Raw genomic sequence first — 130,000 nt, forward strand, 5'->3', positions numbered from 1 at the left:
CCCTGACCACTGGATAGGGTTCATTTATTGGTTTATTTTGTTTCACAGGGCTTTAGTGTTTCGAGCCACAATCACATAATAAGATAAGTGTATAAGTGTTCATCAAAAAGAGCCATAAAAAGCATTATCTCCATCTACGCTCCCTTCCTCCCTACGTTTCTCCGCTGTTATTGACACAGGTAATGGATTCCCTAAACCAATCAGGGGACAGATACCCTGATCGGTCTGACGGAGCCAGGAATGGTCTGAAATCTGAATTGGCTCATACAGAGGCAGGACAGTCAACTGGAAAGAGATAGAGCTGACAGATCAATTACAAATGACACTCAGGCCTGGATAGTGTATTACTAACTATTTAATATAATTGTAATTTACTTCAGTGTTTTTCTCGTCGTTAACATAGTGTATAATATGTGGTTGTGATTGGTTGGAATGTGTGTAGGATTGATGATTCTCGGATTGGGCACGTTACACATTCTAATGCAATTCAAACAATAATACTTTTGGCCGATTGTTTATGGAGAATTGTTCAGATTTTCTGAAGTATGTATGACCTTTTTCACCTAATCTTTTTATCATTCATCCTGTGTGTTGTTTTTAAAGAAAAAGGCTCGCATTGAAGGGGCGAAGGTCATTGCTTTGACATCCGTTGTGTCAGCGAAAGAGATGGAATCTCAAGTCATTACGCTCCACAAAGAGATGGAAAGTAAGTCTTCTTTGCAGTTTCCCTCTCCTTTACTCCCCTATTTCATACATTATTCACATTATTCACAGTCATGGAGCTGAATTATTCAAATAATATATAAACGTAGGGGAAGAATTAAAAAAATGGAAGCTAATATCACATTGCTTGCCTGAGCGATTATTTGTAATCCCGGCATCAATTGTTTTGCTGGCTTTTCGCCCTGTGTGCATTAAACGCAGCAATAAGTCACTCAAAAAATAGATCTTCTTTCAATGCAGTCAGATTTGAATGGTCCTGAATAGTTTAAGTCCAAAGTTTTCTTTTGGCCTGTCTATGAGTTCTAGAGTTTAGAAAAGTAATTTACCAAGAAGTCAAAAAGGTTTTCTTGGGAGATATTTCACAAATCCCTCATAAATATCTCAAAGAATATCCACTGACCTATCATTGAACGGCACACACTCTCAGACAGTAATAATCTCTGCTGTCAGCAACATACCAAGCATTCCAACAATGGACTCTTATCACCCAGGTAGCGTGGTAGGACTCACACAGGTGTCGCTCATAACACCAATTATGGCTCTTCTCCTTTGATGTACCAGGGCAGAGCTAGTGGACTAAACCAGTGAAGATAGCATACATTGACCATCTACCATGTGCCTCTGGTACATAAAAGCATCACACCCATAGTAACTGTTATGTGTTTTGTTTGGTTATTCCCATGATGGCACCTCTGTGAAAAGGGTCTGCGCACACTCTTCAAAATACACTTTCACAAATTAGAATTGAAATCAAATTCAACAGATATTAGAAAAGAATACAGGGCTGGAGCTAGGACCCCGCCGCCCTCCCCTGTAACCTAGAGGTTCATTTGATCCACGTGACCCATTAGCCATGGAGAGGGACTGGCCCCGCCTGCAGGCCCAGACGCGACTGGCCGTGAAGAAGGAGAGGCCACTGGAGGAGAAGGTTCTGGCGGACGTCAGGAAGAAGGTGAAGCAGGTGGAGAAGATGCTCAACCCGGCGTTGGGAAACACGCGTCTCTCCAACGCCACCGCCCATGAGGCCCTGGAGACGGCCACGGCCGCCGCAAACGTACGTCTCAGGGTCAGAGGTCAACGTGGGCTCTGGGAATGTTGCCCCTTAAAGATAGGATCATTGTTTTAAATGTACACATAATTTAGATTCAAATAGGATTTTTGAATATCTCACTGCATAATTTGCCAAACGGACATAATGTCCCTAAAACATATTACATGGGGGCAAAACACGTTTTTCTAAACACGTATTACATGGGCGCTTGTTAAAAAGTATATTTGCTATCGTGCTACGTATGCTCCAAGTGAGGATGTGTGTTTGTATCTCTGTGCTAAACTTATTTTTTCATTGGAGCCATCGCTTTTGTTTAAATGTATTATTAGGCATGGGTCCAAAACTATATAAGACCAATAGCCATCCAACCACAACTCAATCAAGATAATGATTATTCCTTCTTTCGCTCTCTGAATCAATTTGGTCCTGTGAAGGGAAATAAAGACTTGAGAAAATCTAATTTTGAAACATAAGTGAATGCATCAGTAAAAAGTTATCCATTCCCCAGGTTCATGTAATTTTTAACTAGAAAGTTTCTCAAGAATAAAACTCGCCCATCCACAAGTCAATCCATTCAATTAAGTTTTCTATGTGACCAGACACACACACACACACACACACACACACACACACACACACACACACACACACACACACACACACATACACACACACACACACACACACACACACACACATACACACACACACACACACACACACACACACACACACACACACACACACACACACACACACACACACAAGCACACGCACACGCACATCCACACACTCTGGGAGGAAAGACTTTCAGACTTAATTTACTGATGTCTCAACATGATATAGCTAAATGTAGCTACGACTCAAGCCACTAGAGGTTATATAGGTATAACTGTCGCAACGACTCAAGAGGTTATATAGCTATAACTGTAGCTACGACTTACAGTAAGCCACTACAGGTTATATAGGTATAACTATAGCTACGACTTAAGCCACTAGAGGTTATATAGGTATAACTGTAAATACGACTTCAGCCACTAGAGGCTGCTAATGGGAAAATGTACATAGTGCAGCTTTCTGGTTTGAAATATCTTTCCCCTCATTTTCACTCGGAGCAGGAGGCCAAAGACAACGTGGTCCAGGCCAAGCAGACCCGGAGTGCCTCCAGGCACCTTGGGACCCAGGTAGAGGCCACCATTCAGCAGCTGGCCCAGCTGGAGAACAGCTCAGCCATCGCCAGCACCCAGCTCACCTCAGAGGTACCAGGATGGGGGGATTGGTTGGTGGGTCGATGGACAGATGATTGATGGATGATGGCAAGGTGGATCAGGATCATGATGTGTGAATGGACAAAGGGGTTTTTAAGTCACCCTTTCAGGGAAATCGAGGCCTAAAAGCAGCACACTTCAGTTCATAAAAAATATGACTATATTCAAGTAAATGTTGAAAAGAATATTTGCAAATTATAGTAAAAAAAGGAACTCACAGTAGGTAAGGTTAAAAACATTTAAAAAAATAAAAAATAAAGATGTATAAATAAGCACGTGTGACAAAGCAGTAAATATCCATGTAAACCGTATCATAATCTTATTTATTATTGTTTGGAAGACATTTAGTTGGGCCCTGTGTAAGGGAGGGAGACAAGATGGCCTGACTCTCCCTAGCCAATCAGTTTGCAACAACACCTGCTCACTCACCTGTCTTCTAATCAAGGGTCCCACGAGCCACACCCCCACACCATGTTAATAAGGGCTTCAGGATGATGGCAAGAGGATTATAATATAGTGATTGTTCCTCTATTTCTGATTTAGCCTATGAACCTGAGGGTGGTGAAGGAGGACATGGAAGCAGCCAAGCTCCAGCTGGAGCTCTACGCCTCCACCCTGACGGAGCTCGTCAGTAAGATCGGTACGTCTCACCTCATCTTTAATCTGTCCAATCAATCATCTTGTTAACGTGCATGTGTAATTGTTATTTGATATCGCTCCATAACAATTAACAGACAGATCAGAGAAATTGGTTGACGGTTTTGATATTGTATTTTAATGCTATTTTTTTTTTTATCATAGAGCAGGAAATTACAAGTTAGTGAGCCAAATAATAAGATGGATGGTGAGATGACGTGCAGCATCCTTCCGACCTCCCATCCATCCAGTGTATTTCTTCTGTGAATTTTTCTGTCTGCATGCCTGGATTGTGCTCACCTCAGCATAGCAATCACATCAAAATAGTGATCACGTGGGAGATTTAATGAACTGTTTCCATGAACAAAGTAGATCCGCACTTTCTCTGTCAGTTTCTCGCAGTACGATGCAGATCTATTGCGACAGGGCACTCTATCTCTGTTTGTTAGACGCACACTGTTCTGCTACGATTCACCTCTCTGCTGATTAGAGTCCCAATGCACGCACATCCACACACAGACACACACACACACACACACACACACATACAAACACAATCTGCACTCCAAAACTATATTCACGATAATCTTAAAGGCCATCTAAATGTTGCCTTTTATATACAAATATATATCAATTCCCTGGTGTTCTGTAACAACTTGGCTAGAATTTATCTGTTCTTCAAATATGATGAGGGAGACTCCCATAAGTGGATAGATTTTTGATTGCCTCTGATCAGCCTTACAAGTAGTTTGTCATGATAATGTTCCCCTTTCAAGCAAACCCAAAGCACCATGTTACCCTGTTTATGGGGTCACTATGGATCCCTCCATGCCTTCTATGGGGTCACCATGGTAACCCTTCATGCTGTCTGCGGGGTCAACACGGTAACCCTGCGTGCTGTCTACGGGTAACCCTGCGTGCTGTCTACGGGTAATCCTGCGTGGTGTCTACGGGATCACCACGGTAACCCTGCGTGGTGTCTACGGTGTCACCCCGGTAACCCTGCGTGGTGTCTGCGGGGTCACCACGGTAACCCTGCGTGGTGTCTGCGGGGTCACCCTGGTAACTCTGCTTTCTCTCCGCTGTCCGGACCGGTTCCAGACGGCCAGGTGAAGCTGGAGCGCTTCGACCGGATCCTGAACGAGACGGCCCTGCGGCTGCGCATGCTGAGGGGCAGCGTGGAGAGCCCCGCGCTGGGCGGGAAGATCCAGAGGCTGCGCTCGGCCGCCCAGGAGCAGCAGGGCCGCCTGGCCTCCATCGAGGCCGACCTCCAGGAGATCAGCCAGGAGAGGGACAGCCTCAAGGACATTACCCTCAACCTGCCCAAGTCCTGCCCCCAGCCCACGGGGGCCGGCTAGGGGGATGTAGAGGAGGGTGGGTGGCAGGGGATGGGGGTTGGTCATGGGTGTGGTGGTGATGGTGGGGGTCTTGGGTGGGTGGAGCATGAGGGGGGTGGTGGTAGATTGGTGGTGGTTGGTGCGACATGGATGGGGATGGTGGTGGTGGTTGTTGGGAAATGGGTGGTGGTGGTGGTGGTTGCCATGGTGCTGGTGGTGTTGGTTGGGACTTGGGCTCCAAACCCCGACCATCAGCACCCATGTCCCAACCTCCAAATGTATTTTGAATGTTGGGTAGGGTTGCTGGACTGCTGCCCAAAATGATAATTGTGTTCCTTCCCGTTCAGTTTTGTTTGTGGGTGGTCTTTGTTGTGTTGACCTCGCATGTCTTTTTTCCCACATACTCCTTACATTCGCACATTTTCAATCAAGAGACACACAAATACAAAAACACACACAAAAGCCTTACTCACAAACCACCCCCTCCCCCCCCCCCACACACACACACACACCATCCTTTTTCACAAACACACACACACACACACACACACACACACACACACACACACACACACACACACACACACACACACACACACACACACAGGCTATTCTTTCCCAAACACACACACAGTTTTCTATCTCTCTTACACACAATCGCACAGACACACACTCAGAAACAATGGCAGACAGTCAACTCTACCTCTTCGTTCCACATTAGTTCCCAATTTTATTCAAATTGAACAACATAATGACTTTAATTAAACCTTCTGTAATTACAGGCCAACTTGAGAGGCCTCTTTCATCTGTGGGGAGCTTACAGGTGTGTTGGAGTGCCTCTCTGCACTGACACGTTCAATTACACTGCAGCTCCTTTCTCTATCGCCCTGCTTTCATTAGTGCATTCCTCCCATGGCCCCCTGCTGGTCGTCCAGGTCAGCACACAACTTCTTTAGCATTCCTCTCTCTCCCTCTCTCGCTCTCTCGCTCTCTCTCTCTCTCTCGCTCTCTCTCTCTCTCTCTCTCTCTCTCTCTCTCTCTCTCTCTCTCTCTCTCTCTCTCTCTCTCTCTCTCTCTCTCGCTCTCTCTCTCTCTCTCGCTCTCTCTCTCTCGCTCTCTTTCTCTCTGTGGGATGATGAACTGCTCTGACAGAGCATCATTCAGATACACAATACATAGAATTAGCTTCTGTAGGATTGATACATTCAGCCATTTAATCTGCACTATTACTAAAGCAACTTACAAGTTACAAGTACACAATCAAAGTGAGAGTAACTAAGGTAAAAGTAAGTGTGCAGAGTAGAGTTGGAATCAGAGAGATGATTCAATGAATGAATTGCATTTTTATTTTTATATGAATGCCATACTAGAGCTACATCTCAGCGATACAGCTATCTCAACAAAATTTGTTTTTTTAACTTCAACACCGTCTATTAGCATATCCATAGTCCATAATATCCCAGAAAATAGTATGCAATAGACAGTATGTTGTTATATTGGTGTTGTATGAGCTCCATCTGATCTGCATTGGAGAGGGGTGAGGGCAGAAGGGAGAGGAGAAGAGAAATTTACATTTTTTTTATTTTTTTTGTATTTTGTCTTTTTTTCATGCTGTCAAATAGAATAATAAAACAAATATTTAAAAGCTTTATGGTGCAATCCCATTTTCAAGCCATCCATTGATTGATCTGCATGTCTGTCTCAATAAAAGACTGACGCAATACGTTTATGAGAATTGTCATCATTGCCATCTCCACAGAATTTTTAAAAAAAGTATCATTCTTTGTAATTTTAGGATTATTAATCTTAGATATATTATTAATTGTTAACGTAAAAAATCCAGATATCCTGCTCTTGAAGTTTAGGTTAATTAGGCTATATTTAGTCATTGTACTTAAAATAGTGATTGTGAAAATATTGTGGACATCACAGTGGAATAATATAAAAAATAACTATCAAACAGCAATCAAGCACGGGTCAACAATGGTTTGAACACCTTTAATGTACAATATTATTTTATGGAACCCTCTGACCATTGCTATAATTTCAAAATAACTCAAAAATATAGGAAGGCTATAAAGACGGACTTGGCTTGGTTTGAATTGATTTAATAAACTTGTGTCTGGTGCGTGCAGTGAGCAGCAGAGTGTCTGGAGATGCAGCTCACCTACTCATCCCATTTGTATAAAGATGTATGTGCCTTCTATAAAAGGCCAATTATTTTGCCTCTGGAGCAACTTTGGCACTGTGAGGCTAAGATGTAAGACGATTAATCACTTTTGACGATGATTTGTTTTAATTATGCGGACTAGTATTTTTACAACCTTTTCAATTGAACAAAATCAAGATATTAGCTTGGTGTCTTTGCATAGTTTTTATTGGGCAGTTACAATAATTTGTGAGTCAGTTTTAATGGTTTTTTTATAACGTTAACAAGGGATCTCAAGTGATGAGGGCTTATTTAACGGCACATTTGACTTTGATGTAACCAAAGGCCTAATTAACAGGAGAAATAGTGGATATAAATCAATGGAAGTGGGTGCTATGTTATTGCGTGCCCACAAGGTGGCGAAAAGACAACGTCGTCTCTGTTAATATTTGTTGTAAATTCCTTAATTAAAATATATTTAAAAGAAAACATTTACATTTAGAAGCCTTGGATATGTTCTCAGATTAAAATAATTTCAAATACATAATGGATAAGTAAGCTATGCATATAAATAACCCCACCTTCAGCAATTAAATCCATGAAAACTAAAAGACCGTATTGAAGATCTAAATTATGCTACGACAATTACATATGCATATACTGTCTGATGAATTTTAAATAAAAACTTGTTAAAATATGTACCTTGGTATTGTCACTTTGATTGTTAAACATAGCATGTTCAAGCATGTTGCCCAGCATCCAGTAATCATTATGAATGGAAAATACATTTCTGGATATTACTGGACACTGATCCACAAGCCATGAGCAATGATTACAAATATTTTAGTCAGTGTATTGTATTGATGATTTATTTAGGTTTTGGTATTATGCCATCACAGTATAACCCCACATGGGGGAGCTATTTGTCCTGTTAAAATCATTGTGAGCGTGTCCTATTCCTATTTTAACTTTACTTTTACAATAATTAGATGTGCCATAATTATAACGTTCTGAATCTTAAGGGGTCGATCGAGTGTCTTTTTATGATCCATATTGTTACAACTGTTTGATTTTAGTGTTTAGACACCTCACTATTTAATACGTGTAGGATACTGTGTAGAATAGTTGTTCTGCATGATTTTTTTTTTTTTCAATTTCTTACGTATAATATATGCTTTTGAATAGTGTATATATATATATACATAATATGTGCTATTCAAAATGTAAATCTAAGTAGACTATAGGATTTAAATTGCATCTTCCCTTTCTTACTTGTCTCATGCATTTTTACAAATGTATTTCTGTAGAAAAACATTTTAAATAATTTAACCGGATGGAGATTAGATTGTTACTATTTTTCAGAAAAAACGTATCCTGCAAGCCAAATTGGACACTTCATGCAAAACGTAAATATAAAACGTTTTTACATATTTTTTTACTTTGATATATTTTCAATAGGGGAAAATCGATCTTCTATGTTACTTATACACATATCAAAAAAAAAATTAAAACCCTCTGTGCGCACTTGCATGAACCCACCACTAGATGACGGGCGAGAGCCAGAAGCATTCCACGGTAGAACAAGAAGCACATCATCACTCAGCAGGCTGGGCTGCGTGAGTAGAAGAGAGACCAGACCAGTGGCTGCTGTACTCGACCGGCCCTCTCTCTCTGCACACAGCGCTTCCGCCGTCTAGAGGAGACCGACACCCCGCCTCCACGGAACTCTCTGTTCATCCCTGGATATCAATCAACGCAAGAACCGATTCCGCGATGCCTTCTAACATGGGCGCTCAAGGTAAGACCCGTTATAACGGTTAATGCGTCAGTTTGTTGTCGTCGTCGGTTCGACCAGAACCCAGGCTCTCATGCTGCTGGGACTCCGGCTAGCTGGAGTCGGTACTGCTCTCCTGCACTTGACAATAGAGCATCCATAGGCCACGTTGAGATTCCGATCACACACATACGCACGCACACGCACACTATACACGCACACAAACACACATACACACACGCACACACACACACACACACACACACACACACACACACACACACACACACACACACATTGTGCTGTTAAAATAAATGTAGTTAATTGTTTGCAGGTGGAAAGGCCTTCGGGGCACTAAAGGCACAGCAAAGGGAAAAACTGGACGAGATTAACAAGGTGAGGATTTGTGAATGGATGCGTGCGGTTTATAGCGGGATCCAGGGATCGTACACACAGCTCAGGGTCGGTTGCCTTGGCGATGGACGTGAGACGGTCATGGTCAGAGGACACTGGTTTTATCTTCATAGCTGTCTTCCTTCTAAGTCTGCGTTTATATTAATGTTATAATTATAAGTTAAATGCATCACGTATGTGTGTTAATCTTACAGCCCCACACAACTCTGTGTCCACTAGAAGGGATAAGCACACATCTTGCCTGACGACAAGACTTATTACTTTACTTGTTCCCGCTCTCACTACTGGCCAAGTGAAGCCATCAGACCCTCATCGCCTCGTCCCTGATTACCCAGTCGGTTATCCACTTGTGTTTAGAGGGGGAAACAGGTGTCTTTGGGGCGGTCTGACAAACCTCTTTGTCTCAACACTGCAATACAGCCCCCCTAAACGTGCAGTAGTTCAATAAAGAAACTAATTCTGCTCGGATCCCCATTACTAGTACTGGCCGTCACCAGACACTGAGGTTAAATGGGTAATATGGGGTCGTGACCAGCGCTGTGCCCTTACTGGAGCGGAAACCAGTCCCCTATTAATTTGTATTGATTGCATTGTGAGTGTTGTCGGCATTCCTTCACAGGCACTGACAGAACAAAGGAAGGGGAAGTTTGCCCCCGCTGGATGGTGTAACCTATGATCAGGTTCAGCGGCAGCCCATCTGTCAAGCTCTCTTACCGCTAGAAGCGCTTGAGATTCTGGAGACCAGTGTGGTCTGGACAGTTCATGGGAATGTCCAATCTCGTCCCTTCTCCAGCTCTCTGTTTCTCCCCCCCCCTTGCCTTACCCCTGGGGCTTAAAGCTATGAGATTCCCGCTTGACAGATTGCTCCATTATAATTTCATTAGACGACCATTCCACCACAGGCTTTTTTTTTTTCTGCTGGGCCGCCCCACTTTGTGAAAAACAAGCACTAATTCGTTATATATGCCAGATTCATAACTAGAGCACAGGGAACAGAAACAGGTTTAAACCAAAAAAACTTTGCACAAGGGAATTATTATTTTATTCTAATCCTGTAGGATTTTGCCATAAAAATAGTTTTAAGTGAGTCATCTCACACTGCTGAAGACATTTCATATTGATCAGAAAGTCAACGGTTTGCAGAGGACAGTTTGTGTTTAACATTCTTCAAATTTTTTCACAATCTCGTATTTCCTGTCTAGGAATATATGGAAGACCAGAAATACCGGGACGAAGAGGACCTCCCTGAGAAACTGGAGGGCTTTAAAAGTAAGGAACTTAGTCACCTTACAATGTGTATCGAATATGGTGTAGAATGATGTGTGTTCCCATATCGATAATAATAGCATTATTAAAAAAATCAATCGGCAAGTATTAACCAAAAAGTCCAAGTAACCTATTATTCATTATGCATTTCTTTATGCGACAATACATTGTTATTATTTCAACATGACAAACGATATAAGACCAGTTCTCTTGACTAAACTGTATTGCCAGTCAAATCAAATGCCTCCCACCTCTGACAGGTTTGAGGCTTTGTTTTGCTGTTTTGAATATATCACAAGCATGAGTCCCACATACAATCTTCATCTGCACAATGACTATAGAACCCATTGTTTTACGGGTGACCTCACTAAAGTGCTGAGCTGCTCTCCTCCTCCTCTCCTCCTCGTGGGAGAGGCGAGCGGCGCTCTCTGAGATGTATGTGGGTTGCGGGGCCAAGTGCTGGCTGGTCTCAGAGGAATGTGCACATTGGCACTGTCGCTCTCCGCCTGTTATGAATATTCCCTGCTGTAGCCCAAACTGCGCTGTCCGTTCATATATATGTGTATATATATGACTATGGGTGTCCCTTTGTAGCATGCTGGACTTGTCTTCTCGCTGTTAATATTGCATTTGTTTCTGGTCGCAGTTCTTCAAATAATATATTGTCCAGAGTCCGAGAGAGCGAGAGCAGCACAGGGCTGTTTATTTTAATAAGAGTCATAAGTCATGAGATTGTAAACAGTCCTGCTAATGCCTACATTCCGGTGCTGGAATGGATCGTATGGACGGTTTAGTTCTATGGAGGAAGTGTATCAGTTAGCATATCAACAGAATAGACTCACTGTTGTATTGTGTGTGTGTGTGTGTGTGTGTGTGTGTGTGTGTGTGTGTGTGTGTGTGTGTGTGTGTGTGTGTGTGTGTGTGTGTGTGTGTGTGTGTGTGTGTGTGTGTGTGTGTGTGTGTGTGTGAGGCCATTCTTAAAGAAAAAAGTTTCACTTTGTCACATTAAGAGCTTATCTTTCAAAATGCACTATCTCTGTTGCTGCTGCCTAGATATCACAAAAAAAAACGATATGCCCCCAAACATGCCTTAAGAAAATAATGAGTTGGAAGCATCAGATAGTCCAACCATATGCAGCCTGATTATTACCTCAGGGCCTCTTGTGTGGCTGCACTGTTGGCATCATTTGGTGGACATCAGAGGCAGAGGAAGAACGCAGGTCATAGACACGTAGTGAAAGAATCCAGGCTAAGAATCACAGCTTGTTGATGGCCAACGGCCTGCTCAAAGAGACCTGGGGGAGGCCCACTCTCCATTTCATTAACAGGGTTAGCATTGTCCCCCTTCTAGCGCTATGGCCTCACACAACTCTCTGTCTCTCTCTCTGCTTCTCTGTCTCTCTGGATCTCTTACTCTCTGTCTCTCTCTCTGCACCTGTCTCTCTCTCTCCCTGTCTCTCGGTCTCTCTCTGCTTCTCTTTTTTGCTCTCTTTACGTCTCTCTCTGTCGCACACGTACACACGACACACACAAACTCATTGTGGAAGAGAAATAGCGTGTGTATTTCGACCGAGTAAAGTTATCTCACAGGGCAAAAAAAGGATGTATGTTACAAGTTCCTCATTCAGTGACAAGTCCCTAAAACCCCCTTTATTGAAACGATGATTTGACGAACATCCTGAATGGTTGGCCAACAGTGCTGCCTAATTCTGGAGCTCTACTGACGTTTTACACACTCATCATCGTAGGATTATTATCTTACGATGTTTCTGCCCAGGCCTTAAATTGTGTTACGTACCATACTTTAACTAGGGCTGGGTGATATCAAAACATTTATGATCACAAACATTTTCGGGATAATTATACTGTTCAGGTAAATGATCTTTAAATATCAAAATGGTTGTGAATACCTTTCTAAACAATTAAACTGAGGGTCATTACAGTGAAGTAAATTAAAACTAGAATTCCTTTCTCACTGACGTTTTTGAACCTAACCTAACCCTTCTTTTAGACTGTAGAACTTGGTATGATGATGAGTATACATCCTCACTTATACATTTCCATTCAAAGATGATAAACGACAACATTGAATTAAATGTGCATATAATGTAAACGGGCAGTTTGAAATGATGATGAAACCCAATGGGGTAAAGTTTGACCAAGAGGAAAGAAGTCCTCCATCATTATTACAGACTCTGACATCAGACACACGCATGCGCTCATCAGCTGTTTGAGGGTTTGGGTGTGTTTTTTCGCGTGCAGGAAAGCTCACCGTGTGTGTGTGTGTGTGTTTGTGTGTGTGTGTGTGTGTGTGCGCGTGCGTTAAAAGAACACAGGAAAACACACGCCAAAGAAAGTAATTTGCAAAAATGAAACACACCCAGCAGGCTGTCTCCTAAGTTCCCCCCCCAGCTCCTAACAGCCCCATATCACTGTGTCTTCCACAGATAAATACGCAGAGTTCGACCTCAACGACCAGGGAGACATCGGTGAGTACCGGCCGTCGCGCGGCCGCCAGCTGGCCGGCTGCACAGCCAGTCACAACAACTGTCGCTGAGCCGCACCACACAGCAGTAATTAACAGTGTTTGGGGTGTGCCGGTGTCTGTATGGATCAGGCCCGGCGCCAGGCCCGGCTCGTGTGTCACTCTGGTGTTGAGTGAGACCGAGGTGGTCGCCCCTGATCTTTAAACTGATCTGTGACACCGGGCGGTGAGCTGTGGTGGTGTTAGCGTGGCGGCAGAGGAGTCCGTCCAAAGCTCATGGAGGAATGAGTTCATGTTCTTGTTGCGGATCGGTGAATGCTCCCGGTAATACGGAGTCTTGAAGACTTGAAAACGCCTTGGGATTCATTTTACCATGAATATTTTATATTCAGAAGGTGCCGTGCACCATATAATGTTACTTTTTGTTGTGCAATGTGTTATTTAGCTTTTGTACACATACATCAAGGGATCCTTGAAAACGTACATGACATGCATAAGAAAAAACCTGTGTATGAATGAATGAAGATGAGTGCATAATTTGCCGAACTTCTAACGGCAACGGCATGACGGTTAGGATGTGTGGATATTGATAACAGCGTTAGAGTGTTATCAGTATTTTCCTCAGAGAGCTTGGTAAACCCCCCTGGCAGTGAGATTCTTGAGGGGCTTGTGCAATAGGCTCTCTGTGTCCATGTTTGGACTGGGAAAGGTTTTGTAATGGTCGATAGCAGTCGATCCATCTATTGATTATTAAATACAAATAAACATAAATAATGGCAAATTCCCATTAGATGGTCATTTTACCTAGAAATTGCCACAATAATTAATTGATCAACTATAGTAGTGGGTCGGTCAATGCTCCATTAACAACCACTCGGATCCATTGAAATCCGTAGAAACGTTCCCTTGAAACGTTCCCTCGCTCCGTCTCACCGCTCCTTGTGTCCTCAGACATCATGGGTCTGAAGCAGATGATGGAGAAGCTGGGCGTTCCCAAGACGCACCTGGACGTGAAGAAGATGATCGTGGAGGTGACGGGGGGCAGCAGCAACACCATCAACTACCGCGACTTCGTCCGGATGATGCTGGGGAAGCGCTCGGCCGTCCTCAAACTGTGAGTGGTCCCTGGTGGTTCTCTGTACAGGAGGACATGTGCTTTTAGAGCCGCTGAGCCACTGCATCACTGGGAAGAGAGAGAGCAGCGTTTGAATGACACAAAAGGGGGTCACACCCTGGACAGGCTGTTCATCGACGCACAACGTTGCATAATATCCAAACCATTATTTTCAGTGAGAGCCCTCACACTGGTGCTGTGTCACTCTCAATTCCCTGATCCAAACCTCCCATTGTATTATAAAACAGATGAGACCAGGACAACTTCCTCTACCATGAGATGCTGCCCGACACGGCTTGTGATTAGGAATAAATGTTTCTAATAAGATCTAGATTTATAAACGCAATATATGAGTAGAATGCAAACGCAGAATGTTAACATGATCGAGTGTTCAGGTCAACATACATCACAACAAAAAAAAAACACTGTCTTTTCAAGTCCGTAAATAATATAATAGAGGCTCCAACAAATTTGAAACAGCCAAGTATCAAGAGGGGAGATTGTTAGGAAAAACTTGTTGCCGCCGCTATTATATTATTTACGGTAGCCGGTAATCGACTTGTGAGGACTTCCTGGAAACATGGACCTACCGGTAAACAATCCTTTTCATAAACTCCCGGTACGCTAAGTAAATTGTTGATGCTTTGTTTTCTGTGTATGGACCTTATTCATGCTACTGCCGAGGTTTGGTGCTTTTTTGAGCAATATTATTGGTTAAAAAAATGCCGATTTTGGAGCGTTCGCTGTGCCCCTTGCCATAACATGGAAGCAATTTGGGCTGTTGGCGTTGTTCCGGGCAGCTCTATTCTCATTGATCAACAAAAAAATAGTGTATGGAGGGCTTATTTTATGTGTTTTCATGCCGAAAAAGAGCCTGGGTTAAATTTTCGCCGGAATTACACTTTAAAGTATAGTGAGGTACTTTTTCCAGGTGTTTTTCGGGTGCAGACCTCACTGCTGGTGTGTTGTGTTTGTGTGAATCGTGGTGTTGGTTTGAATCGTGCTACTTCTGTGTATGTGTGACTTCCTTGTGTTTGTAAGGTGTTTGTGTGTCCGACATTTGTGAGTCCCTGTGTGTTTGTGCGATGATGACGGGGCTTTGTGCAAGTCCGCCCCAGTGAGTCCTAATGAGAGTTTTATCTGCTGCTGCGTAGGCCAGGACATTTATCCATGAGCAGGGCTGATGATGATGATGATGATGGTGATGCTGACAACCCACACACCACATTAGCCTTGAGTCACCATGGCAACACGACTCCTTTACATAGCCATCCACCTGAGTCATAGCCAGCTGGCTTTAGGATCAGGTACTTCATATACTTGGTGCGCGGGGAACGAAGAGACGAGAGTCATCGAAGGTCTGCCGTTTGATGAGTCATTTCAAAATCCATCCCTCACAGTGTCTGAGTACACAACCAGCCGGAAGGACTGCATTAATATCATCTACATTTAGGGGATTTTGCTGACGCTTTAATCCAAAGAGACTTGCAACCATTCATTCACACACCGACAGTGGACCCAACCAGGCAGGGCAACAGCCAGCTCGTCTGGAGCAGTTAGGGTGTGGCGTGTTGCTCAGGGACACCTCGACACTCGAACCAGCAACCTTCCGGTTACCAGCCAAACTTTTGCTGTTCCAAAATAAACCCCCTGTTTTTAGCTTATCAATGTAAAACAATCTGGGGCCCTTTTCTAAAAGAAGTTGGAGATATATCAATGCCAAAATACTATAATATTATATATACTGTATTTCAGCCATGAAAGATGTTTTGATATGCTTATTGCTTTGATGTGTTGGTGGAGCCTGGGAAGGCCTTTAGAGCAGCCCAGGGCAGTACAACGCTCAGGGCTTGGGGAGGCACAAACCATGGCTCGTTACTGGAAGGTTTGAGAAGGTTTTTGCCGTAGCGTGGCTGCCTGGCTGGACTATGCTGACTGTACCTTATGAGACAAATCTCCTCAGAATCACTCGTATCCTCATGGGTTGAACCAAGCCTAACGGGCCGACCCTGTTCTATCTCTGGAATAAGAAAAGGGCTGCTTATCACCGGAGGTGTCTGTGGCCACAAAGTACAACTTTAGAAGGTCTGTGAGAACTTGACCGTTCCCCAATACAGAATGAGCAGACAATCAAATTTTTGATCGAATTTTACGTATGGATGTTGACGTGTGTCAGTGGATAAGGCTGAGAAGAGCTATAGACAACACCTTGGGTGTTTGGATGTTTAAAAATAGGTATTGGATCACTCTCGTTCCAAACCATTTGAAGTGACGAGTGTATGGAGACTGACTCCCACCACCAAGAAAACATTGACTCCAAAGTGACGGTGCTTCAGTGAGCGGTTGCATGGCAACAGGGTGGGTCATTCACCCTCCGACCCGGGTCTCTGGAGGGGGGGGGGGGGAGTACGGAAGTGCACGCCAGCAGTGCAGGCAGGAAGGAACTCTCTCTGGCGTGGTTGCCATGGAGACGTGCGCCTGCGTCCGAGCGGCCCGGGCGGGGGGGGGTGTCAGCCCGCGGGATCAGGGCTTCCCTTATAGGCTTAAGGGAGCTTTGCAGAGGTTTTCCAAAAAAGGAAATGTAAGACGGACGTGGGCTCTGAATAGCCCCGAGGCCAGGTGCCTCGCACGGCCGTTCAGCGTACACCACCGCTCTCCTTTGTTTTCTCCGCTCCATTATTCCCCCTCTCGCCGCAGCTCCGGGAACACATGTTAATGACTGCACTGACCTGCAGTCAGGCTGCATGTGTCACCTCCATAGGCAGAACACACGGGCTAAAGGTTTTTTGTTTGTCAAGAGATCCTTCACAAACCGCAAACCTTTCCGGGGTTTGAAAGTCAGCGTTGATAGCATATTTCAGGAATGGAAACAGCGGCTGTTGTTTTGTTTTCTTCCCGCCGCGCTTCCCCTCCTCTTTCACACGCCGGCCTCGAGTGTGGAGTCCTGCCGCCTGACGGTCAACAAACACCCTCCCCCGTCCCACACCCTCTGTTCATTTAATCTGATTTATTTCTAGTTATTAGCCCCCCCCCAAAATCCTTTATCCTCCTCTGAGTCAGATTCCAACGGTATCGACTAAGTCCCCATATGCTGTTTTTTGTATGTAAATATTTTTATTTGGATCATAATCTCTTATCACTTGTGAGACGATAAGTGAAGACATCCACGTCATCTGCCACACTGTGAAACTAAACTAGGACTATCCAAGTTACCCCTATCTGTTGCCCTCTTTGTATCAAACATCTAAAGAAGTTTCCAGACACAGTCTGTCAGGAGGCTGCGTGTACCATCGCTACAACCTTTTGCACTCCATTGTTCAACTGTGTGTTGACCCTCATAATGTTCCCATTTCAAAGGAGGTATCACCTTTTAGTAACATTGTCGCTCTCTCGCTCTCTCTCTCTCTCTCTCTCTCTCTCGCTCTCTCTCTCTCGTGCTCTCTCTCTCTCTCTAGGGTGTTGGTCTTTGAGGACAAGGCAAACGGTGCCGGCAGTAAACCAAACGGTGGTGGTGGTGGTGGTGGTGGTGGACCCCCCCCTAAAAGGGACATATCCAGCCTGCCATGAGCCCAGAGGGGGTACGCATACCCTTCCCCCCCCCCCCCCCCTTCAGTTGCCCCCGTGTACATAGCTTTCCCCCGAAACCGGGACGTCAAGGCACCGGAAAAGATAACAATCGTTGTGTGTGACGTCAGCCCCTCTCTGTGGCGGGGGGAACAGAGAGAACAAAACCAGAAGCGAGCCCTCCTTTAACTCTGTATATTTGCTGTGAAAAAAAAAAACACGACCAGAAAAACAAAATCACATGAGCTTTTTTTTTAACAACAAGCGCATACATGTATATATTTATATTGACTATAATAAGAAGCTGCATATTTTTAAACTAGTGTTGACACTCCTCGTGATGTTTGTGATAACGTGTGTCGAGCCCCCCTGTGGTGTGAGCCGTGTGCACTGAGGTCGTCGTGGTGATCCCTGGGACAGCGGGGTCATGTGATTGGTTGACCACGCTGACGACACAAAGAGTGACGTTTGACTGTGAATGATGTGATGATCCCGTGTGTGTGTTCCTTTTTATATCCAGTATAACTGAGATGTAGCATCGGTAGGTACATGTTATCTGGTTCATGGTTTATTTCTATTGTGCACTGTTATTGGTTTAAGGGAAGAAGAAGAAAATTAAAAACGTTTTACTGTTTTGACGCATTACAGCGTTGGTTAGTTTTACGATTGTTCCGTTGACCGTTTACTCTCTCTTCCGGATTATTTTGGGAAGTATTTGATGTTTATTAATCTGAAGTATTGAACCACAAGGTGCACCAGATAAAAGTTCCTGAACAACACGAGCTCCATGAACCACGGTTTCCGATTTTTGTAATGTTACGATATTTGGTTCCCACAAATTAAAGGCTAAATAGACACAAATAAGATCTTGATGGTCAGACCTAAAATGCTAATATTTTGCATGATGAGTCTATAAAGTGAAACATGAAAACCATGAAGGCGGGAACCGAAAAAATAATAAAAGACAGAATAACCTAAGAGGAATTATATAAATCGTCAAATGGAATAGTTTTTGCAAAGTGCCTGAATATACAGTGAGTGTAGAAGTAAAAAGAGAGAACATGGACTTTGTAAATGCATCAAGGTGCTTCTGTGTTCAGCATTACTTAGTGTAGTTTGGTTTTGTTGCTTTGTCTTAATGGCGTTTGTAGAATCAAATTGTAATTGCTTAGACTTTTCCTAAAACTTTTTCCCAGAGTTAACCACTTTTAGCTGTTTTAAGTTTTATTTTATTTTTTCACAAATAGACCACATGTTTAGCTTTTTTGTATTCTATTTCAATTGTCCAGTGTCTCTTTAACCGCCGACTTAGTTAGTTTCAAAGAATAATTTTTGATATCTTTATTTTGTTTTTTATTATTGTGTTCTGACGTTCCTACGTTGTCCTCCGACCAGCTTATCTTCGTGGTAGGGTTAATTGTCCTGTGAATTATTTGTGCCTCGGAGGTAATCTTCCTTCTGGTATGTCGCCAAGCGGAATCGAACACGCCTCTCCGCCACGCACTGCGTACGTCGGTGAAATGGGGATCTTCGGCGTCCTGGTGTTCTTCAACCGTCATCATCAAATTGAACATTGTTTTGAAAACACCAAAGGAATTAAAAGAAATTCTGTTAAGCACACCTCTTTGAGTCTGATGTTTGATGTTTAACTCTTTATTCAGTAGTACAGTAAAGTATTTGCCTATTGGTTGTGCACACTTTGCATTTCCTATTTTTTAATTGTAGATTTATTTCTTAGAGATTGTTGAATTCATGACAATGTCCCAGGTAATATGAACTTAACCAACACTGCGGTGAAGCGAGGGACCCTTGGAAAGCGGGGTTGTATTGCAAGGTGCAGTGCTGTAGCAAGAAGCATAAAATGCAGTATTGTGGGATTGTAACAGGTACCCTGATCATTAAAACCACCCTCACTGTTCCATGAAACCAAGTCCCAGAGGCATCGGCCGTCCCTGAGGAACAAATAATGGGTTTCTTAGAAACAGCTGAGGAGAATAAATATTATAAATGAAATCAATTATCCTCAGTTATGATGAGTCATGTATGTTGTTTTTCACATCTAAGATTCATCCAGATCATTCTAGATCACGCATCATTTTCTGCAACAGATTTTTACACATTTCTTGACTGCAGAGTGCAGAACACAGTATTGTTTGTCCATGCATGGGCGCAATAGAGGACGATATTGTGCAGTTCACTGCCGCTAGTAGTCTAGGTGAGGTAAACAGACCTAGCTTGAGGCTCCACCTGCTGGAACATAGATCTGCTCTGGATTGGACACTGATAGGAGGGATGGGGTCATGAAGGAGGAACTCAACCTTGAGGTTATGTTAGTATTTACTAATGTTATTTAACTTACATTTGTCATGACAATTTCTTATGAGATATTCCGTCTAGGATAGATGAGACTTCTAAATGCATACACTAATCTCTAGCAGAGTGAGCCCCGAAAACAGTTTCACCCAGCCTTTCGACAGTTTCACCCCTCCCTGCACTGCATTTGCCCATACATCGACGAGGGAAATGTTGACATGCAGGGTTTTTTTCCGATATAGATCAGGGGGTCGTTTTGACCGAATTCCATAAATTCAGACTTGCTCTGAATTGAAACACATTTTATTAAAGAGCATATGTATATTAGCTTAGACCCATTTCATTAAAGAGCAGGTAGTTTAGACACATTGCAATAAAGAGCAGATATACACATTGCTCAAGAATGCCAACAGTTAGCCTTTGGATATCGGGGATTAACCCCATAACATTTGGACTGCATGGGAGAACCCCCCAAGACCCTAAACTACCCTGCCCCCCACACCAGACCATGCCACAACACCACAGAGTTCTGCACATGGAACCCGACTGAAACCCATCCTCCTGTTTGGGTTTCCAGGGTTTCTCCTCAGTTCCTTCGGGGGGGTAAGGGGGGGGATCTTTCTTTCAACTAAGGGGGCTAAGGAATGCTGTCCTGTAAATGCGGGCTTTTCTTCTGCCTCATTCCCTATTCCAGTCACAGGTAGCATTTCTTTCAACACATACAGTGTTGAAAGAAATGCTACTATGTTAGCACTTTTTTAGCATTGCCATTGCCAACACATTGCCATCACTATTCTTTCCAGAAGATGTATTACAATTATTTCAAGGTGACGAGGTGGATTCTTTAGTGAATTTTTTGTATTAAGACCTGATAATAATTAATAACCTGATAATAATTATTATAAAAAATAAATATGGTGTCACTGTCCTCATCAGCCAACCTTTTGTGGTATCAAGATATCCTCTTCTCCCTGGCATTCCATTGTGTGACGAGACATTTGTAGCCGTGGTGGGGATCCCAGGAAATGATTGACAATAGTGACACCAAGTGGTGACATTTAACATAGACTAAATTATGGCTTGGGGTTGAATGGACATCTAGGGCCCTATCTTGCATCCGGCGCAAGTGACTCACTGGCGCATGTGTCGTTGCTAGTTTACTGGCGCAGAGCGTTCTTTTCCCACCACCGCCACTCGCCGGTAAATTAGGGATTGATCATGCGCCCCAAGGGGCGGTTCGGCGGAAGGAGGAGGCGTGTTCTGGCGCAAACGGTATTTTGCCGTTTCTGAATACCATTGCGCTACTGACCAGGAAATACCTGGTTTAAAGTCAGTGGCGCGTTGTTCAGATGCTATTTTAAGGGCGCATGCATACATGCGCATGCGATGCATACGGATTGCTTGTGCACCTCGCGCATACACTTTGCTTCTCCCATCTACCTAGCCGCACATTCTTGGTAAATTATTTGGGAAAGAACAGCTGATGCAGCGGTAATAATTGTAGGCCTACTTTTAAATCAATGCATCTGCAAACACCGTACAGCAAACACATATTTTCTTGACAGAGACATCGTGTAGGCCTACATTCCCATAACTTTTAGGATTGATGAGTATTTGATCGTGAAAAACATTGTTTTACCGCGAGTGAGTGTTAAAAAGAATGAATGAATGCGGGCGCGCGTGTGTGTGTGCTCTGTTTAAACACACGCAAACTACACACGTAACGCATAATACAATCAATGGCAATGTCTATTACCGTGGGGACACATGCATATTAGGATAGCATACAATACTGATAAGAAACAATGTTTATAATGTATTGCGTATATCATTAAATAAACCACAGTTACCGCATATCATATGTTATATCATATACATTTTCTTTGCCGAAATGTATTTGAGGACTCAGTATTTCTGAAGTTGTGGAAGAAAACCCCTTATTCCATGTGTGTGAATTAGGCCATATTATTTGGCAATAAACTGAGCCATTTGCAGTTTGAAATTAATGTACATCTGTCTCATCTGAGACTGCAGACGCTGTCAAAATATCAACTCGTCCGAATCAAATGCGCTCATGGCTCTTAAAGGGGATGGGAGCTGGCACTCTCATTGGTTTGTCGGACGTTACGCCCAAACCACACCTACGGGTAACTAGGCTGCTTCAGACCAACCCTTTTGACACTTGCGCCGCGACGCAAGTGTCATTTATCCGCCTGTAAAATAGCGATAGCGCCGTAGAACCGCCCACAAAGCTACTTGCGCTTTGCGCTTCCCACTTGCGTTTCAGACCGTTAAAAGGGCCCCTAGTCTCCCTTCGGGATTTTGTCCAATCCATTAAGAATTATAATATTGATTACTGACTAAAACGCTCGTTTGATTGATTGAACGTTGTCTAACTTGTGAGGATGGGTTTAGCCTCTCAGTTGGTAACCTGACGTTTTAATAATATAATGAGAGGCTTTTACTTAAAAATAAATAAAAAGAATGACATTGAATACAAAATTTGACCACCGACTATTTCTATAGAAGTAAGACCACAGTTTGACATCATTGGCCAAAGAATAAAGAAGAAATCAATCCTGGTATACTTTTTTCTATACGTGAATGCATCGCGGACGTCAGGTCAGCCATTCCTTACTTCCAGTCACCCCCAGGAGAGGTCATCTGTCAGGGAAGAGGAAGAAATGACCCCCCATCGCAACTCGATAAGCAGCTAGGCCTCAAACCCACATCTCTATTCAACCCAGGACACATAAGAACTATCGTAATACCGCCCGGCTGTCCGCCGGCTATGATTGTCAACGGGAACTCATTTGGATCAATTTTTTTTTTTTTCATAAACAGCTCATATGAAACTTGTGTTTTTCCAATCTTGTTTCATTAAGGGTTTTCTTCATTAATAAATGTCCTCATTTATTTGTCACATGCAAAGTTCTTCATGAACAAGTAGCAGTGGAACTTACTTTGCGTTCTCATATTACATTATATTAATATTAATCACATAATATGGCTTTATAAAGAGGAAGACCAGAGACAACAACAACCTGATTTGACTAACTTTCTTTACCTGAACTCTCTCTGTTATGGAGTAGGCCTACATAGAGTGTGATACCTTTCTTTAACTGAACTCTGTTGTTGAGTAGGCCTACATAGAGCGGGACAACTTTAACTGAACTTTATCTGTTATTGAGTAGGCCTACATAGAGTGGGACAACTTTAACTGAACTTTATCTGTTATTGTGTAGGCCTACTTAGAGCGGAGACACCTTCACCTGGACGCTGTTGTTGAGTAGGCCTACATAGAGCAGGGACACCTCTCTTTACCTGAACTCTATTTTTTTTCTTCTCCTGAACGTTAGCATCCATTAATGCTGAGGAACATGTTTTAACACTAGCTGAAAAACTTGAAATCACTGCAGACATTAAGAGAGTCCCAGTGACTTTTCACCTTTTAAGGGGCTTTTCATGGGAGCGCCATTATAAGCCCTGGTAACTAATCCAAGTAAATGACCTATATTGAGTCTTTGATTGTTGTTTGGATGTTCCTCAAATCTACTGCTCAAACAAGGCAGATATCTGTTTGATATAAACCTGTGTTGTGTGGTTGATGTGATTAAAGGGTGAGACTGGAGACTGAAGAAACGGACCAAACACAGGAGATGAAAAGTAAACACATTTATATATACAAAATACTATAATTAACTTAATAATGATATTATTAAAATTGTATTAATACTTGAGGGTGTGGCCCCTAGAGGGGGCTATAGAGGGGGGGCCGCAGGGCCCAAGAGGGGGCTGAAGGGCCCATATGCCGCGTTTCCACTGCAGGGTGCGGAACGGATCGGATCGCAAAGGTGCGGTAGGGAGGGGGCGGTATAGCCCAGCTCAGTTCCGAGGTCGCGCTTCCACTGCCGACAGTACCCTTGGTGGTAGGCCGGATGTCGATCGCCGCGGCAGCTACGTAAACATCGTAAACAACGTTTTCCTCCCCAAGAATGCAGACGAACGTCTCCACCTCCTTGTTCGCCCAAGCAAGCTTTTTACGCGACATGTTAATTGTAAAGAATAATACCTCGAGGCTACTGTTTGTTTGTTTTTATCCCCGCGTCACCCGGAAGTGACGATTCTGTTGACCAATCAACGGAGGGGGGATGTAGCCAGAATTTCACGGGACCCTTTCAGGCGTCTGGTCTTGTTTTGGGTGCCGCAACGGAGGAGTCCCGAGAATGGGGCCGGAACGGGTACGGCAAAGTCCGGGTCACGCCCACTTTTGGCGGTGGAAACACGACCCGACCCGCACCTTTGCGATCCGATCCGTTCCGCACCCTGCAGTGGAAACGCGCCAATAGAGAGGGCTGTAGAGGGGGGCTGAGGACGTGGCCCCTAGAGGGGGCTGTAGAGGGGGATTGAGGGCGTTGCCCCTAGAGGGGGCTGTAGAGGGGGGGCTGCAGGGCCCCAGAGGGGGCTGTAGAGGGGGCTGAAGGGCCCATAGAGAGGGCTGTAGAGGGGAGCTGAGGGCGTGGCCCCTAGAGGGGGCTGTAGAGGGGGCTGAAGGGCCCATGGAGGGGGCTGTAGAGGGGGGGCCGCAAGGCCCTAGAGGGGGCTGTAGAGTGGGGCTGTAGAGAGGGGCTGAAGAGTGGGGCTGTAGAGGGGGCTGAGGGCGTGGCCCCTAGAGGGGGCAGTAGAGGGGGGCCGCAGAGGGGGGCTGAGGGCGTTGCCCCCAGAGGGGGCTTTAGAGGGGGGCCGCAGGGCCCCAGAGGGGGCTGAAGGGCCCATAGAGAGGGCTGTAGAGGGGAGCTGAGGGCGTGGCCCCTAGAGGGGGCTGTAGAGGGGGCTGCAGGGCCCCTAGACGGGGTTGTAGAGGGGGGCTGAGGGCCCCTAGAGGGGGCTCAAGGCGTGGCCCCTAGAGGGGGGCCGCAGGGCCCCTAGAGGGGCCTTATGGCCGGTTCAGACTACAAGATTCTCAGACATTCCTCCACGATTTAACATGTCACACTATACGATCACAGAGCCAGGAAATCGGGCCTTGTCTCGTCGTAAGACTGGCCACACTACAAGATTCGAGGGTGCGATGCTCTCTACTTTGTATCATTCACTTTTGCAAGATATTTTGATGTTTTTTACATTTTTGTCATAAAGGTTCTAGTCGTTTTTATATCTGCTCAATGCAGCAATTCCTCACAGTAGTTGCGTTGCGCGTGACATGAACTATACAAAGTACCCGCAGCAACAACGTAGCCTAGCAACAAAGCGTCAACAATGGATCCCGAGTACCTAGCACTAGGCATTATGCTGGTGGTCCTTTGCACAGAGACGGTTCATGATAGGTTATGATAGCTATTAGCACGTCAACAGCTGATTGCTTCCACCAAAGTTGTCTCCATTATATTGCTCCATTTTCTATCGTTTTCTTTATTAACATTCTTCTTGTTATTGATCGCATCCATTTTTGCAGTAGTTACTCAAACTCAGCGTAGTGCAGTGAAGTCAGTTGGTAAACACAGCGCGTAAGCTCCAGCTGTTCGCGGGCTTCCCTCACGCAACTGGGGGCGTGGTTCCCTCATGTCCACAATGTATACGTCATACGATTCCCCAAAAAATTCTGACATGCCAAACCTTCGTCTTGGGGTTTTTGAACGGAAACATCGCAGATCGCAAGCATGTCACATTACAAGACCTCTTCTCGTCGCCGACCTGTCAAAATCGTGTGCGATTCGCAAATTTGTCTGCGACGAAAGAATCGGGGCAAAATCGGGCGGAAATCGTGTAGTCTGAACCAGCCATTAGAGGGGGGCTGAGGGCCCCTATAGAGAGCTGTAGAGGGGGCCCTAGAGGTCTCAAGGCCCCTAGAAGGGTCTTCTGAGGGGGCTGAGGGCGTGGCCCCTAGAGGGGGTTGAAGGCGTGGCCCCAAGAAGGGGGCTGTAGAGGGGGCTGAGGGCAGGGCCTCTAGAGGGGGCTGAGGGCGTGGCCTCTAGAGGGGGCTGAGGGCGTGGCCTCTACAGGGGGCTGTTTGTAGAGGGGGGCTGTAGAGGGGGCTGAGGGCGTGGCCTCTAGAGGGGGCTGTTTGTAGAGGGGGGCTGTAGAGGGGGCTGAGGGCGTGGCCTCTAGAGGGGGCTGTTTGTAGAGGGGAGCTGTAGAGGGGGCTGAGGGCGTGGCCTCTAGAGGGGGCTGAGGGCGTGGCCTCTAGAGGGGGCTGTTTGTAGAGGGGGGCTGTAGAGGGGGCTGAGGGCGCGGCCTCTAGAGGGGGCTGAGGGCGTGGCCTCTAGAGGGGGCTGTTTGTAGAGGGGGGCTGAGGACGTGGCTTCTAGAGGGGGCTGAGGGCGTGGCCTCTAGAGGGGGCTGTTTGTAGAGGGGGGCTGTAGAGGGGGTTGAGGGCGCAGCATAAATGTGACGTTCGGGCACTCTGGCCCACAGGGTTTTCTGTACAAGTTCATCCAAGGGACCCTAGAGGGGGCTGTAGAAGGGGGCTGAGGGCTCCTAGAGAGGGCTGAGGGCCCCTAGAGGGGGCTGTAGAAGGGTGCTGAGGGTCCCTAGAGGGGGCTGTAGAAGGGGGCTGAGGGCTCCTAGAGGGGGCTGAGGGCCCCTAGAGGGGGCTGAGGGCTCCTAGAGAGGGCTGTAGAGGGGGGCTGAGGGCTCCTAGAGGGGGCTGAGGGCTCCTAGAGAGGGCTGAGGGCCCCTAGAGGGGGCTGTAGTGGGGGGCTGAGGGCTCCTAGAGGGGGGCTGTAGAGTTGAGCCCCAGGGCCCCTAAAGGGGGCTGTAGGGAGGGGGGCTGAGGGCCCATAGAGGGGGCTGTAGGGAGGGGGGATGAGGGCCCCTAGAGGGGGCTGTAGGGAGGGGGGCTGAGGTCCCATAGAGGGGGCTGTAGAGGGGGGCTCAAGGCGTGGCCCCTAGAGGGGGCAGTAGAGTGGGGCCGCAGGGCCCATAGAGGGGGCTGTAGCCCTTATAGACAGCTGTAGAGGGGGCTGAGGGCATGGTCCCTAGACGGGCTGGGGGCCCCTAGAGGGGGCTGGAGAGGGGAATGAGGGCGTGGCAAAAGGTGGACGTCCGTCCAGTGGATGCCACTCGGGCTCCCCGGGGTTCTCTCTACAAGTTCATCCAAGGGATGGCCCTAGGGGCCCTGGGTCTATCCGTCTCGACATTCATCCAGGGGACGTCCTCGGGCCCCTTGGTCTCCGTCTCCACGTTCATCCAGGGAATGTTCTCGGGCCCCTGGGTCTCTCTCTTTAGAGGGGGCTGAGGGTGTGCCCCCTAGAGGGGGGCTGTAGAGGGGTCTGAGGGCGTGACACCTAGAGGGGGCTGAGGGCGTGATCCTTAGAGGGAGGCTGTAGAGGGGGCTGTAGAGGGGAATGAGGGCGTGGCAATAGGTGGACGTTCATCAAGTGGATGCCACTCGGGCTCCCCGGGGTTCCCTGTACAAGTTCGTCCAAGGGTCTCCCCGTTCATCCAGGGGACGTCCTCGGGCCCCTGGGTCTCTCCGTCTCCACATTCATCCAGGGGATGTTCCATGTGCCCCTGGGTCTTCCCTTCTCCCCGTTCATCCAGGGGACATCCTCGGGCCCCTGGGTCTCCCTCTATACGTTAATCTAGGTGACGTCCTCAAGCCCCTGGGTCTCTCTCTATACGTTCATCCAGGGAACGTCCTCGGGCCCCTTTGTCTCTGTCTATATTTTCATCCAGGGACCGTCCTCTGGCCCCTGGGACTCTCTCTATGCGTTCATCTAGGGGACGTCCTCGGGCCCCTGGGTAACTCTGTCTCCAAGGTCATCCAGGGGACGTCCTCGGGCCCCTGGGTCTCTCCGTCTCCATGGTCATCCAGGGGACGTCCTCGAGCCCCTGGGTCTCTCTCTATACGTTCATCCAGGGGACGTCCTCGGGCCCCTGGGTCTCTCTCTATACGTTCATCCAGGGGACGTCCTCGAGCCCCTGGGTCTCTCTCTATACGTTCATCCAGGGGACGTCCTCGGGCCCCTGGGTCTCTCTCTATACATTCATCCAGGGGACGTCCTCGAGCCCCTGGGTCTCTCTCTATACGTTCATCCAGGGGACGTCCTCGGGCCCCTGGGTCTCTCTCTATACATTCATCCAGGGGACGTCCTCGAGCCCCTGGGTCTCTCTCTATACGTTCATCCAGGGGACGTCCTCGGGCCCCTGGGTCTCTCTCTATACATTCATCCAGGGGACGTCCTCGAGCCCCTGGGTCTCTCTCTATACGTTCATCCAGGGGACGTCCTCGGGCCCCTGGGTCTCTCCGTCTCCATGGTCATCCAGGGGACGGTCCTCGGGCCCCTGGGTCTCTCTCTACACGTTTAGTGGGATATGGTCTCTCTCGCCTGCTCCACTGTTGGAGTAAGACAATCAATAAGAGTGGAATAAGAGTCAGTAATTCAGTTAGTTCAGTGAGTAAAACAAACCTTGAGTTTAAAAGATTGTAGTTGCTGTCGTAGGCAAGGCAACTTTATTTATGTAGCACTTTTCATCCACGAGGCAAACTCAAAGTGCTTCACATATAAACATTGTCATTCAATAAAATAAAATAATAGATAAGTAAAATAAAACATAGGCAAGGTAAAAAATGATAAAATAGATAGAAAATAAAGCATGCAATGTATTTAAGATCTGGGCCCCGTTTCCCGATAACGATGGATCTTCGCTCGTACGATCATTCTCCCGATGGATCTTGCGATCCATCGATAATTTCTTTGTCGCGTTTCCCGAAACTCCTCTTAACGTGAACGCGCATTCGCTGCACTCACGACGTCGTAGGATTGTAACTGTCTACTGACACGGTGCTGAAATGGGCTCCGTAGGAGGGGGAGACACAGGAATGTCGCAGGAAAAAAGGGTTAAAAAGGGTTAAAATATATCCCCATCAAGGACAACAGCAGAGTAGCCTACGAAAAAAATAGACTGCAATTATATGCATGCTTAAGACATTAAAACACATTTGATTAGGCTTAAACCGACATATATCAGTCCTAATCCTGAATGCACTGTGCGTTTCACGGCATTTTCCCCCCTGAAATAATTCCATATGACAAAAAATTGAAAATAGCGTGGCCCCTCTAGAGGCCACGCCCTCAGCTCGTGTGACAACTACATTTATCTTAATGGGCTGATTTCTGAAACATGCTTTGCGCAGCAAAGAGACCCGATTTAATCTGATTCCGCATAAGGGTTTCCTTGATTGATAATTTGATGAAAAGCCCCTCCGGAAATAGGGTAAGGTATGTATTGATGAGGAATACAACGAAGCCCACCGTCTGGCCCGGTGCATCGTTGAGCGCACGATCAGGAGGTGGAAGTTGCGCTTTAGATGCCTTCACAAGTCAGGCGGAGGGCTCCAGTTTTCGCCGGCCAAATCATGCGCCGTGATATGTGTGACGGCTATGTTGCACAACATTGCAGCTAAGGCTGGGGTGGCATTGCTTGAACCGGAGGACGCTGAGGACGATGACGACGAGGAAGATCGGTGTGAGGACGGCCTCCCTCATAACTACGCGGCTGGTTTTCATGCGCGTCTAAGAGTGATTGAGACCTTTTTTGAACCCCCTCCACCCTCCCACATGTCACTAAACATTCCCGTCAACGTGACCAATCCCCACCATATCCCAGCCTTTTGCCTGCTCCTTTGCTTGTTTTTTATAATTTATTTTATTTCTTTATTTTTTATTTATTTATTTTTTTTTTATTTAATTTAATTTTTTACATTATTTTATGCTACGTTTTATGAGTAGCCTATGTCAGTCTGCACAAATCCCCCCACTTTCTCTCACACATTTTGAGTGCCCTGCCTGCGCAAACATTTTCTGGACTGTCCCGTTTTATTTTGGCCATTTTAACATCTTTATTAATAAATTAATTAATAATCTTTATTAATTACCAAACTAAGAACATAAAGGCGCAATGCGTTTTAATAAAACGCATCCAATACACGGAATGTCCGATGGTGACGCCACTGAGGCTATAGCTGACGATGCTCTTAGCGTCCTACGAGTACCTACGAGCACCCCTGGAGTACTCGTTAGCTACGAGCGTTTTCAAGACGTTCGTTCCCAACGATGCTTTCGGGAAACGCGGTGAAAACTCTATGATGCCCTTTCGACGCACTTCACGATCCACTTAAGGTGCGGCCACACCAGACGCGTATCTCGCGTACCTCGCGTATAAAATCGCCATTTTTTCCATAGGGAACCATTGGTTTACGCGCGTATGAGACGCGTACACGCGTTACATGCGTATAAGCAACATTTTACTCGCGTTAGGGGCGTATGAGGCGCGTATATATACGCGCGTACGCGAGGAGTTCAAAAAATTGAACTTTTTACGCTCATACGCGTGATACTTAGCCGCAATAGCCAATCAGCGTGGAGCTTGTCCCGACGTCACTGGCAGAGAGTAGTGTCGCTTGCACAGAAGCATACGGCCGACATTTTTCTTTATTCTGGGTGGAAATAGTAACATAGTTACGCCATTAAATGCGTTTATGGAAACATTTCTAGCGAGAAATGTGCATTTTACTTTCATAATGTTCGCTCTGTGAATGTGAAGGATGTTTGGTTTGATAGTTATGACGAAGAGTGAACGCTCCGTTCACTTGCATGGACAGAGTCTCTGATTGCTAAGCAACCTCAACGTCTTGGCGGACTATTTCTCTGCTGATCAACACTACGAATGCTGGAAACACACCAGACACACCATGTGAAGTTATTTAACCCGATTATTGTTATTTATATCCGAGATTATTTAATCGAACCCGATCCAAGCTCTATCATCCACCCAAACACGGCGGCGTTTGGGTTTCCTTCCTCGGACTCCTAAATCCACAGCCACAGGCAGCCACACGCAGCCACAGGCTGGGGGGGGGAGTTTTGGGCGGTCTCATCTACGCGCGTATGTGTACGCGCGTATCTGACCATTTTTGACACAAAATGGTCAAGCAACATTTTAGCTGCGTTACGCGCGTACATGGTACGCGAGGTACGCGCTTGGTGTGTTCGCACCTTTAGGCTAACGACGCTTTCGGGAAACGGGGGCCCAGATGTATTGGATTGGATTTGATTCACTTTATTGTCATTGTACAACGTACAACGAAATAATAATAATAATAATAATAATACATTTAATTTAGAGGCGCCTTTCAAGACACCCAAGGTCACCTTACAGAGCATATAGTCATCATAAATAAAAGACATTGTGGAAAAAATAAATAAATAAATAAATAAACATAAAAAATAAAAAATAAATCAAACAAAAACAAGACAAAACAAAACAAACAAACAATCAGAACAGTGATCAGTTAGACGTTGTGTGCGAGTTTGAACAGGTGAGTTTTGAGTTGTGACTTGAAGGTTGTAATGGTGTCTGACTGTTTTATGTGAAATGAGGTTTTGTGACCAACCAGAAGTGCAAAAGAGCAGTAAAGTGCAGTTTGTACATGAATTATAAAGTATCAGAACAGCATAGAGGTACAATAAGTGCAGTATATATAAATATAATATAATAAAATAAAATAAATATGTACTATGGGTGTTGATACAGGGGCGTTGTACAGTCAAGTAGAGGGATAATTGTTCAGTCAACTAGTATGGATTAGTGCAATGGATGGCCACAGGGGGGGGGCAGACACTGAGGGGCGGGCGGTTACTCTCTGCTGTATGAATGCTTCACATTCATACAGCAGAGAGTAACGTTGTAGAGAGTAACGTTTAATGTATCACCTGAGGACGTAGACAAAATGTAGGCGGGCTCCTCTCTGGTCCTCAGGACCGGCGTCTTCGCAGGCGTCACACGGCGGTGAGGGTAAACCATTCGGCGCCGTCCCACCCAGCCGAATGGGAAATTGAAGGGAAATTCAAATTGTGCGGAAGTACTTAGGCGGGCGGAGCCAGGCTATGTGTCAGGTACAGATGTACATTTTTTACTATGAAAGCTTCAGTTACCAGTGTCGATGCTCTCCCCGAGGTGAGAGACCTTCCCTTACAGACGGAGGGGGCTCTGCTTGCTGTGATCCTCCCCCTCTGCCCCCTCTCACCACATGCACTTCCTGGAGTTCTCTGTCCCTGTCTCCTGCACTGTCAAGATGTTCCACTGCAGCGGAGAAACATACCATCAATCCTGTTTTGAACACAACTGACAAACCCAAGGAGTTGGGCATGAGATCTAATTCCATCACTCTTTTCTTTCCCATTGTTGCATTTGGTTTTGCTTGAGATGCGATGTCCCACTCCTCATAACTTGCTCTACAACACATTCCAGTCATCATGAGGAACATAAATGAAACACTAAAACGGTTGTCTGAGGTCCTCTATAAGAGGCATGGTATGGCCGGTTTAACATGAATCTAGATTCATCTGACTCTTTTTCCATGATGCCCACCACTCCCAACCCTTCTAGTCTGTTTATATTGAAGCCCAACGCGCTACCAACCCTCCCAGACTGTTTCCTTATCTCTTACCTCAGTGTGTCCAATCCCAGCTGCAGCACCCTGCTTTCCAACGAGGGAGGCCAGAGACAGCCATGGAGGAACGCTGGCAGCATCGGTCACCTTCCTCAACCATGCCCCGTCATGGTGGAAGCGCTTCATGTGAAGCACTCTGTGGACACAAACGCTTCATCGTCAGATTGCTGCATGCTCAAACGCGCCCGCACACATGAAAAGGCTGTTTCAAGGCAATATTGGAGACAACAGACTCAAGTTCATGGCTCACCTGGGCAGAGTGAGGAAATGCTGAATCTCTGATGCCTGGCATTCAGCACTGCTGGCAGGTGCACTCCAAATCTGAAGGCTGAAGGAAAGCCCTACGTGAGTATCAGTGGACCAGTGTAAATGTGACGTACCAATACAACAGTGGACTGACTTTGAAGTAGAGTTGGAGGCCGGCTATCAACGACGGGTGGAGGTCAAAGGAAAGTGGTTCTGCTCCCCGTCCAGGAAGCCCTTGTCACCACAGCTTTTAAGACGGGCAGAGATCCGGACATCTTTAACCATTAGAACACAGCAGACCAGATCATGAAGCCAAAAGTGTTAGCGTAGCAGTGATTGACTATGATATCCATTATTTAATGAAGGAGCTACTACAGTGGTACTATTTACAACAATAATACATTCAATGAAGTCAAGCGTTACCTTGAGCAGGTGCAGACACACTGCAGTCTGAACTCAAAGTTCTGGACGGGGCAGATGTAGCTGGGTGACGTGGAGGTCTCCTGTAGTGCCTCACCTTCCATCTTCATCTTCATGAGGACGAGGAGCAGGAACTCATGAGCATCCTGTCAGAAACCAGCAGCCCAGTTGAGATGTGTTTACTTCTCAACCACAGCATTACCCAAGAGATAAGGAGTCATCAGCTGTACCTGCTCAGAGCAATGCTCTTACTGCTCGTTGAACTCTGCCAGACAGCTCTTAATAGACCACGGGAGTCGGTGCTTGCCTTTGTAGGAGCCCTCACCCTGCCATGATTTATAGAGCTCCCCCAAGCACCTGGGGAACAGCATACCAAGACCAAGGGCATTCAGTAAACTTAATATTTTACATTGGAGCATTTCATTTGTCAGTAAATCATCCAAGCTGTACTGTATTGTTTAAGGGCTAAGGGTCAGGTTTGCCTCTAGTGTGAGGGCTAAGGGTCTGGTTCTCTAGTGTGAGGGCTAAGGGTCTGGTTCACTTCTAGTGTGAGGGCTAAGCGTCTGGTTCTCTAGTGTGAGGGCTAAGCGTCTGGTTCTCTAGTGTGAGGGCTAAGGGTCTGGTTCTCTGACTAGTGTGAGGGCTAAGGGTCTGGTTCTCCTCTAGTGTGAGGGCTAAGGGTCTGGTTTTCCTCTAGCGTGAGGGCTAAGGGTCTGGTTCTCTGACTAGTGTGAGGGCTAAGGGTCTGGTTCTCCTCTAGTGTGAGGGCTTAAGGGTCTGGTTCTCTTCTAGTGTGAGGGCTAAGGGTCTGGTTCTCTACTGGACCTCAGCAGCTTCAGCAGGGTTCTTCTCCTGGAGCTCCAGAGGTCCTCCTGCCCCGTGATGTCCCTGTTGGGCAACCTGGAGAAAACACATCCCATAGTCAACGTTCCAGCCTGTAGTTTATAGTAGGGAACATGTGGTTTTAAAGAAGATACAACCAATGTGCTAGAAAGTGTAAATCTCTAAACTATGGACTATAAGGGGGTGAAGGTATCAGTGGCCCCGAACAGAGGCTGCTTGTATTCATGTTTATTCTCTCAAGAAGCAGCTTCAGAGATGTTCTTCTTGTATATTACCCGAGGGCCTCCTTGCATTGCTGGTTCTTGCTTCTACCAGAGGAAGCCTGCAGCCGGCTACTCTCGGCCCTCTGGGGCTGACTGCACCCCACAGGGACGAGAGGAACAGAGAAACAAAGCCATGAGTAACGTCACATAATAGCAAAATTAAGTAATTCATTCATCGATATCTATCTGATGTCCAAGCCTGTGCTGATGGATCTCCTTGATGCGATCAACAAAGGTTGGCTCCTGCCGACGTACTGCTGCATAGATGAGAATCGACAAGGCCGGGACACCTCTAAAGACAGACCACCACAACATTAATGGAGGTGTTATTCAAAGTACCAGTTATCTGGGCAGGAGGCCCACTGGGTCAGGTCACAAGTGAGGATGGGAAGTGATGTTTTAAAGGACAAATAAAAAGGCAGGAATACAAATTGCAAAGTTACAAACATGGATTAGTCATTTTTGGCATCATTGCACCGGCGTTGAACTTAATGCTACTTGTTACCTACATTTTATTCCCCAATACATCCTCATCAGGCAGTGGGGTGTCCTCTGAGTTCCCTGATCTGCTTTGCTCACTGACATCCGATGACCATCCTGGTGGGGAGGAGACATCACTGCTGCTGGGGGTAATGACATCTGGAAGACCAAGGATTCCTGTTGGGGGGAGAGAGTGGGGGGGGGGGAGGGACAAGGAAACACAGGGGTCAGAAGAATAGGAACAGGGAATAGAAAAGGGAAGGATGTGGCACTGGAAACAGGGGAAGATGGGGACGAGAAGAGAGGCGGGGAGATCAGAAAAAGGGGGGGATTTAGTGGGGGAGACACGAGTAGAGGGGAGAGATGTAATGGGGGAAACAGGAGAAGAGGGCAGGGATGTAGTGGGGGAGACAGGAGAAGAGGGGAGAGATGCAGTGGGGGAGACACGAGAAGGGGGGGATGTAGTGGGGAAGACACAAGATGAGGGGAGACATGTAGTGGGGGAGACAAAATAAGAAGGAAGATATGTAGTGGGGGAGACATGAGAAAAGGGGAGGGATGTATTGGGGGAGACAGGAGTAGAGGGGAGGGATGTAGTGTGGGTGAAATAAGAAGGGGGGAGGGATGTAGTGGGGGAGACAGGAGAAGAGGGGAGAGATGTAGTGGGGGAGACAGGAGAAGAAGGGAGCGATGTATTGGGGGAGCCACCAGATGAGGGGAGACATGTAGTGGGGGAGACAAAATAAGAGGGAAGATATGTAGTGGGGGAGACACGAGAAGAAGGGAGAGATTTAGTGGGGGAGACTCAAGAAGAGGGGAGGGATGTATTGGGGGAGACAGGAGAAGAGGGGAGGGATGTAGTGTGGGTGAAATAAGAAGGGGGAGGGATGTATTGGGGGAGACACGAGAAGAGGAGAGAGATGTAGTGGGGGAGACAGGAGAAGAAGGGAGAGATGTAGTGGGGGAGACAGGAGAAGAGGGGAGGGATGTAGTGTGGGTGAAATAAGAAGGGGGAGGGATGTATTGGGGGAGCCACAAGATGAGGGGAGACATGTAGTGGGGGAGACAAAATAAGAGGGAAGATATGTAGTGGGGGAGACACGAGAAGAAGGGAGAGAATCAGTGGGGAAGACTCAAGAAGAGGGGAGGGATGTATTGGGGGAGACAGGAGAAGAGGGGAGGGATATAGTTGGGGTGAAATAAGAAGGGGGGAGGGATGTAGTGGGGGAGAGACGAGAAGAGGGGAGAGATGTAGTGGGGGAGACAGGAGAAGAAGGGAGAGATGTAGTGGGGGAGACAGGAGAAGAGGGGAGGGATGTAGTGGGGGAGACGGGAGAAGAAGGGAGAGATGTAGTGGGGGAGACAGGAGAAGAAGGGAGGGATGTAGTGGGGGAGACAGGAGAAGAAGAGAGGGATGTAGTGGGGGTGTAATAAGAAGAGGGGAGGGATGTAGTGGGGGAAAATCGAGAAGAGGGGACGGATGTCTTGGGGGAGACATGAGAAGAGGGGAGGGATGTCGTGGGGGAGACATGAGAAGAAGAGAGAGATGGGAAAGTGTGGAAGAAAGAGGGTTCCTTCTGTGGCAGCGATACAACCACAGGAGGTGCCGGGCGCTGGTCAGGGGCTCCTCCATCTTCCTCCATGGCACGCTGTTTGTAGAAAGGTGAGAATAATTTGTAATATTACAATATTTTAATGATGATGGGTAAAATAATTATGATTCATGATTAATTAAAATAATAATAAATAAGAAAACACAAGCAGTTGCTATGCATATATGTTCAAACGTTTGAACGGTGTATACACCTTTATATATATATTATATATATATATTTATACCATGGTCATGGGGAATACTCGATTCTGGTTTGCTGCAGGATGTGCATTAACCCCTGACTTACGGACACCTGATATTTCAATTCAAAATGTCTGCAGCCTTCAAACGGAGAGCTGGTGAATTGTGAAAAATGTATTAAACTGTAATCAGAAAACGCGGTTATGTGCTATACACCTGTGTAACTGTGTAACTGTGGTATAAAGGCTGGGACGATTTTCAAATTATAAATATGTACAATTTATGTTGAAAGTATAGACCGTCGCGATACCCATTGAAACGAATGGCGCGGTGATGTCTTCAAAGCGAGCTGGTAAATTGTGAAAAATGAATGAAACTGTAATCAGACAATGCAGTTATAAGCTATAGACCCTAGAGTATCTGTGTTATAAAGGCTGGGAATTTCAAATTATAAATATGTATAATGCATAACGTTAGATCTCTGGCTCATAGCTGAGCGGACTAGAATACCTCCCGTCGCCAAGTCGTAAGGTCCGTCCTATTTACTGGAGGAGTGAACAACGTTTCGTTGCATAAGAACCTTACGTGAGGGTAATGATTGTTCCAGGTATTAGTCAAACCCTCAGGCGTTACCAGAGAAACAAAGGCATGGCTTGTGAAAAACTTTAGATTTGGATTGTAAAACGCATGAATATGAAAACGTAAAAAAAACAATACTACGGCTACTTGCCAAGTATTGGTGATCAGCAGAGAGATAGTTTGCCAAAGACGTTGACGTCGCTTAGCAACCGAATACGCTGGGTAACCGGACTACTTGCGGACTGGTACGAAAGTCGGAATCAGAGGCAAAAAGTCCACTTTCCTTGACAGCGGTCATATGCTTAGCAAGGGTAAATTATCAAAAATGTATTTAACCGCCGGAAGTCTGGAAGGCCACACACACTACCGTTCAAAAGTTTGGAGACACTTAGAAAGGGTCAATGCAGCCTGCGGCCTTCAGAACGTCCAGGTCGCTTCATGTTCAAAGCCCATGGTTCAAAGAACAACAAATAAGAAGTTGGCAGCAAAATGTGTTTTAAGAAAATAATTTATTGAAACAAGGCTTCCGTGTTGGCCGTAAATATCGGGTTACTAATCGGGACCATTACATAAATGCCGATATTTATATTGTTTACGTTTCATAATTTGATTAAAGGTTTCCATCGCAACCTGAAGGAGAGATAGCAAGGTGTAACATTCAAGAGTTATGATTAAGATTCTATTTTACCTGTCTGGAGCAACAGCCACCCATGTTTTCTTTCCTCTCGAACAAGTAGAGTGAAGTACAAATACTTATAAACTTAAGGAATAATGAACAACAATTAGCAAAGACCACTTCGTGAAGCGTGCGTCCGCGTAGCGTCTCGGTTGAATGAGGCATTGATGCGGTCGTCAAGGTGACCAGGGACCTCAGAACCTCTTAAAACAAGCCTTATATGGTAATGTGATGGATGTCGACATCACAAGCCGCGTTTACATGGACACATCTATAATAATAATAATACATTTAATTTAGAGGCGCCTTTCAAGACACCCAAGGTCACCTTACAGAGCATATAGTCATCATACATTTTTTAAAAAAACAAGACATTGTGTAAAAATAAATAAACATAAGCAATAAGAAATAAATAAAACAAAAACAAGACAAAACAAAACCAAAAAAAAAACAATCAAAACAGTGATCAGTTAGACGTTGTGTGCGAGTTTGAACAGGTGAGTTTTGAGTTGTGACTTGAAGGTTGTAATGGTGTCTGATTGTTTTATGTGTGGGGGGAGGGAGTTCCAGAGCCTGGGTGCTGAACAGCTGAATGACCGGGCACCCATTGTAGTGAGTCGTGATGTGGGGATACATAGTAGTCCAGCAGAGGTTGAGCGGAGGGAGCGGGAGGGAGTGTATTCTTGGAGGAGGTCGCAGAGATAACTGGGGGCTAGGTTGTGGAGAGCTTTGTAGGTGAGGAGTAGGGTTTTGTATTGGATACGGTAGTGTACTGGGAGCCAGTGAAGTTGAATGAGGACAGGGGTGATGTGGTCAGATGATTTGGTGCGGGTGATGATCCGGGCGGCGTTCTATAGCCGCGTTTACATGGACACATCTGTTCCGCATACACTTATTCCGAATAGATTGGGGTTTAACTTAGAGCAGTCGCAGTAGTTCGCCATTGGTCCACTGAGCTCCGTCGGTACTTTTAAGCACACCGAACTTCACCGCTGTCAAGGAAAGTGGATTTATTGCCTGATTCACGTCTTTGTTATCACTCCGTAAAAGTAGTCCGGTAAGTGTGTCCGGTTGCTAAGCGACGGGACATGGGTGTTTATTAATGACGTGTTTGCGTATCGTAGTGTCCGCGTGCGTCCGAGATAACTGTAAATGAGTAGGGCTACTACTTGTACTTTTGCAGGCTGAACGTTAAAATACCTAAAATACTTCTTAATTTAGAGAGATGGCAGCTGCAGTAGGACCTTCGAGGATTCCTGGTCACTAAATTCCCGTAAGACCACTCTCTCCCACCAGTCTTGGCTGCGGACTCGCATCCAAATTCCTCTTGTTTGCGGCGGAGCTTAGGGTAAATACAAAGATCTGACGAGAAATTGACGTTGCTGCGCTGTCGTCCTCCTTCTTAATTGAAGGAGCAGGCAGAGAAAAGCTCCTGCTGTGCTTTCATTAAAATCAAATTTAAAATCCCCGATAGTGATAAGACATCCATTATGTCGCCGCCGGTCCAGAGATGTGTCAGGTGTGCGCGAGAGACATAACGGACACTTTTGTTACTGCCATTGTTAAGATATGTCCTCAGTTGTATGTGATGTGGTTTTACATTGATATGTACTGATGTACTGTGTATATGCTTGTGCCACGGGGAGGCGCTATGGAGCAGCATCTGCCTCATTAGTTTATTGTTCCGGCTGAGATGTCGTAGAAGAGCGCGGGAAAATAGCAGTGTGACCGTGAGAATGATGTGTCCGCTGCAGTCACTAAATAAATATGCCGAAGGCTAAAGAAGACTCAACATATTTTCTTCCGAATGCAACGTTAGCTGCAACAGTACAGTAACACAAACTCAACAGCCATGTATATAGTACATTCGGAACACATTTTAGGAACAGATCTATGCCGCATAGAAATCTATGCGGATCAGATGTGCCATGTAAACGCGGCTACAGTCTCATCATAGATCATTTTTTCAGTATATCAATCTATGACCGTTTCAGACCGTCACATTTAGCATTCAAAATCAATCGAAATCGATCGGATGCAAGCTTTTCGTTATTAGTATGCTTCATATTGTATGATAATCGCTGTACATCAACCATGATTGGCAACATGCTATGTCACAGTCTGTCCAAATAATGATAACAAATTGAAAAGGGGCCCCCTTGCCCCCGCAAGGGGGCCCGGTCCAACTCATCGGCTCAACTACTAGAATAAGACCCCTGCTTGCTAGGATTCTTTAGTTGACCAACAGGGGGCGCTATTGCCATTAAATAATATACCTGCCAGTTGGGATAGTAGTCCCACATGATTGAACATTTGCAAACATAATCGAGCTTAATAAGCGCCGCTTATTACATTGTATGTGCAAACAAATGTGGAATATCGCTCAATACGCACTTGACCGTATGCTACTTTTCATCTAGAAACTTACTTTTAGATGCTTTGAATACATAAGCTATACATTGATATTTATTATATCCATGAATACATTATACATTGAGTATATATCTATATCAAAGAGCCACTGATGGTTACAGTAGTCCTCCACGAATACATTAGATATACATTGAGTATATATAAGGGCCACTGATGGTTACAGTAGTGCACCATAAATACATTAAATATACATTGAGTATATATAAAGAGCCACTGATGCTTATAGTCCTCCATGAATATATTAGATATACATTGAGTATATATCTATATTAAAGCGTCACTTTCCACTATGAATATATTGGCTATACTTTGAGTAATATATCTGGTCGGCTCTGATTGGTCCACAGCACAGCAGTGGCTCCCTGGTTGGCTCTGATTGGTCCACAGTGCCGCAAGTGCTCACTGCAGTGACATTCAGATCAACCAATTATCAAAGGGGTTTGTAATACTATGCCGCCCATTTAGCCGAGGTAAAATGACAGATGTGATTTTTAATAAATGAGCATGGTTTTTGTGTATTTACTAAAACATATTTCAACCTCACTTTGCACTACAGCACTCACCGCATTTTCTTCAGGAAAGGCAATTTGTAGTTATCTTTTGTCTTTGAGGATAGTTGGACTAGCCACAATTGAATTGTGCAAACATCCAACCGTTGTACCAGTAGATCTATGTATTTCCTCACTTCCTCTGCATTGCTTGGCAGACTGAAGATGTGAAATAGGTCTACCCATGCAGGGCCCACCCAGGACCTAACCAAGGCCTAACCAGGGCCTACCTAGGGCCCACCCAGGGCCTAGCCAGGGCCCACCCAGGGCCTACTCGGCCTTACTTGTCACGAGGACAAGGCTCCGAATTTTGGGCGATCGCGCCTTCTGCTCACCTGCACCAAGTCTGTGGAATGCTCTCCCTGACCATCTAAGGGCCCCACAGACAGTGGATTATTTTAAAGAAGGCCAAAAACCCATCTTTTTAGAAAAGCCTTTGGCTAAACTGCTATTTTAAATGATTTTTTTTTTTCTCTATTATTTTTCTTTTTATTCTAATTTAATTAGTCTTTTATGTTGTATTTCTTTTAATGTGCATTGTAGCACTTTGAGGTCATTAAGTTGATGTAAAGTGCGTTATAAATAAAATGTATTATTATTAGATTATTACTCAGGGCCTACCCAGGGCCCACTCAGAGCCCAGCCAGGGCCAACCCAGGGCCCATTCAGGTCCTATTCAGGCCGTACATAACAAACTTTTATTCCCGGAATCAAAGATTCTCGTCCTTAACTAACTGATGCATTAGAAAAGTAAGGTTAATAATAAGTCAACTCAAATTCATAGGAAGTTCATTCACTGATGTCCTCATCACCCCAAGCCCTCGTAGGGTACCTGTCCATCAGCCGCTGCACACCTCCGAATAATCCACTATTCATATCCCAGCTGGGGGTGCAATGGGTGTCGGGTGGGCAGATATCATAGCAAATAAAAAATTCATTAACCGTGTGCTATTAATATGACCAGCCTTTTTGAAAGCGAACCCATTGTCAACTCACCAACTAAAAGTTGGTGAATAGTAGGCTATTTATTTAGTATAGCTTATTGGAAATATAGACTACGTCTTAATGCCTGTCTACATTTTTCCCCACAAAGTGGAATACATGAATGGGTAACACTTTACAATAAGTAACATTAACTAACATTAGTTAATGCAGTGATAAACAATAATATAGCATTACCACAGGGGTTGTGGCGGGTTAGGTTCAAGGTTCGGGGGGGATAACCCTATCAATCTGTATTTACTGGTGTGTGTTTAAAATGTCATGGCACTTGCATTGACCGTGTGTGTGTGTGAGTGTGAGTGTGTGTGTGTGTGTGTGTGTGTGTGTGTGTGTGTGTGTGTGTGTGTGTGTGTGTGTGCAGAGGCGCTGCATCCCATTAGGCATACCAGGCAATTGCCTGGGGCCCCGCAATTGCTTGGGGCCCCGGGCCACTACTAGGGGGCCCCCTAGAGCCAAAAAATAATAATAATAATAAAAAATCGCCCCCCCCCCCCCCCTCAACAATCGCTCCATAACCCCCCCCCCCCCCTCCCCTGTCAACAATCCTCTGCCTAGGGCCCCCACACTCCCTAGAATCGCCCCTGTGTGTGTGTGTGTGTGTGTGTGTGTGTGTGTGTGTGTGTGTGTGTGTGTGTGTGTGTGTGTGTGTGTGTGCGTGTGTGTGTGTGTGTGTGCGTGCGTGTGTGCGTGCGTGTGTGTGTGTGTGTGTGCGTGTGTGTGTGTGTGTGTGTGTGTGCGTGTGTGTGTGCGTTCGCGTTTGCGTGTGTGAGTGTGTGTGTGTGTGTGTGTCCTTGCTGCTACCGACAACAGTCCTCAAGTCCAAAGGGAAGAGGAAACGTCAGATTTGCACAACGTTGGCCAATCATTAGCAGACCTGACAAACGTGTCCCGCCCATTCGTTGCGAAGCAGAGCAGTAGTAGTGAACCTCCTCCCGGGCGGTCACGTCCAAACCAAACCCCGGGACGGGAGGCTCACTATGTGCGAATCTAGCGAGAGAGGGCGGGATCTACAGTTACATGGGTTTAGTGGCAAGAGGTAGAGAAGGCGGGACTTTTGAAAAAGTGGTATATCCGTTTCTGTTACATGTGTCTGATGTTGCCTTGTCAAATGTTTATTAAAAAAACCTGTTTTTGGATTATTCTTCTTGTTGTTATTATTGTCGTGTTGTTATTATTCTAGTTTAAGCGACTGCTGACGGGCTTACATTGCACATCGGAAGTGTTTAACCGGAAGTTGCATTGAGGCTGACCGGGAAAACGCTACTATTCCCCATCCGCCACTACTTAACCCTCTCTCACCCTGAATCATGTGTAGACATGACCAGTGTGTCCCGCCCACACGGCTATCAGAGCAGTGGGAGCCGCCGTTGGAGAGAGACGAGCCAGCCAGTAGCATCTCTGCCCGCAGCTAGCTAGCTACTAGCTCCACAGAGCTAGCTACTAGCTCCACAGCAAGGCCACTGCGGGAACATGGCCACGACGGACAAAACCAAACATGAAGGAAGAGTTAAAATCGGTCATTATATCCTCGGAGACACCCTCGGAGTGGGCACATTCGGGAAGGTTAAAGGCAAGTGTCTGAGTATTCTGCGTTGTCCACCTTTTTTAATGCGAACTCAACATATGTCAAGAAGACAGCATCAGAGCTGTTAGCTGCGCTGCTAGCATGCTAGAGCTAACGTTAGCTTCAACTTGGCACACTCTAGTCTTGGTTGTAACGAGACCCTCTGAATGGAGTGACGTCTGACAACTTTCGGGGTGAAGTTGCGGTCCAGGACCACAGGTGCTTGAGGGCGTGTTGTCTTCGGCCCTCTGTACTGGGGATCATTAAAGAGGGGCTTTACACTGACGCTACCTTCAGTCTATGAGCCCATCAGACGTTATCAGCAAGCCAAGCAGTCCAGATAAGTTAGACTACTAGACACTCCTCGACTGCTTCACCACTGTCATCATAATCCTGTTCATCGGTGGTGTTTCGATCTGGTATGTGTGTGTGTGTGTGTGTGTGTGTGTGTGTGTGTGTGTGTGTGTGTGTGTGTGTGTGTTCGAATGAAAGGGGGAAACACACACCTTTACTGGTTAGGTTTTGTTCCTTGATCAGTATCGAATAGGGTTGGCTGGACAGTTCCACAACGCGCGTGTGTGTGTGGTGTGTGTGTGTGTGTGTGTGTGTGTGTGTGTGTGTGTGTGTGTGTGTGTGTGTGTGTGTGTGTGTGTGTGTGTGTGTGTGTGTGTGTGTGTGTGTGGGGCGGCGGGGGGGTGTAGTTTGGCCAATCAGCAGCTCGCACCTTGTCATTACACGCTGTCAGGGAAGTATCAAGCCAGCCTTGTTTAGGAGCTGCTATGATGTAACACATTGCATTAAGATTCGCATGGTCACTTAAGTCTATTCTCACAACGAACCATACATTGTAATGTTTTGTCAAGTGTGAATGGACTAGTGTGGAATTTATTTTGGGACCTAGCCAGTTTGGAACCAAACAGGGCCACACAGGATTTAACTTTTGTAAACCTGGGGGGTCGTCCCATAGTAGTCACTGCTTAATATAAAAGTAGAGGATGACCACAGCCCATTAAGGCTTAAGTTCTCAATAACTCATGGCCTTGGCCATGCCGGATTGGACCAAGGCTTCATCCAAACATAAATCAACAGAAGCTTTTCATTCATGTACACAAGGGTAGACTTTTTTACTTAACATTAAAAGAGAAAAATGACCGAAATAACTCTAGTTGCTCCTGTTGTTTACTTTGCATTTCTGGGACCGTAATTTGCATTCCCTTTTCACCGCTTCTCTTCCTTGCTTCCTAATGAGCCTCTGATTCTCAATCTTATCTTGTCTTCCTTTTCTTGGCCTCACAGTTGGCCAGCATGAGCTGACGAAGCATCAAGTTGCCGTGAAGATCTTGAACAGACAGAAGATCCGGAGTCTGGACGTTGTGGGCAAGATCCGCCGGGAGATCCAGAACCTCAAGCTCTTCAGGCACCCTCACATAATCAAACTGTAAGTCCTCCATTACTTCCCCCTGCACTAACCAATCTTTGTGCCCCCCAACTGCTGCCAGACCGAGTGCCACCCACGGTGCTATTTTATGGCTTTAATGATATGGTCTGGAAACGCATCCCTCTGGAACAGGCTTTGTTTCACCCGGAATCATCTCTTTGTTTATTTATCTTTTGTTCGGTCTATCTTTATCCATCTGAGTCACATGTGGAGATTTTCAGCTTGTTGTGTGGATTGTGTCGTGGTGAGCTTTGTTCAGGAATGAAACAGACGTTTTTCACACTGGTTGGTTGGTTCCTTGGTATGCAGCCCAGTTTTGGGGCAGTTAGGTTCATAGTTATACATTACAAGAGTCTTCCGGTGGTCTTGTTTACCGCTTCGGTTCGAGGCTGCTGCAGGTCAGTTTGGAGAGTCGAGTAATAGTTTTAACAGAGGGGTAGCAAAGAAAATTGCTTTTTGTGGTATAGTGAAAAAAACTGCATCCATGCTTTCTGCCAAGGTAAATAAAGAAATCAGGCAGGTGTTGCTATTATGTAAAATTTGATATACCCTATCATCTGGAGAACAGCGAACATAATGCTGTTTTCACATTTGAGCTTGTAGTTGAATGCACACATGGGATTATCTCTACATTATAATTGTAATTTTAAATGTTAGAGACATAAGCTCCCCCTTCCAGCAGTTGTCTGCATGCGTAGATTTAGGGCTTTAACAATTTCAAACACACATATTGATATGTGTCTAAGTCCTCGGTCCACCTGACACAAATTGTGAAGAAAAAGCCCCACTAAAGGAGGGTTGTGAGATAGTTAATGGGTCGCCCTGGGCGATTAAACTATGTCTATTTGAGGTAACTCATCTTTTTCGCTGTATAATGGGGTGACTGACCTCTCCTTTTTCTGGGGACAGTCTCAGGTTCTGATGGCCTGCCCCCATTAAGAGAAACAGGATTTCTAAAGTACATTTTGAAATGGCAAAGGTTGTGGCTTACTGATTAATATACATTGTGAGACTCTTTGTAATCAGTGTTTTGTCTATAGGATAGGCTGTGACGTGACCTCACTGTGCAGCGGTCTATCTATGGACTTTATACCATCATCAGGCATGACCTATCAGAAACCGTAGGCTGTCAATATGATATAACGATTCTATATTTGAGGAGCCTACTTTGGGTTGTTTTTGGCTGGTTGACCAAAGCTTAAAACAGATCAATGAAACCGTTTGGCATGTTCTGCCCCAGCTAGTTACCTTTTATAAGAATAGACTTCATGTAAATGTGTCCCCATTTTCATTCTAGAAATAACAACATATATTTTTGTTGTTTATATGCACCGCTAAACTGCAAATGTCCCCGTTATTCATTTTAGAAATCTGGTCCCCATACTATATATATATTCTCCCTGGCCGTACCATTGCTGTCCAGGGGGAGTCACTACGGCTGTGTTTGGATGATTTTGATGAATCAGTGTTTAACTATAAGACACCAGGATCCACTTTTGAACAACACACCCATTGACTCATTCTCTCTTCTTTAGTTCCCCATAGCGAATAGACATGAATACCATGACTAAACCATCCATTTTTTACAAACTACTGCAGCTGACTAGGAGACCTGGCAGTTCGTGGTCAGCACATATAGGGCTTTTATCCGGCCAAGCAAAACATTTGCATTCAGCCAACATCCAAAGCAAACTTAGATGTCAGGCTGATATTTCATAACACGTCAATGTAAACTATCGTAAAAACGAAGTGCTGCACGTGACGTTTCTAGTTGGACAAAGTGTAGAGTAGCTGGAAATCAGAAACAAAGGGTTTTGACTCGTTTCATTCTACCTATCAAACACACATTTCTCCCATGACCTGGACATACAAAAGCTGGTGTATGAATCATGCGTCCCCTGATTTGATTGCTTAACCTGCTGTGCAATAATCAAGTAATCCCAAAACCTCCTTTATTTTATTTTTTTTGAAGGTATCAAGTTATCAGCACACCTACAGACATCTTCATGGTGATGGAGTATGTATCAGGAGGGGAGCTATTTGACTACATCTGCAAGAATGGAAAGGTAAATGCATGCAAAGTTTAGGGTGGTTGGAGTGGGGCTTGACGTTCTGGCTGTTTTTTGAATGTCAGTGTATTTGTTCAGTAATTTAGCTAGTGGCTCGAGTTGTAGCTACAGTTATAGCTATATCCTTTGTAGATAAAAGTGGACAAGAATTAATGATTTATAGAAAAGCATTGCCTGGATGGATTGACTTTTTGGGATTGAATGGCTGCAGTAGAAATAATACATTGTACATACATTGATTAAAGCGTTGTTAAATTCTCACCCATAATAATTTCCTTTTTGTTCGACTTAACTTTATTAATAAAATATTTTTTGTTGCACTTAACTGTATTTGCATTTTTTGGGGAATTTTGGATAGAATTGCATTTGATTTATTTAGTCATTTATAATTATACCCCATATTTTTTTGTTCAAAGTGTTCTATGTCTATTCAACGGTATTGTTTTCTAGCAGAATGCCTCTTCCCAGTCTGACCCCTTGGTTCTGTGCCTCTGACAGCACAAGCCCTGAACTCTAACGTACTGTCGTGCTTCTGCGCTGACAGCTGGAGGAGAAGGAGAGCCGGCGGTTGTTTCAGCAGATCATCTCGGCGGTGGACTACTGCCACAGACACATGGTGGTGCACAGAGACCTCAAGCCGGAGAACGTCCTCCTGGACGCCCAGATGAACGCCAAGATCGCAGACTTCGGTACACATCCCTATCGCTAACTAGGTTTCCTGCCACTACGTAAACACTGATAACGCGGAGGGGCGTGATCGCAACCGCGCCGCTTCAAACGGCTCGTTAATACAGTAGATTTTTATCTGCATCCCCGTCGCTGCAGGACAATACTTTTGTGTGTTGCGTTTTTCACTATACTTACAGCCCTCGCAGCAATTATGTCCAAGAATAAAACCTTTGTTAGTTTTGCATAAACATTGTGTTGCATAACATGGCTTCTGCTGTGTAAAGCTATTTAGTAAGAGGAAACCATTACTAAACCGATAATGGTTGATGTGGAAATATCAATCGTAACTATAATATACAATTATATACAAATTATATGAACCTAGTTTATATAATTAATAGGCAATTTAAACTGATATGCCGACGTTCTCCCTGTACCTAGAGATGCCTCACTTCCTCTCTCTTACTGAGAGACGTTAAGATAGTTTGCATTTGCATTGCCACTGTAGCCACGAAGTCTGATACTAAGGCCATGCCAATCGACTGACTTCTGAGTTGTGTAGATTCCTTTAACTGTCTTGCAAACATATACACTTCCCACATATTGTATTGCAGTTTAATTTGGCCTATCCTGCGCCATGGCTGACTTCAACCATGACCAATCCTAAACTCTCCACGATGGTCACTCACATACACCTTTGTTACCTTTTGTATTCACTACCTTCAATGCAAACGTTTCCCTATAAGAATCTTGTTCACCCATTGTCTCACTGAATATAGCCTTGGTAACTTTGCTGCCTGTTCTTTCCCATGATCATGCCCTATAATATTTTGCTGGCCGACGTGTCCTAAAATTAGTTTTTCCTTCATCAACGGGTCTCTAACTCAAACTCGTACTGGTTTAATTGTTTGACAGGCTTTTTGACAATTTTTTTAACGTATAACTGCATAGCTTGGTTGGTACAGGCACAAACCGTTTCCATTAGCACATTTGTTTGTGTAGGGTTGCCGTTCTAATGGATTGTTGTGGTCTGCATGTGCAGGTTTGTCAAACATGATGTCAGACGGCGAGTTCCTGAGAACCAGCTGTGGTTCTCCAAACTATGCGGCCCCAGAGGTCATCTCCGGGAGGTGAGGTCGACCACCCACTCTGAATCATTCTTTGGCGCTGACAGTGTGGCAGCAATAGTCCTTTTTTCATGGAGTCGTCATCGCAAGACAACGACAGGTGTCGTCATGACACTTTTATGATTAGCCATATGTCCATAGACGCCGCATTGCCTGCCTTGACACATTGCTGCCATACCTCAACGCCACCGGCGTATTGGAGAGGCCAAGTCTGGCCTGTTAACAAGCTTGAGTAACTGGTGAGCTGTGGTCTTTCCGGATATAAAGCCTTATCACGATTACATCTCATCGGATTAGTCATTTTTATATTCTAATTAAATCAGATCTGAGCTTATCTTCACTAGTTCAAGTGACGCTCCGCACCCTGTACACAAAAGGAGCAAACCTGTGTTGTGTTACCCAGCTGTGTTTGTCCTAGGATGACACTATTAGCTGCTTGTCAATGAATCTATCTGAACGAAATGAACACGCACGCGCACCTGACAATCATGTTCGACCTTTCAACACCACCCTTCTCGTCCCTTCTCCAACAGCCTGGCTTCAGCTTATACCTCAGAGCATTAATATTCAATTTTGCAGACATCTGGTGTTTCTCTGTGTGTTCTGACCCTCTGCCCCCCCCCCCCCCCAGGCTGTACGCGGGCCCCGAAGTGGACATCTGGAGCAGCGGGGTGATCTTGTACGCCCTGCTGTGCGGGACGCTGCCCTTCGACGACGACCACGTGCCAACGCTCTTCAAGAAGATCTGCGACGGGGTCTTCTTCACGCCCCAGTACCTGAACCCCGCGGTCATCAGCCTCCTCAAACACATGCTGCAGGTGGACCCCATGAAGAGAGCCACCATCAAGGAGATCCGGTGAGCCTCCGGTTCCGGTGTCATCGGCCCCAGGTCCTAAAAGGCTAAAAGGGCACGGTCTGGGTCAAACCTTTACAGCCTGAGCTGGTTCTAACCACTCCTAAAAATAAGATGTAGTTTAGTTATCCTAGACAGGGAGCTTGAGTGTTTCAGCGCAAGGACAGGCCATCAGTGACAATTATAAAGGATAAAAATAACACAAAAGTTAAAAGAGAGATCTACTTTTATCCAAAATTAGGACACAATTCTTATGTTGGCTTCATTGCAGGCAAAGAATAGCAGTGTTAAGCAGCGTTGACTATCAAATAGATGGGGATAAATATAGAAGCGTTAATCTTTTAGGTGAGTTTAAGGACATGGATTTATGTTTTGTCTTGTTAGAGGCTCAGAACTACAGTCACCGGCAACTACCTATTGAGGGCATAATGTGCAAAATGGATCAAATATTCTAAATATCTAAAAATCGTTAGTCTGTCAAAATAAATAACAGACCGCTGACTTCCTTAATCGACCAATCAGAATCACGTATGTACCAAAGATAAGTGTAGCAGAAGCCTGACGGGCGTGGCCTCTCTCGTGTCCTCAGGGAGGATGAGTGGTTCAAGGAGGAGCTGCCCAAGTACCTGTTCCCCGAGGACCCGTCCTACAGCAACAACATGATCGACGACGACGCGCTGAAAGAGGTGTGTGAGAAGCTCAAGTGCACCGAGGAGGAGGTGCTGACCTGTCTGTACAGCCGCGACCACCAGGACCCCCTGGCCGTGGCCTACCACCTCATCATCGACAACCGCCGCATCATGAGCGAGGCCAAGGACTTCTACCTGGCCTCCAGCCCCCCGGACTCCTTCCTGGACGACCAGCACCTGACGTCCTCCGGGGCCCTGGCCTCCTCTTCCTACTACTCCTCCTCCTCCTCCTCCGCGGCCGCCGCCTCCCCCGGCGCCCCCATCCTCAAGCCCCACCCCGAACGCGTGCCATTCCTGCTGGCGGAGACGCCGCCGCGGCCCCGCCACACCCTGGACGAGCTGAACCCCCAGAAGTCCAAGCACCAGGGCGTGCGGCGGGCCAAGTGGCACCTGGGCATCCGTAGCCAGAGCCGGCCCAACGACATCATGTCGGAGGTCTGCCGCGCCATGAAGCAACTGGACTACGAGTGGAAGGTAAGGAGCACTGTAGCCGACGCGGTGCTCGTGAAGGAGGCCTGGGCTGACCACGCCCAGGCGTGGCGTCGTTAGTCGCCCCTCTGCTGGCATGATGCTGCGGTGGGCGACGCCCAGTTATGGGCTGTGCGACACACAATGCATCACCTGAATCGTGCACAAGGGCTGTATATGACGTTTGTTTTGCCGGCATGTGCTTTTCACGCACAGCGACTACAAATTAGGCTTGAGGCCAGAGAGTATATGTTCAAGTGTAAATGACTTTGTTGGTACTCATCCAGCTTGTTCATGGTTTTGGAAGTAAGAGGACTTGTCTCATCATCAGAATGATTGTCTAAAAGGTTGAGGGAATGTGAAGATATCTTCAATGTAATGGCCAGCATCATTGTAGTTGTAGCGCACTGATTACAACGGTACCCGATGACCCTCACTGTTTATGTGATTGTGGAAAAAAATAATTATGCATTGTTTTGACTTCTCGTTGTTGTTTTCTTCGCATCAAAGATCCCGAAAGGCTTAACATATAGACACGTTGAGTGTGTCCTTATCCTCCATCCCCATCCATGTGGCCTCTTCACAGGTGGTGAACCCCTACTACCTGAGAGTGAAGCGGAAGAACCCTGTCACGTCCATGCAAACCAAGATGAGCCTTCAGCTCTACCAGGTGGACAGTAGAACCTACCTCCTCGACTTCCGTAGCATAGACGGTAGGCTCCATACCTGCATATTACAGTTGTTATACGTACACATGACCTATTTCATATCTATGACATCAAATGTGGATCTGACTTATCCAATATAGTATTTGATTTATTTGATGTTTACTGATCTGTAAACAAGAAATTTATAAAGACCTAGCAAAATCTAATATATTTGAATGCCTGTTATGCTCTATCTGTCAGTTTGAGTATCCTCTTAACGTAATGCCTCTCTAAGTAGTGCCAGGTATATCCAACATCAATATGTATTCTGAAATGATCTTGTGGTAAGATTACTAACCATAATCAATGTCGATATTTTAGCAAGTCCATTCAATTCGAAAAGAGCAAGAGTAACCTCTTGCCCTGTTTGATGTTCCTAGACGACATGCTGGAGACTAAATCCGGGACCACCACGCCCCACCGCTCAGGCTCCGTGGGAAACTGCCGCGTCGCCCTGAAGAGCGAGGGCGACGGGGCCGACGGGAAGGGGGAAGCCCCTCCCACCACCCCGGTCACCACCACCACCACCACCACCACCTCCTCCACCGCCAGGCCCCCTGGGGACGGGTCGCTTGCGGCCTCATCGCTGACCTCGTCGGTTGACTCCGTGGGGGGCGGTGATGCCACGACGTATCCGCGGCCCGGAAGCCACACCATAGAGTTCTTTGAGATGTGCGCCAACCTTATCAAACTGCTTGCGCGATAGCCACGCTAACTGTCGCTAGCCTTTTTTATTTTTTCTTGCTCTTTCGTCTGTTTCTTCTTTTTCTTTCCCTTGTTCTTTCTTTCTCCGATCTTTCTAGTTGTCTCTCGTTTCTCTCTCTTCCTCTCTCTTCCCCCCTCCCCCTCCTCTGAGTGTCTTTAAAGCAATAAGCATGCAACTGAGCCATGGCTGGGTCCGTCCCCCCTGCTCTGGATTAACTAGTTGTACCATGGCACTGATGCTGGTTCCCCGACACCCTGAACCCATGGAATGTTTATCAAGCTGGGGTAGTAGGGGAAGGGTTGGGTGAGGAAGGGGGCACGCAGGAAGAAGAAGTGACATGCGACTCAATAGTCACGGCCTAGTCAACGTTTTAAGAGATGTTTTTTTTTTTACATATTCATGATCAATTTTATTGGCACACGACCTCTTGTCTGTTGAGCGCATCGCCCCAGACCCTCCTGCGTCTATAGGAAACTCCTGAATGATTACACTGAATCTTTCCGTACTGCAGCCAAGGAGACTTTGGTTTCAGTGCGGAGAACAAAAGCAAGGTTTACCCTGCAGAGGTAGGGCGGTGGGGGGAGGGAGAGTACACATTGAGGTGAGGGTAGTAGCCATGGGAAAGGAAGCAGGAAGCACTTTTGCACAGTTCTGTCCCTCTTGCTGCTCCACTGCTTGCTCTCTTTTTATACATGGAGACCAGAGATGCGGGTTGCAGAAGTTTCAGGGGCGCTGCTCATCCTAGCACTAAATTTGTCATGCCAACCGGCTCATTGGACTACAGATGTGAAATGACCCCCCTTGGGGACCTCTCGTGGAAGAGGGGCTGGAGGAGCAGAGGAGCGCGTCATCATGTTGGCTTGATTTTGTTTTTACTTTTTCTTCAGTTTTTTTTGTTTGTTTCCAAAACTATATTTCCATGGTTTTGTCCTTGTAAAGATACCTGTATGAATATGTATGTCCCTTGCATTTTTTTATATATAAAGAATTGAATATATTTATCAGTGCTTTAATTGGAGGCGTGGAGGATATATATATATGTATATATATATATATATGTATATATATATATATATGTATATATATATATATATATATATATATATATATATATATATATATATATATATATAAAAAAAAAAAAAAACATTTATTAACAGAATTTCTTCTTGCATTAAGGACTGTTGCTGGATGGTTTTTATTGGTTGGTTTTTTTTGGTTTTCAGAAACAATATTAATGTCTGGTTTATTGTCAATCACCATAGATTTGAGACCCATGGTGGTCGTTCCATATAAATGTCCATATATTGTTTTGTTGCTACACGAGTAAGTACTCCTTGCAATGACCAATTCTAGAAAATCCTATTTAATTGACCAAAAAAATATTATCCAATTTTTTTGTTATCGATTTAAGGTGAGAGCAGAATTACCGAATGACTTGCCTTTTGCCTACATTCAGTTTTACCGTGTTCTGCACAGGCTGACCCTGTGCACTTTGTATATTCTGACAATCTCTTCAACAACGCTATTGGGCTCAGGGCTCAATTTGAAAACCTGAATTGTAGCAGTTACATGCAGTGCATGACCAACGTTTGATGGCAGGTGAACACGTACAATGTCGACGTATATCGTGTATGCTTCGTAGACTTGCATCTCGCAGCCCATTATGTTCCCAGAGTGGTGACTGTTGTTTTGAGTTTTCCTTTTCATTTTGAAACCTTTAAAAATCTCTGTAGAAAGGTTTGGCTTTGTGTGATCCACCCACCTGATTTTACTAGACTTTGGTCTAGCAAAGACCTACGCCTTTTTGTTTTTTTGTTTTTGGCTGCCTTATGTTTATCATTACTGTTAAATTTCATCAGTATAAAAGAGACCATTGGCATTAGAAATATTGGCATCCCATGAAATGATCACGAATCGATTACTCTTATTAGTACTCAACATTACATAGCAGCAATTTTAAACAGAAAATCTCTATGCAATCATCATTCTAAAAAAGTGCTGCAAGTGCAAAGTATTCTCCACCTTGGGAATGTGATATAATCGTGCTAGGAATAGGAATCCAAATGATCTAATAACCAATAGCTTCTCAACTACAGCCTTCGGTGATTTAAGGTCTGGATAAAGCTGAATGATGTTCGATGGCTTGGAATTTAGCCGGTGTGTGTGAACAGTTGACTTGAAAAACAAAGAAATATTTAATATGGTTGGTTTCTAGCATATCAAAAAAAGTTAATTCAAAGGCTTTGATAAATTGACAAAATCACATTTTAATCAAAGTAGCCTTTTTTTACAAATGGGCTGATATCCAAATGTTTTGGGGGGGGACTTGACTGAATGTAAAGGTGACTGCAGAAAGTGAATAGTGAACCCATGATGATTCTAACACTATTGAACTTATCCAGTGTCAATCCCTAAGCTGTATTTTGTACTTTCACATCGGACCTAACTGCACTCGATCACTTAACCAGTGAAACGGTCCTCAACTATAAACTATACCACAGCCAATGAATGTTTCCACAGCATGGAAGGTAGAAAGACGAATGACAACGTTGCACACAGGTGGAGCTGTGTAGTCGGTTGAAGCTCCCTCAGTATAAAGTGATCATTTTGGTTTACATAAATACGGATTGTTACATGCCAAGCCAAATTATTAGGATGTAACTAATGAAAAAGTAAGACAGGGGTGCCAATTATTCTCAATGTGTCTGTTTCCGTCTTAGTACAGGTTTGGATGGAAATCTGAACAGTTGACGAGAGTAAATTGGTCACTGTCTAAACATTATTCAAACTGTAATTATTACACCAAATGGTCTTCAGAATACTTGTGTTACTCACCCATGTTTAGTTTTGAGAGGCAGTTGCAAGAAAATATTTGATTTTGTGCCTAAAGTTTAATCATAGTTTGATGAGCAAACATGACAGTGTGTAACTAAGTTTGTTGGATGGATCATGTAAAGAGTGGTTAGTCCCTATACTGGACTTTATTCAGGAGATTCCATTTGTCTGAACTTCTTTAATCAAATCTTGTTCATTGTTTTGTTATTTGTTTGGCTGCGTATAGGGACCCTGCCAGAATGACCAATGTAAATCTCAATGGACGGTGTTGAAATCATTTGCATACACAACTGCCTAATAAACAGCTAAATTGCACACATTTCCATTCAGCTCATTTGTTTTTCTTGTTTATCCTCGGTTATCTTCTGCATCAGTCAGGGAGAGGACATGGGAGGGGAAAGCACTCTATTATTCAGAATCACAGGACGCAGAGGATGTTCTCTACGTCCTCTATGGAAAAACTAACCAAAAAATGTGTACCATAGTTCGGAATAATTATTTATTTTCATGAATTATAGTTCGTTATTAATATATTTTGTACTATAAGCTAATACATTCAAACTACATTTGTATACTAGCAGTAGTTGTCTATTAAAGGAGGTCCATGAGGAAAGGAAAGTGTCGATGAGTAACATATGGCATTATTTTATTTAGTGAACTACATGAGTAATAACATTAGTGTTATTACATTAGTGGTATGATTTATTTTGTTATTTAGTTGAACATCCCATATCACGTTTTATTTGGGTTAATAATTGCATTTGGGGTTACAACTAGAATAGGGTTACATGCCTGTATGTTAGAAATACCCCTTATTATTCCCCCCCCCCCCCCCCCCCCCTTCTGCACTTCAGCACCGCCATGCATAGTTTGAGCGCAAACAAGCTGTTTCACGCATTTTGAGGGGCGTTCTTGAACGGCGCGAACTCGCCCTGGCTCAGACTTAGATTGTTCCAGCTTAGCAGACGTAAAACATGTATAAATACGGCATACAACTGTCTAAAGCAAAGTGAAAAGTCGAACAAACATATCACCCCTTGGATGTGTATTTAATGAAGTGGTTCCTAAAATACGTACTATCTCTTTAACTGTCCAGGACAACACGGTTCTACTTCCGGGGCAGAATTTGAAGGCTCAAAACATGGCTGTAGTATCTGAAGTATAACTAAAGCTTCAGATTTTGGTGTAGCTGTAGATGTATGTTAATAATTCAATACTTTCTGAATCATCCGAACACCCCTTCTGCCTTTAGTGTCGGACATGGATGCTTTCCATTAAGCTGTAGCGCTATGCCCAGGACTGCAGAAGACTAGCATAAAGGTTACCGAGACACACAGCCACAACCGTATGGTTTATAAAGTTGTAATAACCATGAGGGCTGCAGTGAACTAAAGGTAGAACTAAACGTGAGTTTATCAAGTTGCCCCCACTGTCAACAGCTACTTAATCCTTTAGTCTCTCAAAATGGCTTCATTTGGCTGGAAGAGGAAGGTTGGGGAGAGGGTGTCCAAGTCCACGTTACAGCAGTTTGAGTCCGAGGCAGAGAAGGCAGGGGACCGACCCCGTAAAGAGGACGGCGTGGACTGGATGCACGCCATCAAGAGACGCCGGGAGGTTTTGCTGGAGGACTGCGAGACCAAGAGCGAGAGGCTGAAGGGTGAAGGTGCTTTGCTGGCCGAGGAAGGCAGGTAAGATCAAAATGAGGCTGATATCATCCCCTGTGTGTGTGAGACTCAGAGGACACTCAGAGGAGGGGGAGGGGGTAAGAGAGAGAAACGAGAGACAAATAGAAAGAAAGAACGAGAAAAATAAAAAAAAGAATGGGCACCCATGAATCAAATTAAATTAATTATAGGTTACTAAACTAATGCAGAAAGGGTTTCCTTTTGTACTTTAAGTTTTACTTATGGAACTTTCCTATGCAGCATCATAGCGTTACAGAGGGGGTACTATTATTGCAACGGTGAGTCCTCATGTAGTTAACTAATGTTAGTCCTCATGCAGTTCACTAATGTTAGTCCTCATGTAGTTCACTAATAGTCCTCATGTAGTTCACCAATGTTAGTCATCATGTAGTTCACTAATGTTATTCCTCATGTAGTTCAGTAATGTGAGTCCTCATGTAGTTCACTAATGTTAGCCCTTTTTTAGTTCACTAATGTTAGTCCTCATGTAGTTCACCAACGTTAGTCCTCACGTAGTTCACTAATGTTAGTCCTCATTTTGTTCACTAATGTGACTTCTCAAGTAGTTCACCAATGTGAGTCCAAGTAGTTCACTAATGTTAGTCCACTAATGTTAGTCCTCATGTAGTCCACTATTATTAGTATGAGATCTGAAAATTACGTTAAAGTTAATCTTCTTTTAGTTTGTGGTTATGGTTTGCGGTTTTACTCAGATGTTGTTGTACTGTTCTGCTACTTATGGCGTGTAAGAAATCTAGAAGTTAAGTTAACCATTCAAGTTAATCAATAGGTTTATTTATTATGTCCTTTGCACAGATGGATGCAAAGGACATAATAAATAATTTACGCACAGAGATTTACCTGTGATTTATACGGAAGAAACATCCACTGTTTATGTTTCAGCTTTATTAGTCACACGTAGGTTAACAAAGGGTCAATGGTAAAATGAAAAGCGCTGAGCCATGAATTGTGCTCAACTATCCAGCAGTTAAAGCACTAGTTGCAATAATAGCACTAGTCGTTTAAAGATACAAACTTTGTAAGTATATTAAAAGGAGAATTGGGTGTATAAGTGTATTCAGAAGTATTGCACCTTATGTGTGTAGCGGTCCTGAATCGATGTTACCTGAAAGCCGTTTAGGAACAACCATGGGCCGTACCCCGTTTCTCGTCATAGTTTCTAGTACCTCCTCGTGATGAAGAGCGACGCATCCAAGGCTCGCATTTCTGTTTGCCGTGAACACAAAAGGTTTCAGGGGGCTGAAATGGTTGACATCAACCACGCTTTGACATTTGATATTTCCTCCAGTGTAAGAGACCTTTTCAGATGTATTTTAGGTCCACTCTTCATGAAAGTCATCGCCCAGTGGACGTAATGTCGTTGCCCCCATTAAGCGGCCCCTAATTGGGTTTTGTGTGATCTAAGTGGATTCCGATGTGGAAATGATGTTTCTCTGGTCCTGATGCTTAGACCTGGATAATGTGCTTGGATCAGGATAATGTCCTGCACCCTCCTCAGCCACCAACGTATCGGCTGTGTAGATGCATGAATGTAATCAACCGTAACTGGTTGAATTAAACAGGTGATTTTAATAGTGGGGACTGCTGCTGAAAAACCTGACACTATTTCAAAGGTCAATTGGTTTTGCATTTGGATGGTCCCTCGTCCTCTGAGGAAGAGGTGTAAGAGATGGTCTCTTTCTTACCGTAGATGGGACATGATTGGGACATGAAAGGAAAACAGATTATTGCCCACAATATGTGGATGGAGTCGATGTGAAAGATTAGTTATTGTGTAAAGTAGGCCCCCTAGTGCGTTGAATACATAACAACATGCATAAATCATTTTTGTTTTGATATAAATGGAGCGTAAAGGACTGTCTTTTAGTTTTTATGAAATCCAATTGTTTTATAAATAGTAATACATTAAGTGATACAAACATGTTTTTTTACATTACCGAACTCTGTAGCTGCAGCCGTTGCTTTAAAAAAAGAAAAAGAAAATTCTCTTTATCAGGATGTGGATTTCTGAGAACCCCAACCGCCATTTACGTCAGGTTAACTTTCGCTTAACTTAACAACGCTTTCCGGCAGACCTGGATGCCTGGTCTGTTGGCAATAAAGAGTAACCCTCATGAACCCCATATTTTCTCGGTCAGCATGTGTTTCTACAATATTTGATTAGCTAAGGCTGCATGCAAACGCAGCACTAATTGTCAAGCACCTGTATGAGCAGGTAATCAATCTAGCAGGGTTATCTCATGTTGTTCTTCTGTCAATATTGACCTGAGGAGCGCTGTGCAGAGGAGCATGTCACTCTTGGATGTCCCCACCTAGGAGAGAAAACTCAACACGTCTGCTGAGTGGACCGACCCATCGCATGCTGACAAGTTATTCTGATGAAAACATTTACGTCAATGCATTTTTACCAATTATAATGTTGGTAACTGTTAGGGTTCAAAGGCCAAACGATTACTTGCTTAGGCAGAGCTGAAACAGCTTATAGCTTCTTTCTCAGTATATATTAAAATTTTGTAGATCAGAACTGTGCAAGGCAGTTTAGGAGTTGATAGAGCCACAGTTTACATGCAAAAAGTTGGCATCAGTTGGACTTTATTGCACACTCACGCGCGCACACACACACACACCCCTTTGTGTTGCATGAAATAGCTAGGCCGACATGAAGGTGTGTCTCTATTTAAAGGCATCTAGCCGGTCTTTCTCACAAACTACGCTCAAATGGTTTTTATTCATGTGAGGAGAAAGACCTGGATCTGGTGTCAAACGTCAACGGCCGAGCTGTGACATGTCGCTTTTATGTCAGGGAAATGTGTTATGTTAAGTCTTGTTATGTACCAACTGATTAGTCTGGTGAGCTTTAACGGTACAAAAGATACAGCATAAAGGTCACTGATTTACGAGACATCTCTAACAACGCAGGGTTTTCCCCTGCTTTGACAATTAGAACTTCATTCGGGTGTCTGTTACATAAATGATTTTGTTAACAATATGCATTAAGGTTAAATATTTTTAACCAAAAATGAATGATTACTAACGGTTCACTAACAGTTACCTAATGTGTTAGTAATCATTTAATAATGGTTGTTCATATTACTGAGGTATTAATTTCTACATTATTGAAAAGACTTCCACTAAACCTAACCCCATCCCTTAAGCCAATACTATGTAACGATACTTTTGAGTCAATTAAATAATGTTAATTAGGTGGTGTGTGTGTGTGTGTGCGTGTGCGCGTGCGTGCGTTCTCTCTCTCTCTCTCTCTCTCTCTCTCTCTCTCTCTCTCTCTCTCTCTCTCTCTCTCTCTCTCTCTCTCTCTCTCTCTCTCTCTCTCTCTCTCTCTCTCTCTCTCTCTCTCTCTCTTTCCCCCCCCCCCCCACAGGCATTGGGAAGCCATTAAGAAATGGGACGAGGCCATTCAGCTCACACCAGAAAACCATCTGCTGTATGAAATGAAATCTCAGGTACAACCGTCAACCCATGATGGGCCTGGTCGTTTTAACCCTGAGCCTCTCATTGAAGGTACCTGGCCCTTACCGCGGGAGGCGTGGTGTGTTGGTGTCCTGAGAGGTCTTCTCTCCATACACTGTGTTTGTGTGTAACTTTCCCTCACTTTCCCTGAACCCCGTGGAGCCTAGTGGATGTGTCACATTTGGCAACATGCAGGATTTTCACAGGCCGCCCCTTAAACATATTCAGTGGGAAGAAAGGATGCATCGAAGGTGTGTGTGTGTGCATGTCTGTCTGTGTGTGTGTATGTGCACATCCAGCCTTGCGTTTATACGGGATCATATATTCCTGTGAGTGTGATGGTGAAACGGCCACCCTAGTCACTTAAAGGGGAGATATTATGCAAACAACACTTTTCCTGGGATTTGTGGTGATGTTTTGGGTCTCAGGTGAACCCACACACATACATACTTTGAAAAAATTCCGTACATGATTTTTTTAGTGAGATGTGCATTTCTGAGAGTACCCTTCCTATGTTACCAAACGAGCGAGTCAGTTTTCGGCGCCCCCTCCTACGTAGGAAGGGGGCACATTTGATTATTACCTCCCACTTCCCCAACCCCTCTAATCAGAGCACAGTTAAGATTTTGTGGACCAGCGGACAATCAGCTCGGGCGGGGGGATCTCGGCAGCTCAGCTCCGGGAGCACATTCCCTTTCTCCGCCAGAGCTGCCGGACTGCCGCCGAGCTCCCCCCACCGGAGCTGCCGGACTGCCGCAGACGCTTTGACGGTAGTCCAGAGGAGGAGACATGGAGGAGAAAGGGATTGTACTCCGGGAGCTGAGCTGCCGGCTGCCGCCGAGCTCCCCCCGCCGGACTGCTGCCAAAGCTTCGGCGACAGTCCGGCAGCTCCGGCGGGTGTACTCCGGGAGCTGAACTGTCGCCGGCGGCAGTCCTGAGCTGCCGGACTGCCTCCGAGCTCCCCCCACCGGACTGCCGCAGAAGCTTCGGCGGCAGCTCCGGCGGGGAGCTCGGCGGCAGTCCCGCAGCTCCGGCAGGAGGAGCTCGGCGGCAGTCCGGCAGCTCTGCTCCCGGAGTTCAATCCCTTTCTCCTCCATGTCGCGGTTCATGAACTTCAGAGAGTCAAGGCCAAAGTTCCTTTCCCCCAATTCTTCTCGACCATGGCCGAGATAACCCCCACTACGAGTCTTTAATGTTGTGGAAGTGCCAGAGACGTCAGACGTTAGACATAATATTACATAAATACCTATATATTATTATTATATTATATGGATATAGAGCTCCAGGAGTCCGCACATGGCAACAATCACTTCTCCTCCATGCTGTGGTTCACTCTGACAGCTCATTGGTCAATGGGCAGCAGCTCATTTGCATTAAAGCTACAGACACCAGAAATAATGCATTATGAAGGGACTGAAACAGGGGAATAGCGGTGGGCAAGATTATTTTTCCTAAGAGCTATTTCCAGACAACAGCTTAAAAAACATATTTTCTGGAACTCATATACTTTGTTTACATGTTGGGAAAACACCATAATATTTCTCCTTTAAAGTTGCCGCTTTGGTATGCGTTCAGGCCACTTGGTCTCCATGGTGATGACCAACGACCCCCTTGGAATTGTCACCTCTTTCGACCTTCCCTTACTTCTTCTTTTGGTCGTTCTGCCGTCTCTGCTGCTCTAACTTCCTGTTTGTGTTTGGTCCAATTCTCCATTATCATACTATTCTATTTTTATTTCTCTCTCCAATCCCCTCTTTTCGGGAGTCATTTGTGTTAATGCTGCGACCACGGGAACGTGCACTTCACGTTGAGGTCCCCTGTCCAGCAGTCGCTCCGGCGTAATCCAATCCCCCTCTCCCACATCCCCCGTCTCCTCACATGCTCCTAATGCACCGCGTATCTGCCCATTATCCGACATTTGAGAAGGAAATCGCCTTCCGGAAACCAGGCCCACCGATTATTTTATTGTCTGTTCCTAATGTCCAGTGTCACAGTTTAACGAGAAGACTTGACAACTGTGAGCACTATATTTAATGTTTTTTAATGTCGGCCCTGTGTCTGACACGTCGACGTCAATTGCTGTGAATGTATGTAGCTCGAGTTCATTAGATCATCATGGGAAATACTGGTGCGAGCTGATATCCTGCTGACACCAGATCGTGCGTTGATTTTATGTTTGAGTTCCTCTTCACAAATTTGATCCCTTATCTCTTACCACTCAACGACCAACGTAATTCTCCTTTTTAACAATTTGCTTATCGTCATTTTATAATTAATGAAATGCACAGTCACACAACAGTTTGGGGATAGAAATACCTACATTACATGGACACACACTCCTACATGCAAGCACACCGTGCACAGATATTGAATAGAATACAAATAAAACTAAATCTTTCCCTTTTTTTAACTTTACTTTTAATGTTGTATAATTCATGTCAATCAGTCATTTGTTTACTGCCAAACGCTCCATCTTCAATATCTTCCAAATGAAGAAACTCAAGTTATTTAATTGTGTGCCTCAAAGCTCTATATATATATATATATATATATATATATATATATATATATGATCCATAAACATCAGCCCAACCTTGCTGTTCTACAGTTATGCAAATGATAAGAGAAACACCAACAGTAATCCCCATGCAGCCCCGCTGCCAGCACTGGTTAGGGGATTAGTTTGAATCCAGTCTTAATATTGGCTTTCTTGTACTGCATTTCAACTCGATCTTGGATTGGTGGTTGCAGGTGAATCCTGGGTGTTGTGTTCGCTAGGAGTGGGTCTCAACTTGTGTAGATAAATTAATCGGGTAGCTTTTATATTTTATGTGTTATAAAACATTGGTGGAAACGGATCAGAAGGAGATCATCTTGTGATAACAAACAAACTCAGAGAACCATACCTGGTCCATTAGGTCAGGCGTTTAAGCTGCTGTCATCAGGCGGCCCTTTGGCCTGTGAGAGTTCACAACAACATCCGAAAGGGCTCTGCCGTTCAGGCTTTGGACCTTGAGCGGAAGGACGTGCGGGATGGAAATGGTTTTCCTTTGGCTGATTCTTGTGTGTTATTGTTAATGACATAGCTTTTCTCACTGGTTTTACTCATCCTCTCTGGTTTTTAATTCATTTGATTTCTTCTCTGAGGCAGAAAACCAGATTACACTTTCCGGACAATAGAGACAGTTTAACATAACATAATTTACTGCCAGAAGCATCAGATAGCCCATGTGTCAACTCTTTATTGTTTGTAATTCTTCAATATCATGGGTCACTGAATCAGCAATAATTATGAGGATTTGAAACTGTGTGCTTCTTCAACGTCTACACAGAAACCTTTCGTCAGCTTCATGTACCACACAGACACCATTGTGTAGTCCTGTGTGCAACTGTGTATATATTGATATTGTAGTTAGTTATTGTGCACTAAGCCCCAGACTGAGGGTCATATTAAGCTAATCCTGAAACCGAGCCCTGTACACTACTGTAGGCGGTTGGGTTAGTGGTTGAAGCTACTTTCTGGCTAAGGCTGGCCTGATTCAGTTTTGTTTGTCATCAACAATGGAACGATCAAACGAAGAATAGCATAATTTGTCTTGTGATCATCCTATGCAGGCAAATGGAGGTGTGCAGCATCTCAAGATCAGGATTAAAGTTTTCTTATAATGTTAAGGAAAAGCAAGTGCACAAACGTTGGTTTTTTTTAATATCCTTTGACCTGTGTCATAATCCTAATTCTGATGACCAGGCAGCTGCCACGAACAGGCTGGACAACAACGGAAATATGGGAAACATTTTGACCTGAGAGAACATTGCTTGTTGAGATTCTCTCTGTCTATCAAAAACACAGATGAATGGTGAAATAATCACTTGACCCTTTGTATTTTAAATACACATATCATTTCTAATCCAATTGACATTTTCGGACTGCAAAATAATCTATGTTCTTTTTTTTTTTGTTGGTATTTTCCCTTACCCTAAATTTAAAGTATCCTTAATATAAACCCCTTAAATCACTGTCAAGTAGCCTCAATATGAACCCCCTTAAAGCAGTGGTTTTCAACTGATCAAGCCTCAGGACCCCCATGTTTCATTAGTCATCAAGTCACCCAAAAATAAGACGATGCTTTCATGTACTGTTAAAACACACTTAAACCTCATTCATTATCACCGGCGTGAGTGGAATACGTGAACCGGCACAAACCAAATAGGACAGCCCTGGAGCTGCACACTTCATTGGGCGAGCTATTGTAACTGGACTGTATTCATACAGCGCTTTTCTAACTGTTTGCCACTCCAAGTGCCTCACAGCATTCACCGATTCATGCACACATTCACACACAGACGGCGGTGTCAACCATTCAAGGTGCCAGCCAGCTCGTCAGGAGCAGTCAGGGTGAGGTGTCTTGCTCAGGGACACCTCGACACTCGGCTAGGAGGAGCCGGTGATTGAACTGGCAACCTTCCGGTTCCCAGCCAACCTGCTCTACCTCCTTAGCCACGTGCTGCCCATATCGCAGAACTGAACGTTTGTTGTGAGGCTGCACATCCACACCAATGTTATGGTGAAACAGCCACTACAAACGTCATTGCCGTTGGGCATGTACAACCTGACATGAACCCCTGTTACCTTAATTTGAAGCCTTTGAACCTCTGTCCCGTGACCTGATGTGCCCTGTGGAAGGTGCGTGGATGTGAATGCCTTGTGTTGTGTCATGGCCGTGCAGGTGCTGTCCATCCTGCAGGAGCTGTTCCCGGCGGTGAAGGCGGCGGAGATGGCGGTGAAGCTGAGGCCCATGTGGTGGGAGGGCTGGCAGACCCTGGGCCGGGCCCAGCTCAGCCTGGGCGAGGTGGACCTGGTACGTACGCCTACCCACCGCTACCACTTAGCCTTCCATACCATCTGCCCCTCTAGTCCAACCCCAGCCCAACCAGTAGTGGTTCCTGCCCTCCTCGGAGCATGTCCCCTTAGAAAGAGAGTAATTAGAGTCAGTTGTGGAATCTTCAACCGCAGAGTTTGCAAGGACATGTCGTGTGTGTGTGTGTGTGTGTGTGTGTGTGTGTGTGTGTGTGTGTGTGTGTGTGTGTGTGTGTGTGTGTGTGTGTGTGTGTGTGTGTGTGTGTGTGTGTGTGTGTGTGTGTGTGTGTGTGTGTGTGTGTTGTTATCGGGGCTTATTACTTCATATGAAAGCCTCAAGACGAACAAGCCGCTGTGGAAGCGCTACCGAGGGGCCCACGGCATTGGAACACGGAGTAGAGGAGCTCAGTAACAGGCCAGGACCTGAGAAAACAACAAAACCTGCCCGCTACCCCACCGCCCTGCATCCCAGGCAGGCCGGGGTGAAGCCAGCCAGCGGGCCGGGACTCGCATAGCATATAGCTGAGGATGTATGCAGAACCCGAGGGGCGGAGCGGTCAGAGTGCCCTACATCAACAATAGGACGTGTTGAAAGTCACTAAGCCCTAAGCCAGATGTAGCCACACCCCCCAATATAAAGGAGCTACGGGAAGAAGAGGTCGAACCAGAAGAGGAAAACCGAGTCTATTTTTAGCAGGGCATGTCAAGACACACCTTGGGACGTCCGTGCACAGACATGTTGTCGAGTAACCCAATAGGCTGAGAAAAGAGGTGCAGGCCGGGCCTTTGTGACCCGTTACCGTGCAAGTTATCGCCAGGCAGGGAACGCTTGGTAAACAAGGACTCTCAGACACCCTCGCACCCCGTTGAGCGATGGTGCTTGTTTAGGGCATTCTTTGTGAAACAAGTCAAGGGTATTTCTTCAACTGACATCCGTCGGTGGATAATGTCAATCGGGACAATGTTTGTTTTTTTATTCAGCTGCCGAGTGTGAAACTAGTTCTGTGGTGCTGCTGACTGCAGTGGGCCTGGTGCTGTTGTTCTGGTTTGGCCAGTTGTACACCGTTGGAGGAAAAGGAAATAAACTTGTAAAGAGAACGGGGGGGGGGGGGGGCAAGGTGATCTGATATGTTTTAATGGAGCAAGAATTAGCAGGCTTTGTTTTTAGCAGGTGTGTTAAATGCTCTCATGACACATCCTGGCTACAGGCTGATCAGAGGAGAACTGCCAAGGGCACCGCTCGACTTCTGGTTCAGCATAGAAGCCATGTCTCCCTGTCTAGACTACTTGGTTCTAAGCGGTTTTATTCTGTGTTTCTAATAGAACATTATTGGATGCTTCATTACATCAGGTTGATACAGAGAATTGATGGCCGTTTATAACAATATGTCCCCATAACAGTAAATATAATACGCAGCTAGCTGCGTCACTGGCATTGGCATCAGAAGAACCACTTTGATTTGAACATATCATGGTAGAGGAGGTGGTCTATACACTCATCGCCCTTTTAATTATTCAACCCCGATTTGTAATTTGCACCCGACTACGGTATCGCTTTCTGTTGCTTTTGTCATTCGACTTGTCTTTGTCCGTTCAATCCCCTATTCATCCTTTGTCATGTCGATACTGCTCTGTGGGAGGATTGATTTCATGCTGTCGCTTGCAAGAAATTATTGGAACCAAGGCCTGATATATGATCCTATTACTGTTTGGAAGTAATTTGTGCGCTGAATATTGCAAGTGGCGCTGAAGCGCCAGGCGGACTGAGTGATAATGGCGGATTCAATCTGATTCATGGCATTGTTTGTGCCCTGTATGGTTAGTCCCTGGTCTATACCATTCCTCCCTAAATAGAATCTTGTTATACCGTGATGATCGCATTTGTTGGACACACACTAACTCGTATTTACCCCAAGTTATTAATCTCAGTGAAATGGAGAGAGAGGATCTTGTGAGAAAGCCTACAGCGATGAATGTCCACCATCATTTACCAGCAGGAGGAAACGCCCCTCAGAAAAAGACACTACATTAGTTACAGCCGAAAGCAGAGTTCTGGGAAAGGCCATCCCGAATCTCAAAGTCTGATCTTAATTCAACAGCAACGCCTCGTGAACATGTAGCGGTCATCACCCGGTGATAAACAGCTCCATAAAAAGAAGGTTTTATTCAGTGCTAAAACGTATCTCTGACCACGGGATCCCCCCCCCCCCAGGCGGTGCGCTCCTTCCAGGTGGCGGTGCACCTGAGTCCGTCGGACCCGGCGCTGCGGGAGCAGGACCTGGCCTGGGCCCAGAAGCTCCAGCGGCAGCAGCGGGCCGCCCAGGAGAGGACCCTGCAGGAGGACGAAGCCCAGCGGCTGGTGCTGGACGCGCCCGAGCTGCGGCGCGACTACGACGACTTTGAGTCGGACGAGGTGCTGGAGGCGTGCACCGCGGTGGCAGAGCGCCAGCGGCGTCTGGAGGAGCTGAGGCGGACCACGGTGGTGCTGGACGCCGACGGGAACGTCAGGAGCATCGTGGCGCCGGCGGGGGCGGGCGGGGCTGAGACGTCCCAGGCGCCGCTGGTCAAAGCGCGGGGGCTCTGAGGCGGTCCACCGGCGGAGGTGGTAGTACGTAGCAGGGACAACACGAGCAGGGTCGCAGGACTTTATTTAACGTAGTGCTCTAGATGTTTATTTTGTTTGCAGGTGGGACCCGGTTGCCCCTCCACTCGCTCAGTCCCAACGCAGGGTTAATTATCTGCCGCACTGCAAAGAGAGATTTAAGTGTCATTGTATGTACATATTTGGGCTTCTGCTGCGAGGGACACAAAGGATGCAGCACATGGACTACTTGATATGTTGAAGAAAAGCAGAACGAGAATAATCGTAGAGGCAATAGGTTCGCACATTTTTTATTGTTATTCTGCAAAATAAGGGAAGTTAAATGAAAAACATTCTTATCTGAAGAAAGACCAAGGCACTTAACATCTTAACATGCTGTATATTCACTGTGAGGCTTCTGCTACCAGAACATCATTCAATTAAATAAAAAAACTCAAAAATATGTATGACTTTGTTTTTGCTAAGATCCTATACCCCACCTTACTCATTGCCTTCTGTATCATTGCTCCCTTCTCGTCGCATGCCTGTTCAGGGTCAGCAGGGCTTGGTGTGAACCATTAAATGGACTGCATATATACAGCGCTTTTTGAACAAATGGCCAACCATGCAAGGTGACAGCCAGCTCGTCGGGAGCAGTTGGGTTGAGGTGTCTGGCTCAAGGACACCTCAAAACTCAGTTAGGAGGAGCCGGGGATTGAGCTAGCAAACTTCCGGTTACCAGCCAACCCGCTCTATCTCCTCAGCAAATGTAGCCTCTTATTACTGCATACTACCACAGCATTTTGAACCGTTCCCTTGATCCACAACAGTTTCTGTAGTTCCTGTTTCTGGAATGACCTCTGGGTCCCTGGAATCAGGCTCAGTAGTCCTTCTGCAGCTTCCCAATTTTGAACACAAAACCATTGCTTCTTTAGAATCAGAGAAGTTCCTAAATGAAGATTTCACAATGATAGTAACCCCTCCTCCCCCCACGATGTCACTTTGGATAAAGTATATTTTTATACTATCTGTTATAATATTTTAATGGGTGGTGTGTTATGTCAGGAATCTGGCACTAACCAAAAGCAGGTGACTTGGCATGGTTTAAGCCCCAGACAGTATGGGACAATAGTCTGGGCGTGGTTCCTACACACTGTTAAAACAAGGAACTATATTTCGATCTGCCCAAAGTCATACAATTATTTATGTAACCATAGGGAGCACATTCCTGTGTGCTCACAGATATGCTGAAGAGTGTAAATAGTCATCATTCTGGGATCTCTGCTAACTTATTGGAGCAATTATTTAGCTTGGCCCTGCATATCCATAATATGTCATGAACCTTCAGAAGATTTTTCAAACTTTACCTTTATCAGAGAATACTGATTTTTTGTGTTTTTCATTTTATACTTAATTTTAAATGCTGATATTTGACATGTGATGAAGAGATGAGTCCCCTCATGATGCGATAGTGATTTACTAATTGTGCTATCATACAGCAGTTATCTAATGCGATGTGTATGTAGACCTATTGGATTCCTTCTGATTTGGTTATTGGGAAGAAATCTTTGGCAATCCGCGGGCAGACGATAACAAATCGAACGCAACATCTTTCAATCGTTCTCGCTTCTCTTCAATCCACGAGGTTGCGTGGGTGATCTGACCCCAGACGTGGTGATCAATAGTCAATCTGGCTCATGACTGGGGCGTTATTCCTTGGATGCTGTCCGCGCTTCGGGACAATTATTTGTCCGCTGAGCAACAAACTTCTCTTCTATTTTATTCTGTTAGGGGAACTCAAATTAAAAGTCACGTCCAAGCGTAACATTTTGGGTGTTTTAAAAGCGATGAACAGACAAATGCAAATGCATAATGAAAAGAGGAAGGTGTAAGTCTCGTAACGCGGTCTCCTAGTAGGCTACATGGAGAGGAATTTACACTTAGGACAACGTTTTTAAATGTGATTTAGGCTTTTATTTTATTTAATTTTGGCACCACACAGTTCACTGGAAATGGATAGGCCTATTATAATTTGAAGTGGTCATAAAGACAGATTTATATTTGCATGTGTGATCTAACATGAATTCAGCAGCGGTTCATGACGTTAATTCGTGAAAAATTATAACGTTGATAAATAGGAAAATATTCACAATGGGATGGAAACAATGGAAACCTTTCAAGAAAGCAAATGATTTATACTTAAATCAATGTCTTTGTTCAAATAGCGTTTCTTTGAGCGATCATTTAGGAAATACACATTCTTGGATGTAGCATAGGCCTAGTTTAAGTTGTATTATGTATGTCTGTCTAGAAGTTACAGTATTAGCTGCCTTAGGAAATGTCGAAATGAGTTATTTTCATAGCTTGGGTAGGACTGCATGCTGCCATGACAACCAGTATGGTTTAATATAAAAATGTCAATGCATGGTCTGAAATTGATGAAAGCCTAACCTTATGGATCTTCTCACAGAGAAGACAATGTGAAATGCTAAAAAGTTAACATCATGAGACACACATCGACGGTAGTGCAAAGCCAGTCAGAAGAATCAGCCATTTTTTTGGTTTGTAAAAATAAAATGTTGACTTTACACAAAGAATGTCAATATGAACGTAAATGTAGGGCTAGACCTAGTTGGTTTTGGAGATTACAATTTTTTGCGGGGGTATTTTGTAGGAGGCTATTTGCAAGAGATAAAATGCGATATTGACAACTAGTACGAGTAAAACATTCAGTTTTGCATTTCTCCCATAGGCCTAGGCCTGCCTCTCAGTAGTCCAATCGCAGCAGTCTAGTCTCCATCCGTAATATTCACTACATCTCAGTAGTTTCATCACACAGTCCAGTAGGCTATCCATCAGTAGCCTAATATTCACTAGCCTACATCAGTAGTCCCATTACACAGTCTAGTATCCATCAGTAATATTCACTACATCTCAGTATACCCATCACAGACTCTTAATAGTCACTACATCTCAGTAGTCACATGACACCGTCTAGTATCCATCAGTAATGTGTCCGGTGGATTTGCTCCGTGTTCCCGGTTTAGATGCATTTCTCCCGCGCGCTCTGCGCCACGTCGGTAAAGGTCACGTTAAGCGCGTGGTCCTTGGCGCCCATCACAAGTCCTCCTGCCGATGACATGCCGTTCCCGGTGCGCAGCCCGCTTAGTTCCGAAGGCTCCAACACGCACCCGGACTCGGACCCCTCCGCCGTGCACCCCTCCGCTGTACTTCGCTGCCCCTCAAACAAATAGCTCTCCGTCGTCATCGATGGAGAGCCGGAGTGGCCGGTATTAATCCCTGCCGGCTGGCCGGCGTGCGAGAAGCTCCCGTCGAGGCTGCCCTCCGACCGGCACTTGTTGGACTTGGAGATCCCGCGGACGCGCATCAGCGTGTTGGACGCCAGCGACGGCGAGTCATGCGAGACGATAGACGAGGTCATGTGACCGTCCATGCAGAGGAAGCGACCGCTGCCTTGCCGCCGCGCGCCCATCTTGCAGAACAGGCACTTGATCTTCTCAACCACCTTGAGGACCACTGTCTTCCGGAGGAGGATGTAGATCCAGGGGTCCAGGATGGGGTTGACCGAGGCCATGCGGATGGCCAGCAGGTCGGGGTTGATCTTCTGGTCGGCCTCTGGTGTGTACAGCTGGTTCACGAAGATCCTCAGCTGCGTGCAGTGAGACACTAGGTTAGGTTTCTGTAGATTAGTGTTATAATAGTTGAGTTCAAATAGTTTGCATTCATTTCGTTGGTATGGGTTTGGCCGAACACGGCCAAACCGTGTTCACAAGCCTGCTCTGTGACCACAGTCACGCCTGGCCCGGAGCCAACAGCAACACCAGGCCAAGCGTAAGCAAGCTGTTGTCGGCTGATCGAGTGACCTCAACTACATACAAGTTCAAAATGGTGCCATTCTTTTTTATTTAAAGTCTTAGATGACTTTGACTAGAATATAATATTCTAAAAAATGTTAAATGCTGTGGAAAAAGAATATTGCGTCACCTCCTAAAATTAACAAAACTTAACTACACTTACAGCTTCATAATACGAGGTCCTACTCACCACCAAAGGTATTGAGCAGATGATCACCACGGCGGAGGTGGCGGTCAGCAGGATCACCATTTGAATCTCCGCTCCGGCCAAACGCCCGAAACTCCGCCGGCGTCCCAGCTCTGCTACGCGCCTCGGGTCTGCTCCCAGCGACGTGCGCCGGAGGAAGCGCTTGTGCATCAACAGCAGCGCTCCGCACACCATCACGTTGCATATGACCGTGGCCAGTACCAGCGTGGAGTTCACGCCCGCGTACATCAGGTTATACGCGGCGACGCTCGTGTCGTTGGTCCGCCAGTCAATGAAGCACCATGTCGGCGGCTTCTGCAGCGCCACCTTCCCGAGCCCCATGCTGGGCAGCGCGCAGAAGAAAGCGTTGGAGATGTAGATGGCCAACAGAGTGAGCGCAGCGAGCCTTTGGTTGACGTGCCGGTTGTAGAAATACGCGTGGTTTATGGCCAGGTATCTCTCCACGGACATGGCGAAAACGATGCTGAGCTGCACCAGGAAGAAGAACAGGAGGATGAAACCGGAGTACTGGCACAGCGGGTCCCCCCCGGGCCATGCGCCCTTCATGTAGGTGCAGATGGTGACGGGGCTGGCCAGCAGGGTGCCCAGGAGGTCCGTCACCGCCAGCCCGCAGATGAGCGTGTAGAAAGTGGTCTCCTTCTGTTCCTTTCGGGATACTCGGAGGACCACGATGGCGGTGACGTTGCCCACCACCCCGAAGATGAACATAATGACGGGAATAGTGAGCTGCCCAGGCATCGCCGCTCCCACCTTGTTGTTCATCGCTCTGCGTCACCCCTTCAGTCCCCGATCTTCTACACGGAATATTTGCAACATTCAGATGTCCGCCCGGTTCGCACGCGGTTGCTTGCCACCGTTCAGGCGCATTCTTCTCCAAAGTTATCCAAACACGCACGAGTCTTTTATAGTTCCTCCTTTACGCGCGCGGTCTTTTCAATCCACAACACATAAACAACCCGTAAGGTGTCTCTCACGACTTGGAGCGGTGTGGTGTGTGTTCTGCGCTTCCTATTTGGCAACTGACAGCATGTAATGGAAGTAAGTCCTGGAGACACTAAGCGCCACTCCTCCTCTGCAGTGCCGTCAGACGCTGAGTGGAAGAGCGCGCAAAGACGCATGCGGATCCTTCTTATACACCGTCCTAGAGGCTTGCCATAACCAAAGGTAATATAATGCTTTAAAAAAAATTAATCTACAGTGTGTTTAAATGAAGCTTTTGCACACTTTGATTGATAAAAACATTTTGTTACCTTTTAATTATCTTAGCCTTTGTTTCCTATTCCTTGCATTGTCTTGCCTCCCTACTTTTCCCCAGTGTCATCAAAATGTTGATTTTTATACCTGGGGTCAACAGGTCACAGGGGAGAGGGCTTCCCCTTATGCCTGATGAGAACAAAGCCAACTCTGTGTCTTGGGTAAACATAACCTGATTTGATTATTGACATCTGCAATGTGGGGAGGATGTGCAAATGTTTAAATCACTCTGTCTAACTGTATTCTGGACTCACTCTGCTAAGAATCTAATGTATGCATCATTAAAAAGGTTAATTGTCTACAACTATTGTGTGCTGGTTGCATTTAGAAATCTCATCTGTCCTAGATGCAAAATCTCCAGAGGAATTGCCACGACAACACACAAATGTATTATAATAATTAAATGGACCTCATGGTGCGAGTGAATATCAGCTAACATATAAGAAAGAAGCTGCATTGTAGGACTATTTTAATGTGATGAATGATGAATCATAATTATGTATGAGTGCATCAATTTGAACTATTAAGGAGAAATACTTGTTGTTTATTCATGATATCGGTCAAATTAATGATAATCAGCTATCATGAGGAATCCAGAAATTGTGTTCTGAGTGAGACATATCTTTTTACCATCGGATGACTTTCCTAATTCTGCTGACGGTAAACTTGGAAGGTTCATGTCCATATGAAGTTCACTGGTCATGTTTTCTATTTTCATCGAATGTTGAACCTTCTCCTGAACTTGTTTCTCTCACCAAACCCCTTCAACTAAATCAATATGTGAAACCAATCATCTCCCAACCACGCAACTTCAAAAAGTTGCCTTTTTCAAAGAAGTGTTCATAACATGTGCTATCAAAAAAATACATATTTTAAGTATCTGTGTAAATAAGTTTATAGTCCAGCAAATATAAATTACAAATAAATAAAATATACACATATACTTAAGAACCCCCCCCCCTTTTCTTTAATTCATACTTTGAATGTTCATCATAAGGTAAATCCTTCGAGGTCATGTTAATCCGTTGTGATGAGTGTGGTCCCTGTGTGGTGCTGTAAGCACTGACCTCAGGTGATGAGTCGTGTTGGGTAACCTGGACATCAGTCCTCACACGCATACAGGGGGATGCAGTGTGTGCTGTACCAGCAGCCCGCGTGTTGTGAATGGAAACAGCTGTATGGTGTAAATAAGTTGTTGTGTGCGTCCAGCCGCCAGTTTCGGTTCAGTGTTACTCCACACAAACAAAGTCCAACTTTGCTGGGAGATATTTCACCATGGGAGGAAGTTTATGCTGACCAGGCACGTTTGTGACGTAAAACCATATTGTCCCGAAAGGCAATAAAGGTATCACCCTGAGGGTAAGACGTACAATGGAAATGTGAAACCCTAAACCTACCAAACCAACTGGATGTTGTTTTCATTTGTTTGCGTTTTTGATGTTTATTTGACCAGGAAACAACCCATCCTTTCTCACTGGGAGCAACATGTTGAAACACATGCAATTAATGCTCCAATCCTTTTATTTCATAGAGACTAAATAAACAGGACCCCAAATGATGGGTTTGGCCCTCATTATCCATTACTCTGTGACTGGTAATCCACCTCTGTATTTACCTTCTGCTCAACAGTGGATAGTGCACAGCGCACATCCTGTTCAGCCTTGCATCGTCTCAAGCTTGAGAGACCCTGATCTGCTCTGGTCGATAAAGAACCGACCAGCAGCTCCCAAACTTATCCATCCACGCTGTGTGTGGATGGATCCCAGATATCCTAAGGTGACAGCCTCGATGTTGCATGACTTTGTTTGTCAGAGTCCATGTTAAACCCTACCTGGTATTAAGGTGGGCCCTAACATATGAGGCTTTGTGACAGGAGTCCATGTTAAAACTGGTAGTAGGTTGGGCCCTAACATATGACGTTGTGTGTAAGGTAGGTAGGTAGGTATTAGGCTGGGTCCTAACATATGACGTTGTGTGTCAGGTAGGTAGATAGGTAGTAGGCTGGGCCCTATGACGTTATGTGTCAGGTAGGTAGGTAGGTATTAGGCTGGGCCCTAACATATGAGGAATGTGATATAATAGTGGGAGTAGTCCCTACCTAGAATGCCTCATACCAACCTTCCTAGGCAGTATTGGTGTGGATGGTCCTAATATTATCATTAACAAAGGATTTGATTTATACTTTGGGGACATTTATATATTTTTTAATGTATTTATATATTTCCCTTCCATTAATAATAGTAGGACAAGAGTAAAAAATGTCTGAGAATGGTCAAAGATTCTCATTAAAGTGAATCATTTGAATAGTTACATGGAAAAAAGAAATGATGGCCAACAATAAATCAATACAATACACATACAATAAAAATGTTTTAGCATGTGTATGACTTGTAAAGCTATTTTCTCCTATGACCAAAACAATGCAGCAAACATTTCAGCTGTTGTGATCGCTGATACTGTCTTCACAGTGTTGCTTATACAGACCCAACGATGCAGTCCAGCGGCAAATTAGCATGTTAGCATTCCATATTAGCCTGCTTGCATTCTTGATCAACATGGAAGGCCTCCCACTTGGAGAAGAATGCTAACATGCTTATGAGCATGCTAATATGGAGGTTATGCTAGCAAACTTATAAGCAAGGTGACACAGTTACACAGGAAGGAATGCTGACATGCTAATATGGAATGCTAAAATACTAATGCTAATATGGGAAAGAATGCTAACAGGGCAACAACAAGTTATTTCCCTGCCTGGGAAAACCATAGAAAATGCCCTGGGTTCTCCAGAGAGGGGAGGGGGGGTTCTGCCATTCTATCCTCATAGGTCCAGTCGCTGTGACCCAAGTCCTCCAGACATGGCTATGACCCGTAGATTCCTTTCCTGGTGCAATCCCTCCCACACATAACTTTGACTTGACTTGGCACATCAAGAATGAGGATGAATTATTGTTCTTATTTCCCCTCACATCAATCACTGCAATATCTGGTTGTGTTGCATTTGATATCGTCAATGCTCATCTGAAGGCTACTATTGATATAATGGATCATCATCTGTGCTGGAGTCCGTTGTCCTACAGAATAATGTATGTATACATAGGTGTCTAGTATATGATGATGGGCTCAGGTTGAATAGGTCACAGATACAAAACTATTTGCAATTCATTTTACAAACAATTCTCTGTCATCTGTGTTTGTTTAGGGTGCCCATAGGCGTCTGTGTGTCAGTGTTTTTTGTGTGTGTGTGTGTGTGTGTTTAGGTTTGTATACGTGCGTCCAGGCGGGGGAGGGGAAGAGGGCTCTGGGGGCCGGTGGGTGTGTTTGGCGGGGGTGTTTGGGGGCGGTAGTCTTATGAATTCCAGAGCTAAGAAAGTTAATTTCAGCTGTCGTTAATTTATCACATCGTCCTTGAAGAGTCGACCCATAGGGAAAGGGGGGCTCATGGATAGAACAGCTGGACTTAAGGGGGGTTCCCACCAGGGACGTTAGTTCCCTTGTACTCCACATTAACAGCCCCGTAGGGAGCGATCAACATGTTTATGTTCCCTCTCAATGGTCATTTCTCGTCCTTCATGTTCAAAGCTTTCTAGGGTTATGAGCCAGAGTCACGTCATGCAGGCTAACAAAACTATTTTATTGATATTAACAAGCATTAAGTTGTGGCTGCACATTGAAACTTATGCTGCTTGAGTAGTGCAACCTCTCCTGACTGTCTATCATCATGGGGAAGTCCATGTGGAAACTGTAACACCAGTTATGTGTCAGGTGGTTGGCGGTGAAATGAATCAAGCCATTCAGATCGTTAAGAAACATTCCCTGAAATGTTTGTCTGTGTCCGTGTGTGTGTGTGTTTGTGTGTGTTTGTGTGTATGTGTGTGTGTGTGTGTGTGTGTGTGTGTTTGCGTGTGTGTTTCTACTTGTGTGCGTGTGTGAGTGAGTGATGAATGGAACGCCAGTCAATGATAAATTATCCCAGGGGATCATTATCAAACATTGATGGAGCATGACACCCTCTTCATCCTCTTCGTCTTCAACTTCTTCTTCTGTATTGCTTCTGACGTCGTTATAATAAACACTAAGTGAGTTATTGTTTCTCACTGGAGAACTCTCTCTCTCTCTCTCTCTCTCTCTCTCTCTCTCTCTCTCTCTCTCTCTCTCTCTCTCTCTCTCTCTCTCTTTCATTCCCCCCCCCCCCTCTCTCCTCCCCTCCGATAGGCAGTTGATTGCGTCATTTAGTTCCTGCAGATTTACACTTTCGGCTGTTCTTTTAATATAAGCTTTAGAGGAACAAGTCTGAACAACCGAGTAACTATTTCCCCTCCAGCCATCCAGCAGAACAAACAGCAGACTGTTCACCTTGCCTTGTCTTTTTATACTCAATCAGACACTAAATATACACACAGGATCTGTCATGACCCAAGAAACATAATCACTAAACATATGGGGAACTAAATGTCTTGTGTCTGTGATCATAACAGGGAACTAGAGAAGGCTACTTATGTTTATACATAGAGAGGAGGAGGGTAAGGTATATTTCATGTATTTGTCCAGACATTCCACATCACATCTCATGCTTAAAATAAGTGCACACGGCCTTTGATGCCTGACCCCAGAATGCAATCTGTTGCAGTCGATGCATACTGTATTGCAACAGCTGGATAAATACATAATCATAGTCAACGGCTACAGACAAAAGCAGGCAGCCCTTGGCGCTGACCAGGTGTTGTTGAAAGCGTGTCACGTCAGCATGACTAAAAGCTTGTCATTGATTCCTAATAAAATAAACGGAGTGTGGGGTAAGGTTTTGGATTCGCCCCTCCCTATATTTCTTTTCATCACGAGATCACCCCAAATGAAGGTTGATTTGTTTGTGCTGGTATTTTTTAACGGCGCCGCAAGACCACAACCTGTTCTCTCGTCGCTCCGTCACGTTCTGACGGGCTCTGATGTGGATGATTGATGCGCTTAAATCACCCGGGGCACACATGCCAATTATGTTTACAAACGTGTGTGTGTTTCTTTGGTGTGTTTGGGAGTGTCTGTTCATTCCATATAGGCGGCGTCTTAAGATAATTAGATAAGGTTAAGATAAACTTCAAAACATGTACTTTCCGATTCAGAACCTAAGGACACACAAACACACACACAGAACAATAAGACACACTGTGCTCGCTCTCAATGGAAGACATTAAAACACTGACAGTTGCGCCACACACTTTAAAAGCATTGTGTGACTGCCAACTACTGTCCTAAAAGATTAATTTGAACTATGCCAGCATTCCTGACAGAGGCAAATAAAGAACCGTTATTAGGGAAAAGATCTTTTGTTGACTAATACACTTTTGCCGTTGTGTTATCACCGAAGGAGTGTGGTTGGACGTGAACCAGATAGAGCACAGATAAGAATGGCTGTTAATTCCCATTGGATAAATCCGTATAATTACCTCTTTCTTATAACACAAACATTTGCAAGACAGCAAGGTCAAACTGTGTTTTATTTTCCTCTGGTAAGCGAGGGTTCTCAGTGGAAACATTGTATATCAGACACTGAATCCTAGCAGGCCAAAGTAAGCAGGGTACTGGTTGTAGGGCTGTGTGTCGCCTGAGGTACTGTCACTCTATGATAAACACTAGGTAAAAAATGAGGTAACAACACTCAATGTACTATAAACAACAGTTTATAGCACATTCTGCCCATTAATTAGATTGTGTATCTGCTGTGTGTTTCCAAAACAGAGAGGGAGTGAGAGTGTGTGTGTGTGTGTGTGTGTGTGTGTGTGTGTGTGTGTGTGTGTGTGTGTGTGTGTGCGTGCACGTGTGTGTGTGTGTGTGTGTGTGTGTGTGTGTGTGTGTGTGTGTGTGTGTGTGTGTGTGTGTGTGTGTGTGTGTGTGTGTGCGTGTGTGTGTGTGCGTGCGTCTGCATATGTGCGTGCATGTCTCTGCATGTGAGTGTTCATGTTTGTGCAGGATTTATTTGTATGATGGATGTTTCTCTGTTTCTATGAAGCTTAAAGCTAACTTGACCTGGACAGCGAGAGCCTAGTCCGTGCATCATCCTAACCTCACTTCCTGTGCTCCAGGTTCTGGCTCCTGTACACCTGTCTCGAGCCACACTTTAATCCAGCTGTACCCTCACACTACTTTACAAGCACCTGCTTTTAATTCTAATTGGTTTTATAGTTTCATACCAAAGTAGGAATATACAGTACATTAATAATAACCCTTACACTTGATGGTAAAAAAACAATAATCATTTCAAGCCTTGGCACCAGGTCACACGACCTCCAAAACGTAGACTGAATGGAACATAAAGCATGGGCACATGTGGGCCCTGTATGCCGAGTGGTTTACAGGGAACAATAAATCACTTCCTGTTGGAGCTGAGAAGCCCGGACTGGCAGCTTCCTGTGCATGTGAACTGCTTGACTAGGCTGGGGAATGAGGTGACAGACTTACAGGGTTTCACTCTCCATACCGCACAGCAAAGCTAAGCCTGCAGAGCACGTCAGCATTTGTTTCATCATCCACATGGCTGTTGATGATGAAAACAATGGATTAATAAAGTGTTCATCTGGGTAACTGAGTTTGGCTGCAGCCTATTCACACATCATATCTCACATTCAGCCATCTTTCAGCCAGGCGGGGAAGCGACAGGCTCAGTGGGGCGGGGCAGTTTAGGGTGACTTCTTGTTGTTAAGGGGACCGTTGTGGCTTCTGTCAAGAGAGGGCCAAAGGTCGAACCAGCTTCCAGACCACCAGATGTCAGGTAACCTGCCGAGTCACGGATGGCATAGACTTTATAAATGACGTTTTGGGCACTATCGCAGAAAGCTACCTAGTCAGGGCAGTTGGCATGTGCTAGCTTGTGTTGGAAAAACAGCAATCCAGTCATGGTAGCTGCTTGGTACTTGTTTGGTATGTAATAGATCTCAATGGCTCCCCACGGCCCAAGGTTGGATGGGGCCTCCACCAGAGGGGGGTGGGAGTTGAAAAAGAATCCTGGCCAATTTTCATTTCAACTAAGACAATGTCACCCATTGACCTAGGCGTCTCAGCACACCGGGCAAGTTATTTAAGTGTAACAATTAAATGTAAGTAAAAAGATTCTCACCGGATAATTTGTGGCCTGTATGACCTTTTACAAAACATCATACCAATGTTGTGTGTGGTCTCCATTGCCTGCAGACAATGTTTACCAACTCCTAGACAGGAAACACGTGCATGTTCTAGTTGGTTTGAGGTGTCTCGTCAAGCGTCTTATGGTTCTGTGTTTGCGTCATCAGTGGAAACGGTACAACTGTAAAGGGCTTCTGTGGGTGGGTTGCTTTTATTTCTTCCTGTCATAGAGGACGAGAGTTCACTGCAGTATTCTGTATGTGTGTTGGCAATGCATCATTTGAAATCTTAGTTCAATGAAACATCATCATCAGCTCCTAAGTCGCTGGCGACGACAACGGAATGGCCTACCTCAAGGTAGTGTGCTGGCTCCACTACTTCTACACCAATGACCAGCCAATGGACCCCAACATTGAGGGGTTCATCTACATTGACGACCTCTGTGTAACATCCAAAGAGACCACAAATGGGGAGCCACAGCAAACACATTAAGATCTACTGCTCTGGCCCTGTGCTCTCTCCTCTGAGGAGTATGCCTGTCCTGTTTGGGAGAAACCAAGAAGCTAGACCCAGCGTTGAATAACGCCTGCCGCTCAATCATTGGCTGCTTGAACCACACCAACATAAACAACCTGCATCTCCTCGCTGGCCTTGCTCCTGCTGATGTGAGACGCAAAGTCGTCAGCCGAGTAGAGATGACCAAGGCCTCAGTGATGAAGGCCAACTCCTCTACGGACATATATCCCCAGCCCAACGGCTGAAGTCCAGGAGAAGCTCTCTCAACCATGTCCAGTCCCCACGGGAAGAAACTGGACTCCAACTATGGACAAAAAGGCTTGAGGACGACCCCCCCCCTTCCTATTGACATGGGTATCCATCCTTCTGAAGCCCTCCCTCTGGGCTCAGAAACACCATGGGTCCAGTGGAAGATGCCTAACCGCCTAAGAACAGGAACAATAAAAATGAAAAGGACAGTGTAAAGAAATGGGAAACTGTCATATAGCCAACCAGCTTCAACGACATGAAAGGAAGAAGACGATCCGCTCCTAAATAAATAGAGCCGTATATCTGAGGGTAGTGATCAGACAAACACAATTCTACCTTTGGCTGAAATATGTGTGTGTGTGTGTGTGTGTGTGTGTGTGTGTGTGTGTGTGTGTGTGTGTGTGTGTGTGTGTGTGTGTGTGTGTGTGTGTGTGTGTGCTTGTGTGTGTGTGTGTGTGTGTGTGTGTGTGTGTGTGTGTGTGTGTGTGTGTGTGTGTGTGTGTGTGTATGGGTGTGTGTGTGTGTGTGTGTGTGTGTGTGTGTGTGTGTGTGTGTGTATGGGTGTAAGTAAGGATGTGAGAATTGAATCACCCCTTTCCCCTATGGGGCCACTTTGGTCATGAACCCTACTGGGAATTTCCCCCCTCGGCCTCGAGGGAGGATGGGGGCGATGTGTGCAGGGAATTAACCATCACTAGGATGTGTGGGGCTTTCTGCGGCTGCAGCTGCCTGCATGTCATCCACTATCATCTGCTGCTGGACCTTCGTGGCGCTGAATGACCCCGACACGTCCTATCACTTGAGGCGTGTGTTTACTGAGCGTTACCCCGCCCTCCCACTGAGATCTCTCTGCAAGTCAACCCGACAATTTCCATGAGATTTGTTTTTATTTTAACCTGTTGGAAATTGCGTGAAATGTATTGCGGGCGTCGAGTTTTTTCAACTGAAGCTTCCCCGATGGGCTTGAGTTTGGTTTGGGTGAAACCCCCGGCCACAGAGTCACTTCCAGGCAGCGCTCTTTAAAAACATAGATGGGAAAGGTTTGCTTGGATGTGTTTGGTCTGTTGTTCCAGGCCAGGTCCCGCTCCAAATCGCCGTCCATCTAGTGATGCTGTTCTGACTGAGCCAAGAGCGAGCGATTACAGGAGAAACAGAATCCTATACATTGATCTGGTGTTTCAATGGTTCTCAATAGAACTCTAGTTTATAAAATATATATACAGTAGTGAATGTATGAATGCATATTTGGTTGATTTCTTATAGTTTATTTATTAGATTCATAGTTTATTAATCTTGGAATGAAACAACTGCATTGTGGGAATATACACTACAAGTACTTTTATATGGGACTGAGAAGTACAAGAGTTACAAAATAGTTATTATAAAATGATAACTAATGAATTGATAGTTAACAATAATTTAAATCCGGATAAACCAGATTGCATATCCTTTTCAGACCAATTTCTTATATAATTGCACTATTGCAATGAATTACAAAAACAAAACCCAGGGTTTAGCAGTTTGTGCATCAACCCCGTCCGGAGCCCCGAGCGAGGCCCACCTCAAACCATTCCCAGGGCCGTCTGTCCCCAAGCCTCTTTAGGCTGACCTTACTTGGTTCTGTAAACAAAGCTAAGTTGAGTCCTGGAAGAAGCTTCGGAAGGCAGATCGCTGACTAGCTGGCATCCATGTTGGCAGTGGACCGTAACACTGACCAGGCCCTGCTCTCCGCTCTCCTCCTCTATCCCCGCGCCGCCGCGCCGCAGTTTGTCTCCGCTGCTGATCCCGCTCACTAAAGAGGCACGATTCAAAATGAAAGATGGTGAGATGAAATTTAAGAAAGAAGGAATAATAAATAAAGAAGATGGAGTGGATGTAGTGACAGGGATTAATGCCTGTGCTCAGCCTCGTCTAAATCGGAGTCGTTTATCCAGTTCAACCACGGCTTGGAGCAGTTCCAGGGTTTCATATGGGGGGGGGGGAGGACATAAAAACAGAAGCTTTATCACACAGAGAAACCTTGGAGAGATAACATCTAGGCCAGTGCTACACATTAATTTGGTTGTAAAGTATTCTGAAGACGTTAGAATACTGGGCAAAGTCGGACCAAAAGTCAGTTAATCTAAATAAATTGAGTTTATACTTAAAGACTTCTATAATGTTGTAAGGTAGGTGAAGCAAAATACTTCCTGTTGGAGTTACACTAAGGACGGCGACCTCACTCATGCACACGTGATGATGAGAGCCAACCATACATGAAGTAAATACACTTGACTCATCTCACCAGGAAACTGTATAGTAGCCTATGCCTATGTTGTGCTCAGTGTTGGGGAGTAACGGAATACATGTACCGGTGTTACACATTCAGAATATAAATTATCGCTATACTGTTACTGTTGCAATTTAAATAGTTGGTATTTAGAATACATGTTACATTGTTGAAATCAATGGATTACATGACGATACTTCTGTTTCAGCAGTTTATTCGTGCTTTCACACCAACAGCATTTAGTGCGCACTAAACGAGTTTGGTCCCCTTGGTTCGGTACGTTTGCGTTGGTGTGAATGCAACCACCTCACTTCGATGTGAACCAAATCAGCCGACCGAGACCTCCATGAACAGCTGGTCTCGGTTCGCTTCAAAACGAACCCTGGTAGGCCTACGGTTCGCTTGTTATGTGAAAGCGAACGCACCTCGGTCCGATCCATTTCTATGCCTCTTTGGACGTAACAGGCACCCGCTCAGGTGAGCGCATTATGGGAATTATTGTTTGATTAGCAGTAACTCCAAGACTAGCAGCAAATTGTCGGACCGTCGGGGAATTTGGACAGACACCCACATAAAACGTATGCTGGAAAACACGCATAAAAATGCCGATGATTGAACGATCTTTTCTCTCTCTCTCTCTCTCTCTCTCTCTCTCTCTCTCTCTCTCTCTCTCTCTCTCTCTCTCTCTCTCTCTCTCTCTCTCTCTCTCTCTCTCTATTTTTGTAGATGTAATAGCAAATATCTTTCGCATGAACATACCCTAATAGTCTTTGTTCCACTATACAGCAAATTATATAAAATAGTTCACTTTCAGGGAGACTTGGGCCTAACACATTCAGCCAGTTTGAACAGAAGAACACACCAGAATAAGCCTGTTTAGTAAGCAGGATTTGATGCCGCATTCCTACATTTATAAAATGCAATTCAATGTGGAAGCAATCTAAGTATTCAGAATACAACACTCAGATTGAGTGATGAAACGGAATACGTTACATATTACATTTTTGGGCATGTATTCTGTATTCTGTAACTGGATACATTTTAAAAGTAACCTTCCCAACACTATGTGCTGGGGTGTGATGTGATGGTGGTGAAGTGTCTGAATGTGTGTGTGTGTGTGTGTGTGTGTGTGTGTGTGTGTGTGTGTGTGTGTGTGTGTGTGTGTGCGTGTGTGTGTGTGTGTGTGTGTGTGTGTGTGTGTGTGTGTGTGTGTGTGTGTGTGTGTGTGTGTGTGTGTGTGTGTGTTTGTGTGTGTGTGTGTGTGTGTGTGTGTGTGTGTGTGTGTGTGTGTGTGTGTGTGTGTGTGTGCGTGTGTTTGTGTGAGTGTGTGGGTGTGTGTGTGTGCACTTGTGTGTGTGTGTGTGTGTGTGTGTGTGTGTGTGTGTGGGCGTGTATGCAAGTGTGTTTGTTTGTGTGTGTGTGTGTGTGTGTGTGTGTGTGTGTGTGTGTGTGTGTGTGTGTGTGTGTGTGTGTGTGTGAGTGTGTGTGTGTGTGTGTGTGTGTGTGTGTGTGTGTGTGTGTGTGTGTGTGTGTGTGTGTGTGTGTGTGTGTGTGTGTGTGTGTATACAGCTAACCAGTATGGGGGGATGGTTAGGATGGGACAGCGTATTGCTCTCTGCCATCAGTGTGCAGATAAACTGAGGACTCTGATAAGATAAGTAGCAGAACAACAGAGTGCCAGAGTGCAAAACCACGGGCAACAGCACTTCATCAGAACCAGACCAGAGACGTTATGCATAAACTACAATGGGTTAAAGGTTTTCGGTAGCACTAGCTTGGAAAACAATACAAGAAGGATCTCATCATTCACCAGTAGTACTTGACAATACATTAATACATCAAACCGGACCTTGTAGTTAAAAGAGGAGGAATATACATAAGGAGCAATGTTAATAGAGCGTTACTAACTGAAGATGTAAGTAACAATTAGATTACATAGATGCATACAATCAATGTTGAAATAAACCCTAAACTGCATTTTTATAATAAGATATATGGAAAAAATATGGTTTCTTATCATGTCCCATATTTCGATGACCAACAACCCTCATAGCTATAACTCATGGTCCGTGATCTCCAAGCCCCCATTTACAGTTTGCTCCTCATAAACTATGGCTTTTATGAGATTACTTGTTATAAAGCAACACAGCATGGTTCTGCTGTTGGCCTGCATGGTGTGTATGCATCGTGGGTAGCACCTGGTCACTCGGATTGGCCAGTTAATCTCACCTCATATGATTCAATCACTACCCCGTGGTTTACGTTGTGCGTGTACCAGACACAGTGTGGCCTTGTTTTGGAACTGTCTTTGATAAATGGCAATAGCATATTGCCTATTTACGCATTACCTAGGCCGCTATGAAATTAAATCTATCATATCACTGCGTGTGAAAACGCACGTTTCAGATCCAGGGTCATGTGATGCAGCTCATTTGGTTCGCGGTAGCCTTTGAATTGCTATTAACATTTCAGACCGAGTCGATCTTCTGTGCATGGCTAATTGCGCCCTCCGGTGGTTTAACTCTAGAAAACCTGACATTCTCTCTTTCCCCCTTTTCCTGTGGGATCACTAAGTGCTTTCATCTTGATGACGTGGTTTCTGATGTCTGCTGATCTCGTTGTTTTTGACAATGGTCTCTCCTCTGGCCGGTGTTGATAATACTGAAAGTTGCTGATGTTTCCAACTGACAGCGATATATATATATATATATATATATATATATATATATATATATATATATATATATATATATATATATATATATATATATATATATATATATATATATATATATATATACATATATATATATATATATATATATATATATATATATATATATATATATATATATATATATATATATATATATATATATATATATATATATATATATATATCAGTGGAGGCTTCTCCATTGAGGAGAGGGAGGAAGATCCTCCCTAACATTGTTGAGAATAAAAAATGTAGATTGCCCAGACTATTGTAATGAATTAATGCCCTTAAATATGACTACTTTATTGCCTTTGAATATATAATGTTCGTTTCCCTGGGTAAAGGGACATTAGCACCCCCTATCGCCTATCGCCAATTACTTCAGGGAGGAACGTCCTCCCTTTGCCTCCGTTCACTCTCATTCATTTCCCCGAAAGTACTGGCGGCCGGTGGATAACATGGGTTTCAATGGGAGAGAGGAGGAAAATCCTCCTCTGAGTGGGTGGGACCTTAAGGGGTCTGATTCGCGCAAAAATCTATCCGTCTGCGCTATGAACCAATAAGCAGGATCCCTGGATGTTGAGATTGGTCAGATTTCCCACCCAATTGGGCTACTTTTAACCATGTTAGGCTGGAAAAATGATCATTGGGCGGGAAATCTGCCCAATCTGGCGGTGCTCACTGCAGACGCAGAGCAAGTGAAATCTGCGATAGCGAGATCCTAAATGCACAATGGAAACATTGGAAACTGAGGATATTGTTAATGTCTTGTTACAAAAATCATTCCATTCATTCACTTACAGTGCTAAGTTAGCGACCAAAGAAAGAGGTAGACCACTTCCCAAAATCAAGGTCACAAGAAGTAATGGCAACGTCAGTGTTGTGAGTGCCACATGGTTTGCTAGGTACGCATGGCTTACTGGTAGCATTACCGTTCTTGTTGTTCTTTTACTAGTTTGTTACTCTGACCGCTCTGTTTGATATTGTGCAAAGGGTGTTAGTGAATGATTCAGAGCATGATGTATTTTAAATGGCATCACCTTGGTTCTTGAGTCTTTTCTTAAAACAATTGTTACTGAAAATAAACATAGCTAAATAACTACAGTCAGTGAGGGCAAAAATAGGCCCAATGATAGGCCCAGATTTTTTTATTTACTTTTACAAATCAATAGTAGGCCTGATTTGACTAATATGCTTTGCATCCTTTCCTTCTCAAATTACAGTGATGCCACTGGTGGCTTTGTATACATTTTATTCACATAACTCCCTCCCTGCTATTTTGTAGTTCACCAAAACACCCTGAAACAACTTGAGTCTCACATTCTTATGCCACCATACACCAACAGTGCAAGCAGGCCAATGGCAACCAAGCGCGCAGTCCTTCCTCCCTCACTTTAAAAACCACCAGCCGCCACTGCTTTACACATATAACCACTAGAGGATGCTGGCGGTCAAATGATAAACCACGCGTATATGTTCTACACAGAGGACAACTGTAAAATACTCACACACCCAGCAAATAGGATAATCTGGCAGCAAACCGTGCATGATTCAAATTGTATCTGAATCATGAATACTTTCAGATCTGAAAATAACCTGTGTTAAATAACCTGTGTTATTTTCAGAGTAGATCACTTTGATATTACACAGAAGAATTGGATTGAACAGAGGACTACTCAATGTTAATGACTTTTGGGGCTGCTCCAGAAAAGCTTTTTTCCCCTAAGATCCATCGGACGTGAAAGCTTTTAGCCTTATACAATGTGCCCTTGTCTGTTGTGCTCTGCAGGTGATCATTCCAGTTAAGTACTTACCGATCAAAGCAAATACAAAGCAGTTGCATTCACATTTCTACTGAGCAGCAAAAGAAAGATAGAAAGAAAATCCCTTTACAAATTTAAATACATATAGTTTGCTTTACCTGCCAATCCACTCAAATGTTATATCACACGGTCAATTTAAACACATGTTACTCACACTAATGTGATGTGATGTGGATGAATGTGGTTGGCATGGAGATATTCAGATATTTACAGATATTCATGCACACACAAACAAACACACACACACACACACACACACACACACACACACACACACACACACACACACACACACACACACACAAACACACACACACACACACACACACACACACACACACACACACACACACACACACACACACACACACACACAACCCCCCCCCCCCACACACACACACACACACACACATACACACAAATAGACAAATTTAATATTCCTTCTATCTAACAACCAAACATACAAACACAGCCAAAGAAACCGATCCACGTGGACATCTGCACGCACACACACACGCACACGCGTGCACACACTAGGGTGATAGATTAGCGTTTTCAGCACAGCACGTTGCTGTCCTGCTGAGAGCAATACCGCACAGAGAGCAGACGCCCTCCTGCCCCGCCCCGGTCCTATCTCCACTCTTTAGGGTTGGAATTCACCCCAGCAGAACACCTGCAGAGGGGCTGAATCCATGGAGGAGCTATAGCTCATCCTGGAGCTTTAGAACCAGATCTATTCTCAAAGGTCAAGTTGACAAAAGTGGTGAAGGTACATTTATCTTAAAGATTAAAGTAAAATTAAACATACAATTTGCCTTTTTAAAACAACCACCAACACAGCTAAGGCAGGACAAAGCAAATCAAGGACAAAGCAATGAAAAAAAATGAATAATATTTCCTAAACTCAGTATTTTGAACCTGGTCCAGATTTGAACCGCTACATTTGGGCCCCTATCATCTTGGCCGGGGTTCCACATGTCCCTATGATGACCTCAGGACAGGGGCCCCTGGCCGCAGGCCCTCACTGGGCTGCACCGGTCCTCTGTCCTCCATGACCTCTGACGGTTGGCTGCACCAAATGGCTGGAAGAGGAGATGCTTCTGTTGCTATAGCAACATAGATTTGAGACCCAGTCAATTTTTTTATGATGTTCAAATCGATACGATCATTACCATGATGCAACTTGGATTATGATTATGCATCATATCTCTCTCCTTTCTCCCTTTCTCTTACACATTTGTGTTTTAGAACTTTGCCAGTAAGGAATAATCCATGATATTTAATGTGTTTGTTTGTTAAGGACTTGTGTGATGCCATGTCATCTATAGTATATTATCATGCAAACGTAGGAAATGACCGACCCCACAGCTAAGGCGTATGGTCCTGTTATTCTTCCATAGCTAAGAGCTAGTCGTTGTCATTTCATTCGTCAAATGCTTGTGAACCTTTACAAGTTTTAATAATCTGTTTATTATTATAATTTACATAATTTCTGTTATTATCCAACAGGGTAAAAGGCGAATGATGTTTAGCCTGTATTAAGTTATCACAAACTAAAATGGACATCTTCATATTGTAACTAGTGTTCGAAGTACACATTTAGTACACAATCTGATAATGTCCATTTCGCTGAGCGAGTTGTACAATCAGTGGCCCAACAATACATGACTCAGCGCTCTAGCGCTCAGAGTCAGAGCCAGCCTCCTCCTGTCAATCAGGGCACTCCGAGGAACCCCTTAATGACTGATGACATGCCGAGGACAGACAGGAGGATTACCAATCATGCAGTTCAATCTCCATGAATCTTAACGAGCACCTCTGGTCCCCGCGCCTAAAAGCGATGAACATGTATCGCCATGACTACACGTTATGATGACAGGCTGTCCACATGCATTGGTCATTAACGTGTTAAAAACCTTTCCCCCGAGAGTCACTGCAGTTCGTTAGTGCAGGGGGAATCTATTATTGATATTGGGTATAGGCCATAGCAGTGCGTGTCCTGGTGATTATGACTAGCCTAATGTGGAGAGGTCATTCAAATGTCTTTAATTGTTGTTTTATTTTCCTCCGTTGTGGGGGCTGCTTTTGAATTTAAGTAAAAACATTTATTTGTCATCCAACTAAAACATTATGTTGTTTCTTTGCAATTTCTGAAAAATAAATCCAAGCCTAAACCGAAAGGTCTTCCCAAGCCTTGTGTTTCATGTTTTACATCATATACAGGCATGTGTCCTGCCTTCCTACAGGAATAACTCAATTAGTTGGCTGTTGTATTAGCAGCAGGGTCAAAATGAAAAGCTTATGTCGCCACTGCGGAGCTCTTGTTGAATAACCAAATGGTCAATATTAAATAACTGAACTGATTCATTACAGCAGAGACACACACACACACACAAACACACACACACACACACACACACATACACACAAAATCCAAACACACACACACACACACACGCACGCACGCACGCACACACGCACTCACGCACGCACGCACGCACGCACACACACACACACAGACCACATCCTCCAGTGTGTGTCTGCCACACATAAGATGAGGGTCTCTGACATGTTTCAGTACACTGTGTGTGTAATGAATATCTGATCAACCACAGCCTCTGTTGGCTCAGCATCTAACACCGAACGGCAGACTGCAGGACGGTGGGATCCAAACGGCGGTTGGTTTGGGGGATCTTTAATGTATCGCTGTCCCTAAAGACAAAGGGATTGCTAGTCAATAGTGCAGCCGGGCTCAACCCATCACACAGACAGCAGGACAGACACCCGCCAGGGGCCAGAGTCAACACAGACGTGGGGTGTGTGTGTGTGCTTGTCTGGTTGCACTCTGTCCTACGGATGCCCACACAAACACATATGTGGATGCAGAAATGCACACTTGCACGCACACAAACACACAGTCACAAACACTCACACAATACACCCACTGTGTAATGTAGCTGTTATTTGTCTGTGTACGTGATCAGCGCACACACACACACACACACAAAATCACACACGCTTCCACACACACACACACACGCACACACACACACACACACACACACACACACACACACACACACACACACACACACACACCAACAAAGTACACACAATGCTTATGGTGAAATGTGCTCAGAATAGCAAAACAAGAACACACACACACACGTGTATTATGTACGATGTCACGTATTACCACCGGTTAAACAGTATACGTTGGTCGCCTCTGATTGGCCGACGCTGGGAGGTCAGCTGTAACAGTAGCCTTTGTCTCCATCCTGAGGAAATAGCTGAGAGAGGGAATCAATACAACTGGTAACACAATATGAAAGATGGTATTCGTGGACAGATGTTTTGATTTCATTATCGTGTTTTGCCTGATCTTTTTTCATAAAGAGCAATTGATTGAAACGAAAACGATTCAGAAGCCATGTTCTTTCAGAAAGAGCTCATATTCAACTACCACCCACATGTACTTGACAACACACACTGCCCTAATACACATGTGAATGTACATCATTTGAAAACAATTGTCTAGTGTTCAGGCTACCATATAGCCACTACACCAGTACCTTTAACACTTGTTGTTATAGTTGTGTTCATCCAGCCTGATGCTCCACTGCGCTATTGAGACACAATTTGCCTCCATCGCGCTTATCATCTCGCTTCAAATATCGCTTTGATCGGCATCATCCTCCCATGCCTCTCCTCCTCATTGGCTGCACATGACATCAGTCGTGAGTCTGCGAATACCGCTCCCTACCTCCTTGTGCATCCCTCTCCTCGCCGGATTACCGAATATGACCCAATGTCTGCGTGCGTATAAAAAAAGGAAAAGCTAGGAGAGCCACTCCCATCGAGGAGGGGAGTCTCCTGCACGTACAGCGACTCCAGAGCACATCCAGCAGACAAACTCAGGGCGTGTTGCTATACTCTTCGTGGAAGTGGGAGGATGGCGACCCTTGTGCAATCCGCAGATCTTGAACAGTTAGAGACCGATCGCAACGTGATGGCGTCGCCCACGTCCACCAGCCTTTCGCAGCACTTCGTCGACAGCAAATTCTACCTGCTGGTGGTCATCGGGGAGATCGTCACGGAGAATCATTTGAAGTGCGCGATTGCGGACATCGAGAAAGGTAAGAGACGGGGAGGATGGAGAGGATGGAGAGGATGGGCATGAGAGGAGGCTGCTGGAGGCATCATGCGGATGGTTTTGGTGGGGCCGTGAGTCTCCTTCAGATAAGAAGATATATAGACATCATCATCTACTGCGTTTATATTATAGGAACCGTCGGTGTTGGAGCTTTTAAGTGCTGATTTGTCCATTGCAGATCAGTTAAGTACTGTGATCTAACTTAAGGGTAAACTCAGGGGAGCTGTCGTTGTCCCTAATGAAGTTATCTGGCCCCTCCCTACAACAACACAATAGGTTACCACACTGAGGCCTACGTGCACACACAGACACGCGCACGCACGCACGCACGCACGCACACACGCACGCACGCACGCACACACACACACACACACACACACACACACACACACACACACACACACACACACACACACACACACACACACAAGCACAGCCCTACTGCTTGCATAGGGACATCAACATCACACTGTCTACCACATACTATCAAATGTCATAAATGTTGGGCACATATATGTAGGCCTATTTAGTGTACCGGCTAGTGTGTGTGTCTCTAGAGCCAGTGTTGTCATCCAAACACGTGTTCTCACCAGACCCACCGGAGTGATTCAGCGTTCTGGCTCAATCATGGGCGATGCGTCAACAGCGCAGCAGACCCGTCGCCCTAACTACAGGTCTGGGATGCGCATTTTCTCCGCAACCATTCCGTTGCGATAAGATAAACCCTTTGAGTGGCTCCGTGCTGGTGCCTCGGGGGGATCTATGCAGTTTTATCTTTAGAAACCCCACGATTAGTGCAAGGGACTTTATTTCGCCATTGTTCTCGAAGCAGCTGCATGTTGTCTCGGGAGGATGCCCCGTACGCCTGCTCCTGTTCCATGGGGGGCTATTCCTGGTCCTAGGGGGGCTGCTCAGGAGCCTAGCCATGCACATCTTCTAAACGCACCAGGCGTAGGCCTACATACAGTGAAGATACTAGCTCAAACCATTTCCCTGCGTCGGTGAGCTGGTCTCCATCCATCCTGCTATTCGTCTTTCATCCGACACCGGCTGGTGGGCGTGGCTGGTCCGCACTGCGGTCCCTACGGAAAGTCGCAAGGATCCCTTTTTTAGCCAGCAGGGTGCATGAGGATAAAAAAACACAAACTTGTTGACATCCGGCCGGTTAGTTGACATCACTGGGATGTGGGAGGAGAAGCAAATAAGGTCCATGGAAACTGCGTCACGATGGCTTCTTATCCATACAGTGACATCATCAGCATTACATTTGTCCCATCATCACATTATAGTAAAATGTACACTTCATCTTACAACATACGCCCACCTTCTGGGAAATTAACTACATTGAAAACAGATTGAAGCTAGCTTTTACTTTCTAAAGTATTTATCATCTGAATGTTATCATCTGTATTTATGACACTTGCATTGCAATTATTGTGATATATTTATTATGATCATTACGATTATTAAGTTGACAGCATCCTCTTTCCAGACAGGCAGGCTTTGTTGAGTCTGGCCTGAATCTTTTATGATGACTCTGATTTATTTGGACAGGGAAAATCCCATTGAAACTGAGCTCTCGTTTGAGAGGGAGCCCTGTTTAGTACAGCAGTAAGGAAATGGTAGACAAGTAATTACATTGATACAAATATAGACTTTTACGATGTCAGTTGATATAGGGTTTAATCCTTTTGCCACACCCTTCATTCTCAAATAGTGTTAACCATAATTGTATTCTGAATCTCGTCGCTGCATTGTCAAATGTCATATTGTCAGTAAATCATTCCTTAGGATCTCGAAGTGAGGAAGTGACAAGTTCACTTTACATGCACATATTTAAAATGGCTGCCAAAGCCAGACAAACACACTCCACTTGCAACATTGCTGTCTCTCTCTCTCTCTCTCTCCCTCTCTCTCTCTCTTTCTCTCTCTCTCTCTCTCTCTCTCTCTCTCTCTCTCTCTCTCTCTCTCTCTCTCTCTCTCTCTCTCTCTCTCTGTCTCTTTATGTCTCTCTCTCTCTCGCTCTCTCTGTCTCTTTATGTCTCTCTCTCTCTCTCTCTGTCTCTTTATGTCTCTCTCGCTCTCTCTGTCTCTTTATGTCTGTCTGTCTCTCTCTCTCTCTCTCTCTCTCTCTCTCTCTCTCTCTCTCTCTCTCTCTCTTTCTCTCCATGCCCTCTCTCTCTGTCTCTCTCTCTGTCCCTCTGTCTCTCTCTCTCTTTGTCTCTGTCTCTGTTTCTCTCTCTCTCTTTCTCTCTCCCTCTCTCTCTTTCTCTCTTTACCCCCGCTGCATGACAGAGCAATACGATATGCTCATTATATCCGTGACTCGGATTTGTGGTTTACAAAAATAGCAATCAATAATCTATGAATATTTCCTATTATCGATTCTTATAAAACAAAGTCACGTAAAGTATGATCACTCTGCAGTAGAACGATGTGACCCCATGGGCTCTGGTCGTACCTGGTGGGTGGAGAACAGCTGTATGGAAGGAAAGAGTGTGAATCGGATGGTGTTGTGTGTTATCCTGCAGGGATCCGGTCCTGGGACACCAACCTGGTGAACTGCAACCTGGACCAGGAGCTGAAGCTGTTTGTGTCGCGCCACTCGGCCCGCTTCTCCTCTGATGTCAAAGGTAAACCGATATGAGATACCATGTTCTCCAGAACACTGACGGACCGGGACTCAGACACACCCCTGGGGGTAGGGCTGGGAATCTGCAGGGGCCTTACCTAACCCTTTGAAAAAGATGTTTGAGTTCGGATACAAAATGTATTTTTGTAAATATTGGGATGCTGTCAGACATTCTGATATTTTTGTGTGGTTTTATATTCTGGTTCGGTGGATGTCGTGGAAATATCAATCATAACTATAAATATACAATCACATACAAATTATATTAACCTTGTTTATATAATTATTATATTTGAAGGAACTGTATACATTCTCCCTGTAACTTAAGTTAATTCGTATTCAAGTTCCCACTGGAGCCAGTAAGTCTGGTTTTGTGACCAGGCCAATCGACTGACTTCTTTGTTGTGTAAACTCGTTTAGAGCCAAACCTGCAGACATGTCCAATACCCACCCATTGTATTACAAATTTACTTGGCCTAAGGTCACTCCCACTCCCTTCCCACAATGTTAATGTTCCCTATAAGAATCTTGTGAATCTATTGTCTCGTCGAATGTGTTCTCGGTAAACTTTGCTGCCAGTACTTTTCCCATGATCATGCCTTAAGATTAAATCAAATATTTCGCTGTCCGACGTGTCCGTGAGAGAACTTTCTCTTCATCAGTGGACATAAAGGTTTACAGTGGGTGTCTGGTTCCGGTTTTAAATAATTGATCAAGTAATTAAATTAAATTCCAACGAGGGCTGAGCGGGCCGGAAACCGCGCCCATCCATGGACTACCGGACGTCCTCCCAGAACCCATGCGATCCTGGTCCGTTCCGGAACTCAGCTCCCGATCAATCCCAAATGATTTCACGTCATATTTTATCCGTTGACATCAGGACGACAGCACTGCACTGAGCGGTGGTCTGGTGTCCTTGCGTGCGGCTGGAGCCCAGCGCCAAGCTTGGCTCTGAGCCCTATTGGTTATGGCCGGCAGGGTGTACAGCAGGGTCATCAGACCAACAATGGATTGATACACAACCTTCATCTGGATTATGCTCCAGACAGATCCGTGGTCATAGAAATATGATTTATTCATGTGCCAGATGTTTATGTTTTATCATCATTATTTTAAGAACTTTAATATTTAGAACCCCGCATATTGCCTAATTCACAAAATATGATTCTAAATATTCTCATATTTTTCATACAGATTTTATAAGAATCAATTTTAGTTAATTTTCATTTTCAGTTATTTTCGGGTGTCTTGTGAAAAAAGTCAACCTCACGTACCATCCACACCCATCCCACTCACGTCGATTTGAGATGGACATCGGCAAACCCCATCCTATTTCTGCATTTCCCCGCATCGTGCGCCACATCTATTGTCCTCCCCTTCATTACCTGCCTCTCCCTGCGCGTGGTGGGCCGTTGCTATGCAGCACAGTATTGATGCAGAGCAGGATTATGAGCAGCGGCCTTCCCCTGTGGCCCGAGTCTCCCTCCTGGAAATGAAAGCAGAGCGAGGGAAGGCAGAGGAGGAGAGGAGGGCGAGGGGAACGCCTGAGGAAGGGAGGAGATGGTGGATGGTGGAGAAGAAAGAGGAGAGGGGTGGGGGGGGGGGGTCACAGGAGGAGAGAGGGATGAAAGGAAGCGTACAGGGAAGTTGAGAAAAGTGTGATTGCTTGGTGACTGGATGCAAGACGAGTAGATCGCCCCATCTCTTTCATTCTCAGGTTTATTGATCCATCAGCACATTTGGTCTAACGCTGCAGGAATATAGAGTGTGTGGTGTGTTAGGTCTGTGTGTGTCTGTGTGCAATAATAGACCACCTTGGGCCATTTTTTTACACACCAACATCTCAAGGAACAACAAACCAGGGGGTTGAAAGTAGGGCAATTATTATATATAATCGTTTATCTTCTTTAAATACTATTGTTTCCACATGAAATAAAGATGTGGATATACAGCCTTAAAACGATCAAATATGAGGTTTGAAACGTCAGAAAGACAACTGTTTTTAGTCTGATACCATACTGTATATTTCCATTCAAGACAATGTACCGAGCCTCGGTTAGACTACTCAGAAGGCTAAACTCATCACTTATTAGCATATCAGGATATGTATTGATGATAATCTCTTTATCACCCAGCCCTCCTATAGAGGCTGTCAGGAGGAAGGTACCCCTGGAACTAATGACTCTGCAGGGTCCACATGCCCTTTCAAAGACACTGACTTCCCTTCAGACAGCAGAACACAGGGTGTGTGAGTTGGTCGCCTCCGGTCTCTCCAGGCCCGGCCAAACGCAATGACTGGGAACCTCCACCCATCAGCAGCCATGTATGACTCCTATAAAATCTGAGGGTACAGCTGAGATTCTCAGATGAATACCATTCTATTCATCTATTATTTCGACAATTATGACAGGTATATAATGTATAATTGTGTCCAATAGAAAGCACTTTGTGTTTCCTCATTCCTGCAAAATGGAAAGAAAGCCTTTGTTCCAGACTCTAGACTCCAGATTCTAGACGTTGTTTTTTTCGTTGTGTGTGGGTGTGTGTGTTTTTGTATTGTGTGTATGTGTATGTGTGTGTGTGTGTGTGTGTGTGTGTGTGTGTGTGTGTGTGTGTGTGTGTGTGTGTGTGTGTGTCTCTCTCTCTGTCATTAAGTGTTAATCTCTACGTTTGTCTGTGTGTGTGTGTGCATATTTGTGCTTCTGTGTGTGTGTGTGTGTGTGTGTATGTGTGTGTGTGTGTGTGTGTCTGTGTGTGTGTGTGTCTCTCTCTCTGTCATTAAGTGTTAATCTCTACGTTTGTCTGTGTGTGTGTGTGCATATTTGTGCTTCTGTGTGTGTGTGTGTGTGTGTATGTGTGTGTGTGTGTGTGTGTGTGTGTGTGTGTGTGTGTGTGTGTGTGTGTGTGTGTGTGTGTTTGTGTGTGTGTGTGTGTGTGTGTGTGTGTGTGTGTGTGTGTGTGTGTGTGTGTGTGTGTGTGTGTGTGTGTGTGTTTTGGGTCTGTCTGGGTGGTGGAGGGCACTGGGCTGCTCCTTGCTGTCTGTCCCGTCAGAAAGGGAGTGCTTGGCGAGGCATGTCACATCTCCCGGCTCCCCCAGGAGAGGCCCGTGCCCGGGGAGGGGAAGGGGATGGGCTGGCCGGGCTTTTCTCGATCCATCAAGGTAATTGTCAGGGTCAAACCAGCAAGCCAAGACGTCAGCCCTTTATTTATTTGATAGGAGGCTGAGATTGCCGACAGATCCGTCTGAGGTTATCTGCCAAGCAGGGGATAGTTAGTTATGGTTGGCCGAACCCTGAATAGGTGCTTTTTTCGACAAATGATCGAAACAGAAAATACAAATTACATTTTGTAATAAGACGTTTTAATGTTCAAAATGATCCACATTTCTTTGTCTTTGTACATGAGAAATTTTTTGCTCATGAATACTGAACAGTAATCCCAAAAGGCAACAGTTTGACCAAATGTTACCTGTTCAAGAATATAAGAAATAAAGAAATACTTTATTTCTTTATTTTGAAAATAACATCTTATATCTAATATCTAATTTTTTTTTATTCTATATTTTAAGTCATTGCTAGCCTACTTTGTTTAGTTGTATTCACAATTCACTCTCAATACCATTTCCTTAACAGTATTAGACGTTAATGTTAAATGTTGTAAATGTTCACCTAGCGGCCATCTTAGTTCTAAACTTCGGGGACGGCCTTCCGGGACATCACAGCACAAGGGGTCAATGCCTCCTTGATGAGGCTCTGCTGTATGAAATATGTATGGGTGGGGGTGATTCAGCAACCAGCCAGAAATCAGAATAGAAAAATAGCTGCAGCAGTATCTCACAGTCCCACCACGCCCTCGCTCAACCAACGGTGATTTACCTCTGAAGGAAATCACTTCATCACCAGCAGTACAACCATAAAGTCCTTTACACCCAACATCCGTGATGGTTACGTAGCATGAAGCAAACACACAATAGAACAAATGTATTTTATCTTTTTGCATTCATATATAAGTAAGAAATTAAATAATGTGAATAATAATACATATATGTATAGGTATTATTATTATTATTATTATTATTATTATCATTATACATAGACATAACATTATGTGTTCAATTAACATTGATCAAATATAAAACATATATGTATATATTTTATATTTGCTAAATGCATGTTCAGTAGTGTATATTTATCTGTGAAATAAATCATTCTGTCGGTTCTAAAATACAAATAGGTAGACTCTGAGCCCTGGTGCAGCGCAGCTAAGTTATGTAAGCGTTCAGGGAGTCCGGGGAAGAATGGCCTTGCAGGTAAAGACCATATGCCCTATGGCCATAAAGTCAAGGTCACTTTTCACACAAACACAACACTGCGGCACAATTAGTGCTGTAACATTTTACGATGTAACCATCGTCTGCTATGTCGCTATTATGTCATCCTCCTGTAATGGCTGTACCCAGAGTCAAAGCTATTTATGTTACTCTGTTGCTCATGACAACCGACATCAAATACATTTTATCAAAACCATATTCTGTCTTAATGTGTCTTTTATGTTTCATCCCTATATAAGGTATAGCTGGATCTCTTATTATCCTTATTGATAAAACCAATTCATTGTAAGGGATTTGAAGAAATGTCCTGTAAAGCTGACTGATTTCTATAACCCTTTTCAACCGGCACTTTGATAGGAGTGTACCACATTGAAACCAGAGTGGATTAATATACACACTTAATAAATCTCAGAAGGCTGTCTTTTTTGATATCAGCCTTGCTGTCATAGCAACGTGAGGGACGAGTGTTGGGCGCAGGGAGGTCTGAAGGTTGCAGTCAGGGTTGGGGGGTAGTTCAACCCTAACCCTTCGCACTCCAGGGAGACTCGCTATACACACCTGCCATGTTATTTGAAAAATGCATTATTCTATAGATTATGTGAAGAAGCCTTCATCTGTCAGCCCTGGTCAGACAGGAACCACTATATTTAATTCATGTCCTTCCTTCATGTGATCAACAGAGAAAAGCATTAAACCGCTGATTTCAAAGATTCATGACTCCAAAACTCTGTTTTAGCGTCGTATTTTAAATGGTGGTAATTAAAAGTGGTAAGGATTATTGTTAAATTGTTTATCATGTGCCCACCTTTTCTTTTCTGGACCGTTTGTGGACTTGCAGGGGAGATCACTTACCAATATACAGTCAGAATTGGGCATCATTTTCATCCAACCTAAATCTTGAGACAATCAGGAGGGATCATCATGATTATTTATTTATCATCTAAAAGGTTGTTGTTGAAGACCTGGCCATGACCGGACAGGAAATACAATATGTGTGTTGGTGTCATACAACACTACCTAACATATAGCACTTCCCCTAGTATTGATTTGCGTTAATCATGTATACTCTGTTTAATGTTTTCCCAGGCCAGAGGATTCTTCACCACAAAAGCAATATCCTGGAGACAGTGGTGCTCATCAACCCGTCGGATGATGCAGTCAGCACGGAGGTAGAAGAAACACATCGATTCTTACATTATCTTTACATAATCAGGTTACTTGTCTGAGCTTTCAATAGACAAGAATATCGAAAGTATTCTAGATTCACAATCGGAATCTCAGATGCCCAGAATGAGGGCTGCTCCCCAGTAACAAAGCTATTCATGCTGAAAATCTTTTAAGAGGACTCCGGGAATTCAGATAAATTATCCAAGAATAACATTTGTTCCACCGCTGCTTTCAAAATCCCACTCAAGGATATCATCAACGAGGAAATTTACTGAAAAGGGAACAGAGGAAATGGATAGACCAATGAACAGGCATTTAATCAAAATGAAAAGTGTGATTTCGATAGAATAAATGTGGAACAATATCTATGTTGGATGCGTCAAGACATTTCAAAATAATTCTTAAAAACATTTTGTATTAAATCGTTATTTGTTCATTTGATTTGCAGGTACGTCTGATGATCTCAGACACTGCCAGACACAAGCTGATTGTCCTGTCGGGTCAGTGCTATGAGAACACTGGCGAGCTCATTCTGCAGTCTGGATCCTTCTCCTTCTTTAACTTCATCGACATTTTCACTGATCAAGAGGTAAAACAGATTAGAAGATTTCAGCATTATTTATTATTTTCACTTACTCTATCAAGTTCATACAAAAGATAAGATAATGTATGTACTTTGATATATATATATTAATATATGTACCAAACAAAAGGAAATAAGGTATCAATATACGTTTTTTGTTTATCTCACTTATTTGAATGATACAGACCCGTTTAGAAATGTTGCGTCCATTTTCTTTTTACTTCTAGATCGGTGAGTTGCTCACCACCATTCACCCAGCCAACAAAGCCAACCTCACCCTGTCCTGCCCTGAGCACGGGGACTGGCAGAACTCTAATCTGGACAAACACAACCTGCAGGACTTCATAAACATGAAGCTCAACTCTGCTCTCATACTCCCGGAGATGGAGGGCCTTTCCGAGTTCACGGAATACCTATCCGAGTCGGTGGAGATCCCGTCTCCCTTTGACATGCTGGAGCCGCCCACCTCAGGGGGGTTCCTCAAGCTCTCCAAGCCTTGCTGCTACATCTTCCCCGGGGGACGCGGTGACTCGGCGCTCTTTGCCGTCAATGGCTTCAACATGCTGATTAACGGCGGCTCGGGGAGGAAGTCGTGCTTCTGGAAGCTAGTGAGGCACCTGGACAGGGTGGACTCAATCCTCCTGACGCACATCGGGGACGATAACCTGCCCGGCATCAACAGCATGCTGCAGAGGAAGGTGGCCGAGATGGAGGAGGAGCAGTCCCAGGGCTCGGCGGCCAACAGTGACTGGGCCAAGAACAGGATCTCACCAGACATCGGTGTTGTGTTCGTAAATCTTCCCGAAACTTTGGAAAACCCAGAGCCTAATTATAGGGTGCGTAGGAACATGGAGGAGGCAGCAAACATTCAGCAGTTCCTCACCAAGCTCAACTTGAAAACAGAGTCTCTGCATAGGCCTGTCGGGAACACCATAGAACCAATTGTTCTTTTTCAGAAAATGGGTGTTGGGATGCTTGAGATGTATGTAATTAATCCATCCAAGAATAGCAAGGAGCTGCAGCACTTCATGAAACAATGGACCGGGAGTGAGAAAGACAAAGTCTCAATAATGTTACCCAATGGAAAAGAATCAGAGTTTCCGGTATCTTCACTGACGTCCATTTCATCGTTGATTGTGTGGCATCCCGCCAACCCTTCAGAGAAGATAGTGCGTGTCCTCTTTCCTGGAAATGCCACTCAGCATCACATCCTGGAAGGGCTAGAGAAGCTAAAGCACTTGGACTTCTTGAAGCAACCAGTTGTTACCCAGAAAGCCATAAGTGCCAACACAGCAGCCGCTGCAGCGGAGGCTAAGCCCAAGCAGGCGAAGCTAAAGCACAGAACTGACAGCAGAGAGAGCCTCAAATCCACCCCCAGGCCTTCACCGAGCAGGGCCATCAGGAAGGAGTCCAAAGAAGAAGTTCCTGAAAAGGAAAAGACAGATGCAGAATCTCTTCAGGAAAAAACACAAAAGAAGGCCCCAATGCGCAAGGTACCTGAAAAAGAGGTGAAACCGAAGGCAGAGCAGGCGGCTGCACATGAGACTCAAGAGAAAAACAAGCTCAAGACTCAAAAAGAAAGGATTGTGAAGAAGGAACCTAAAAAGTTGGTCGAGAAGAAACATGAGGAGGTGAAGAAGGAGGCAACGAAGAAAGAAGAAAAGCTTACCCCCAAAAGGGAAACCAGAAAGGAGGTGAAAAAGGAGGAGGTAAAGAAAGAGCTCAAAAGAGATTTCCGGAGAGAGTCTCCTATGAAAGACAGGAAGGAGATGAAGAAAGAGCTAAACAAAGATGAATCAAGGAAGGATATGAAGAGGTCATCCAAAGATGTGAAAAAGGTGCCAGCTGCAATTGAGGCAAAGAAACCGACCAAACCAAAGGCTTTAGTAAAAGCTGAATCTTCCAAAAAAGATGCTGGAAGTTCTTTAAAACAAAAGGAAAAGGAAAAGGTAAAGGTGACAAAGAAAGATTTAACAGTGGAGGAAGCTAAACCTGTATGTGCAGTCAATGCTGTTGCAAAGAACATGGAGAAAGTGAGGTCCTTGATGTCTTCTCCAGAAGACCTGACTAAGGACTTTGAAGAGCTTAAAGCCGAAGAATCAGCTGTAGTTGAGGGAGAGATACAGCAAACCCAAGAGGAACCAGCTGTGTTGATCCAGCATGAAGAATTGTTGCAGACCAAAGAGTCCTCTGAAGCCGCAGAGTCTATTGATGAAGGAATTACAACAGAAGTTGAGGGGGAAAGTGGAGAGACTCCCGATGAACCGGAACCCAAGGAAAAGATTGATGGGTGTGGAAGTGAGAAATTTGAGGATGAAGGCACTGGACTCGAAGAGACATCTGACACGGTAGATTATATCGAGAAGGGGGAATCAGATGAAGTTTACACACCACAAACCGTGGAAACAGAAAAAGAAACAGTTATAAATAATAACAATGAAATACTTGGTGAAAATGAGAACACATCTGTAAAAGTTGGTGGTGAAACGCATGATGACATTGAGGATGAAACACTCAAACAAGATAAGGTTCAGGGTGTAAAGGAAATTGACACTGAGAAAGTCTGTTTGCTTGTATCAGCCTCCCCCAAAGTCTCATCACCGGTTTCTCCGGCAGCGTCGATACATGATGAAACGTTTCCAGTGGGCTTTGAAGGCGAAACTGCTTCCGATGACGAAAACATAGAAGAAGCTCTGGAGGTGTCCTCCTCCGGCCACACTCAATCCATAATGGACATCTCCAGTGTCCCCACTCCAATGGACGGGATGTCCACACCTAGGGATACCCCAAGCGATGAAAATGATTCTCCTTCTCAGGACGCTGGCAGAATTGCCGAGTCGACCTATGGGGAGTTTGAAGTGAGACGTCTCTCCCCACTCCAGGATTTGCCAGAATCTGACCTCTCCAAGAGCGATGCAACAGAGGGCAAAGACTACCCTCCATCTGCCTGCACTGTATCTCCTCCCTCACCCCTCGAAGCAGATCGATTCTGCAGAGAGTTCCCATCTGATGATGCCGTAGAGGCCCTGGTGTCAGATAAGGTACCATGTGATAAAGAAGACCTAGACTCAACCAGATTGAATTCTGTTTCCTCAACCTCACCACTTGTACATTCTCCTTCTATGGAAAAGAAGATGAATTTCGAAGCTCCCTTGCTCTTTGCCTCACCTATTGAATTGTGCACCACTATGACCGGATCACCAAAGGGGGTAGCTGAGTCTTTGATCAGCCCAGATGATAAGACATTAGAGGACACAAATTCACCTCAATCCTCGGGTCACACACCTTACTATCAGTCTCCAGTAGACGAAAAGTCTAAAATGATAGCATCTGAGGACAATGCTGAGGGACCCACAATTGTTGAGGTTACCAGTGACAGAGAGGACTCGTCTAAAAGTGCCAGCCCAGAGCCAAAGGAGGTTGAGCATGGCATATCTTCACATGCGGAGAAGGCAGTCTCCCCTCAGCAAAGCCCACTCACCCTTGGACACGAGTTTCCCACAATGAAAGAAGAGTCAATAAGTGACGCAGAGAAAAATAATGGAGAAGACAGTCATGTGGCAGCAGCCCCTGTCAAACATGAATTCGACACCAACATCACTTTCAAAGAGGAGAGCAAAATGTCAATATCAGAGGGCACCACATCAGACAAGTCAGGTACACCAATAGAAGAGGCGGTAGCAGATGACACCTTCTCCCATCTGGCCTCAGCATCCACTACTTCGTTGGCCACCTGCTCCTTCCCTGAGCCCACCACTGACTCCCCATCGCTTCATGCCGAGGTGGGCTCGCCTCATTCCACAGAGGTGGATTCGCTGTCTGTCTCGGTGGTACAGACACCAACCCCCTTCCATGAGGCGGAGGGCTCCCCTTCCAAGGAGGAGAGCCCCAGGCCAATGTCCATCTCCCCCGACAACTCGCCAAAGGCAAAGATGAGGGCACAAGCGCAGGAGGCTAAATCCCCGGAGCAGTCTACTACCTCCGTGGAATTAGGGCAGGACTCCCCTGACCATTCCTTAGCCTTGGACTTTAGTAAGCAGTCTCCAGAGCATCCATCGTTGGCGGGGAGCTCCCGTGCCACAGAGAATGGCCCCACGGAGGTGGACTACAGCCCCTCAGAAGGATTGGACCTGAGACCAGTGGGCGAGCACGAATTCAATGTGGAGACAACTGTTCTTTTCAAAGAGATGGATACAGTTCATGTCATTTCCGCGTCTCCATCGGATGTATCTCAGTCTACTCCCTCTGTCACCACTCCATGCCAAATGAGAGAAATGCCACCCAGCACGCTACTGCCAACAGACAAGTCTCCAGTAACCCAGAAGGTTGCTTCTCTCACCCATTCTCCTCTTTCCACTGACTCATCACCATTGATCGGAGGTCCACCAGGAAAAGAAGATGACAGCCCAACATCTCTTTCTGAGGAAGAAACTTCAAATAAATCCAACAAAGACACAGAGCAGAGCTACGATACACACACCTCTCCAAAATCGATTTCACCATCATTCCCACCTCCATCAATTTCCACACCACCTCCATCAGCATCCCCACCACCGCCACCATCATCGTTCTCACCTACACCACCATCAGTATCCCTTCTACCTCTATCAGTATCCCCACCACCATCATCATCCCCACCACAACCACCATCATCATTCTCACCAACACCACAGTCATCACCACCACAACCCTCATTGAAATCCCCCCGATCATCCCCAACACCATCATCATCTGCACCACCACCCTCTTTATCACCCGCCCCATCAAGCCCACCACCACCATCATCATCCCCACCACCATCATCATCTCCACCACTGCAGTCATCATCTCCACCCAGAGAGGCGCTTTCTCCCAAGGAGACAAATCCCTTTAAATGTGACACGTCCACACCACCCTCAAAATCCCCCAACAGCCCTAAAGTCCCCTTCCCATCGTCCCTGCCTCTATCCCCAAACTACATGTGTGCCGGTGGTTCCCAGGAACCCAACCTTTCAAAGCAGAGCTCCTCTCCCCACTCCAAGACAGACGTGGACCTCTGCCTGGTCAGCTCCTGTGAGTACCGCCACCCTAAGACGGAGCTGTCACCGTCCTTCATGAACCCCAACCCACTAGAATATCTGATGCGCGAGGAAATGGCCCTGGAGGAAGGGAAACTTCTGACCAAGTCGGGCGGAGGCCCCCCGCCCCCAGGCGGAAAGCTCCAAGCCAAGCAGTGTGAGGAGACCCCGCCGACCTCCATCAGTGAGTCCGCTCCGTCCCAGACCGACTCGGACGTCCCCCCGGGGACCGAGGACTGCCCTTCAATCACTGCCGACGCCAACATAGACTCTGAGGACGACTCTGAGACGCTGCCCACCGACCGGACCCTGACCTACCGCCACGCCGACCCACCTCCACCGGCGGCGAAGGACCCGGCCCCGTCTCCGGCCCCCCCTGACGTCTGCATGGTGGACCCCGAGGCCCTCAAGGCTGAGGAGCGCCAGGAGGAGGCGGCTGCGGAGAAGACCAAGAAGAAGAAGCTCACTAAAACCAGCGGCTCGCCAGCCAGGAAGAGCGCCCTGGCAAAGGCCAAAGATACCAAGACGGCCTCACCAAAGAAGATAGTGGGAGAAGGTAAAGATGCAAAGAACGCGACCAACACCTCTGCATCTAGGGGAGCGAAGAGTACTACAAGTAAGTGTAATCCATCATTCAAACCATTTCAAACACACGTCTCTAAACGTGCCATTCTTTTTACATGTATCCTCATGATTCTTTCTCAGGTACTGGGAACACCAAGGTCTCGAGTGGAGCGGCAGTGCCCAACTGTCCTCCCATGTACATGGATCTGGTTTACATCCCCAACCACTGCAGTGCTAAGAACGTGGACGCTGAGTTCTTCAAGCGGGTTCGTTCATCCTACTACGTGGTCAGTGGCAACGACCAGCCGGCTCAGGAGCCCAACAAGACTGTTCTGGATGCCTTGCTGGAGGGAAAGGCCCAGTGGGGAAACGATATGCAGGTATGAATGCACTATGAATGATGTAGCTGAACATATGATGTATGGGGTGTATGAATAATGAATTGTTCCTATCTTCCTTCCTATCTTGTCTGTATAGATACAGCGGGTTGCTCGGATAAATGGTTGTCCTATTGGGACATTCACCTTAGATTGAATAAACAGCAAATAAATAAATACACAAATGTGTGTATCATTTGTGAACCAACCTAACCTCATAGCTTTGCTGGTCATTATCTGGATTGCACCCTTAGCATAACGTTCTACCAAACCATGCTCAACACCATCCCCCCCCCCCCCCCAGGTGACCCTGATCCCCACCCACGACTCGGACGTGATGCGGGAGTGGTACCAGGAGACTCACGACAAGCAGCAGGAGCTCAACATCATGGTCCTGGCCAGCAGCAGCACCGTGGTCATGCAGGACGAGTCTTTCCCCGCCTGTAAGATAGAGTTATAAGTAAGCACTGCGAGCATGGCGACAGTTCACAACGGTCTGTGGAATGTACGAAGGGAACGGAATGCATGAGACCCCTTTTCACAGTGGTGGTCCGGAGTAGGACAGACACGGGTGTAGCGATTAACACTTATTATGGATCTCCCCCATTTATCTATCAACTGTCACACCAGAATAGACAAAAACGAATGAAGATGACCACACTTTGGCCAGGCTGGCGCACTGAGACACATAGATCAAACATACCTGAGGTTAAAGTGCCCCTCTTCCACCAACAGATGGGATGCAGATTATTTGTTACAAGCTTTTTAAAAGGACCCTCTAGTGACATCACATGTTGGCGTGTCTACCCAGACATCTGATGGATAGATCAGCCTGGTGGTGAAATGGGGGCCCTTTAATATGTAGGGGCTACATCTGTGTTTACCCTGCTAGAAAAACCCACCCCCACACACACACTGTGAAAATGGTCCATTGTGACGGATAAAGTAATTGTGATGTACTGATGATCCTGAGAGGGCTTATTATATATAACCTATATGCTTCAAGTGGTGATCTTCTTTTGTGAGCTAAACTATATCACTATAGCTTTGTGAACACTCTACCATACAAGCTCTCTGTGGTACGGATGATTCAGACGCGTTCTGCTGTGGGACATTCACGCCTCAAAAGTAAATCCAACAACATCCTTATTGTGTGTTTTATTTATTTATTTATTTAACAAGGTAGTTTTTACTGTTTCTTCTATCTATGCTCGTATATATAAGGAAGCATATCCCCAACGAAATATCTTCTTCCACACTTTGGATTACTGAATTGCCATGCGAAAAGCCAAGTTAATGATGTGTCTGCTGGATAATCCCTCCCACTAAGACTTAAGGGATCAGGAGAATTGCCTTAGAGAGTCAAACTGAATGTACGGTTATCTATTAGTCGGAAGAAAGCTGCAGAATAGTGGTGGTCATCACTGTCGTGATGATCACCACCAACGCTATTGACCCTGAGAAATGAACTTGGCATAAGGATGACAATGCTTCCTCTTTTAACGCTAGCATTACCCTCCATAGTTGGCATTACGCCGAACTGAATATTTATTAAAACCTTGGAGACGTTACCCTATTCTTGAATGATGTTTCTGCTGGATAATCATGCTGCTGGATTGTATTGACAGTGGAATGCTTTCTTAGCTTTAGGAATCTATGTTTCCGGTAAATTCTTGCGCTTTACAGATTAGCAACAGTTTGGAGCTTTGTAGCAGAGGGCATTCCCACCACTCTTCAGAATTGGAGAATTATTTTTTCTCTTAAGCATCACTGTTATTTTAAATTGTGTTGATTGTTAATTTATTGATAATAACTTCTTTAAATTGGTTGAATTTGCGCCAGATCAAACCTTCAATCATGTTATTGATGGTTTGTTTGTTGGTTAGCATGTTGTGGTTTATTTTTAGCTGTAGGAAAACCCTCGCCTTTTCTTTCTAGTTGCCATGACAGGATATGTTTGTATATCTTGAAATGTCTTGTTTTCTAAAGCTCTGTAGTATAATTATAAATAGCTGTGTGGACAGGGAATGTTCTAAAGGGACGCACATTAATACTGAGATGCACACGGCAGATAGGTGTCCTCTGAGAGTAAATCTGGTTAGAACTGGGATATGAATGTCATGGCTGCAGAGTTGGCTGTTAAGGAGAAGATAGATCGGGCATCAAATTAGCTTTTTGCATTTGCTGCTTCCAGTGGTACTGTATCATCATTAACGACTATTTTAGAATACTGCCGTTTTCTTGTAAAATAAAAAAAATAACTAGCTTACCGCTGTAACAGCCCAGTTACAGAGAGGCAGCAAGATAGATGCCTTGAAGGCTCAGCCCAACGGCAGGACGACCATTTTTGCCTTTAAAGATGAACGTGTGACAATACTACCAGACACTTGAATTGCTTACATGACGCAAAACCAACCCAGGACAATTTACAACAAACCACAGATAGCTTTTGGCAGGCAAGTTAACCGAAGAAACTGTCAGCAAATCACAGCTGGAAACAGACCCACTATCCATAATTGCAGGCTTGCTCTTCCATCGTTGGCCAGGTATGTAGTTATGTAAAACAGACGACCACAACCCCTCAGAAATCACCTTTTCTGCAGATAAACCTCTATCAAATAGCATGGCCATAATCAAACAACAGACTTCATTGTAGGAACCAAACTCATGTTTTCTCTCTTTCTCTCTGTTCTTTGTCTCTCTCAATCCTTCCTCTTGATCTCTGCATCTTTCTCTGTGCAATTGTTAATGTTTGTCTGCAGCTGTATGGTATAATTGTCTTGTGATCTTGCATTGACATTTCCCTGTCCCTTTCCCAACTCATATTTAGCTGTAGCGATTAGTTTTCAACAAACTCCTCCTCTGATGTGTGTGTGTATGTGTGTGTGTGTGTGTGTGTGTGTGTGTGTGTGTGTGTGTGTGTGTGTGTGTGTGTGTGTGCGCGCGTTGAAACACCTCTTCTAACCTCATTGGAAATGTGCTGTAAAGGGAACACTTCTCAAAAGAAAAAATGATCAAAAAAGTACCACAATAAAATTTGTTGCGTAAGAAAATGTAAAGTCTGTGTTTCTGCTTTCCTTCCCTTCATTTTTTTTGCCTCGAGTTCCTACCACAAAGAAATAATCGAATATCTTTCCACAAAAACACTGGACCTTTGATAAACTACAACTCTTGAATGTTGTCTTTTTCTGAATATTCCATATGAAAACAGATTCCTAATGTCCGTTAAACTGGCAGAGATGAGAGGGGAAAATACTATTGACAATATGTACCAGATGTAAGCCCTTTCACCATCTCACTCCTCTCACAATTTCACTCTTTCCACCGGATGTATGGCTCCTAATCAGTGAATAACTAATTCAGCCACCCCTGTTGTGCCAACAGCAAGCTCCATCTGCCAGACATTTTAAAGTCATGAGACACACTCAATGTAGAAATACCATGTTAATCATGCTTCTCCAGTTCAATTTTTTTCCAGCCTTTTTGCTTTTTCAGAAATTGCTAGATTAGTTTGTTGGTGCATTAACTTTTCTTCATGATATTAATACCCTTTCTTTCTTGTCTCTGTTCCCTTATGACCATTACGATTGTTTAATGGTGCAGTATGTCAAATCGTGGCATCTAGCAGAAGGGACTTAGCAGAATGTGTATGATTTAATTAGGGTATAACCCGATGAAAATATGAGTCATGTGTTTTCGTAACCTTAAAATTAGCCCTTTATATCTACATAGAAAGAGGGTCCTCTTCCACAGAGCCTGCCATGTTGCATCGCCATGTTGCTGCAGTAACCCAGAACGGACAATAAATATAACTCTTTTTTTACTTTCTTACTTGTAAGCTATGAACTATAGTTTTACTAACTAAATAACCAAATGCAATTTATAAATCAATCATGGCCTCCTCCCTCGGTACTTGGCAACAGTACATACTGGCACCTTATAGTGTTATGGTTTAAACGATGCTGAACCCAAGAACAGACGGAGACGAAGTTGAGTTGAAGGAAAAAAGGGTTTATTGAATGAGGCGGTCCAGGTGTGAAGTGAGACAGACAGGAGGAGTGGCAGACCCAGGAGGTGGAAAAAAACACAGCAAACTGCTGTGAACACAACAGTACCCCCCCCCTCAACGGACGCCTCTAGGCGGCCTAGGCCTCTCAGGGTGAGCCAGATGGAAGTCACGGATGAGGGAGGGGTCGAGGATGAGACCCCGCGAAACCCAGCTCCTTTCCTCAGGCCCATAACCCTCCCAATCCACGAGGTACTGATACCCCCTGCCCCGGCGACGAATGTCCAGCAACCGCCGGACGGTGTAAACAGGGTGGTCGTCAATCAAACGGGGAGGAGGGGGGGGAATGGCCGGGGGGGAGAGGGGGCAGACGGAGACTGGCTTAAGGCGAGAGACATGGAAGGTGGGGTGAACGCGCATGGCGGGAGGCAGCTTGAGTGTGACAGCTGAGGGGTTGATGACCGAAACAATAGGGAAAGGGCCAACAAAACGAGGGGTTAACTTCTTGGAGCCAGTCTGTAAGGGGAGATCCTTGGAGGACAACCACACCTGTTGACCCACCCGATAGGGAGGAGCAGGAGCCCGGTGGCGGTCGGCAATGCGCCGGTTCTGCTCAGCGGAGCGCAGCAGAGCGGAGCGTGCGTCCCTCCATATCTTGCGGCAACGGCGGAGATGGTGTTGAACAGAGGGGACGGAGATGTCATCCTCCTGGGCGGGAAACAAGGGTGGCTGGTACCCCAGGGAACATTCGAATGGGGACATGCCGGTGGCCACACAGGCCATGGAATTGTGGGCATACTCGATCCAGGAGAGATGGTCGCTCCACGCAGAGGGGTTGCGCGCAGCCACACAACGAAGTGCGGTTCCTAGGTCCTGGTTGGCTCTCTCAGCCTGCCCATTAGTCTGTGGTTGGTATCCAGAAGACAGGCTGACAGAGGCTCCAAGCGCTCGGCAGAAGGCCTTCCAGACCTGGGAGATGAATTGGGGACCACGGTCGGAGACGAGGTCAGTGGGAATCCCGTGGAGGCGGACGACATGCTGCACCAGCAGCTGGGCAGTCTCAGTGGCAGTTGGGAGCTTGGGAAGGGCAATGAAGTGAACTGCCTTCGAAAATCTGTCAACAACAGTTAGAATCACAGTCTGGCCCTTAGAAGGAGGAAGGCCAGTCACAAAGTCAAGGCCGATGTGAGACCAGGGCCGACCAGGAACAGGAAGGGGACGTAACAAACCAGCAGGAGCTTGATGGGAAGACTTGGCCCGAGCACAAGCCGTGCAGGCAAGCACGAACGCCCGGGTGTCAGCGTCCATCGCTGGCCACCAAAAGTTCCTCTTCAGGAGGGACAGGGTGCGGACCACACCAGGATGACAGGCAAAGCGCGATGTGTGGCCCCACACCAGGACTTGGGAGCGAACCGCAATGGGGACGAAGAGACGGTTAGGAGGACCGTTACCCGGATCTGGTTCAGTGACCTGGGCCTCCCGGATGAGGGACTCGATCTCCCAGGTGACGGCAGCGATCTTGAAGCTGGAAGGAGAGAGGATAGTGTCAGGGAGGGCTGGTGCGTTCTCAGTGTTAAACTGACGAGAGAGGGCGTCAGGTTTGACGTTACGGGAACCGGGACGGTAGGTGAGGGTGAAATTAAAACGCCCAAAAAACAGGGACCAACGGGCTTGGCGGGAATTAAGGCGCTTCGCTGTCTGGATGTAGGACAAGTTCTTGTGGTCGGTCCAAACCACGAACGGTTGTTCTGCCCCCTCAAGCCAATGTCGCCATTCCTCCAACGCCAGTTTCACAGCCAGCAGCTCTCTGTTACCCACATCATAGTTGCGCTCAGCAGGAACTAGCCGGCGAGAGAAGAACGCGCAGGGGTGAATCTTCTCGTCAGAGGCAGAGCGCTGGGACAGGACCGCCCCCACCCCCGTGTCAGACGCATCGACCTCCACGATGAATTGCCTGGAGGGGTCAGGTTGGATGAGAATGGGGGCCGACGAGAAAAGTCTTTTGAGGTCAGAGAAGGCAGTCTCCGCCCCAGGTGTCCAGGCAAACGGGAGGGCAGGAGAGGTGAGACGAGTGAGAGGGGCTGCATCCCTGCTGTAATTACGGATGAACCTCCGGTAGAAATTTGCAAACCCAAGAAACTGCTGCAGTTTCTTGCGAGAATTGGGAATGGGCCAGTCTGTCACAGCACTGACCTTCTCAGGACAGGTCCTCACTTGTCCGCTCTCTATGATGAACCCAAGGAAGGATACAGAGGTGACACTGAACTCGCACTTCTCGGCCTTCACAAATAGTTTGTTCTCCAACAGCCGCTGAAGAACTTGTCGGACGTGCTGGCAGTGCTCCTCCTGGTTGCGAGAAAAAATAAGTATGTCGTCTATATAGACAAAAACTGAGGACGTCGTTTACAAGGTTCTGGAACACGGCAGGGGCATTAGTGAGACCGAAGGGCATGACAAGGTATTCAAAGTGGCCGAGGGGGGTGTTAAAAGCAGTCTTCCACTCATCCCCTTCACGGATACGCACCAGGTGGTAGGCATTGCGTAGGTCCAATTTCGAGAAGACTGTAGCGCCCTGCAGTGGCTCGAATGCGGAACTGATGAGGGGTAGGGCATACTTGTTCTTGATTGTGATGTTGTTGAGTCCCCTGAAGTCGATGCATGGACGAAGAGACTTGTCCTTCTTGGAGACAAAAAAGAACCCTGTACCAACAGGAGAAGAGGAGGGCCTTATGATGCCGGCCGAAAGGGACTCCTTGATGTACTTCTCCATGGCCTCCCTCTCAGGACGGGACATATTATACAGGCGACTACTGGGCAAAGGGGCGCCGGGGAGGAGATCAATGGGGCAGTCATAGGGGCGATGAGGAGGCAGGGTGAGCGCACGACACTTGCTAAACACCTCTCCTAGGTCATGATAGGTTGGGGGAACCAAGGAGAGGTCGGGGGGTACATGGGGCGAGGAAACACCTCCCCCTGCTGGCGACAGGGCAGACTGAAGGCAGGTGGAATGACAGAAAGTGCTCCAATTCACCACCTTGCCCGACTACAAGTCGAAATGGGGGTTGTGCCGCTTGAGCCAGGGATGACCCAGGACCAGGGAAGTAAGGGGAGACCGGATGACATGAAACTGAAGTGTTTCATGGTGATTACCAGAAACAATTAATTCAAGGGGCTTAGTACGATGAGTAATAAGGGCCAGGTGGCGGCCATCTAAGGCGTTAGCATTTAGGGGAGAGGGTAACTGTTCAAAAATGATGCCAACCTGAGATGCGAAACCGGCGTCGATGAAATTCTCGTCCGCTCCCGAATCCACAAGGACTGATACTGGAAGGGAACGACCGAGGAACAGAAGAGTAGCATCCAGCAGCGGGCGTGAAGAGAGAGGAACGGGGACGGACGGGGCGTGGCTCAGCAGGGCCCCGAGTCTCACTGCTGAGCCCGGTCTTTTGGCAGTGACGGACAGGTGGAGATGAGATGCCCGGGCAGGGCACAGTACAGACATACTCCGGTCCTAATCCGATGAAGCCGCTCCGCTTGGGTGAGACGAGTGCGCCCCAGCTGCATGAACTCCTCTTCAGTGACAGCACGTGTCACGGGGGCAGGGAGAGCAGCTCTCGGGAGGTGTGGAAAACGTGAAGCGGCGAGTGCCGGGGGCACGGAACTGCCTGTCCTCTCCCTACACCGCTTACGTAGGCGATTATCCAGCCGAATGGAAAGGGAGATCAGTTCGTCGAGCGTGTCGGCCTCCTCCCTGGTAGCCAGCTCATCCTTAATAGACTCACAGAGACCAGAAACAAAAAGCCCACGTAAAGACTTGTCGTTCCAGCCCGACCTGGCTGCATAGGTCCTGAACTCGACGGAGAACTCGGCTACGCTACGGGAGCCCTGACGCAAGGAAATTAGCCGCTTGGCAACGTCCCCTCCCTCCACTGGGTGATCAAAAACCTTCCTCATTTCAGCTACAAAAAGGCCAAAGTTCTCATTAACCGGGGAATCGCTTTCCCATAAAGCCGAAGCCCATGCTAAAGCATTGCCCTTAAGTGACCCGATAACAAAAGCGATCATAGCTTTTTCAGTGGGGTAGCTGAGGGGCTGCTGACTGAAAACTAAGGAGCACTGGATCAAAAAGGCTCTGCACGTACCCATGTCCCCAGCGTAGCGCTCAGGGGCAGGAATGAGAGGCTCACGAGCCCGTGGCAGGTGTGCCGAGAGAGTGGGGTCAGGCGGAGGCGCCACAGGCAGTGGAGGCAAAGTGGCGGGGGGAACCAGCAAGTCCAATTGTGCGCCCATCTGTGTGACACGGGTAGCGAGACTCCTAAAGGCTTCCATAGCTTCCCGGAGGGCGTTGCTGTGCTCAGCAACCAGAGCGCCCTGGGCGGCGAGAGCTCCACGGATGCTGTCAATGTCCGCTGGGTCCATCTTGGCCAGATCGTTCTGTTATGGTTTAAACGATGCTGAACCCAAGAGCAGACGGAGACGAAGTTGAGTTGAAGGAAAAAAGGGTTTATTGAATGAGGCGAGGAGCCGGGTACTGGAAGAGGTTGCCGGGGAAGGAGCGAAGCAGGCGAACTGGAGTGAGGGATCCGGATAACTGCAGGCAGAGGAAAACAGGGTTGAGTCGTGGACAAAAAACTACAAAAGACGAGAGAGTGAGAGCGAGGTAACACTAACACAAGAGCCAGGCGTGTATCATTACCACAGTAGTGCGTAGTACGATCTGGCACCGACAGCAGGGAATCCAAGGGTTTATGAAGGGGAGTTGATTGGAGATGAAGACCAGGTGAGCATGATTGCAGAATAGGTCCAGGTGTGAAGTGAGACAGACAGGAGGAGTGGCAGACCCAGGAGGTGGAAAAAAACACAGCAAACTGCTGTGAACACAACATATAGTCCACCATAGCTAGGTCCCTGGGAAGAAGAGGGGTGATGGGGTTCTCAGTTGCTTGCATTCTGCAACCCCCCCACTAGAGCCCCCTAAATCCTACACACTGCACCTTTAAAGATACTTATTTCAAGGCGTAACATTTTTTTTCCTTCTTCCTTCTTCAGGTCTGATAAGCCTGTGATAGCTTACAGCTTTGACGGCTGGATGATACTGATTTGATGTTGGAAATTGGTAAATAGACTGCATTTATATAGAGCTTTTATCAAAAGCGCTTTACAATATTGCCTGCCATTCACCCATTCATGCACACATGCAAGGCGGAGTCAACCAAGCAGTAAGGTATAGGTGCCTTGCTAAGGGACACCTCGACACTCTGCTAGGAGGAGCTTGCGATCGAACTATCAACATTGCTATTACCAGCCAACCCACTCTACCACCTGAGCTACTACTGCACTTATATTACTTTAATACAGCCATTCAGAAGTCCTTATGATTACCGGCATTGACAGATTGCATTTGTGCAAAATGTATCTTTAAGTAACTTTAATTCTCTTAAGTAAATTCTTGTGAATTATCATAAATTATCATCAATAAATAATTATCTCTATCGCTAATGAGTTTCAGCAGTTTTATGCCAACATAGTAAGTTCTAAGGACATTTCATTCAGAACCTTCCCGTTACTATCCGGTACTAAAAAGATTTCCCTATACAATATATAGGGAAATCAATTTTTCAATTACAAGGGAAAACATTGTCAAATATACAAAAACAAAATATAATGTACATTCAGAATATGTGCAGTAAAAAAAACATGCAAATATTATGATAGAGGTAAACAAGTATCTAAATATTCAGTTGTTTGAGGGACATCTGGTGTACTGTCTATAGGCTTTAGAAGAGACACCTGTGGAGCACCACAGGCTCTGTCCAGACAGAATCACAGAGAAGGCCACATCAGGATAAATGAAAGCGGCCCAATGATGCTGAGCAGAACCTGGCTGTCCGTCAAGATGAGGGCGGTCCCGGTACCAGGGGGAGCATGAGGGGTACGATGGGAAACACACATCCATGGCGGTAAAATAAATAAACAAAGCAACATTCTGTGTGAACTCACTGTCTGAACATTATTTGGACTGTCAGGTGGGCAGACAGAAAGGCAGACACACAGGCAGGCAGCCATACATGAAGGCACGCAGGCAGACAGACACACACACACACCGATTTACATACAGACAGGTAGAGGAAGTGAGGTAAAGACAGATTATGCGGCCAACAGATAGACAGACAGACAGACAGTAAGACAAACAGGGAGACAGACGGCATCCATTGAAACTCATTCTTGACATTGACATCATAGTTTCTGGTCAACCAGCAGAACTGATGAAACATAGCATGCAAAATGCTCCCGCTAACTCTCTGGATGGACTTCTTACCCGGCACACCATTGCTCTCCAGACTGGTTGGAGGATTGCCATTATGGGGGACGGAATGAGTGGAGCACGCTGCCAACACTGAAGATGCCCTTTAGCTGATTACCAGCGGCTTCCCTCTTCCACAGCATCCTCAGCGGGGGGGGGGGTGTGGGCAGAGAGGCCACGCAGTGTGCTCTATGCAGGAGGAACTGCTGAGTAAGCACGGTGGCAGCATAAGATGCTAAATTGCAGAAAGTGATTCCCCTTAAGCATGGAAAGAACTTGCGCAATCCGTTTACAAAGATGTGTGCGTGTGTACATGTGTGCGAGTGTGTGTGGCATAAGCAGTCAGTCCACACTGGTTTCCTGTTCTTCCGCAAGACTCAAGACGTGCCTATTTTATGTACGATACACTTCACATGTCATGTGGATACGTGATATTGGGTGCATGCAAGCTACCTTTTATATAAACACACCATCACAAACACAAAGATAGGTGTTCATAGCCATGGGCAGCACCTACGCAACATAAAGAGAGATTAAAACAGAGTTATAGCGATGCATTGCTAGATAGAAGGAGGGAGAGAGATATAGAGGGATCATGATATATATATATAAAGAGAGAGAGAGAGAGAGAGAGAGAGAGAGAGAGAGAGAGAGAGAGAGAGAGAGAGAGAGAGAGAGAGAGAGAGAGAGAGAGAGAGAGAGAGAGAGAGAGAGAGAGAGAGAGATGAGGTGGGAGGAGGGAGGGAGAGGTTTCGAAAGGATAGAGTGATTGATCAGAGATTGAGAGAGGAGAGCGATTGAGGGGGAGGAAAATGCCAAATGCCATAAATGATCAAAGGCCTGTGTCTGATTGGCTATGAGGCATCTCAGACGGAAGTGCAAGATCATGTTGCTATGGTAAAGGAAGGGAGTCCCCCCCTCGCCTGTCGTTAGGACTACCTGTTCAGGCTATGAAAGGCTGCAAATATTCAAATTAAGTGATATTTTGGGACGTATATTTGCTAAAATTAATCAAATTGAAATGACTTTGTAATCTTCTATGATCCTAAGATTCAGACAACAGGTTATACCTTCTGTTAATCTTAAAAAAAAAATAAAAGTAGGTCACTTCAAGCTCAGAATACACCAATGTTTTATTATAATAGGTGGTGGGTGAATTTGGGGGGTGGTGGATAAAGATGTAGTGGTACCAGATCTGGTACATTTGGTTTAGCCACCCTAAAACCTGAAGTTTGACAGTAGCATAGATGTTTTCTGACATTGGTAAAACAGTACCACCTACTGGAAAGTAAAAGTAATCTCCTGGAGAAGCGTAACACACTACACAACATTTCCAAAGCAGAAAAATATAAAACACGTCCTGATGCATGTCTTTACCATGAATTAATAAAACGTATCCCCATAATGAGCCAAGGAAAGCAATAACATAAGTAAAGTAGGTTAAATCCGACAGTGCGCTGACATATTGGTTCATACCAATATCTTGAATAGCATATTACTACATAGAATATATAGGCTCGAATTACCTCTCACTATTAGGGTCAAATAATCGATTTACATCATAAACTTTACATATTTGTAATTTTATACTTATAAAAACAGTGGTTGACGCGTCTTAAACAATGGTTTGACCGGGGCTACCCTTTGTTGTCATGTTGTTGGTACAGTCCGTTGGAGCTATGGCGGCGCTGGGCAGACTGGGAAGATGTTGCAGGTCGTTGCTGCACGATTCACCCAAAGGACTCCTCTGTGACCTCAGGAGGTTAGGCAGGATGGATCGCACTATAGGACGTAAGACAATATGTGCATGTCTCCTGTATATGTTGTGCATGTGAGCTATCCATGACCACAATGTGAGTGACAGTGGCAGTGACATGTTGTAACCTTGTTTACGCTCATGTTTTGAATAAGTTCTGAATAAGTCAGGTTCAGTTCCATTAATCAACGCTTTGTAAGTGTAAATATAGCACATACACTAACATGCAGTAACCCTTGATATATCGGGGGGAAAGCTATTATTGCCACTGATCAATTACTAGATAATCGAAATGACAACGCATGTCTTTTCTTCAGCAAAAAGGAATCTATTATCAGAGGATGTTGTAAAACTACAAGATTTTCAGCAGAGGAAGCTTTCTGTGGCTCATCTCATCACGGGGCCAGAAGGTAAAAAGTCGTGATTACACTGAAACAACTGTTTAATAAACCTCAACATCCCTATCTTAAGTCTAATATATATATATATTTTTCTACAGGAAGCTATGTTGAGGTTTTCCATCATAAACTTCAGAGGAATGAGCTGATACTTAAAGATGAACTGAGGCTGCTGCTTCACTTGTGCCAATCTGTGGGTGACATGGTCACAGCCAAAGATGCTATTTATAGGTACAATCTGAACACATATTATAATGTAATAAAACATAAGAAATGCAGATGCACATTTTTATTTAAGACAAATGCATGGACTCAGCGCATGGTGATTAGGAATGAAACGTATGGTTGTGCGTGTACTTTACTTGTCTGACTGGCATGTCTGCAATTCACCAGGTATCACGCAGAAAACAAAAACTTTGCTTTTGGAGAGTTTAAATTTGGTCCCCTCTTCATGAGACTCTGTTACGAGATGGATTTGGAGGAGATGGCTGCTGCTACTATTACAGATAAGGTACTTTAACACACAACCATAGTCACCTTATATAAACATTTCAATAAATGACTCTTCCTATTCTGCCCAACAGAACCTGACAGGGTTCTTCAACGACGCTACCTCCTTCAACATCGCCGTCGACATGTTGTTCACCAAAGGCTGTTATAAGGGTAAGTGGCCGTAGCAAACTGCCAGGGCGTTCAAATACAAACTGAGTTCAAAACAAAGTGCTGGTCATGTGCCTTGCTAATGGAGAACGCGTTGTTGGTTGCAGATGCCATGGAGATACTGAGAGAGATGAAGAGCCAGGGGGTGGCATTCAATAAGGACACATATATGCTTGCTTTTGCTATCTGCTATAAACTGGTAAGAATCCAATAGATCCGTATAGAAATTGCAAGTTCTACATCTGCACACTGAATGGCTTAATGTTGTATTCATTCCCTGCACCAGCTTGCCAAGACTAATTATTTGTTTTTGTAAAGCTGGCAATACATTTCCGATGGTGCTTCTTATTGGTACTATAACAATTATTATTGAGGTTGTTTGTCCAGAGCATTGGTTTCATTCAACAAAACCTGGAACAGCTGAGTAGATTAATGCGTGGTTTGCTTTGGACAGAATACTCCAGATTCTTTTAAGACTTGCACTACTCTGATAGAAGAGGGCCAGGCCAAGGATCGCTCCATCTCCCGGCATGCATACTGCTTTGCTGTGGCACTAGCCCTTCGACAGGTGGGTTTCTTATAAGATAATAAACCATTTGGTATCTTATAGTCTTCGGTCTAGTATCTGTTTGCATGGTATTTCAAGGCAATACTTTGCTAATTCTGTTCTCATTTACTTTTTTGCTCAAGAATGACCCTCAGAAGGCACAATCTTTATTTTCACAAATCACGAATGCGGAGAGCAGACTGTGTCAAAACTTGAAGGTAAGACTGGCAAATCACCATGTACCATACCATTAGTTCATCTGTTCTCTTATTGTTGTACCCACGAGTGTTTCCCTTCTTGTTTGTAGGTCTTTATGCTGGCGATGTCCGGAGCCGTGACAGGAGCCTACTCTGTGCTTTCTGCGGCCATTGCACCAAAAACGCCTTTTGTGAAGAAGCTGGAGTTCGCCAAGGAAGTGGTGAGTGAAACATCGATTTCTTTGTGATAATTTTTAAAGGGGGTGAGTGATATCATGCCACCAGACAAGCCTTTATAAAATCTGGATAGGAAAGCAACATTTGCCACAGTCCACTGGGTAGGCTGGTGGATTGATCTATCCAGCATACATCTAGGTGGACACGATCAATAGTGATGTCACAATGGCACACAGGGAGTAATCACACTCACACCTGGTGGCATGATATCAACCCTTTTAACATGTAATAAACATGTAAGGAAATATAATAATAATAAGGACATGATGGATGTGTAGATGAACATAAAGTGAAGCAGAATAGACATTTGCAAGTGAACAGAAAACATGTTTCCTGCTTAATTTTGTTAATTTGAAATTATCCGATTATTTCAGACAAAGCTGGACAAAACTTATGTTGTCAGAAGGAACAATCTTTGGTTGTTTAATATCTCTTGCACCCTTCTCAGCTCTCCTCTCTTCGACCCACCACCATCACATTGTAAAGGAATGATATTATTTTTTTTGGACTTTTCCCTTTGCTCTAGGCCCTCCCGAATAACGATCTTTTCTCCTCCGTTTTCCTTGGCAGCGTTTCAGGAATTTCTCTGTAAAGATGGACTCATTGCAAAAAACGCATTTAGCTGTAGAAATGCTGTAAAACATATTATTATACGATTTCTGCATTTTTACACAAAAATCGTTTCCGTGTGGACGGGGCCTTAGACTGTTATATGACGTCTGTTTTACATCTGCTAAGCTAGAAAAATGTTAGTCGGAGGTGAGCCAGGGGGGTATATTCGCCCCTCAATAAATGCGTGAAACAGCTTGTTTGCCCTCAAACCTTACTTCCGTAATAGTGTGATGTAAGTGGACAGTGTTGAAGAGCAGAAGTCCTGCCTCCCGGCTACCTGCAATGTTTACAACTTCTCGGGTGTGAATTTGCACACACGTGCGCAAAGCGTTCGACCACAGAAGACTGGGAGTGTTGACCAATAACAGCTGACTGGGCTACTCGAGAGAGGGGCCTTAAAGCGGCATTATACAAATGTTTTCTTCACATGCCAAAATTTGGTTTTGCAGAAATCAACAGTGTCAGAATAATAAGGGGTATTTTTGACCTACATGCATGTAGCCCTACTCTAGTAGTATCCCCAAATGCAATTATTAACCCAAAAAAGCATGATATGGGATCTTCAAACTTTCATTTTTCCAGATTGAGCTTCTACGCTTGCGGAGTGAAGATGGACCCCACCAGCTGAGGGTGGAGCAGATGGTGTCAGCCCTCCAGAAGAACGGTCAGGTGACACAGCGCAGTCTGGATGACATGCTGTGTCACACACCACCAGGGAGGAGAAAGTCTCTCCCCGTGGTGGAGGACAGGAGAGTGAGCCGGCGGACTCTTAGGCCCTTACAGTCCACTCTGCTGTTGGAGTGATGGCAGTGTTTTTTCTTATATATATTATGTATTCTTTATCGATTTGTTTGAACAATTGGCCAATTTTACTTTGGCTGTTTGAACCCTACCCATCTAGTCCCATACCTCTCCAAAAGAGGTTGACCTACATCTCTCCTTATTTGTTAGATGATTTTGTCATTAATATTGGCAGGGACAATTATTGAAAAACATTTACAGAAATGTTAATAAAAAGATATGAGATCGTTATTAACAAAATGTCTTTGTTTTAATAATTGTATTTGAACCACAGACATTTAAACTGACGCTCAAAACCTCGCTCCCGGGCGTTCTCAACTCCCGACGGAGCTCCCGGAAAAGGATGCTCCAAATTACCGTTATTGGCCGGAAACAGGGCGGGACTTACAGTAACATGGATTTAACTACTGGAGGGACTTTCGATAGAGGGATATACTTTTCCTTTACATATTTCGGATGTTATCCCATGGTTTAAGACACAGCTCTATCTCTATTCTCCTTGTTCTAGCTATTGTTCTTGTCATGTTATCTTGTCCTGTCAATGCGCGCATAGTGGTGGTTGGAAACAGGAAGTTCCGTTTCAGAAAGCTGGATAACGATACAGTTCAGGATAATCTCTCAGCCTAAAAACCACACACGTAAACAAACGATGACGTACTTCCAGCAAACCCCTCCCTCGGCGCAAGGCTTACCTTTTGTCAAGGGGCGACGACGGGAGGAGAACAAGGGACAGCGTCAGCTTTTCTGGAAAAACAGGGTGACGCATTTGACAGTCAAGTCAGACCTTTTATATTTACAAGAATAGTGAACCTTTTCTATCCATTAGCTCCGGATCGCCTCAGGCCCGATGCGGAGTGCCGCTGCTGTTCGCCACATGGCAGTAGTTACTCTTTAGCCTTTATGGTTGGCAGACTAGTGCTTAGGTTTAGTACGTATCATCCCCGGACCACAGATCGCTCCATACCAGGAGGGAACAAATTGGACCTCTGTATCGTATTTGCTTATTGACAGCCAGTTGAGACAGATACAGACGGATCATCTGTTTTCATATTGATCTATTGATCTTCAGGTCCCGTCGACCAGGTTAGCTACAGCAGGCTGGTTGAACCGGACTCGCTCGCTGCTGTAAGGTGTATTGTGTGTTTCGGGTCTAAATAATATATTTGGGGGCCAGCAGTCCACCATGAGCGCCGAGGAAGCCGCCGCACCCACCAAGAGCGTCCCCGAGGACGATGGTATGACCTGGTGGTACCGGTGGCTCTGCAAGATCGCAGGGGTCTTAGGAGGGATATGTGAGTACTTGGCCGAGTTGGTTTCTCTTGTCTTGTCTCTTGTAGGCCTACACTATTGAGTTTCAAGGATGGTTTAAGTTACATATTCTCTCCGACATACATTCACTCCCACAACCTCTAGGTTCAGAGCCTTTGCTGAAGATGCCAGGATCAAAAGAGCTTATTGTTCTATGTACAATTGGAATTGTGTTGTTAAGTTCAGCGTTTATGTCTATAACAAGACGGGTCATTCTCGTCTCCTGCATTGGTTATCAATTGCTCTGTCATCTAAGCAAGGCTTTGTCTCCTCACTCTGTCCCACAGCAGTGGAGGTTGTGCACGGCATGGCAGAGTGTAGCTGTCAACTACTAGTTTCAAAGTGTAGTGTTGTGCTGTGCCCATTTTTTCAACGTGCCCAAATATACAATATAAACCATAAAGAAAAAAAAGGACTCTAAACCGAAGAAAGAAACGTATATTTAATCCCTAAATCAAAATGTGAAGAGCATCTCCCAGCAGGATTGGAGCCTTATTGACCTGCTCAACCCTCAGGGTGACACTGTAGTGCCAGTGGCCGTATCACATTCACCTGTCAGGCTGCTGCACCTTCACTGGGCTCTGTATTATTCAGAGGCCTGGGGACTATCATGCCAGGACTGTGTCTTCGCTCAAGTCTCATTCAATACATTCGATTTGCTAACAGAGGTCTGAAGGTAACCTCAACGGGCACAGTGCACACGCTGCCTCTCAATTTAAACCTGTGAACGTTAATGGCCTAGCGTAGCCTTATCTGTGTGTTCACACTGGGATAAGTCTGTGTTATTGTTGATTTGGTTGTTCCAATCAGCATGAAGTCAGTATGAATATTGGAGAGCTGATTAGTGGACAACAAAGCATGTGAATGCATATCTGTGTGGTCCTTCTGCATGAATCTCTGCAAGAATGTTTTACTATGCATTCCTAATGAGTGGTATATGCAGTGTAACAAATGCATTTGACTTGTTTTGTCAAATATACACAACGAGACACCTGTTTTACATTATTGTCACATTTCGAAACAGTATTTTGACAGGGATGAGCCTATTTGGAAACTAGTAACAACAATTGTAACTGTATTGTCTTTATCATCAAAGCCTTTTCAGGGTTAAGGTTAGGGCCATATTAACCTTAATCTGTGATAGCCATGGTACTCACATTTCATGCGTGACCATGTAGCGTGACCATGTTTTTCATCCAGAAACCAGATTGGAAATTGCGTGCTTTGGATTGCTTATTTGAAGCTGTAGTTCAGCTCTGTGAAGATCAACTAGATAAACACTGATGATTACCTACCCTCTGGAAAGCATTTTGATGGTTCTCAATGCCCATAGGACTGCAGTAATAACCACGGATGGACATAAAATAGGCTATTTCTTTAAAACAATGCTAGACTATTTCCCATGTCAGATAACAAACTGTAAAGTTTAGTTGTATGTATGCTAGCTAGGTGTTGGATGGACTGTTAAGCTAAGGCGTTGGGTAATAACTGGTGAAGTTGATTTGTTATGATGTATATAAAGGCCTATTGGTTGAATTTGGTGGCAATCCGAGCAGGGCCGTTGCACCAAATCCTGGGCCCTGTATACAAGAGGTACTGATGGCCCCCCCCCCCCGAATTCCCCCTACCAGCCCCCTGCGCTGAATTGTTGACGGGGGGGGGGGGGGGGGATGGAGACATGGCATGTGCGACTCCTAACACTATGGGCTGGTGAATAATTCTTATAAAATATTTAAAAGAAAAAAAAAAAATTATTGCCATGGGCCCGCCCTCTGCCTTGGGCCCCCCCAGAACTGCCTCACTTTCCCCCGCAGTCCGTCGGCCCTGAATCCGAGTATGGAGGGGGGTCTCTGTTTCAATTCCATTCAAAAAGCCTTATGGCACGACCATTGTTGTAACAGTATTACTGATGCATTATTGATCTTTATTTTTTACACCTGATGGAAGTATGTTTTCTTTCCCTACGAGAGTTTTCTACTTTGTTAATGCATAATAATTAAAAAATATTTATTAAAAATATATATTTTTTCATATGCATTGGTAGTCAAGGCGGGGCCCTATTGTTGTTAAGGCGGCCGCCTTAACAACACAGTACTGGGGGAAACACTGAACGTAATTGAAAAAGTCTGATTACTGTGCATGATTTCATACATGTGAACCCTGGCTGCCTGGCTGTCCTCTCTGTGTTTGGTCCTAAACAAACCCAGTGGTTGGTTGGAGGTTTAGCTGTGTTTGTGTTGTAATGTGTTTTATTTCTGGTCTAAATCCCTAAGCCTGTGCCGTGTCGGGAGTGTGGATGTGTGTCACTGTGAACCCCCTGAACATCGCTGCTGGAGTGTGGATGGTGTAAGTACAGCCTTTAATTTACACTGGATACTATAATGTTTGGAATTAAGTTCATACTTTCAAATCATTATTGATATATCTATTTATGTATATATATGTATATATATATATTATCATTATTATTATTATTATTATTATTATTATTAATAATAATAACAATTATTGTTCTGACAAATGCTCATGATGCATTTTTTTTAAGTGTAATATATATTCAATTAAGTGAACATAATGAGTAGAGTTTAACGAATGTCAAATAACGAGCTGATGAAACTGAAATGGAGAGTGTGCTGTGCATAGAATAGAACCAACAAGCCGAAACGATAACAGACACTATGGAAGGATGAGCTCTGGCACAATGACCCTTGTTGTGACGTGTGTTGGCCTCGCCCATTCCCCTTTCTCCATCTCCATCTACCTCTTTCTGTTTTCCCTAAGTTTTCTCTATTTATAGTTTTCTATTTCAACATTTTGTTTAGGAAAATTGTTTATTACAATACCAAGCTATTGCTCTGCTCACAATCCAAGGGAAAATATTGACAGGAGGAAAGTAGTAGATGTGTAGATGTAGATGTGGTGCTTTCCAATGCATTTAAACGTTGCTATTACTCTGAGAACACAAAATAAAATACTACTCAAATTCTGACTTCACGTAGAGCGCGTACCATTAAGGCCCAGTACTGACTGGGTTTGATTCCTGTCCGTGGTCCTTTGCTGCATGTCCTCTCCTCTATCCCGGACCTACCTGTCAATCTCACTCTATTAATAAAAAAAAAATAAAAAAAAGATCTGACTTCACAGCTTAATATTGTCTATATTAGTGTATTCGGTGTAAGTGTTTGTCTTCTGTGTGTTGAAGTGGTGGACAGAGCAATTGGTGATGTGTGTGCTCTGCCTTCTCCCCAGGCTGAATGCCTTTGTCCTGTTCCTGTGTGAAGTCCCTTTCTGCTGCCAGTTCATAGAGTTTGCTAACGCAGTCGCGGCCAGGGCCGACAAACTCAAGCCCTGGCAGAAAGCCTTCTTCTACTGTGGGTGAGGACGACAGTTTAAAACCACAGAGGGTGAACTGTTTTGCTGTTACATTTTTAACATTAAGTCATTTCTGCAGAGACTTTTATCCAAAGCGACTTACAAGAGAGTCCGACAACAATTGAAGCATGCAATAAGAATTGAAGTAACAAAACAATGCCCACACGTTTCTAACAACAAGTGAATCAGAAAGAAGAAGGTAGTTGAATAGAGAAACCAAAATATTATTAGTGCGTTCTAGATGTATAATTGGTATAAGTGGTAGAAATAGCACGTCTCTGAGCAAACTGCGTCAAGTGCTCAAAACAGTCAGTTTCTTAGGTGTTTCTGCCGCTTTTCCACCGCACATGTAGCTCGACTCGACACGACACGACTCGACACGGTAGCAGCGCGGGTCCTTTTCCACCGCAAATAGTACCTCCGGGACGTGGGCGGGGTCGGCTGCGCGAAAGGGCCGTGACGTATTTTTGTACGCGACGCAAACAACACCTACGTAACCCACACATGGACAGAACCCACATAACAACAATGGAGAACATTGATGCGATGGTATTCGTGTTCGTATTATTAGCTGGCATTTTGAAGAAGTGGAATATGTTGGCTGCGGCGCTGCTATGGCTGTTACCAGCATGGTTGCCATGTCGCTCTCGTGACTTCGTCACACTCTCTGGCCAATCAGTGGCCGGCCGTCTGCCGACGTCACCTTTTAGCATCGGCTCAGCCGCTTGGAACCTAGAGCGAGGCGGTACTAGAAAAAGCAGCCACTTCAGGTACCAGATACCATGTTTTCGCGGTGGAAACGCAAAAAAGGCGAGCTGAGTCGAGTCGAGTCGAGTCGTGTCGAGCTGGTACCATGCAGTGGAAAAGTGACAAAATGTCTATTCATTATCTGGCTCAACTGACCTTAGAGTGTGCCCTGTTCCGGCTGTCCTTCCCTGTGTCTGCAGGATGGCTCTTTTCCCAGTGGTCTTGAGTTTCTCCATCACGACATTGTTCGGGAATGGCATTGCCTTCGCCACTGGAGTTCTGTATGGCCTGGCCTCCCTCGGCAAAAAGTATGTTCTTCTTACCTTTCATAGATCAGATGGTTAGACGTGTAAAGAACATATTACTTTGATTGAAGCCAAGCATAAATTAATGTTTATTTTTCTCTAAATGCTTGAATAACCACTAATATTGACTGCTCATTATTCATAATGAACTAGTTTTCAATTTACAAACAGCATCCTTCAATAAATAATCCATGTCATTCAGCATTTAATACCTTCAGAACCTTTCACTCCACACGTTGTTTATTATTCACTAAAGCTGCTCTAATCTGGGCTGTACACTGCCTGCTGCTTGTTTTACTGACAACCTTTATCTGCATCATCCTCCCTCCCTCCCCCTTGCTCCCTGCCTCCCCCCCGGCCTCCCAGGGGAGACGCGGTCACCTACGCCCGCCTGCAGCACCAGAAACAGGGCGACGAGGAGAAGATGACCGGGACCACAGACGAGTGAACGTCTCTCCTCACCTTTTATCCCCCTCGCCTTTTTTCCGTTTCCCCAGAGGGACAGTGGTCTCCTGCCATTTTGGTTCCTCGCTCCCTATCTCCCCCCTCCGTCCCTTCATCCTCTAAACTTTATAGGTCGACAGCCAACTTGTCAAACTCATTGTATTTATTCACTGAGACGCTGCATTGTGTTGTTCGGACCCAGTGCGAGCCCTCTGAATAAACGTTATGTGGTGTGTACACGTAGATCACTTTTAAGCTTAAATTCGGACTTGAGTTGAGATTTTGGGGTTTTATTTAATTGTTTTTGCTACTGTGAACTGTGTAATGTATTCCTTGGAACCTATGAGCCTATCAGGGAAATCTGAACAGAATCAAACATTGTTAACCTGACTAATCCTACCTTTACCGAGGAATGTTATTCAGAGTGGCTTGGCCCTGTTTGTTACTCATCAGAACTAATGCAGGATTAGCTATTCTGATTTAAAAACATGCTAAGAAATACTTTAATTCCACTACAATAAGGGACTTTTGAGCATCAACGTATAATATATATATATCAATATATTATACATACTTAGTAATTTTGGGTTGATGATTCTGGATAGCAGCCTAGGTCCATGTTGGCATCAGGGAAATGTTTACAATTAGGGATGTATTCTGTGACCCAAAGAGGAAGAATTTCTGCACCCATTATGTTTTATGTTTTGTTTGATTTGTTTCTAAATCGTCCTCTCATGGTCAGTCAAAGAGTTTTGGACCTTTACATACCGTCGGTTATCTTCACCACTCCATTGTGTCAGTCAACTTGGAATGGTGGAGATATCCCTTTCCAGCGGACTTCGTGTTTCTGCTTTCAAGATGCCAGCACTTACACTTTGGCTGCAGGTTGTTGGTTCAAAGCCGCCTACCATTCACTGTAACTTTGTAGTCATTTAGCGGACACTTTCGTCTAAGGGGACTTGTGGTGGTCTGAGATACCAGAGACACCTTGCAGTGATCCCAGCTACAAGCATTAAGGGAGATAGGGTACCTACCCGATAGGGTATCTACAGGTAGAATGGGAAAGCGAACCCTGCACCTTTAATCTGGGAGGGGAACTGCCCAGCCACTACACTCCTGCCTCTACCCTGCGATGTAAGCCTCTTATAAAACGCTTTTGAAATACTTCTTAACTTTGTAGTGTTCAGGGGAGAGTTTGGATTAAGTGTTAGCCCTTTGTTGTTTATTTAATGCGCCTAGGTACGACCCCCTTCCCCAAAAGTGTCTTGATTCAGGGGCTACTTGTTGTGTATGCACAAACACAATGGCGGCTGTGGTTTGGCCTTTTGTCAGTAGTCGGCCTGTCGCGTTGTGCGGAGCCGGTGAGTTCCTGTCCTTCCCTTACAGTGTTTGTGTGACTTGCCTTGCCTTTATTTGTTAAAAGGGATGCTCATTAAACCCTCTTGTGCACACAGCTCTTAAGGTCATGTAGTGAAGCCTACCCACTGAGCTGGGTCTTTTTACACCAATGCCCACAGACCTTTTGTGTGCAATGCAATGGATACCGATGAATGTGTATTAGCTTTATAATGAACACAGCGTAATGAGCCAGCGTATTAAACATAAACTAATGTTTAGGCCTTGTGCATCAACCGGTAAGCAGGCATTAAGGATTGTAGCGGCGGTACTGCATTGATGTGTTTGACATTCGATGGTCCTTTACATCTGATGTCGTAAAGCGCAGTAGGGGATATGTGAATGAAATGTATTTTGATTTGAACTGTGTGGTTGCTGTGGCTTGGGGGATTAAACAAGGCTGATAATACTGGTACTATAAACGCCCGCATTTGATTTGATTTATCAT

General features: G+C 45.2%; 8 protein-coding genes and 1 long non-coding RNA gene across 14 annotated transcripts in view; 7 read left to right on the plus strand and 2 right to left on the minus strand.

Annotated features, from left to right (window-relative positions):
- Window positions 1-6,744, plus strand: part of lamc3 (laminin, gamma 3) — a 100,544-nt gene extending 93,800 nt beyond the window's left edge. The window contains exons 24-28 of the mRNA XM_030354263.1: window positions 604-706; window positions 1,575-1,777; window positions 2,893-3,033; window positions 3,586-3,682; window positions 4,780-6,744. Coding sequence (XP_030210123.1) covers window positions 604-706; window positions 1,575-1,777; window positions 2,893-3,033; window positions 3,586-3,682; window positions 4,780-5,036 — 801 coding nt within the window. The 3' untranslated portion in view covers window positions 5,037-6,744. The remainder of the gene's footprint in view (window positions 1-603; window positions 707-1,574; window positions 1,778-2,892; window positions 3,034-3,585; window positions 3,683-4,779) is intronic.
- A 1,988-nt stretch (window positions 6,745-8,732) lies between these two features.
- Window positions 8,733-19,401, plus strand: aif1l (allograft inflammatory factor 1-like). Of its 2 annotated transcripts, none has more exons than XM_030354278.1 (6): window positions 8,733-8,962; window positions 9,273-9,334; window positions 10,555-10,621; window positions 13,066-13,107; window positions 14,055-14,217; window positions 17,673-19,401. In XM_030354278.1, exons 1-6 carry the CDS (start codon window positions 8,938-8,940, stop codon window positions 17,782-17,784), a joined length of 471 nt encoding a protein of 156 aa, XP_030210138.1. In that variant the 5' UTR covers window positions 8,733-8,937; the 3' UTR covers window positions 17,785-19,401. The 2 variants fall into 2 exon arrangements, with proteins under 2 accessions (XP_030210138.1, XP_030210139.1); XM_030354279.1 differs by having other exon boundaries at window positions 8,757-8,962; window positions 9,259-9,334.
- Window positions 19,402-26,933: 7,532 nt separating this feature from the next.
- On the minus strand, window positions 26,934-35,597 carry LOC115543051 (uncharacterized). Of its 3 annotated transcripts, XR_003976656.1 has the most exons (10): window positions 34,336-35,597; window positions 34,043-34,117; window positions 33,448-33,574; window positions 33,221-33,363; window positions 32,952-33,072; window positions 32,802-32,879; window positions 32,549-32,687; window positions 32,034-32,181; window positions 31,812-31,866; window positions 26,934-28,432 (listed from the first exon to the last, which is right to left on the minus strand). It is a non-coding gene; the product is annotated as an uncharacterized LOC115543051 (long non-coding RNA). The 3 variants fall into 3 exon arrangements; XR_003976655.1 differs by having other exon boundaries at window positions 31,812-32,181; window positions 32,952-33,044; XR_003976654.1 differs by having other exon boundaries at window positions 31,812-32,181.
- Window positions 35,598-43,159: 7,562 nt separating this feature from the next.
- On the plus strand, window positions 43,160-53,166 carry prkaa1 (protein kinase, AMP-activated, alpha 1 catalytic subunit). Its single transcript, XM_030354273.1, has 9 exons — window positions 43,160-43,406; window positions 44,697-44,838; window positions 46,811-46,904; window positions 47,452-47,596; window positions 48,619-48,706; window positions 49,335-49,559; window positions 50,146-50,719; window positions 51,300-51,426; window positions 51,801-53,166. The coding sequence occupies exons 1-9, from the start codon at window positions 43,307-43,309 to the stop codon at window positions 52,124-52,126; spliced, it is 1,821 nt and encodes a 606-aa protein (XP_030210133.1). The 5' UTR covers window positions 43,160-43,306; the 3' UTR covers window positions 52,127-53,166.
- Window positions 53,167-56,061: 2,895 nt separating this feature from the next.
- Window positions 56,062-68,040, plus strand: ttc33 (tetratricopeptide repeat domain 33). The gene is made up of 4 exons (XM_030354005.1): window positions 56,062-56,652; window positions 60,050-60,131; window positions 64,866-64,997; window positions 67,209-68,040. The coding sequence occupies exons 1-4, from the start codon at window positions 56,429-56,431 to the stop codon at window positions 67,578-67,580; spliced, it is 810 nt and encodes a 269-aa protein (XP_030209865.1). The 5' UTR covers window positions 56,062-56,428; the 3' UTR covers window positions 67,581-68,040.
- Window positions 68,041-69,528: 1,488 nt separating this feature from the next.
- ptger4b (prostaglandin E receptor 4 (subtype EP4) b) lies at window positions 69,529-72,755 on the minus strand. Of its 2 annotated transcripts, none has more exons than XM_030354003.1 (2): window positions 71,616-72,755; window positions 69,529-71,247 (listed from the first exon to the last, which is right to left on the minus strand). In XM_030354003.1, the coding sequence occupies exons 1-2, from the start codon at window positions 72,420-72,422 to the stop codon at window positions 70,621-70,623; spliced, it is 1,434 nt and encodes a 477-aa protein (XP_030209863.1). In that variant the 5' UTR covers window positions 72,423-72,755; the 3' UTR covers window positions 69,529-70,620. The 2 variants fall into 2 exon arrangements, with proteins under 2 accessions (XP_030209863.1, XP_030209864.1); XM_030354004.1 differs by having other exon boundaries at window positions 71,643-72,691.
- An 18,615-nt stretch (window positions 72,756-91,370) lies between these two features.
- map1b (microtubule-associated protein 1B) lies at window positions 91,371-109,522 on the plus strand. The gene is made up of 7 exons (XM_030353650.1): window positions 91,371-91,736; window positions 94,285-94,386; window positions 99,802-99,884; window positions 100,331-100,471; window positions 100,693-106,138; window positions 106,228-106,466; window positions 106,768-109,522. The coding sequence occupies exons 1-7, from the start codon at window positions 91,553-91,555 to the stop codon at window positions 106,921-106,923; spliced, it is 6,351 nt and encodes a 2,116-aa protein (XP_030209510.1). The 5' UTR covers window positions 91,371-91,552; the 3' UTR covers window positions 106,924-109,522.
- Window positions 109,523-118,445: 8,923 nt separating this feature from the next.
- On the plus strand, window positions 118,446-122,221 carry ptcd2 (pentatricopeptide repeat domain 2). The gene is made up of 10 exons (XM_030353654.1): window positions 118,446-118,564; window positions 118,847-118,939; window positions 119,029-119,158; window positions 119,321-119,438; window positions 119,512-119,590; window positions 119,695-119,786; window positions 120,042-120,155; window positions 120,278-120,352; window positions 120,442-120,552; window positions 121,763-122,221. The coding sequence occupies exons 1-10, from the start codon at window positions 118,453-118,455 to the stop codon at window positions 121,982-121,984; spliced, it is 1,146 nt and encodes a 381-aa protein (XP_030209514.1). The 5' UTR covers window positions 118,446-118,452; the 3' UTR covers window positions 121,985-122,221.
- Window positions 122,222-122,615: 394 nt separating this feature from the next.
- Window positions 122,616-130,000, plus strand: part of cacfd1 (calcium channel flower domain containing 1) — a 7,445-nt gene continuing 60 nt past the window's right edge. The window contains exons 1-6 of one of the 2 annotated variants that reach the window (XM_030353655.1): window positions 122,616-122,738; window positions 123,156-123,273; window positions 125,563-125,635; window positions 126,539-126,664; window positions 127,609-127,716; window positions 128,080-130,000. The exon at window positions 128,080-130,000 is cut by the window's right edge and continues 60 nt beyond it. In XM_030353655.1, coding sequence (XP_030209515.1) covers window positions 122,631-122,738; window positions 123,156-123,273; window positions 125,563-125,635; window positions 126,539-126,664; window positions 127,609-127,716; window positions 128,080-128,161 — 615 coding nt within the window. In that variant the 5' untranslated portion in view covers window positions 122,616-122,630 and the 3' untranslated portion in view covers window positions 128,162-130,000. The remainder of the gene's footprint in view (window positions 122,739-123,155; window positions 123,274-125,562; window positions 125,636-126,538; window positions 126,665-127,608; window positions 127,717-128,079) is intronic. The other variant, XM_030353656.1, reaches the window with a different exon arrangement.

Source organism: Gadus morhua, chromosome 4, assembly GCF_902167405.1.
Source record: "Gadus morhua chromosome 4, gadMor3.0, whole genome shotgun sequence".
NCBI lineage: Eukaryota > Metazoa > Chordata > Actinopteri > Gadiformes > Gadidae > Gadus > Gadus morhua.

What these genes read in the sequence shown, in the direction of transcription:
- prkaa1 (XM_030354273.1), top strand. Translation starts at nt 43,307, where the DNA reads ATGGCCACGACGGACAAAACCAAACATGAAGGAAGAGTTAAAATCGGT. An exon ending in CGCCAAGATCGCAGACTTCG is followed by an intron (nt 47,597 to 48,618) that starts GTACACATCCCT and finishes CTGCATGTGCAG; the next exon opens with GTTTGTCAAACATGATGTCA. An exon ending in GCCACCATCAAGGAGATCCG is followed by an intron (nt 49,560 to 50,145) that starts GTGAGCCTCCGG and finishes TCGTGTCCTCAG; the next exon opens with GGAGGATGAGTGGTTCAAGG.
- map1b (XM_030353650.1), top strand. Translation starts at nt 91,553, where the DNA reads ATGGCGACCCTTGTGCAATCCGCAGATCTTGAACAGTTAGAGACCGAT. An exon ending in ATGATGCAGTCAGCACGGAG is followed by an intron (nt 99,885 to 100,330) that starts GTAGAAGAAACA and finishes TTTGATTTGCAG; the next exon opens with GTACGTCTGATGATCTCAGA. An exon ending in AGTGGGGAAACGATATGCAG is followed by an intron (nt 106,467 to 106,767) that starts GTATGAATGCAC and finishes CCCCCCCCCCAG; the next exon opens with GTGACCCTGATCCCCACCCA.
- ttc33 (XM_030354005.1), top strand. Translation starts at nt 56,429, where the DNA reads ATGGCTTCATTTGGCTGGAAGAGGAAGGTTGGGGAGAGGGTGTCCAAG. An exon ending in TGTATGAAATGAAATCTCAG is followed by an intron (nt 60,132 to 64,865) that starts GTACAACCGTCA and finishes ATGGCCGTGCAG; the next exon opens with GTGCTGTCCATCCTGCAGGA. An exon ending in GCCTGGGCGAGGTGGACCTG is followed by an intron (nt 64,998 to 67,208) that starts GTACGTACGCCT and finishes CCCCCCCCCCAG; the next exon opens with GCGGTGCGCTCCTTCCAGGT.
- ptger4b (XM_030354003.1), bottom strand. Translation starts at nt 72,422, where the DNA reads ATGAACAACAAGGTGGGAGCGGCGATGCCTGGGCAGCTCACTATTCCC. An exon ending in GGACCTCGTATTATGAAGCT is followed by an intron (nt 71,248 to 71,615) that starts GTAAGTGTAGTT and finishes CACTGCACGCAG; the next exon opens with CTGAGGATCTTCGTGAACCA.
- ptcd2 (XM_030353654.1), top strand. Translation starts at nt 118,453, where the DNA reads ATGGCGGCGCTGGGCAGACTGGGAAGATGTTGCAGGTCGTTGCTGCAC. An exon ending in CACCAAAGGCTGTTATAAGG is followed by an intron (nt 119,591 to 119,694) that starts GTAAGTGGCCGT and finishes TGTTGGTTGCAG; the next exon opens with ATGCCATGGAGATACTGAGA. An exon ending in GACTGTGTCAAAACTTGAAG is followed by an intron (nt 120,353 to 120,441) that starts GTAAGACTGGCA and finishes TCTTGTTTGTAG; the next exon opens with GTCTTTATGCTGGCGATGTC.
- aif1l (XM_030354278.1), top strand. Translation starts at nt 8,938, where the DNA reads ATGCCTTCTAACATGGGCGCTCAAG. An exon ending in AACTGGACGAGATTAACAAG is followed by an intron (nt 9,335 to 10,554) that starts GTGAGGATTTGT and finishes TTTCCTGTCTAG; the next exon opens with GAATATATGGAAGACCAGAA. An exon ending in CGCTCGGCCGTCCTCAAACT is followed by an intron (nt 14,218 to 17,672) that starts GTGAGTGGTCCC and finishes CTCTCTCTCTAG; the next exon opens with GGTGTTGGTCTTTGAGGACA.